Source organism: Athene noctua, chromosome 1 (assembly GCF_965140245.1).
Source record: "Athene noctua chromosome 1, bAthNoc1.hap1.1, whole genome shotgun sequence".
Classification (NCBI taxonomy): Eukaryota; Metazoa; Chordata; class Aves; order Strigiformes; family Strigidae; genus Athene; species Athene noctua.
In genome coordinates, this window is record NC_134037.1 from 66,670,285 (window position 1) to 66,787,801 (window position 117,517).

The following is a 117,517-nucleotide window of genomic DNA, read 5'->3' on the forward strand; positions in this document are numbered from 1 at the left end:
CGTGAGGCACAGTCCAGGAGTGGTACTCAGGACCTACATGCCCAGATCTCTTCCCATCCCATGTCTGGAAATGCACCCCTGAGATGACCAAAATGAAGGCTTCTCCATCACACGGCATGAATGAACACCCAAAATTTTGGTCATGGGACAAACAATTCTCCAAAGTAAAATTCACGCACATCCCACCACATCATCCCATTGCTGAGCACCAATGCAAACTCTCATCGTATGAGCAGATACTCGCCTATCACGGGACTAGGGGTGCATGCGTTTTGGGCACATAACTCATACGCATTTAGCCATGTCTTCAAGTTTCAAGGCCTCAACAAGCAGGTCAGCAGGAGGACAAATCTTTGAGGTCTAAAGGGCTGAAAAAGTATAGCAGGTAGGGGAGATTACATGGGTGTTGTGGAAGATGGGGGCATTCTGATTGGATGGCATCAGATGGGATTTTGTCACAGCCATGTCAAACACGATCAAACTGTGCCCAATGTCAGTTCCTCAAAAGATACTCAGCTAAGTTGTCCTGTGAAGAGGGATGGTCACCTCATTTGGGTACCAATTGCTGGCAAATGGTAGGGAATGGATTGTGATGCTAAAATCAGAACAATATGATGATACCACCATAAGCAAGTTGCAAAAATCTCAGGCAGGTTACCTCAAACCACGTAGAGTTTCACCAGCCCTTTCAACATCCTCCTCAAAGTTCCCACCAGAAAAATCTAGAAAGATGCTATATGTATGTGGAAAGTATGTACTTGTTAATACAGTGTGAGTGAAATATGGGATTGTGAGAGTATTAATTCTGTCAATCATAATCATACAATTTCTATTAAAAACTATCTTTAAAAAAATATTTGCAGATTTGTTGCATGGCATATGGCTTTTCAAAGAGAGCAAATGAAAAGCTATAGCTAGGAGCTATTGTAACATTTCCTAAAAACTGAAAAAAGGGTATTTTTAAGTTGATACTTTTAAGAATTTCCATTTTTGAATACTGTTGAGGGACTAGCTGCTATTTAACTGTCTCAAGAGCTTTTACTGGCAAGTGCATATTGACTGACAAAATAATGAAGGGCTGGTTTTAAGATCTAATCTAGCTTTAAATCACCTATCTGGAAAAATTAATGGCCTGCATGTTCCTGAATAGTAAGTTGTATTGTGATAAGGTATCAATTCACAGTTTGATTATATACACCCACACACACAAATATATACTTTTACACACAAATGCTTTTCAGTCATAACTCCGCCTCCATTCTTCAGTTCTTGCCACTGTTTCCTTACAATATCAATTCAAATCATATGTTTGTATTATTCTTGAATCCTTGATTACCACAACTTTGTCCTCAAATCCAGTGAAATCATCAGTATCACACTACAACCAAAATATCTTCCTCCTTTACTCCTGATGGTCATTCCCACCAATCAGATTTCATTCCAAATTCATAACAAAATAGAGCTGTAAATAAATTTTGCCTGAACTACTTGCAAGCCTAATTCATCAGCACACAGTTTTTGCATAGAGGAGAAGTAAAGGCAGAACTGGGCACTGGGATCATCAATTTTTGTCACTATAGCAGAACTTCATTTGTGCAGTGCTAAGCGGTGATTTTCCAGCAGTCTCACTGTCAGCACCCAAGTCTCCTCAGAAGGAGATGCAGAAGGTATTTTCTTCAGCACAAAAAGTGAGAGCTGTTGGAAGAGAAGGGAGGTTAAATTTAATCCATTTTGTGAGAAATAGAGTAGGAATGCACCGCTCAGGAAAGTACTCACTTCATTACAAGGTCAAAAGTTAGAGAATTCCCCCAGTTCAGACAAGGGCGTAATGCTGGCTGCCGGTTTTAGACGTTGCATTAACTGGTTTCCCAGGGCTGTGCCTACACCTGGAGTGCCTCAGCGCCCTGATGCTGTGGTGCCTGGGGGGCCATGACCGAGGGCCTACAACACAGTCAATGAAGTATCTGCCTTCAGACCCAATATTGCTTGGATTTAGTAGTGAGAAAATATAGCAAACTAACAAACCAGTGTCTCCTGCAGCAAAATAAGCAGCTCCAGCAGCATATGTAGTTTTTCTCACCTCCAGGCTGTATAGCCCGCATCTTCACAAAGACCAGATGGTAGGAGTCAGCTCTGTGGGGTGGCAATGATACATGCATGAAAAACACATAGTGCTGTGATCATGAGGAAAAGATGCCCTAATATGGAACAAAATACACTGGAGTTTTGCTTTACTAAATAATCAAAAATGCCTGAATCTGTCTGTGCATTCTGGACCAAGCTGCTCTGTCAAAAGTATGTTGTGTTCAGCTATGAACACAACTACAAGTTCTGGAGTAATTATGAAAATCTAGACCCTTTTCCCAAATTTTTCTTTTACCATAGAAAAAAGGAATCATAAGATTCTTTCACCACCACTGTCCTTACCTTTATCTATTATATAAATAATCAGGTAATTTCATAATTTTTTGGGCTCTATAGTAATATTTTTTCTCTGCAGTGTAATGAGGGATATGCCCCTCTGCTTTACATGGAGTAAATCATTTACCACTGCTGGCAATCATTCACCCAGCTATCAGAGAAAACCAAGCAGCATTGAGTGAAGGTCAGGGATCAGATCCAGCCCAGACGGGCAGGGCTGGGCTCTCACAGGGACAGGTTTGAAATGGGCGGGTGGGAATCTGCAGGCTGTTTCCCAAGAGTGCATTTGAGGGGGGAGACATGGTGGGCAGCACAGTGCCAAGGGCATCCCTCTGCCCTGCAGTGGGCAGCTGTGGTGCAGGGCGGGGGATCCTCTCAGGGCCAGGGTACCTTTCCTTTTTCCATTTAATCTGAATATGTTTTTCTAGCCTGTTTACCTCTCAGCTAAAACCACTAGGAAAAAAGCAATCTCCGCAGACTAATACCTGTTGTAAATCCAATTATTTTATAATTCATGGGTGTTGTCCTTCAGCAGCGTCTTATGCTCACTTTCCTCCAGGTCCAAGTGCCCTAATTCTACTTAATCTCTCTTCAGGCATCACAGCCATAATACCTAATTAGCATCACCAAAACAAGGTAGTCATTCAACCCATAAAACAGGATAGGGATGGGAGGTACTGGGTATAACTTGCAGCAACCACTCCACCAGTATTTTCAGATCAAACTTCAATTTCCTCATGTGTACTGAAAAGCTGCCATTATGAGTTTTAAAAATGCAATTTTTTTTCTGACCAGCTTTTGTCAGTAGCCCTTGGATGAACTCAGTTTACATGAGAGACTCATCTGGGGCCGGCACAGCTGAAATAAACTGGCTCTGTGCAATTGATGCGCTGTTGAGCCTGCTTCAAAAGCCGTGTGAAAATACTAGGATGTCAGCGTGGCCTCCAGAGGTGTGACTAACCCTTTCTCATTCCAGCAAGAGACATCGTATGTGACTCCATCAGCCTGAGATGACCTAAAATCTTAGAAGTAAAAGAATGTTAAAGAGCCCTCCTCCTTCTGTCCATGCTGTGCCTACGATTGCCATACAGGTAGTAATCAAGGTGCATATCAGATCATTAACTCAGCAGCTCCAGATTTCTACACTTAGGTTGTGCAGAGGCCCCTGTATTGTCCCGGAGTTGTACTGGATGAAATCCTGTCTATATGAAAGGAAATGGCAGGATCCCTGAAAGCTGGGATTTTACCCTAGAGGTCTTGAGAGGCCTCAGGCTCACTTAGATCACGCCCACACAATATCCAGGGTCTTCGGACAATAATGGTCTACGGACTTGTTGCTGCAACTTTTCCTCCTTTACATTATCCTCTCATTTGCATTTTCAAAATGTGAAAAAGGAAAGAATCAAATAAAGAACTGTGTCATCCTTGACCTCCACAGTAATTTTGGCTTTGTCCATAAGTCCAAGGCTGCAGACTGACCAGGTTTGTGCATGATGCTAAACTGTGGTAACGAAGTGCTTGCAATTGCCTAGCTAACACTGAAAGTGTTTCTGCGGGAATGCGAGCCTGGTGCAGCATGTGTACATAATTCCCTAGAGTTTCTAATATTCCTTTTTGAACCACGCCGCCAAGAAAACCCAAGGTATAATGAATACTTGTGCACAAGGGTTTGGGGATTTTCACTGGTTTTTAGTTATTAACGTCTATTTACTTAGAGATACAGGGAAGACTTACTAATTTCTTGCAGAGCAGCAGGATTGTGTTTATTCTGAATCGTGTATTCACGTCATATAAGTTGAGAGAAGATATGCTTTGGAAAATATATTTGTGCAATAGCAGATAGAAGGCTGGAAATGCAGTTATTGTACCTTTGATCTGCAGGGATGCTGTTAGTTTTTCCCGCTGTTCTGAGGACGGGCATCCGATTTGAAACTCTGCGTTTGACCTGAGAGTTCTCCTGGGATTCCAACCACTTTTAAAAGCGCCTGCGAGGCACAGGCCCCCCTCCCGCTTTTGCCGCCTCCACGGCCGGTAGCCTGGAGGAAGGGGGGGTCCATGCCGCAGGTTTCGGGGCGCGGGGGGGGGGGGGGGCCCTCCGGCGGGCAGCCCTGACCACCAGGGGGCAGGAAACACCGCCAAAAGGCGGGGCGGGGGGGGGCAGTGTCCCACCGCCAAAATGGCCTCTGAGCCCCTGGACCCTTCTCCTGGCACCGCGGAGCCTCTGGAGCAGCCCGGGCGCGCTCGGCGGGGCCCTGCTGTGGGCACAGAGGCGTTCGGGTGCTTAAGCCTCCCCCGGAACGGGCAGGGCGGCCCCCCGGAGCGGCGTACCGCTTACCCAGCTACTTTCGACCGAGGGTGAAGCGAAGGGAAATGTCTGGTTGTCTGCCCGCTGATGGCGGGGGGGCATCCAGGCTGTGAGGTCAGCTCCTGCCCGCGCACCCGCGCCGCAGACCTGGGTAGGGCAGAGTCTGAGGCCTTTCTGCCTGCCGGCGGGAGTGTGGCCCTGCCTGACGTCTGGGGGTTCACCTAGGGAGCCGGACGCCCCTGTCCATTCTTAGCACTGACATTTTATATATTTACTCATTTTTTTTCGAGGAAAGAGTCAAATCTAGAAGACTTTTGCATCCAACTATCTCGAGGAAAATATATCTGGCTTGACAGATCTACAGCAGCTTTCCTTCCCAGTGATACTTGCATTTGCTTGTATTAATCCGTATTTCACGTCTCGGTTCCTCTTTCCCCTCTGCAGAACCATGCACATCTCAAACCTGCCCACACAGCACTGCAGAAGACCATCACCTTTTTTTGTTCTTTACAGCCTCAGCACAGGCAGCTCTTACAAAATGATGTCTTGGTTCCCAGCAGCAATACCAGGAGCTTTTGGGATAAATTTAATCTCCACTTGCACATCCAGAAGCAGACAGGGTATATTTCATTGCACAGCTCCGCACTAAGGACCCTGTTTAGCTTTTATAAATTACTCACCCAGTAGCTCAGACCACAGAGGCCTGATTTCTAAGAGACAGTCTGGTCTTTAAGCACATGCTCAAATGAGAGATCGCAACACCAAATTAGCAGCACATGTGGACGTGACACTGGATTCATGCAACATGCATGAACGTCAATACTTTGAGTCATTATCTTCAGGGACAAATCAGGGGTGCTGCTTCTTACACAGTCTTTCCTAAGCCTTGTTACAGCAGGAGCTGCATCCACGTTCCTCCCCGGCAATGACCCACTTTGCTCTATTATTATGAAAAGCAATAGTTATAAATAGTTATGAATAGTTACAATGCTGCATCTTCTCTCCCATAGTGCTGGACAGATAGGAGAAATTTCCATCCACTTGTCCTGCTGCAAAAGACTTATTTTCTTCAAATCAGCTTGATCACACTTATGGGGTTAGCTTCCACTTGCAGAAACAGTACTGTACCTCTAATTTTAAAAGCATGTCTTTCTTGAGCACCTTGCTGTGATAGACAGAGCTAAGTACAGGAAGATGCAAGAGGATTTTGCAGAAGGTACTGTCCATAAATGCCAAAAAAATGGGAGAAAAAGTAATTTTAAAACTACACTCACAGGCAGAGTTAACATAACTATGGATGACCAAGAGTGAGTGTTGGGAGCAGTAGGAAAGGGGTGGGAGATGGAGGAGGGAGAACAGGGAAACACCATGTTTGGGGGGACAAGTTTACATTTTGGCAAGGGTGCTGCAGCGAAGAGTTGCTTCAGTCCATGAAGTGCGACAGTATCTATCCGTTTCTCTCAAGTGTTATTGAGCTTGTTCTGTAAACACCTTTGTGCTTTAAAGTAGTAAACACTGAGTTGGAAGCATCAGATTTGTGTAGAAAAGAGTGGAGTTGAGGGATTTAGTTTAAACACTGTCACCAATAACAAGCACTGAAGATATGTGCTTACACGGAAAGAGAGGAATGGTAGGCAGGGGAAAAATATCCTCATCTTTTTGCTCCTCTCTTTCTAGTTTACACATCATACAGTAGATAGCAATTAAATTGAAATATAGCCTGTGGTATAGTGTGATCAGTTGGAAAAGTGAGACCACAAGAGACTTCAATTGATCACACAATAACAGATGGGGTAATAAAACCTGGGACAATAAGGAATATTTGCGGAACAAATGAAAGATCAACTTCCCTTCTGTTGCAGAAGCAAGAAAATAGGCAAGTGTTAAAGAACAATCTAAAAGGCAAATTGATGAGGGAAAGAACATATGGCAAAGATGGAAACTGTTAAATACACAGAGGAAAATGTATGTTTTTAAACCGTCTTTACAGCACGCCTGTTTCTAGCCTTTGCATGCTTTTTTTTTTGGTACCATTTGTGAAGAAATAGTTCCTTGGATCTCTGCAGTACAAAGCATGAAGAAACTAGGTACAAAATATAGGTTCAACAAAAGTTTAAAGAAAAGCACAATAGGCAGATGAAAGAGAAAAGAAGGGGGCTTTATCATAGGTGACCTGAACAAAAATGCTACCAAGATTTTTCTTCCCACACGTATTATTGTAAAGGAGATTATGCCATGTTTAGAAACTGAACTCAATTAGAAATGGGATAGGAATCAGCTCTGTCTAGGCACTGACACTATACTTTTCAGGGCAGTATCTAAACAGCAACATCCAGTGTATCCCGTACTCCATTCTGCTGGGAAAAAAAAGAAACACAATAAACATGGGACACATCAATAAACTACTCAAATACTGGAATCTCTTGCAACTACTCAGATTCTGTTGGCATGGTCTGCTGCAGGGCTGGAGGAGCTCAGTGGGTGATAGCAGTGCCCGTGCAGAGATTCAGCCTACAAGGGCAACTCCAGGCACAGCCAGAGCTTGCTCACTTTCTGTGGGAGATGCAGGACCTCGTATGTCCAGCACCTCAGCAGCCCCAAATGGTCTTCAGCTTCTGGGTGAGGCAGATGTGAGGAGGAGAGGTACCCAGGTCAGTGCTCGTTGCCACCCCCAGCTCAGCACATTCAGAGCAGTGTGAATGCGGCCAGTGGTCCTCATCCAGCAGGGACTGCTCCAGGGCCTGTCTGTGAGAAGTTCATCACAGACTCAGCACTGAGCAGCCTGGCTCCTAACTTGGGCAGGAAGGCTGCCTTTAAACATGTGCTGAACTGCACATTTCAGTGGAACACCAGGACTTCTTGTTCCCTCACTCGGTGCCCAGCTCTTAGCTAGGAAGGTGCCACAGAGTTCATCTGAGACTATTCTATATTTAAAAGAAAGACCTGCCAGCTACAGGGGTGACAGGGTGACAGAGCTGTGGCTCGCACATGGGCACTGCCCACTGCTGTAGTGGGATGAGCAGCAGAGATGGATAAACCCTCCCGGGGCCCCATAGCTGGATCTAACCCTGTGCAATTCTCTTCAGGATCAGAAGTATGGTTGAAGAGAACAGAGATCAAATCCTTGGATTTAAAAGTAATGCCTTTTTTTCTGTATTTCTATGCTTGTTCTAAACAAGTAGTTATTTTTCTTTATGCTGCATTTCCTCTTTCTTATGGTAGTATAAAAAAAATATAAGAAAATAAAATGGAGGAGTCCCTACCTATCCCTACCTACAGTCCCATTTGAATACATCATAGTGAATCCTGTCATTCGTGGTAATATGAGATGGACAACATGGAGACAACAGCAACACTGATGCTTATCACCTGGGCTATGCTGCAGAGCAGTGCGAGCTGTGCTCTCAGCAGAGCTTTTTCTGGGTTATGACTCATGCAGAGCGCTGCTTTTCTGCTCCTCTTCCACCTACTCTGACAAACAAGAGTTGCAGATAAATAAATAAATAAATAAATAACCAGCTATTATTATCGACCAGAATTCAATAAAGAAATTTAATATACTGCTCCATCTCCTACATACAGGTACATCTGGATCTTGAATCCAACATCACATTTGTGCAATGGCTTGTGCCTTGCTCACTCCCAACTCTGAAGCCTCAGTTGAAGCTCTCCTGTTTCAAGCTTTCTTCTCATTTACTGTCATTTAGCTATAGCAGTGGGACAGCAAAGAAGGGAGGTTTCTGAGGACTCTACAGACTGGGAAGAGTAGGTGGAGAGTTTGGGAGGGAGAGATGAAAAGGCCAGAACATGCAAGCAGTAGGGTAATGCAGAAGCAAGTCTGGGCAGTGGGTGAGAGTTTGCTGACAGCAGCTCTGTCATCCTGTGTAAGACCTTTCCAATGATGTAGGTAGGGTTTGGGGTTGTAAGGGTTTCACTTTTTTTTAAGGATGGGTATGGTTATGTGTCTCAGCACAGTTAAAGGTAACCAGATAGAAGTTACAGGAGTGAGCCAATGTTTATCTGATGGTGGTGGAGAATCCTCTTCACTGTACTCACAGTAGCAAAGCTGAGCCTGCAGAGATTTCAGCAGCTGAACTTATGGGGTCCAGCAATCCTGTACCATCCAGCTAACTTTGACAAAGTGAATTAACATAGGAGGCAGCCGCACATTTGGATGGGAGAGGATATGTGCTTTATGAGCCTGCTTTGTCTATGCTGCATTTCATCTTTTTGCTGAAGGGGCAAAATCTTGAGATCATCATAAACTCTTGCATACCTGCCTTTGTAAGGCTTATCACAAAAAAGAACTTTTAACTAGACACAACCAGAATTTAAACAGTAATAGTAACACAAGTGTTCGATAGGGTACAATCAGGATGCACGGTCAAGTGACTTAATCTTCTATGAAGATATTTTTATTGGGAGCCCATTAAAAAGATGCTGTAAATTCATTATTTTGGCTGAACTGTCATAAACATCTCAAAACATAGCAACAGCTTTCCAGTTTCTTGAGTGTTAGGCTTTTGGGCTCATTTTTCTGAAACACTTAGCAGTTTCCTTTTCTCCAGTGACTTTCTGCTACTTTTTTTTTTTTTTTTTTTTTGAGGGGGAAGAAGATTTTTTTTGGTGTGCTAATACTGCCACAGTGGAGCTCTTCCCTCGGGCTGGTTTTATTTTGTGGGTATCTGAAACATTTGGGATCAGATTACGTACTGGCAAGTAGGACAATGGCATTGCTGTAATGAGCTGGAGGCTAATTTATAGGCTTTGCAGATGTGAATGCATTAGCATGCAAATCATGAGCAGCCCCTGCTTATAAATAAAAGAACTTACCTTGACAAGAAATGGCTGTCCCAAAAATATAATGACTATTATAAATTATAGGCAGGTGTCAGATTTCAGCTTCTTTTATTCTTGATTGTGCTTCTCTAAGGGAGCATTTAAAGATAAAATGTATAATACAATTCATGGCACAGGCAGTTACATAATCTTTGCTGCCCTGTGCTGTTAGTACCTTTTGCCAACTGCCACTCCTTCATTTGTTAGAAAAAGAGCTATTCAGACTTGTCAGCAACTTTGAATAATATGTAACTACATGGTAGTACTCTGAAAATGAAGGATGAACTGTGGTGAATGCATTGAACTGTGGATCAGGAGAAGTTTTCTGTTCACAGCTCTGCCTTAGACATAGTTCCTTAGACTTTGTATGTGGCCTTGGGCAAATAGTTTAAGCAGTCTGTGCCATTATTTCTTTAGCTAAGAAATAAGAAAAATTAAACTTTGGTTTACCTGTGTTTTCTGTTTAGATAGTGGTTTTGGGTAAAGCCTGTCTTTACTGTTTATCTGTAGAGGGCTGTATATGTTGGTACACATAGGGCACTCCTGGCAGCAGAAAAAACAGAAGAAATAGCTTCTGAAGTTACAACTTTGAGGTTCATTCCAGTGGAAGAAAAATCCTCCTGAAAGTGAAATAGGCCTGCTGGAGAGAAGGCTCACTGACAGCTTTGCTTATTTTATGGACATGTTACATCAAGCTAAACCTTTGCCATCTGCTCTGCCCCCGATTGTAAATGGAAAAAAAAACCCGCAACCAAACAAAAAGAACAAATCACAAGAGCACCAAGGAGATAAAAGTGATTTAACTGCCTGTATATGCTCCGCCAACAATGCAGCTTGCACTGAAGATGTTTTTTCTCATGATTCAGACACAAATCACGAGGAAAACAGTTCACGCGTGACACAGTAAATTTCCTGCTGAGCTGGAGTTTTCTTGAAGCAAACCTGACTCCACAAGGGGGTTCAACTGTACTTATATGAAATTATGTGAGCTTTATGTAAAGACTGTCCTTAAATATTTTTTTATATTGTTTAAGGCTCAGGCAGTAAGGCACAAGGGGGTGTTAATTATTCAAGGGATAATGCCCACGGTGGAGGAATGCATGAGGCAATAAATGGCTTTTGTAGGTAACTGAACACCACAACAAGGCTGTGAGATATCTGAGAAGCACAGAAAGCATTCATTGAAAATATGTCCCAGTGCCATGTTCAACAATGAAAAAGTTAAACAAACACAAATGTGAAGATTGTGGCTTTCTGGCCATGTGAGCATTTGAGAAATCTATGCAGCTGGTTTGCTAGAGAACAACCATCAGAAAACATTGAGGTGAATAGATTAATAGGGCAAATAATTAGGAGGGGAGGGGAGGGAAAGTGATGAGATTCAGCACATGCAGCTATCAATAAAGATGCATCATCCATGGGACACTTACCTCTTGCACTCAAATGATAAATCCTTGTATCGACACACAGCTTGTTATATAGTACTCTTGCTGCATTGTTAAGCACAAAGACAAAAGACATGAACCATCCATACAACATATCATAGACCACTGTAATGTCCATTTAACGGTTTTCCCTTAAGAAATGAAATTATAATCTAATGTGTTGCAGATTCCTGTAGAACTGGATTCCTTGTGAGCATAATGGGGAAAGATCATTAATGAAAAGATTAACAGGCAGTATATCTGGTCCTTGAATTTCTCTTTAAGTTAATTAAATTAATAAAATTTAATTAGCACACAGACGTTTGATTTTCTCTTTGGATTATGAAACTAGAGACTCTAAATTGTTGTATATATATGCTTCAGCATAAAAAAATATAAGCCTAACTCTTCTGCTGGTGTAACTCTATTGGACCATCTTCTGTGACATTGAAGGACTGTTAGCTCACAGTCTTGCAAATACCTACTGTGGCTAGCCTCTATTTACAGCAACAGCCTTTATCATAGTGATAAGAACGAAGGCAGAGAATACAGGAATTGCTGCTGCCCTCCTCAGAGGGTGGAGTGAATGCTCATATGCTGAAGCAACTTCATGGAATACGTGAACTATGTTAATTCATGATATTGGGAAGGATTGTGGTAGCTACAGGACTTGCTTCTGCTTCTGAAGGGAAATCCTATAACAGTGATTGACCCTTGCTGCAGGAAGGACCCTTGCTTCATACAGTGGCCAATAACAGTAAATTAGTTTACTACATTTTGCGCAAGGCTGAATGGAAGCAAATGGAACTTCAGAGCTTATTTTTTTAAAAAAAAAAAGAGACAATGATTTATATTTCATATATTTTGTATTTATATATCTTTGGATAACATGACTAAATCCTCTTATTCTGATATCTACATCACTGTTTGTTAATGAGTCAATGATGCTTTGTTCTTCTGCACCATAGAGATCAGTTGAGCCTTGACATGAGCAACTATTGGACTAATTTGTTCCCAAACGAGGAAATTATTGAAGTTAGACTCTTGGTATTTATGAAGACATGTTTTCATTTTCCACACAGATCAGAAAAGGTGCGGTAAATTAAACAAACAAAATTCTTATTACTAATGACATGTGACTACATGAAATAAATATTGTATCTGTAATATATATGTCATTTATAATGTCAGCTGGTATTATAGGTGGGAATACCTTAAGGTTACCTGGCAACTGCCACAGTACAATCTCATTTTCACTCACTTTGCCAAATACTAACTGGAGCTGAAATCCTCCATCTGGATGGGAGCAGGGGTGATTGCTTTGCATTTGATCAGATTAGTTTCACTATTTCTGGACAAAAGAGAGAAGATAATGTTTTGCCAATGTTAATACAATCTGATAACCTTTCTTTGGGAAGATGTACTGTCCCTGTTTGTTGTCATGAAGAATTAAAACAAGATGTGTGAGTAGCTTATGTATCAGGGTTATGCTTTTTGCTGCATTGTTGAAAACTTGCCCGAATCTGTTCAAATTTCAGAAAATCAGTCTACAAATGTTCAGAAAGGTCACTAGTTTTTATCAGCTGTAATCTCTGAAGAGTGTTTTTTATAGTTATATGCTAATACTCTACACTGTAAGGGACTAAACAGAAGCTTTCCTCTATTTGTAAACCTGCACACCTGTAGGCAGTCATTAGCATGTGACACAGGAGCTGAGAGCAAGCAGACTTGCTTATCTTGTATTGTAATGGTGCCTGTGTAATTTAGGAGTACCCAATCTAGACATAAATTGGTTACTCATGTCCTAAACAGAGAGTACTGCAGTAACACGTAGCTCAATCCAAGTTACTCTAACTTAATTCAGACTAGAACTGTCCCACATCAGGAACATGTCATCTACCTCTAAAGATCTACAGAAGAATGGATTTCTTTCTTTTTTTTTTTTTTTTTTTTTTTAAATATAAAGGTCACAGGCAGAAGGTCTGACAGGTTAGACATTGACAAGGGGCAAGGCAGGATGATGCTTGTAAAAGGCGAACTGGCCTGGTACAAAGTATGGGTCAGGAATGCAATGAGAATGAATAGCTGAAAGCACCTGCAGAAAGAGAGGAGATGTGATGGAGCACAGAAGAGCTAGGGCAGAACTGGGCAGAGCGAACAAGGAGGCTGGGACTGTGAGGAGGCATGAAGCTGGATGAGCATCTAGACTTTAGCACAATGCACAGGGTGGACTGCCATGTTCTTTAATAGCTGTGCTTTTGTGTGTACATTCTAAGTACAAGAATATATGAGACAGAATACCAGAGACAGATGAAAAAGAGGACAGTCATCATCTCTTGTAAACTAGCTGTCAGGAAATCATAGCAATATTAATTCAGAGCACCTTTAATTCAAGCTAAATGTCAAATGTTATTGTACACATCTGAACATTCATTAGTGTTTTACACAGAAGAACTTCTGTGTTAAGATCTAATGTCTTTTTCTAAAATATGCCACATACACAAAATTATTCTGAGAAATTAAGTACCTGAAAAGGCAAAAAGATACCTTATCTTCCAATAAAAGAGCAATCCTCTTCAGTCCAGTGGTTTGGCTTCTTATTATCCCTATCTCCCTATTCCTTACAGCCCCCCCCAAAATAAATGGGCAAACTAGTGTAGCTACTGTGCAGCAACTTTACAGATCAAAGGGGAGAGAAAGCACAATGCAAAAGTAAAGGGCTGTGGTAGAAAAGCACCTCCATGTCAGTGAGACCTGAGATCAGACAATTCTGCTTGTTGCTATTGTGGCAATAAAACATGAGGGAAAAGAGTTGCACAGGTCCAATCATGTACCACTGAAATCAGTGAAGTTCACAGCAGTACTGAAAGCAAGACTGATACCAGGTATGTTTAATATTAAGCCAACGAGATACATTCACATGTATCACTATAAGGAGTCATTATTCTTTAAAGGATCATAATTTTAATGATCTCCCAAACATTTTAATCTTTCTTTTCTTTCTGCTTACCCTATGGCATACTGTAGATAGCAAGGAATACGGTTTGACTACTACAAACGAGATGAATCTGTAGCCTTGGTTATTAGATCCCTTTTCCCTAAGGTTTTTAATTTATACACTGAGTATATTTGATCTGGAAGCTACTGGAATCCAAACACAGAACTCTGCAGTGCCATTCTTTGAAATCCCTTTTCAAAATACATGTTGGGAAACACTGTGTCTTTCTGCTGGATTTTCCATTTAATATAAGAGCAATTTCCAAAAGTCTTAAAAAAGATGCATTTGGACAACGGTACTCTCCCTCGAGCCTGCAAGGCTGTGTGTTTGTGTGACTATTGCTGTAGTAAGAGCTTTTGTGTGGTTCAATATCCACTTAGCACTGGATTTTTAGATCATGACTTAGAGGCAATTACTGTCTACTCTCAGCAAGTTGGAAACTGAATGCTATATTTCCTCTGATTATATCTCCAGAAAGTACATGCCAATAACAATCTGAGCATTGATTTCACATTGATTAATACTAGTAGTGAAATATAAAAGAGCATCACTCAATGTGTAAGTACATTGGTCAGATTATAGCAAACTCCTCTCTTGAAGAACATTCCAAGAAATCCTCCAAGCATGTGGCTATACCACATGTCTACTTACAGGTCAACTTTACCGTTAATATGCAATTTAATGTCAAATTCAGGAATTTGGTTCTGTGCCCAGTCAGATGGCAGAGAGCTATGTGTAAGTAATTGATAGTCTCCTGATTCACGTTGGAAGTATTGAACATGCTCTACCTCTGAGATGATGAGAAATAGTGTCTGTAGGGACAAGAGCATATGGGGAGTAACAGATCCTTAGACGCTTTGGAAGATCTTTTGGAGTCCAGGGCTTACCTTCCTTGAAATAAATTTCCACTTATTATTGTGAAGAAAAAAAGCATACTAAAAAGGAACCAAACCATGTTGTGAAGCTCTTAATTCAGAACATTTTATCTTTTAAATTTTCTAAAATGGTTTTTAAAGTTGGCAAAATAAGTGCCATTGACTAACAGAATCAAACTACATCTCAGAGAGTTTGGGGGCAGCATGGAGAAGGGAGAAGTTTTCTCATGTTTAGTCTTTATATGTGAATATTATATGAATGCATAAAAAGAAGACTCTGGCTTGAATTTTGCCACTATTGCGTTGCAAAACTGACAACATTCCCCTGAAACCAGGGAACTCACTTCAAATTGATCTATCTGTGGCAGAACAGAATCTACAAATCAAGACTGTTAAATAAACTTCTATTTAATCTGTGCATTTGTGCTTTTCTTTACTTTGCACTACACTTAACAAATTTAGGGATCTGTCACAGAGAAGCCATACATTAAAATTTGAAATGGTGGCATGAAATCTATTTATCTATTTTAAAAAGAGCATATTAGTTTGAAATCTTACACGATTTCAGCTTTTCTAGGAGTATTTCTAGTTCTTCAGCCCATTTATTTATATGCTTAACACCAAACTGGGTATGCAAATCACAATCCATTTCCTGGCCAGCAGAGATGTATTTAGTTAGGTCTTGCTGACCTTTCTTGATTTTGCATCACAAGCATCTGACAGCTGGATATGCCATGATGTCCTTGTTTCCTCATAATGAGGGACATCTTTTTCTCAGTCAAAGGCCACAGCAGATTTCAAAGCAGTTTATGGAGCAAAATATGTATAATTTGTGCTTTGAGTGACTTACATTTCATACAGCTATATGACGTTACCAGTTTAGTCCCTTTCTAGACACAGCTTCAGAGAGTTTGGTTTTGCCCACCTTGCATATTCCAAATATATGATGGCCAGATGGTACAATCCTGACTTTTGTACCAGCCAGCCCTTGAATGTACTGCTGTTACACTTTTAAACTCTCTTTCCATAGATTAAGACTATGGGAATCTCCTGGATTACAGGGAGAAAAGTGGGACACAGAGTACTCTGAAGTTTAGCTTTCTGGACAGCTTGGAACTCTTGTAATATTAAGCTTAACTCCACAGTTACTTGTAATTTCCTTTCCTCTTGAAGCCTTTTCGGTAGAGTCTGGTGGAAGAAAGAGAGCTTTTATAGTTCAAATCTTCATGCTGCCTTTTCCCATATATTTACTCTTCTTCCCAAACTCTTGTATTTCAGGGTAGAGCAGAACTGGCATTTGTACAGAGAATGGCAACCAGCATGACAAAACAACATATAGGAAGAATAAATAGAGTAGTCCACTGTGGACTGTAATAAAAACAGCTGAAGGAGGACACACTCAATGCATAAGGAATCATGAATGGTGAGAAGAAAATAGGGAATGTTTATGCAGCGGTTCTCACAATAAAAAAGGTAAGTAGCATCAAAAACCCAAGCAAAAAGGAGCTAAAACTGTGCAGAAAAGTATTTTCTTTTGTTTGTGTAGAACTTGCTGACACAGGATAGTTGTGAAGGTCAAAAGCATAAAAAGGTTCAAAAGGAATTAGATACATTCACAGCAGAAAAATATGTAATATCGTGAATACATAAAGATAAAACCACTGTCTTAGGAAGCATTCAGTCTGCAAATTAATAGAAAATGGGAGAGTTTTCCAGAGGAAGGGGCACTATACTCTTTCTACTCTTTCTTTAAGAATCCCCAACTAACTTCTGTCAGAAATAAGCTACTAGGTAAAAAGGACCTTGATCTGACCCGGAATACCTGTTTTGCATTCCTGATACTCTTGTCAATTGCCTTTGCAATTCTGCAGGGAGATGAGAAGATTATGGTAGATTGAAGGTGGTTAAGGGGATTTTTGCTTTTCATCTGTCTTTGCAGAAAGTATGTCTCAGCAAGGCCAGAGAGTCTTGTCTCTTATTTCTATCCTGGCATGGACCTCAAGACTTTACTTTTGCTTCCGCCATTCTTTACAGAATAAATGATTTAAGGTTATGTTGAACAGACAGTGCTAGCTAACAGACTATATGCTAGCTTTATTCACAGCTCCCACTCTAGAGGGTTTTCCTCCCTAACTCTGTAATCCCTGTGCTCAGCAGCACCCGTCGTCATTGTGCTTTGCAGTGCTTTGTCTTTGTTCACCAAGGTCATGCTGTGGAGGGTGCAGAAAGCAGCACCTGTTCAGGAATGACTTCACTGAGCACTCAGCTAGCCTCTGTAACTCACTGTGTAATCAGGCAAACAGTGACAGATGCCACCCTATCATCAGTGATGTGGTTACAGTCTAGACAACCAAAACTGAAAACGAACCCCAACAAGGGTCTTGCTTGTGTCAGTCTTGCTGCCATGTGGGAGAGGGAAGGAAGGGTACCTTCCTCTGGTGTCAGGTGACACGAAGGTGCTGGTGAGCCCATGCTCCAGCTACAGCCTCCTTCACTTAAAATTTTTTGAGCAGTTTGTCCTACATGGGGGAAGTCACACATACAGAGCTTCCTGAGAAAAACCGAGCCCAAGCTTCTTTTGAAATTCTGGTCAGTCCAGTCATGGTGGTGCTTCTGGGAAAGAGTAATTTTTAAAAATCTGGCTAAGCACCATTTTTGAACTATGGAACCAGGCAGTTTTCCTGTCATTAGAGGGTATTTCTTAGTATTTTGTAATTGAACTTGAAGTTCTCAGGTACATAGACCACCTTTTTGGTCCACACTGTCCAGTGTCTGCAGTGTACAATTACATCTTGATCAAGCATCTTGTTAAAATGGCCAACCAAAACACTGGTAATATATGAGTGATAATGACTAAAAGTAAATAAAGGTGATTATCTCACCTAACATGCCTTTGTCTCCTACTTTTCCACTGTACATTTGGTTCCTTTTTAGGATATCAAAGAGTAGAGTGACAGGGCAGGTGTGTGCATGGGCAATATGGCTATATGCTATGGGAAGAGATTTAAACTAGCACCACATCGCCTTCCTTGGCTATGGAAGGAGCAGAGCCATAGAGACATGGAGATCTCTGAAGGCAAGCATATGCTGCTCCTTAACTCGCTTACTAACTAGGCTTACTAGCCTAGACAGAGAATTGTACTAATACAACTCTATTGCTCTGGGCATCTTGAGTAGCTTGGCTTTGCTTACACACTTCTTGGCTGTGTTCAGAGCTGTGGATATATCCTGGGGTACTATATGCATTCATGTAGTGCAAGAAATCGGTAGCACTGCCAGGTGAGAGTCACAAGAACACGCTGCATATCTGCCACTGTATCTTAGTGATACAAACCCCCTGCATCCTGCAGATATCAGATCTGCATAGGACCCTTCTGACTTCCAGCTGGACAAGGCCTGAGTTCTGCAGGGGATCATCAGAGCCAAGTCTTAGGTAGCCTCTGCCACTGTAGAAAGCTGATGGCTTCAGGAGCCAGGACATGGCAAGAAGGACTTACATGAACTTTGTTTCTCTCACTCTGCTGATGTAACTACTGGGAAAAAGTGTTTAGCAGCACAGAATCCATTTTGCTTGAAGACACTGGACAGTTGAGTGAAACACAAATAAATGCAAATCTTGATTCAGTGACATCAGCATCTATGAAAACACTGTAGCTCTGGTGAAGAATTCAGCTGCAAAGGGCTTCCTGTAGAGACCACAGGGAAATTAACTAGTGAGTTGATGATGCATATAGCTAGAAAATAATCTAAAATTAAAAATTAATTCAGTTTCATCAGTGGCTTCCTGAAAATAAGCAATTAATTATTTACTATGAATAGATTTGTCTTTTAGTGTTCCACAGGTCCAAATGACCTCTGGTACACCATTTCTATATTAAAAATACCTCAAACACTATCACAGTCCTTTTTGTTGTTTTCCCCACAAGAAAAAAAATAAAAATCAAAGACTTGAAAAGACAGAAACTGACCCCCATGCTCATTTCCACTAAGCATGTCACAGAATAAAGAGGAAGCATACAGGTGGAGAAAAATTCATCATCACTTCAACCTGAGCCTTGGCTTCTGGCATCATAGTTCATTGACAACCCTGGCCACTAGCTATTACCAGTTTTTCATACCAAGGAAGGTGTCAGAGCATGGTTAGAGGTAAGAAACTTTGAAAAACTACTCCCCGTTTCTTAGAGATTGGTTTGCACCCTGGAATCTGAAGTTTAATGGTCTGTTAGAGCTTTCTTTTTTAATCCTTAATATTGTTGCTCTAGGCATTCCCTATCCATCTCCAGACCTTTCTGGCATCATTCTAAATCCTTTTCTTCAGACATGAGTTTTATACTTCGGCCTTAAAATGCAACTATGGATTATGCATTCATTATACTTCCAAACGCAAGCAGGATCAGCCCTTGTAAGTATTTGGATAAGGGACAGCCTTTGAAAGCCCAATATCCTATGGGAAATGCTATGGCTGATTCACCAGGTGCCAATATTCTGTCTGGTAATTTGCAATTGGTACTCTTCCAATTAGCAGTAGGAGACATAACCACTACTATTGCCAGCTGCTACCTGAAGTGCCCTTCTTATGTCTTTTTCTTTTCCTAGACTATTTGTTCCCTTGTATCTTTTGAGAGAGATTCTGTAACAAGACAACGGCTTTAAAACACTTAACATTAACTGCTACAGCTGCAAGAAGCGCAAGTAGCCTATCGTAGAGATAAGGCAGGGAAACAACAAATTGAAGAAGGCAGGAGCTTTGCTGGGTAAAAAGCATCTGGGGCGTGAGGAGGAAGGTCTGAGCTAGTAAGGCGGCTGTTCTCTTCCCCGGGGGTTGGCCTGTTGGGGGGGGACACGAGGGTGTGCGTTATTTTCAAAGCACGGGCCGCATTTACCAGCTCGGGAGAAAGGCGTATATCCTGCAGGGCTCATAGCCATTTATTTGCTCCCGCCGATCTCAGGGGACCCGCACACGCGTTGGTGTGCAGGCCCGTGTGGCTCCGCAGGAGGCTGAGGGAGAGAGGGGCTGCCCTGCGGCGGGGCTGCGGGGAGAGGCGAGCCGGGCTGCGGAACAGGGGTCCGGCAGTGCGGGAGCAGGCCCCCGCCTCAGCCCTGCCAAGCCCAGAAAGCCTCTCCCAACCCCGGGCGCAGTCGCGCCGCCCGGCCCCGCGGCGTCTGGAACCGGCTGAGCCTAAAACGCAGGCAGACAGCGAGCCCCCCCTCCCGCTTTCCGGGGGCAGGCAGGGGCAGGGGCTGCCGGCGCCCCCCGCCCGCCGGGCGCCATGGCAACCGGCCAGGCCGCAGCCCGCCCGCGCCGCCTTCCTCCCGCGGGGTGGCTGCCGCCGCAGGCTCCAGGTCCGGCAGCGCCGTCCCCCGCTCCGCTCCCCGGGCCCTTCGCGGCCGGCGGCACCTGCCGCCGCCTCTGCCCCCCAGGCGCCGGGAAGGGACTCTCCGCGCTCCCGGGGCGGGGGGAGGCCTCAGCCGCTGGGCTGTGCCTGCGGCGGGCAGGGCCAGACCCGGCCCCAGCCCGGCTGCGCCACCGGGGCCTGCCCGGGTGGGAGAGGAGGAGGAGGAGGAGGGACTCCGCAGCGGTAACAACTGACGTGTCCCCGCCATGGAACTCGGCGTGATTCATCAGCGGCGGCGGGGCGGCAGCGGGGTGCCGCGCACCATCCCCGCGTAGGCACGGCCGCGGCGGGAGCAGCTCCGTCCCCGCTCTGCCGCCCGCACCGCTCTCCTCCTCTTCCTCCTCGCTGCCTGCTCCTCTGCCCCGCGGCTACGCGAGGATCCCCGGGGGAGGCAAGATGGAAGAAATCCTGCGAAAGCTGCAGAAGGAGGCGTCGGGGAGCAAGCACAGAGCCATCAAGGAGAGCTGCACCTGGGCCATCGGTAAGGGGTGGGGGGCGCGGGCAGCGGCGCCGGGCTGCCCCCGCCGCCGCTGGGCTGCCCGCGGAGGAGCGGAGCGGGGCACGGCCCGGCCCGTAGCGGTGCGGGGCAGGAGCCTCCGCTGGAGAGGTTTTGTAACGGCGGGGGCAGGGAGACCTCAACAAACTTGTTCGGCGCTGGCCGCTGAGCCTCCGGCGGTGGGGAGGGACCGGAGCGCCTCAGGCCGTTCAAAATACCCGGGAGCTCCGCGGTGCTGGAAGGGGCTGTGGCACCTGCGGGCGGTCCCGGAGAGCGTCCGTGACCCTCGCCACCGCGTCCTCCGGGGTCTGCTTCGTGGGTCTTGCGAGCCAGATACGGGTATCAGTAGCTATCAGTTTCTGTGTACGCTAGGAGGGGGGTGTCTTTTCTCTAATCCCCCTGCCCCCACCCCCCTCCACCCCCCCACCCCCACCCCCCTCCAAATTAATCGTAAAAAAATCTCCGGTACAGTTTTCACTGCTGGCTTATGTTCAGGCATCTATTTTAAAAGCTGGGGTTTTGGAGGGTTGGTTTTTCCTTTTTCTTTTTCTTTTTCTTTTTTTTTTTTTACTGGATTCCATGAGCTCTTTTATCCCTGTATGATGGAAATAATGATCAATAAAACGAGTTCTTTTAACGGAGTATGAGTTTAGGTACATTTCAGCATCCACCCATTTCCAGAGATTGGCTGTGACTTGAAGTGCTTTTAATGCTAACTACCTGGAGCACTAGTCAGCAAGATCCTTAACTTACATCAGCATGACTGTGATACTTAAAATTGCTTTGAATTTTATTTTTCATCCGTACATAGTTACAGCAATCTGTGGTAGTTCATACCTGTTGCTGTCTTATTACTGGCCTTTCAGCTTGATATTCCATGGCTTGCTTCATTGTGTGTTATCCTTGCACAGCAGCCATGCTAATATCCTCTATACTGTTCCAGTTTTATTATATGTGCTGCCGAAGTGCTGATATGTGAATGGGAGTTCACTGAGGAAAATATGGTACTCGATGCCTTCTCATTGGGTACCCAGTGTCCTGACAGATTCATGCAAAGCTTTGGTGACTTGGAGCAGTAGTGGTTGTTGTTCTGTCAGCTGGAGTCGGTATAAACTTCAGGATTTTTGGTTCAGATATGATTTTGAACTCAAAAGGTTCTTTTAAAAGCCCTATTGTTTTCTTTGGTTATACAGAAACGTTGGATTCTCCTGATGCTGCTATTAAGATACCTCCATATCAGCTAAGGTAAGAACATTTAATGATGAATCCTTGGAGCTGTGAGTATTTGTAAAATTGAAATAAAAATTTGAATTAAAAGTGAGGTAGACAGAAGAGGGGGCTGAATCTATGTGATTTCTTTAGTTTGTAGATACACTTATCTAGGCTGGTAGTAGCTTTGCTGATGAGCCCTTGGCCTCTAGCCATGAATCAAATGTTAGAAAACGTGTTAAAATGGGCGTATGTATAATGGTGACACATGGTTAAAAGGAGGGCTGTTTTACAGTCTAAAGAGTTTTCCTTCAAGATTACAGCCTTCAGTATAAGTGATGATACTTCTCAGTCTTTTCAGTGGTTTCCTTTAAATCTAGATCGGTTTTTGTTTACTGAAAAGAAATATTCTAGAAACTGAAAAGTTATATCATCATATAGCTAGGATGCTGGGTAGGAACTAAAATAATCCAGTTTCTATGCCTACTTCTTCCTTCAGTCTGCTAGGTTATCTTGAGTAAGCCTTCTCCCTTCTTCCTGTCTCCATCCATACACCTATAAAATGGGTGATATGTCACTGCCCTCATTTGTAGAGCTGTTTAAGATTTCATTTTGGGAATCCTGATTGATATGGAGAAAGTAAATAGGCAAAATTATTTACTGTTCCTTCTGACAGAACCATTTAGGAAACATCAGAAGAAACTAACAAGTGCACTATTCAGAACAGGAGGACACTATTTCATACAGCTTGTGGCTAAGATGTGAAATACTTAGGCTTGCCTTAGAGAATGTAACAGATGCTAAAAGTTTGCATGGGTTCAAAAAGCACCTCAGCAAATCCATGGAAGAAATTGATTGAAGTCTATCAGATGCGAAGGTGCTCCTTTTTAGTCAGAAGTACTTTAGTAAGAGATGGGTTTGTAAGAGGGTGTGTAGGAGTGCTGCTATAAATTTGGCCTGTCCTGTAGTCCTCCAAGATATCTGCTATTAGCTGCTGACAGAGGTTACACTTTTTTTACCACAATGTTACTTTCCTGGGAGTATATTTATCACCTTATTACTCCCCATGGCTCCTTTCAGTTATGCATGGTGCAGGTTTGTGCAAGAAAAATTGAAGAGCTAGTTATTCCAGAGCAGTCACCAAAGAGGGAAGGAAGAAGAGCGGTTCTTTTGCTGTCAGCTGCAGTTGACAAGGGGTCTCAAGTCAGTGGGGAATGGATGTAGCACAGGTCTGACATGACCAGTGCCAGACACGTCATTTCCAACACAGGCTGGGCAGCTGAGAACAGCTGGATGAGTAATTCCCAGTAGCTCCATTAGAATTAGATTATATTTACTTGGCACTGTGGTGGAAGAAAACGTGGCTCTTTATCTTTCCATTTATCATCCTTCATCTTTAATACAGTGCATGGTCTCTGTTTTTAATACTGTTCTCATTCCCTATGAATCAGTTAGCTGTTAGCACGTTTCTTCCTTTTTCACTTGCCTACTGCCTCTTTACAGATATGCCTACCCTTTCTCTTCTTCCTCCAATGTTCTTAATGTTTGTTTAGTTGTTTGGGGTTCTTTTCTACTGTAAATCCTTATCTTTTTAAATAAAGCTAATACCTTCACAGGTGTAGCTATGATGAATTAAGCTTTTAATGTTAGACTTGTCAATAACAATGCACTCAGTATTGCTGAATGTTTTACAAAATGAAGGATGCACTAGAGAATTTGTGCAAAAGCTTTGGTTGTGGGATCCTTGGTATGATTCTGCCACACAACTTCAGACAGGGTGGAAGATGTTGCTGTCACCAGTACTGTGAGCTTACTCTTCATTCTCTGTTAACAAGCTACTGCCAGACTCCAGATCAACACACTGGGCCACATCTTGGGCTGGAGTTCACCTGCATGATGTGCAAATTAGAAGAAAGTTCATCTTTGGTATTTGTTAAAGAACAGCACTGTGATAGCTTGATTCCTGAGACAGTAAAAGAATAGCCTTGAAAATAGAGCAATAGTAATGACCAGAAATACAGCCAAGATAGGTGCAGGATGGAGACATCCTGTCCGTGTCCCTTGCTTGCTTTCATCTTTATCAGGTGCACATTGTGTCACCTGCTGCAACACAGATCAGGCCCTGGCTGCTCATCCACTTTGAATCTGCCATTCACCCTTTCTGCTACAATATTTTTGAGCATAGGAGCAGAGCCTGGGGATATGTTCTGGAATATTCCATGATACTAAAGTTAGAGTGAAGATACATATAATCTTTCTAACTAACCGTAGTCCACCACTCAGATCTGAGATCCACAGCAGCAAAATACTGAAAGTGTTAAAGGCAGTGTGGCAAATAGTTCAGTAGAAAAATACATATTTGTGAGGTCTCTTCCAAGAGTAACAGCTGAATGAGTATTTTGAGTACTGTATGTGCAGGGGGGATGTTCCAGCTTGTTTAGTAGGAAAATTTGGTGAGTCTTTAGAATATACTGGATATAAGGAAAGGATATCAGCATTTCTCTGTAGTATATTTGATGATAGTTCATGATCTATAGTTGTACATCTATACTGCATAAGAACGGGGGACAGATTCATAAGCTGCCATGTCTGGTTGAGATAGATACTGGCTTGATTTCAGAAATGTCAAATCTAAGTAAGTGTCCCAATCAGTATTGTTTGTTTCTCCACAGAGCATCACCTGGCTTTCACTAGTGAGTTGTGCTGGTGTTACTGCCATTTAACAGGTTGGCCATGACTAAGTTCTTTGTCTTCGGGAACTGAAGAATGAAGTCGGCTCATGAGAATGAGAACATGTAAACTGTATACTCCCTTTTTATTTACTTGTAAAATAAAAGGCCATCTGCTGCTTTTGACACCACAGTTCTAGATGAGTAGAGGTTCTTCATAATGTTGTCTTTTATGACTATGATCCTAGCGTGAGAATGGAGAGAACAAGGTATCTCTTTGCATTTACTCAGACTCTGACTAGTTGAGTTCAAGTTCATTTTTAACATTTGTTATATCAGCCACGTAATCTCTGCGACACTGCTGGGATAGATTAATTCCATGTTCTGGCTTGTTCCTGACCTATCCATAGTTTCCTCTTTTGTGTTAGCCCCCTGTTACTGAACACTGGGCAGGCCACATTATAGTTCCCTGAAGCCTGTGCAATTAGTCAGGGGGTTCAGCTGTAGCATTTGCATGGGAGCTGTTTCCAGCACTTGTCTGGCAGCAGTTTAGGTAGCACGTGCCTGCTATGTTTGGGAGCACCTGGGGTACTTTTGCCCCAAGGGAGTGCAGTGACTGGACAGTCAGCCTGGAATGTCATTCTTTAATTAGTTTGATAGAGATCAGTTGGGTATATCTTCAGGGAGCTGAATGAAATTATATTGCTGTTCAGCTTCCTCTGATGTTAATTGGACTTATGAATCCAAATCCCAGTTAATGACCTTGCATTATTCTAGTGAGGTGCATTATTTAAATGTCTTACTTCCTAAAGAAATACAAATCTCCAACAAATACGAGTTTTCCAGAGAGTCCTGTCAGTTCTGCCTTGAAACAGGAATATGTGCATGCTTTTCCAGTGCTTTAACTTGTAATCAAAGTGTTGAGCAAGGGTGTGAAAAAGTAAAGAAGATTAAAGTGGACCAGGATGGAAATGACCTTAAGTCAGTTCAAGGCTTTGCCACAGATATCCTGTGAATCCTTGAGAAGGGAGAGTCACATAACCCATTGGTCTCTTGTTGCCTGCGTACTACAGTGATGTTTGTCTCTGAACAGGCATTGTGAAGATTGAATAGATACTAAGTGCTTAAGGAGGCTGGATGATTGACTTATAAATAATGAATTAGATAAAAGAAATTGATGTGCTGGTGTTTTAATTGGTGAATTGATCACAGAAAATAGCTTAAGAGACCTTAATAATGTCTGCCAGCAAACAATTGTTTGCTACTAAGTCACTTCAGTATTTTCAAGTTGACAAATCCTGACCTAAGCCCAAAAACCTACACTGAACAAGTCTCTCCTTGGCCAATTCCTGGCCAGTTTCTCCATTGTGATTTTAGAAACTGATATATGATCCATAAAAGGTAACTGAACAGACACTAGAAAATGAGCCTTGAAAAAGAATGTTTGATCAGAGCAGTTTAATACTCATAAGGATTAGCTACATACCAGAGAATAAAATAAGAGGCTAGACAGTGCTTGCCAGTCACATACTGCTTTGAAAAAACTTTGGTTTACCAGAGTTTCTTGGAATGCTTTATGTAATTAAGTCATGCCTTATAGGCTATGTAAAACTTAGTGGCTTTCTATCAGCACGAACTTGGTGCTGTAAAGAGGAGGTTGGTTGGGACTTCTGAGGGAGGCTGTAGCTTGGTGGGTAGTTTAGCTGTTGTATTTTGGTGTTGCTGTCCTCACTGGAGCCTGGAGTCTTATACACATGATTGTATATGTCCCTGCCATTCTTCATTAGGATTTTTTTATTGTTATCATAAAGAGATTTTTCTCATAGTTCTAAGATATTTCCTATAATTTCCAGGTCTTATACTATCCTGCCGTTACTTTTATTTTCTTCTGACTGAAACAATGGCAAAATTATTTTTTTGCCCTTCGGTCACTGTAGCAGAAGCATCACTGCAGATTTGAGTTTGAGCTGTTCTGTGGAGCTGTTGTGGCTGATGTCTCTTTACTCCCAGAGAAATGTGTCTGAGTGCAGAAGAAGGTACATAGACAAAACTCTCAATAAATAAGTTGCTGTTAATGCTAGTTTAAAGTTTCCTTAGTGGACTTTCAAGTAATAGCCATGAGGATGTGTTGATGAGGGAGGTGTTCAGGTTTTCTGGCATAGTAACTGATGTAATTTGCATTCTTTCAAAGAAGAAGCAGGAAGGCTTTCCAAATGCCTACATCTTTTCAGCATATCTGTATACTGTACGTGTCTAAAGTTGCAGAAAGTAATTGAAATTGAATGGAGGTAAAGGCTAAAGCCTTCAGGGCACCAATTCTGGCTGCCTCATCAGAGAGATACAGGTCCTGGCTTTCAGAGGTGCTGAGCCTTTCCAGGTTCTGTTTGTGTTGGTAGCAGTTCCTGTGTTCATTACTGCCAAAGCTTTCACCCCTCTGGTATTTCACACTGGCCTTTTTAAAATAGACAGTACTTCCAGAGATTACAGCTGGAGAGTCAGAAGTCAGTGGTGAGCAGGGTCCTCTGCAATAACCAGCTTATGTCCAGTTTTGTCTCTCCTGTTTGTGCCCCAGTCCTGTTCATCTTGATGATATTTTTTAAAGGCAATTTGTGAACTTCGGGAAGCCAGTGCAATGAAGAGCAGTCAGGAACAGAAGTAAGCCTTTAACTTAAATGAACTCTGAAATATCTATCCTCCTTGCATTTTTTTTTCTATAGTCATGGGAATTTAGGGATAAAATTGGTAGTTCTGCTCTGCCATTTATTTTTGTGTCTCTAGCTTTGCATGTGACATTTCTTGAAGTAGCTGAGCTTACAAACTCTTAAATAAAACAGCATGCTCACTCATTTTAGCTTACATGTGCTCAACAAGTAATAAAAGCGGTGTGGTGTGATCATCAGCAAACATCCAATGCCATAGAGGCTTCCAATCCACTTATCTTTGCAGATAAATCATCCACTGAAAGAATCATGAAGCTTGGGATGCATTTTGGCATCTCCACTGTGCAGAAATATTTGTGAATTCATCATTTAATTCTTCTCCCATCTACTTTATTTTGTTCATAGTTTCTGTTAGTATCTTTTTACTGCATGATAATGGGTAGGGACACTGATATATATCTAGCAGATTCCCTGACCAGAAGAAAGGAGCGGGAAGGGAGGAATGACTGTCTCTGAGAGTTTTTTTGGGGGTTGTTTTTGGCATACCTTTCTCTCTATTTTAGTCTTCCTTGGTTTTAAAACACTCAGCTTCATGGTCTTGCTGCCACAGCCACCTGGCATTAAGTGCTGCTGTGTTTTCCTCCTGAACGGGACTGCTGGATTTGCGACTCATGCTGCTCAACCATTACACAGTTGCTATCTGGCATTCAGCAAGTGGATGATGAGTTCCCTGTCAAGCATCTGACTAAGAAGAAATTCTAGCGGCAGTGTGAATTGCTGAGCTGCATCTCCTGTGTTAGTTTACAGGCTGGATCCAGATGTTTGGGGGCATTTATGTAGCCCATTGGGTGTTCTGAATGGTGTATATTCTCTGCTCTTGATTTAAAATGTTGCATTCCTAGTTCTAATATTAGGGAGTGGGTGAGGGGAGGAGATTAGTGTTTGGAAAGGCAATGTGGCACTGTCTGATACAGAATTACTGCATGTTTAATCTGGGATATGTAACTGAGCCTATATCTTGTCTGATGGGAAGGTATTTTTATCTCAGCAGAACTTTGCATCTCTTCTGGGACCCCAAAAGACAGCAGTGTTGGAGAGGAAAGGGGTGTATGGGGTCAGTTTCCATCAGGCATGTCTGAACTCTCACTGTCAGGACAAGATTCCAAAAGTGTTGGAAGGCCTCTAAGATCTAGGAGTCCCTAAAAACCTGTCAGCTGGGGTTATGGCTCTTTAAGGTATTAAGGTTAAGGTTATTGTCAGGGGAAAAGGTGCATAGTTTCTGAAAGATTATTTTTGTTGCTCTTGTCTGTGGGGTTTTTGTTTGTTTAAAAAGGGCAGTGCTTGCTGTTTCTGAAACTGACTTTGTGCTCTTCCTGGCTTTTTTTGTAGTAGTGAACCTTAATATTTATTTACCACTGCTTTGGGTCTTTGTACCATTTATGGATTCTTCTGAAAGTTCTTTCTAGATTCATGACTAAAGCCCACAGTGTACTGGTTTTGACTGGGCTAGAGTTTATTTTCTTCATAGGAGCTGATAGGGTGGGAGTGTAGAGCAGCTGGGTGGGGCTGAGCTGTCTATAGGCGTTAACCCCCGACATTTAGTTACTGTGGGGTGTACATAATACATTCAGTACACAAGTAGCACCAGTAAAAGTTGAGAGCAGCCATAGTTTTGTTTGTCTAACAACAAATACGACTGAAATATTACCCTAAGGGTGTAAGGATGATAATGGGATAGCCGTGTGTGTGTGTTTTAAATGTCTGATCACTTTTAGTGCTTGCAGAGAAGAAAGTGAGAACATTGGAAGGCTGGTGGCAATTGCCTTAGAGAATGAAATATGGTTGGGGGGCGCAGGAACCAGGGGATGAAAGAAGAGAAGTGGCACTGAAACAGAGAGGACTGTTTTCCTAGTAAATGAAGCTTGACTCTGCTGTGGTCTTCGTGTGATGCTGTGCAAGTCATGACTTCTCTTTGTTTTTAAAATGAAGGGGTGAGTGAAAATAATAAAGGTCTTTTCTCACAGTTCTTTTATTTACATTCCATGAAAAGTAACAAAGCTGCAGGAAATACTCTACCTTTGGTTTCCTTCAATGTTTGTTTGCTTAAGAAATTGAATATGTTAAGATGCAGTGAGTATAAAATTACATAATGCATTGCAATTGTGGAGATATTTTTAACAATCGTCCCTTAGGTCTGTCAAGGTTTAGCATTACGCTGCTGTGAAAGTTGAATGGAATTGCAGATTGCATCGTTAACCTTCAAAACGTGACTAGTAATGATTAAAAATTTACCTCATCCTCCCATTTCTTCATCAGACTTTTGTAACTAACTCTAGGCCATCCAGCTTTAATGGAGAAAATAAGGTCATTTGCAAGATGTCTGTGCTATAGTACCTTTGTGTCTCTCTTCTGTCCCCTCAATGCTACCCAGTCCCAGCATTATAAAACAACTTCTGATGGAAGTTTAATTCCCATAAGATGCTTTATTTGTTGTTTTCAGTGTACTGAAATTTTGAAGAAAAAACAAAAGTTTTTACTGGAAAAATCCTTAGCTTCCCTTCCAGGCTTACCAAATATAAAGGAAGAGAGGTTTTATGGAATAGCTTGATAAGTTTTCAAAATTGTAGGCTGAACAAGTCCAGTGTGTGCTCCAGCTAAGGCCAGGAGGTGTACAGTAAGGATGGATACTCTGCCTCTCGCCTCATCTTCATGCTGTACTTCAAATGATAGTTAATAAAATCACCTAAAGGATACAGACTGCTTTGTAATTAAGACCTTCTGAGGCTTACGTGTGTCATCAAATTCTTTAAGAGTTAGTAAGTGACTGTCATATCTTGTGCACAAAGGGCAAAAATCTGCTGGAGTGGATGTTCTAGGGAGAGTGATGATAATGTATGACAGAGAGATTATACTACAGCTTTGGAGACTGGAAGCATCATGATTATTATTTTGGTCTTGTCCACTTTAATATTGTGTAGAATCTTTTGTTGTCCCTCTTCCTCTCCTCTCAAGCAAAGGTACATTTTGTGCTCATGGTTTGGTTTTTGTTCTGTTTTGGTTTTATCTTGACAACAGTGTCAGGCTCCTATCTGGGAATTTTGTGTTTGTGTTGAAATCAGGATGTTATTAGAGAGTATAGCACGGAAGCAAATGACCTTAGAAGTGCTCTCCAGCTGAGTGACTGTGCTGAGCTATTTAATTATGATTGTATGAATTCTGTGGTCTTGGCTGCATTAGGCTGGATGGAAGATTAAATTGTTCACATGTGCCTGTCCCATGAGTAGAGCTGTATTTCTGCTGTTACGCAAATCCATTTCTCTTGGAAAGTAGTAAATAATAAAAATTAGAAATGTCACTGTGTGACTTTTTTAATAACAAGCAGTATTAAATTTCAGTCTCATTCAACATTCAAGGTTGTAAAAATGTTAAAAGTTCTAGCTAACGAACTGTATGAAGTTACATTTAGGCATTATTCCTCACCTCCTTTTCCCTGTGTCATTAAGGGTCCTCTGATAAGCAACTCATATACTTCCCTCCACAGACAAGTTCGTTTAAGTGTTGGCTGAAATGATTACTTTGTGTTTTGATTTGAAAAGCAAAAGGATTGAAGAGAAGAAGAAATATGTGAAGCAAAGAGGAAGGAAAAATTAAATACTGAGCTGGAGGAGAGACCCACAGGGAACTCCGAGAGCTGATGTCAGCAGCTGAGGTGAGGGAGAATCGGATATGGAAGGAAAAGGAGAGTTCAACCTCAAGTCAGGTGAAAAGAAGCCTTTTTATTGTAACTGGATAAAAGTGAAGTGTTTTGTACTGAGAGGAGAAAAAAAAAGACCTTTTTTTTTAAAAAAAAAAAAGCTGCAAGTGGTGAGGAAGAAAAATGAAAATGCTTTCAACCAAAAATATTAAAGTTATGAGTAAAGGTGGAACTTCACCTTATGTGAGAGGCAAATCTCTTGACATGGGAAACATGCACACATACATCTATGCTTGTGAGCAACTGGAGTAAAATCCTGGCCCTGCTGAAGAAAGTCAGAATTTATATCAACATAGTATGACAGCAATCTCTCAACTGTTTTTTATCAGAACCTGTAAACTGCAATTCCAACTGCTTGTTCATTCATATGTAGTACTGTAGTATCAAAGTTGTCTAACAGAGCATGATCATCTTGTAGTGGTACAGCATCATAAAGATAATTTATTGTTGTTTTCTTTTTTCCTGAAAAGAAGGGTTCTAACTGGAAGGCTTCAGATTGCTCTAAGAGGTCTCTGAGTGCTATCAACAAACTTGTATTTGCATAGAGATACAAATTTTAGTGCTGGAGGGGTCTGTTGTAGTCATCTGGTCTGACTTCCTGCACTGTTGAGGCATGAGAACTTGCCCTATATTTATACATAGCAAAGTCCAAACTTCTGTCTGAGCTCAACTGTAATACTCTTTGTAAGTGGGACAGTCATATTTCTGCTGCAGTTAAAATTAATAATTTCTCTAGAATGCGAGCAAGGACTTAAAATCTCCTTTCTTCTTGAAGAGCTGTTGTTTGAAAAAGAATGTATTCATATTCTGTTCCTCCTCCAGGTTTTAAGTACCTCTATTATGAACCATAACATTGTTGGTGGAGTCTTTTTTCAATGTTCTCTAAGCTAACACAGGAAAAGAAAAGTTATGGATATTTCTGCTTTTATATGTACATGTGTTCATATATACACCGCTGGAATTTGTTTTACACAAATGAAATCATCCCATTTTGTGTAGGGACAGTATTTGCTTCTGTTTGGTTTATTTCACAGAATCATCTAGGTTGGAAAAGACCTTGAAGATCATCTACTCCAACCATTAACCTAACACTGACCGTTCTCAACTACACCCTGTCCCTAAGCTATGTCTACCTGACTCTTAAACACCTCCAGGTATGGGGACTCCACCATTTCCCTGGGCAGCCCATTCCAACTCAAGCCCATTCCAATTTAAGGGAGTAAAGAATTTTGAGAATTCATCTTTACCATTTATTCTCATGGTGAGACAACTTTTCTGCTTAAGTGAGGCTACTGGAGTTACATGCTGTGATACTTGGTTTTAAGCAGCCAAGACTGAGAAGCTCTTCTCAGCTGTCAGTGTTACTCTGACTGAAAAATGTCACTCTGTCTGTGACTGTTACCTTGCCTAACAAACAGTGTATCAGAAAATGGCAACAGCTGTGAATCAGACGCTTATCTGTTCTTTGACTGGGCTGTGAATTATGTTATGGAATGCAAATTACATGCTGGTAAGGCCCTGAGGTTCTGAATTTTGCTCCTCCTATGTAATTTTCAGGGAGAAGATAATGCAGATAGATGTCTTATTTTTAATCCTGTTTCTGAAAATTAATATGGTTGTCACCATTTGTGTGAAGGGAAATAACTTTTACAGTCATGACAAGTACTTCATTTATAGTGTCCCCTTCCCTAAGTCAGTATGGTGGAGGTGAACTTGGGCTATGAGACTGTGTTCCAGGCCCTTAACAAGAAGGAGTTAAGATTGGGCTATCTCCTATCTTCACTACAGCTTTCATCATGAGAGTGAATTAATAAGCCATTATTCTCTTCTCACTAAAGCATTTTTCTACTACAGTGAGGACAGAAAATGTTTATGATCTCTCTACTTACAATAGTAATTTGTCTTGCTCTGACCTTTTTGGCAGCCTATTTTAACTGACCTGTCATAGCATCCCTAGTGACAGACGTGCAGGGAAAGAAGTAGGTTGATGAGCCATGGCAAACTCAGATGACTAGAAAGGTTGTTGTAACCCAGCATGCTGAATATAAAGGCAGTTTACATTCTCATGACTCATTCTGCAGTTGAAGCTGACAGTCATGGACTGGGGTAGCTCAGGAAGGACAACCTGTGCTCCTGAAGATACTGGTCCTGGATTACACACTTGGTTCTGTCTCTGACCTTTCTGCTTGACCCTGGGCAGGTCTCTTAGGATTCAGTTCAGATACTGTGGAGGTCTAGCGACAAACTCCAGGTGGCCTCAGTAGGAACAGAACTGAGTGTTTGTCCTTGGTGTTGTCTGCTTACTGTTCTGTACGTAACAAGGTCCACACTTACAAATGCTGTTTTCTCTGATGGAGTGCCTGTTAGTGCAAATGGCTGCTGGTTTCTAGTAACCTTAGAATATATATATATATATTTTATTTTATTTTTTTTAAATTGGTCTTCTGGGTCAGGACAGGAGAGTGCTTGGTACTCTGTTTTGAATGGAGGGGGGCTGCCATCATGTTACACTTATTTGTTCAGTATTTATGTGTTATACCATATTTGAATAGGAACACTGTGATTAGGAAAGCTGGTTTATGTCTCTGCAATTACCTTCCATACTGTATAATCATTCCTGCAGACCCTCATTCTGTAGTGGCTCTCACCATATCATTTGCACAGGTGACCTTAGAGAACAGCTGCAGGTAAAGAGTGATCCCTGTTTTCTCTTCCACTGTCAGGGAAAGAACTCTAAAGCCAGGATCTGTTACTGCTGCCTCTCTTTGTTTTTGTGGTGGGTTTTTTTTTCCCCTTGTATTTTTGTGAGGAGGTGTGGGGTGTGTTTGGTTTGGTTTGGTTTTGAGAGCACTGCTGTGTGGACATAAGCAAACAATGCAATTAGTGGGTAGTGTAGTACATCACTTATCTGAGTGCATCCTTTTTCTTTACTATTGTTCCTTCTTTACAGCATCTCCACTTCTTTCTTTCCTCAAGCTTCTGTTTTCATTGCTTTGTTTCATCTGTCAATGCTCGGGATACCTTATCCTGAAGCTTTTGGTAGATTCCACTCCTCCAAGTCAAAGGTGCTCTTTTCCTTTCATGCCCCCTCGGTGTTATACTTGACTTGGCTCATTCAGGGTTATTTGTGCTTAAAACTGTATGTGTATATGTGTCCACACCTGCATGTATCAGTCTGAAAACTTAGGAGTTCCAATATGAAACTAGTTTCTGTACAGTAACATAAATGGAAGACATTTTTAAGCATGTTTTGAAGTGTATTGATGTGCACCGGCTTATTCTGAGAACTTCATGTATGTAAAATATCTTACATGTGTAGTACTGCAAAACCTGAATGGTCACTTGACAGTGTAGAACTGCAGACAGTGGAGTAAGCAATAAGATCCCATGGTGTGGGATCACTCAAAATAGGATGGAATTATAAAAGGGCTGTAAGGTATAAGGGAACATCAATCGCTTTCTCCATTGCACTCTTGAGATCAAATTCTGGTCTCCTTTATCTCTTGTGCAGCTCTACTGAAGCCAGTTTTCAAGTGGTAGACCTTATCAGGGACCAGCTGTGTTAATTTACATCATCCTCTCCCATTCTGCCTGAGGATTATCTGTTGCGTCCTTCTGTGTTCTCAGACTAACAGATGATGGATTTAAATGGCAGGTCAAACTGAAGTGTGGAAGATGTTCAAGCCAATCAAACATTGTGAGGTATCTCTGCGAGTGTTTTATAGCTATAGGATAGAAATGCTAGAGATCTAATTGACTGAGTGTGTAACAAGGACAGTAAATGACACAATGGCAATTAATTTTCTTGGAGAATACAGTGGGAACACAGGCTGCAGCAACCTTAATTAGATTTTCAGCCAAACATTTTGAGTGAGGATGGGAAGTTCGGCTAATTGAATCTGTTCTAATTTCCATCCTCCTGTTTGTCATTTTTTCCTATTCGTTTTGGGACATATCTCAAGAAACAGCTCTCGTTGTTCTCTGCTCATTGCAGTATGTGATGACAGATGGTAGGCAACATGCTGATGTGCAGGGTAGCTACACATAAGCCATAGGAGCTCCCACCTGTCTTCATTACAATGAAACTGAGCTGGATCCACTCCAGTGGCTTATGCCTGCCTTCCCTTTTCCCTCACCTCCCAGTGACCATGCACTTTAATGTGAGAATAATGTGGTTGTGTATTAATAACAACCCAAACATTTATATGCTTTTGCAGTGAACTGTAGAAAGTCTAAAAGAAATGCGGTGTTCTGCCCTGAAGAGGTGCAGGTCTAAGTAATCATCAGTTTTTAGCATCTCTGCAGTTACTACTATACACTATTGTGATTTTTTTTTCTTTATTTTTTTCCTGTGTGTGTCTGGCTGATTGTGTACCAGTTAATGCACAGGTACCTTCTTTTGGCACCTGTTGATCTACTAATTTCAAATGTGAGTTCTCCTTCAGAGGGTGATAATGACAACTTATTTTAAAAGAGAGAGTATGTTGAAGTTACAACATAAAAGTTAACACTTAAAGGTGCTTTGTGGGTTAGAGGTGCGTTGCTGTGGTACCTCTCTAAACTAGAGTGTCCTATCACAATTTACCTGCATGCTTCAGATGTTCCCAGGTTGAGGCAAAGCTGTGGGTTGATATATAGGCAGTAGCCACTCCATACCGGCTAGAGGATTACTGTCTGAACTCAGGAGTAGAAGTTTTGGCAGTTTCTGTAGATTTGGATGATACGATACTCTATAAGGAAATATTTCCTGATGTTCTGTGGTTCAAGCTGTTTTGGATGCTAAACTCCCCGGTTTTAAGAGTCCTAGTTAACTTGATTCCAGAAACATTCAAGAAAGGAACTTCTGAGAAAATTGGGCTTTGTGCCTGGCTGCTTCTCAGAATATCCTAAATGAAGCAAATGGTTAGCTTTTAGTTAGAAACCTATTTTAAGAAACACATGTAGTCTGCTTCAAGTTCTTTAGAAATCTGTGTAATTCATGTTTCTTTTAAAAAACTTCTTGTGCTGTTATGCCACATTCCCATAACCTGGAAAGAAGGTATAAATATGAAAAGGTCTGCAGATGCTAAAGAGGTGTTTGCCAAGAACAGAAGCTTGCTAGATTGCTTAATGGAGCCATGCTTGTGGCTCTCAAGTCTTTATCATTAAAGGAAGGGGTTGCATTTCAAAGAGCAAATAGCAGATTTGTGCCCCTTGGGGTAGCTTGTGCCTTGTGCTTTTTTGGGAAAGGTAGAGAGAAAGGAATACCAACTGAACACACCCAAAATAGAGCTGACTTTTCAGAGTGGACATTCGATCCCCTCTGCAAGCAGGATCTACTGAAGGAGTTACAAGTTGGGTTCCTCAAAGCTGAGATGGCTAGTGTTTGGTAATCTCCATTTAAGCTTTTTAAAAAGTAGTTCAGGTTGTAGCCTGACAGTTCTGGAGGAAGGTGGGTATGTTATGGGCAGACTGGCAAAACATGACTAGATAGCTTTGACAGTACGTCTGAAACTCCAGTAATCGCTAGTGCTCTAACCTAGGTCTTCTTAGCTAGTTATGAAGGGAGGATTTGTGAGAGGAGCAGGATATGTGCAATAGTCTACTGCATGTGTTTCGTTTGTGTCAGAACTTGAACTTTTATAGCTGTAGGAGAGCTAGTCAATGCTTTTTATCTACTTTTGGGCAATAAACTATTTATCTTTGGGTCAACCGAAGCTAAGTGAGTTCAGGTCAAAGGCAGCTCAGGAACAAAAGATGGAAAACGTTTTGGTTTGGTATTTTTAGAAACTAAACATCTTTGACTCTGCTTTGAAAAGCTAGGGGGTTTGAACGTGTGTTTGAATGCCTTGAGACTTGACAGGAACACTCCAAATGGAACAAGTCAGAGCTTGTTGGATTCCAGTTGTGTAAGGAAAGACTCAGCTAGTTGTTTTCTGTTTCCTACTTTGCACACATTTGTCTTTGACCTTCAGGGGCCCTACAGTTGGATATGGACTGAGTATCTGCTCAGGAATGAGCTACCTGCCACCTAGCAGGATTTGCTTAAAGGGCTTGTGGTTACTAGGTGTTCATCAGATGCTGCAGCCCTTCTCTGATAAGAAGCAAGGAATAAAGAGAGGTCATAGCTCCAGGCACTCTTTGGTTTGGTCACCAAATAAAAAAAAAAATTCAGTATCTGAGCACTGAGTCAAAAGCATCTAAAGTAATATCCTAATTAGTGATTTATTTTAATATTCAAACAATGTTATTCTGTAATCAAAGTACAGCTTAGTCATAGTTCTAGCACATTCTAATTCAGGTGCAAACCATACTCGTTAGTGCACATTTGCCTTTGTCTACACCATTTATAGTTGCAGGGAGCTGACATGACAGGGCACACACTGTACTTCAGAGGAGGCCACAGACCAAAACTTGACTACTAGAAATGGATTATGAAACCACTTTTCTGGCAACTTGAATATTAAACAGAAGGTAAGTGACTGAAGTGTAATGCTTATCATGCTGAGTTGAAGAACCACTAGTGATCTGTGAATCCCTTCTTTATGCATTGCACATTCATGCAGAGGGCTAACAGTTGGGAAGTATTTTGTGAAATTTCAATTAAAAAACCATTCTTAACAGTATGTGAAAAAATATGCCAGCTTTCTTTAGAGGGTAGAAGTGCTTCACAGAGTTGTGAAATTTTTCTTGATTACTGTATGCAAGTGTTATCTTACTGAAAGTGATATAGCCCTTCTGGAACGTTACTCCTTAGAATACCAATTTTAGTTCTGTTGTTCCCTCTCACTTTTTTTTTTCTTTTTTTTTTTTTTTAATTTTCCACAGGGAGAAGTGTCTCCTTCCTCTCCAACTGGCTCTGGAATCAAAGAGCATGAAGTTGGCCCAACAGGCTCTAGCAGGGATGCAGGTATGCCTTTAGAGTGGAGGTATGTTAGTAGGCAGTGGGTGCCAAAGAAATCTAGGCTTTTCTCTTGAAAAATAATACAGAAAAAGTGTCTATCCTTGGTGGACCTAACAACAATTTTTGTGTTTCTGTAACAGTGTTCAAAAGTTAGGATGCACATAAAGGCTGGCGATTCTGAAGAAGCTAAAACTGTTCTGCAGATAGATGGGAGTTCCTGGCTTTCAGTGTTGAATTTATTCTTCCTTGTGTGGCCCTGTGATACTCTCAGTAAGCCCTGCCACTGCTAAACACCTTAGAAACTAAACTGAGTCAGGTCTTGCTGATTTCTTTGATTATAAGTGAGGACTGCAGTGCTTGAAAGATGGAGAAGTTAATAAATGATCTGGTAGCTGCCTTCTCTATGTGTGGGCACTTTCCAGGTTTTTTTGTACACTGAAAACAGTAGGAGTAGCATCTGATTTGGAAGTTTATGAAATTGAAAAATAAAACAGCAATGCAGCACAAGCAACAAAAAGACTCTCTGGTTTGACAGTATAAAAACTAAAGCAGTTTACCTTCTGTTTAATTGAACAAATGAGTACATATCAGTCAATACCTATCACTAGGGGGATTGTATTTGTGGAAAAGGCTGGTACACTGCTGGAACATAACATGCATGCCACCATTTTCCAGAAAGAAGTTGCTCCCTCAGAGGGCAAGCATGAAGTTGTTGTTTTGGGAGTATTAAGGATGTAAGTGGATCATTTAAATTCACTTAACTCATCATATGAGGTGTCAGGCATTTGGTTAGAGAGTGTCCCATCTTGGGACACAACAAGGTTGTAGGAAGCTCCGGCTAAGGAAAAAAGGTACTTTCTGAAGGGTTCCTGTAATTATTGGTCTCTGCCAGAAGACATGTATCACCTCCTTGCAGCAGAGTACTGTGGTCCCACTCTGACATCCTGTGCCCTGTGTTTCAGGTATATGGGAGGTGGGGGGCGGGGGTTGCTTTTAAAGTGAAAGCTAGTGGGATGTGAACATAAGTCTGCTCTTGTACCAGTGCAGGTATGCCTGTTAGAAGAACATTGTAGAGTGATGATCAACCAAGAATAGTGGAGGAATTATGAATGACTCACTGTCCACTGTAGTATAGCTTCCATGGGGACACTCAGTGAAGATAAATTTTAGCTTTTTGCTCTTCTAACTTGCTGCACATGCGCTTGAGTTCTGTAAGAACTGGAATTGCAGAATTGCAGATTTGCAACATGGTACCTTAAGAGTGTTACCTCCTGTCTAGAAGCCTAAAAAGGTAATCCAAGCAACAATACCATTCCTTCACCTGCTTTTATCATATGTGATGTTTTACGAAGGACAGAAAAGCAAACCACAGTACTGATGCTATGGAGATAGTTTAAAAAATAGGATATAAGACAAAAAATAAGATACAACTTGAATTTGCTAAAAGTAGGTCACAGGATCACAGAATGATGGAGGTTATCAGGGACCTCTGGAAATCATCTGGTCCAACCCCATGCTTAAGTAAGGTCACCTAGAGCCGGTTTCCCAGGCCCATGTCCAGATGACTTTTGAATATTTCCAGTGATGGAGACTCCACAGCCACCCTGGGCAACCTGTGCCAGTGCTCAGTCACCCTCAGAGTAAAGTGTTTCCTGTGTTTCACTTTGTGCCCATTGCCCTGTCACTGGGCACGGAAAAGAGCCTGGCTCTGTTCTCTTTGCACACTCCCTTTGGGTGTTTATGCACATTGAGATCTCCCTGAGCCTTCTCTTCTCTGGATTAAACAGTCCCAGCTCTCTCAGCCTCTCCTCATGAGAGATGCTTCAGTCCCTTCATCACTGTAGTGGCCCTTAGCTGGACTCTCTCCAGCAGTTCTATATCTCTCATACCAAAATAAACATTCTCCTTTATATAGAAAAACATATTATTTTCCTTGTAAACTGAGTTAATCTCATCAGGCTGTATGGTACTAAAACACTTGATATACTGCTATGTGGAAAATTCTTTAAAATGTTGTGGGTTAACCCTGGCTAGCCCTACCCAGCCACTCACTCCCTCCTTCTCAGTGGGGTGGGGGAGAGAATTGAAGGGTAAAAGTGAGAAAACGAACTAGGACAAATTTTAATAGGGAAAGCAAAACTGTGTGCACAAGCAAAAATATAAGGAATTCATTCACTACTTCCCATTCGTGGGCAGGTGTTTAGGCATCTCCAGGAAGGCAGGGCTATATCACATGGAATGGTTACTTCAGAAGCCAAATGCCTTAACTCTGAATGTCCCTGTGCCCCCGCTTCCTCTTTCTTTCCCCAGCTTTTGTTGCTGAGCATGGTGTCATAGGGTATGGAATATCCCTTTGGTCAGTTGGGGTCAGCTGTCCCAGCTGTGTCTCCTCCCAACCTCTTGTGCAGCCCAAGCCTACTTGCTGGGGCACGAGTGTGAGAAACAGAAAACCTTGATGCTGCGTAAGTGCTGCTCAGCAGTAGCCAATATGTGGGTATGTTATCAACACTGTTTTGGTCACAAATCCAAAACACAGCACCCTATGAGCTCCTATGAAGAAAATTAACTCTATCCCAGCCAAAACTAGTACAAGCATAGCAAATAAGTATGAATGAACCAGTGAAATGTGCTACAGAGTTGAAGCTGGGAAGGAGCATCAGTATAAAAGTGATGCAGAACATACAGGGTGAATTGCGCTGTTCAAAGTCTGCGCTGGGGTAGAACAAGGTTGTGTTCCTGGGAACCAAGGCAATGTAGTTCTGCTCTGTCATGGGAGCTACTAAGAAGATTGAAGGTGGGAAAAGACTTGAGTGGGTACATCTGTTGCAGGATGCCTGACACTAATAAGAAGCACTTATGAAGGTGGTTATAGAGTAAATGGAAGAGGCATTTCTAGTAGAACTCTGAGAAAATAGTGCCACTGGCTGTGTTGGGAGATACTGACTTGGATACTGGCTTTTTACAGGCAAAGGAAGTCTGATCAGTCTAAAATACTTACGCTAAAGTTCAGTCAGTCTGTATTGAATGCACTCCTATGTATGTTTGTGGTCCTCATGCCAGTCATTTGCTAACAGTACTCTTCCTCCTGAGGACTTGATTGCATCCATTATTAGTCAACTTCTGAATGACACAACACATATCTTGTCAGTGATCAGAAGTGCCACCTCCACAGTACTAGTGCTCTGTGCCTTATCGAAGTGAGTGGGATGCTGACTCTTTGTCTCCTGGTGGGCAGTGTATCTGATAGCACTAGTTTGAGGCCAGGATACTAGCCTGAGTGGAGTTTTTCTGTTGTTGATTTTGGGTTTAGGGGGTGTGTGAGGATTCCATACTCTCCTTGCTTCTAAAATGTTGAGAGGTTTTGCTGAGGTCATTACTTGGAGTGGTTTATGATGTCATGTCAATTACTGATGTCTGATTTCTTCTGTACACTGGAGAAGGAAGGATGATACCCGAATGTCAGCCGAATGTCACCCGAATCATCAGAACATCACCCGAACGATGTTAACTGTCCCCTCATCGTGGCACAGATCTCCCAGTTTTGCTGTACTTTTGTATTTTGTATTATTGGATCAATTTGAAATTTGTACATAGAAAATCTAGCCACTGTAGTACCAGATAGGTTTAGGTGTAGTAGTTTACAGCAGAATTGTGAAGAGGAAGTTTTGTCTCAACCCTTACATTGCCATTTTCTCTTTGCAGAAGCTCTTGTCTGATGAGAGGTTTGTATCCGTGGAAACAGACTCAGATGAGAAACAGTTGCTTAATCAGATGCTGAATGCCGTCAAAGTGACTCCTTCGCTCAACGAAGACCTGCAGGTTGAAGTGATGAAGGTTAGTGTTTCACACACGTCAGTGTTTGCGACAGGAGCTGCATGACTGAATGCTGGGGTTAGCAAATAAATTAGCTGTTGCCTTGGAAATCTTCACCTTAGAACAGTATTTGATTCCCTCCTTCCTGCTGGGAGTTGTCAGTTGTTTTCATTTCTACTTGGTTTGTGTTTCCCTGGGTTAAATAGGAGATAGTTTATATTAAGAGTGCACTGGTGGTCCCAGTTTTAGCAAACAGGACAGTCAGTTCACTCCATGGGAGTTCACAGATAAATGGCCTGTAGATTTGGAAGTTTGTGTTTGGTGTTGAGCTTTAGTGCTCATGAGGTAGGCTGTGCAGGTTTGCAAATTTGAATTGTGTTTGCATAGGTGCTTTCTAGTTTGTTAACTATATGTTCTCTTCATAAAATGCTAATGATGAAGCATGATTTGTTTAGGTACCAAAATGTCCTGGAGTACTGCATAAGGGAAATTATTGCTTTGTAGATTCAGTGAAAAGTTCCATTTCTAGAAATGCTTTATCATTCTCTTGTGCGTGTTAGGAAGTTAGGCTGTCAGGAGGTACTGTTTTGGAGCGGAGGTGCTGTCAAATTTCCTTGCCCCGTCATTGGTTTGGTTGTATGACTTGCCAGTACTGCCATAAAAAAATTAACTTCTATACCTGTATTATTTGTGTGAAGTAATATGGTGGTGAATAGTTCTCAAATGTTTGGGTATAAACTTTGTACTACAGAGTTTGTTGTTCTATAGCTGATCATCATTTGAAACCATTTTGGAACAAACCTGCTGGTCCCTTTTGCATGTTCACTATACGTAGTACTGATGGATATATTTGGATCTACTATTTGACTGTCCTTTACTTCTGACTGTAGAGATTAGGTATTTTATTTATTCTTACATGTGACATCGTTGTTCTAAAGAATATATGTTATCCACTCTGAACCTGCTCTGTACTAGCTGTACTCTTTGCACTGAAGATGTCTAACTGGCTGTAATATGCACTCAGTGTCAGAACAGGCAGAAGGTTGAGCCTTGAAGCAGAAAAAAGGGAGCAGTATTTGTGTGGACTGTTACTTGTTTTATGAGAGCAGTCCTCTGCCCATGTACAGGCTTAACTGGTGACACCCAGATCAGCATTCCTAACCCAGCATGCCTCTTTCCTGCCTGTTCTGTCTGTACAGTGCGAAGGGGGAAGAGTTAAGAAGCGGCACTACTGAACCAGCAGGTCTCTCTTGGTATGCAGTAATTTTTGGCAAATTGTTTTTATCTTCTTGAGTGTTGTGCAGATTCAGAATCTGCATGTGCACTGTTTCTTTGAAAGCCATGACATGCATCTGTACTGCATTGCTCCCACGCTGAGAAGAATGTGAGCACTGTATTTTATTACAGTTATTGTGAATATCTTCTCAAATTGTCTTGATATGTGGGAAGCAAAAAACCACAAAACCCAAAACCAAAAACCAACCCCAGCACAGCAAGCCACATAAAATTCAAGCCAAAACCTGCTAGACATGGGAGGAAACATGGCAAACAGTGATGAGGAAAAGGCTGAGGTGCTTAATGCCTTCTTTGCCTCAGTCTTTAACAACAAAACTAGTTGTATTGAGGGAATCCAGCCTCCTCAGCCAGAACAGAGAGACTGTGAGAACGACCCCCTGCAATCCAGGAGGAGACAGTGACCTACTGCATCACATAGACACACTGAGGTCTATGGAACTGGATGGGATACACCTGAAGGTGCTGAAGGAGCTGGCTGGGGTGCTCGCCAAGCTGCTTTCCATCATTTACCAGCAGTCCTGGCTGACCAGGGAGGTCCTGACAGATTGGAAATTGGCCAATGTGACGCCCATCTGTAAGAAGGGTCGGAAGGATGATCTGGGAAATTACAGGCCTGTCAGCTTGACTTCAGTGCCCAGGAAGCTGATGGAGCAGCTCATCCTAAATGCCATCACACAACACGTGTGGGACAACCAGATGCTCAGGCCCAATTAGCATGGGTCTATGAAAGGTCCTGCTTGACAAACCTGATCTCCTTCTACTACAGGGCAACCTGTTTATTGGATGAAGGAAAGGCTATGGATGTTGTCTACATTGACTTTAGTAAAGCCTTTGACACTGTTTCCACAGTGTTCTCCTGGCGAAACTGTCTGTTCATGGCTTGGATGGGCACATGCTTCACTGGGTAAAAACTGGCTGGATGGCCATTTTTATATGACCCAGATTGTTTTGGGCCCAAAGAGTTGTGGTGAACAGAGTTAAATCCAGTTGGCAGTCAGTCACGAGTGGTGTCCCCCAGGGCTCGGTTTTGGGATCACGCTTGTTTAACATCTTTATTGATGATCTAGATGAGGGGATCGAGTGCACCCTCAGTCAGTTTGCAGATGACACCAAGTTGGGTGGGAGTGTTGATCTGCTGGAGGGTAGGGAGGCTCTGCAGAGAGACCTGGACAGGCTGGAGCCATGGGCTGAGGCCAACTGGAGGAGTTTCCATAAGGCCAAATGCCGGGGGCTGCCCTTGGGCCACAACAACCCCCAGCAGCGCTACAGGCTTGGGGAGGAGTGGCTGGAGAGCTGCCAGTCAGAGAGGGACCTGGGGGTGCTGATTGACAGCCGGCTGAACAGGAGCCAGCAGTGTGCCCAGGTGGCCAAGAAAGCCAATGGCATCCTGGCTTGTGTCAGCAATAGCGTGGCCAGCAGGGACAGGGAAGGGATCTGACCCCTGTACTCGGCACTGGTGAGGCCACACCTCGATTCCTGTGTTTAGGTTTGGGCCCCTCACTACAAAAAGGACATTGAATGACTCGAGCGTGTCCAGAGAAGGGCAACGAAGCTGGTGCAGGGTCTGGAGCACAGGTCGTACGGGGAGCGGCTGAGGGAACTGGGGGTGTTTAGTCTGGAGAAGAGGAGGCTGAGGGGAGACCTCATCGCCCTCTACAGCTCCCTGAAAGGAGGTTGCAGAGAGCTGGGGATGAGTCTCTTTAACCAAGTAGTAAGCGATAGGACAAGAGGGAATGGCCTTAAGTTGTGCCAGGGAAGGTTTAGACTGGATATTAGGAAGCATTTCTTTACAGAATGGGTGGTTAGGCATTGGAATGGGCTGCCCAGGGCAGTAGTGGAGTCCCTGTCCCTGGAGATGTTTAGGAGTCGGGTTGACGTAGCTTAGGGATATGGTGTAGTTGGGAACTGTCAGTGTTAGGTTTAATGGTTGGACTAGATGATCAAGGTCTTTTCCAAACTACATGATTCTGTGATTTATGTACAATTAAAAAAAAAAACCAAACCCAAACTAAACCTGTTCAGTTCCAGTTTAAGCACAAAAGAGAAAGGGGAACATTGTCTTCATTTCACTGAGTGAAATTTTGATGTACAAATCCTTTTCTGGATAAAAGCACAGCGAAATGCATGTATGGTAAAAATCAGGCTACATCTTTACATCCTGAGAACAAAGCAAAACTTTTATTTTGATTTAAATAATTCCAGAGGCTGGAGAGCCAAAACATATTGTAATAGGGGCAGTTAAAACTCAGAGGCATTAAATCTGAGCCTTGCCTAAAAGTCAAACCAAGTAGAGATTTTTTTTTTTTACATTGTAACCTGAAGTTTACAGGTGCCATTACAACACCTGAAAATGCTGTAGCTAACCCAGGCCTGACTGAATGGCTAAAGCCTTCAGGAGTTTCTCAAGCAGCTGGTCTCAGCAATGCGTTATATCCTTGGGTCTGCTAAAATGTGTCCTCAAGGCTGCATATGATCATACATTAGACTGTGTTATTCCATCTGGAGGACTTTAAATACTTCTTTATATTAGACACTCCTGAACATGTTTGCATGAAACTGGGTCAGCAGTGATACTGTCCTCATTCTTTGTGACTTGCTGCACAGTTGCACCAGGCTCGCAGGTATTAAGAATGCAATCAGCAAAGATTACACAGAAGCATTTAGTCATGCAAAATAGATGTGAAAATAGAGGTGTGGGAGTACAGACTTCACTGTAAGTTACTGGCACGTAAGCTCCTAAATGACTTAAATGTGTTGGGGTTTTTTTAAAATCCTATCCTAAAGATCTCCTGTTCTTCCCAATACATGTACACCAGAAATTCACACTTCACATATTATCCAAAACAAATGGTTTGAATATTTATTTTAATGGTTTGCTGTCATCCATGTGTATTGCAGATGCAGGCATGAAGGGATTTGATTATCTAAGGAGAACATTCTGTAAAGCTTTTTATATTCAGATTACTGCAGGTTGGAATTGGCAGTGAAAGGAAGAATGCAGGAGAGAGACATAAGTATAGTTAGTTGCCTTGCTTGATACACTTTTGGAACCTGTCAAATATTACTGTAATAGGGCAACATTAGACAGGAATAGAATAGAGTAACTGTAATTTTGCTGTGAATAAATGGAGAGGAGTGCTAGCTGGACCTCTTCTGGCACCAAAAAAACCCAAGCGGTTTGGGCCACTGTTGTAAAAGTGGAAAGGCACTCACAAATTTTTAGCTAGGTACCAAATTCTCCTTGTTTTTAAGGGTGAGTGTCATGGCATACTCTACAGATTTCCAGCTTGGAGGATCACAAAACCAGCATGCTGACAGTGTTCAGACTTAAGGGCCAGGGCTGGAAACAGTGTTGGAGTGTGTCCACGGCAGCCAGGGAGAATTTATACTGCCCAAATGCAGCTGTTGAGATGAACTCAAAGCCTTCCTCTCTCACAATACCTCTCTCCTCTGTGCTAGGTGAGGTGCTGCTTTTTGTAAACTTTGATTTAAAGTGGAATTTTACTTTTTGTAATAGGTATTAAATTTAAACTCCAGGTTAGGGATTGCTTCCAGTATCTCTAGTTCTTCTGAATACCAGTTGTGGATTGTATCTTTTTCTTTGATGTTTCACATAGAGTGATTATGTGGGGAAATTCCCCCCTTGAATTTCCAGAGTAGAAGTGAAACTCTGAAGTCCTTGTTTATTGTTTTGCAGGACAACTTTATTATTATTAAGTGCTGGGTAATTCTTATGTCAAGAGTAGTTTTGCACCCAAAAGAAGACTTTTCAGTGAGGAAGGGGAAAAGACTATGGTTTCTTTGCAACATGAATAGGGACCTATAACAAACACAGGTGTACTACGTTTGATTTCTCACTGAGTAAAGTGAGCTGTCTGGTGTGTACAGGTATTGCATTCAGATTTTGTGAGCCTAGTATTTCTTTAGAATATCTCAATGACCATGCTGTCTGTGTATTCTCTGTATCTCTGATACATTTTATAACAGAGATTTATTAGTATTTTCACACTGGGAACTAAACTGGGGTGATTTAGGTGCTTTAAATCATATTAAAAGATACTGAGAAACCAGGTAATCCAGAAAGTGTGACCCGAGGGAGCTGTGTATCTGACACAAGGCCACTTTAACATTCACCTTTGCTGTTGCCATGATACTTTGCTATCACACTGAAAAGCCCTCTAATTTTTATTATCAGTTTGTGTTCTTAGTATACTCAGCTGTATCAAGGGAGTGGAAAATGACACAATCACACAGTGCCTTGTTGTCAATCTTCTTGTAATGCATCAGTAGCTTAATTGGAGTTTCAATCTAAATAATTTTACTTGTATATTCTCTTTACAATATTCATATGAATTTGGAAGGAGGAGTTATATTGATCACTAATGAAATTCAGTGTTTTATCAGTGTGGCACCAAAATGACTCACTGCTCTATTTATATATATTTTTCTATACAGATGTATAGAAAAAATGGGGGGGAGCAGTAATTCAACACTTACCTTAGATGAACATGGTCATGCAATATGGCTGGCCCAGAAGTGGGAAGAATTTTGTTGTGTAATGTGGGGCTGTGTTATAATTGAATGAAATGCAAGGGTGTACCTCATGTTGAGGAGTACGGACATTTTGTTGACCTTAAGCACTAGACTAAGAAGCAAACAGATAGTCTGCAGCAGAAAGCAGACATTTTCTGGATTGAAGACGAACATCATGGGTTTGAGTTTAGTTGTGGCATAGGAGGATCCTGATTTTTTTTTTTTTTTTTTTTTTTTTTTCCCCTGGTTTGATTCTTTTAAATTCTGGCTTCAGAAGTTTTTAAAATGTCAGAAGTACTTCTGCTTCATGCAGTTAGACCTTTGCTTGCAGAAACACATGTAGTATTGACAAAAGCACTATCAGATATGGCCGGATCAGCAGTGGAAAAGGAAACTAATCTATAGCTGTGCCTCTGGATTGAGGTCTCTTCCAGCCTCAATGATTCTGTGATTTTTACTTTCTCTTTTTGATTATTTCTTTTTGGTAATTTTTCATCTGTAACCCTGACCCTAAAATCCCGTTGCTCCAGGAACTTCTGAAAGAAGTGGAATTCAGATTTGAACATGACTGTGGTGCTGAAGCAGGTGAAACCAAATATGAAGGAAGTGGGTAGGGTGGAAAGAATCCAAAACAGCAAGGATTTTTTCCTTTCTTTTCACTAGTGTTACGGTGACTTTCATTTATAAGTTGACAACCATCTTAATAACACAGTATCTCTCTGTCTCTCTCTCCATGTAACTGTGTTAACATTATTCTCAAAAAAAAAAAAAAAGTTTCATGAATAATTGTGAATTATTAGTCCTCACCCAGAAATAAGCTCTCCAGATAAACTGCATACACTGTAATTGAATGGGTACTGACAGCAAACAAGTTGTTTTTAAAAAGAAAGGCGTGATTGATTATTTAAAATTTCCCTTTCTACAGCCTCCTTTTTTCTTCAGTCATAGATAAAGCTGTGCCATGTAATCCAGTGCATGTCAGTCTGTACCTAAATTTCCCAAGAAATTTACAGCTAGCCAGACAGAAATTTTCAAGCGCGAATGAGAATAATTACCTTTTATGAAGGAAACTCAGTTTTCTGGTTTGATGTCTTTTAAAATATTTGGTCTTTATTTCACTATTCTAACTAATGGTGTTACGATATGCTGAACGTGTTATGAATACATATTATGTTTCTGGCAGGGGAGCTTCCAAGCTTTGCTTCTTATTACCTCTGAGAAGACTTCACACAGTATTTGTGGCTACTCATGGTGGTTTTTGAAATAGACTTGAGGATTTTCTGGAACAAAAAAATATTCTTCCAAAGTAGCTTGAGAGACAGAAGACTCTTCTAATTCCCAGTATTTACCTATTGTCCATGGTGAACAGATATTTCATTTAGGAAAGGTTAGTTTATTCCCAGTGACTCCAACTTGCATTTGTTAGTGGATTAGGTGTACTGCTTGCTGATGGGCAAAGTTTTTATGATTTTCTTCTGTAAGCTTTCAGTGAGGAGTCAGCCTTTTTAATCTGTGAATGAGGGTTAATGAACCCTTGCTAAATCTGCTGTGTGAAGGCAAGCTTTTCTCTTTGTCTCTTCACTGTTCCATTAATATAGCATTTGGGAACTCTCCAGTAATAATAGTAGATAGTTCTTTTTGTGATTTGAATTTCCATTTTGCATGAATTCAGATTGAAATGAATTAGAGTTCTGTGGTAAAATTTAGCTTCTGCAAGGATAAGCACAATGGAGCAAATAGCTCTGCCTCTGAAACACTGTCTTTAGGTTAGGTATTTGTAACTGTTCTTTCCAAGATTGCTACCGTAATGCTTTAAAGATGCAAAGTGATTCTTCAAGTACTAAGAGCCATTTCCTAGTCTTTTTTTTTTTTTTTTTTTTGTAATAACTAATTTAATTGGTAAGGGCCTCAGTTACAGTGTCAAATTAGTCACTTGAGAAGGTCACTATTGAAGATCTACAAAGAGTGGTAGAAAGTTTGGGGACAATTCTTTGCTTGTTTTTAGTTTTTTAATGATCACAGTTGACCTGTTTTAGGTTCTGAACAGCAGTGTTGTTACAGGTTCAGGGAGATAGTCCTGAACTAATGCAAATGTTGGATTAAGCTGGATTGTGCTTGAACAACTGAGCAAAATTTACTGTTAACTTTTTCAGAAAACTTGGCAGGAACTTTGTAGCCGTTGAACAGGAAGCCTAACTTTTTTAATTTTTCCAAGATGTGGAGGGTTTGATGGGAGGCTAGGTAATTTTTTTTCTTTGCCCCCCTATGATAGAGAAGAAATTATGTATTTGAAAAGTAGATTTAAACTGTTCGATGAAAAATGTTGACAGAACACAACTGTAAAATCCCAACCTTTGTGGGTGATTACATTCTACACCTTTTTCTTGAATACTGGTAAATGATTGCTGTAATAAACTCCCACATATATATATTCTCATTGGTTTAAGGTTAATCTTTATGAAATGTATCTTTCCACATATAAGTTGGTTGTGCTTAATAGAATATAATTTGCAACTATTCTGCTTTGTCTTGAACTGTAAAATTAAATGTAGTAGGAAGCTGGACTGAAACAACTTGGATTTAAAGGTGTACGTAAACGGTGTTATTCCTTGTGCTGCTTCTTTGAATGATTTCACTGATCATTAAAAATAAGAATTCATTGGTGCAACAGTAAAAATGTAACTGGTAAATGGAGGTGGAGAAGAGAGACTGTCAACCCAGTTGCTAATACTTGCTGTTAATCCACATATTTTAATTATTATATAATTTTGGAGTAAGAGATCATTTTTTCCCCCCTCAATATGTTATGCACTGCATTACTGCAAACATTTTTCAACATTATTTGCAGTATAAATTGCAGTCCAGTCTCCTTTTGAACAGAGGACTATGTTTCAAATGAAGTAAAAAATAAAAAACGTTATTCAACTTTATTTGCATGCTTATACCCAGAACTGGTTTAAAAATTATATTAATAAGAAAAAATTAATAAAATGCTGAAAGTTTGTAGAAGGACCTTTCACCTGCATGTGTTCATTAGTTCTTGTAACAGTGGTGCCTGATATGAGCTGTCATAAGCAATAACTGATTTTTGTCCAGTCCATAATTCAGAGATGTGTTAGCAGTGTATCAAAGAGGGAAGTCTGTAAAGGCTTGCACAACGTCATGCAAATAAGATTCTTTTCTAAGATCAGTCCTGCCCAGGATTGCTAGCTAGAGTTCTTAGGGATTCCTCTGCTTAGCCTTTTCATAAGTTAAATTGTTACAATTTAGGCCAACTACAAATCCAGACTCTCTTGGGTTTACTTTTCTCTTCTTTTTTTTTTTTTTTTCTGGTTACTTTTTAAAGTCATTTTATTCACGTGCTTAGTTACAAGTAATCAGGTTAATTCCAACGGATTGAGTGACCGACCTTGCATGTGTCAAGATAAGGTCATCCTTTCCCAAGTTAATTAGAACTGTGGTAAATGCCTAGTACTCATAATTAAGATTGTGATTAAAGAACTGTCCTGGTTTTTAGGTGCCTGGCCATTGTAGCAGAAACTGCAGTCTTGAATTAAATACCTGAGCTGTCTCCTAATGAGTACGAAAGAATGAGAATGGTAATGGCCTGAATATGGCCAAATAGGCACTAGGTGGAAGCTGCCGAAACCAGTCAGCAGTAAATTCAGTATCTCAAAATCCAGCCTCTTTTCAGGATCTGTAGCTCTTCCTCAGTACCTTTATGTGCTTGAATTCATAGCCCTGAACAACCTCAGTGGGTCTGGGCACCCATGTGGCTTTAAAAATCTAAGCAGAGGGTTGGTCCTGTCTCTTAAAAGATTTGTGGGATAGAAAAGTAGGCTTAGTTTCTTGTCTGGAGAAGTTCTAATGCAAAAATTTTAGCTTTCTCAGTGCTTCCTCAGCTGTGCGGTTATGAAGGTGTTTTCAGCCAGAGAACTTGCTCATTCTGTCATGTTGGTCTGGCCTGCTTGGTAGTGGATGCATGTAGCTTCATTTTTACTTGAGAACTCTTCAAATTTTTTGTTGGTATTTTTCAGTTTGGTGTTTGTCCTTTTTCAGTTTTGTTTTACTCGGATATATATCTTCTAATTCATAAAGTAATGCAGTGTACAAAACCAGGCTGTAACCTGTAAACTGAGAAATGCCATCCTAGCAGTGCTAGGCAGCCTTTTTTTTAAAATCTTCCCTGACTTTAAACGTTATAATTCTCAAGATGAAAGCCCCTGTCAGAGCCGTTAAGAAAACCTGTTAAATATGTTAAGCATCTAAGCATCTATCTACAGCTGTACTACATAAGCAGAAGTTTCACTTGGTTTCATATCACCATAAATAGTGATCAGTGGTAGTTAGGTTTCAGTCTAGTGAACCGGTGGGCATCTTCTTCTGGGAGCATTTAGCTTGTCACCACTGATAATTGTGAAGGTCTTCTATACCTGATACAGTCCTCTTATTTGAAGCCCTGGTGCATTCATAATGCTGAGCACCAGTAGCTCTGGTAGCAAGGTATTTTATGGGTTTTCGGATTCATGGTAGACACTGTCTCTTTCCCCTCCATAATTAAAGCTGCTGTTTTCTACAGTGGTACACACAGTGACACAATGTACATGAGTTCGTTAGTGCACTTCATTTCTCTTGCCTGTGCTTTCCTTCAAGGCCAAAGAATGTAACATGAGCAGGTTACTAGTTATCCTGCCAAATAGAAAGTCACCTCCTGCCCAAACTATTTTGCAGAAATACTAGATGACTGCTTTAAATGTCAAATTAACTACACGAGATAAAGGGTTATCCTGCATTGTCTTCTGGGTGGAGGATTTAAGAATCATCCAAGCATAAATTGCGTGCAAGATTACAAGCCTGCAAGTCAAGTCAAGAAAGGCTTCCTTTATGAATCCCACAAAGGGATGAGAGGTGGCTGCAAAATTCAGCACTCTTAAGGACTAAAGTGTCTACATGCATCCCAACTAGGAGAAACAAGAATGTTCAGAGGATTTTTCCAATGGGATTTTGAGTGCTGGAAGAGAAAAAAATACAACAGTAGAGTATAGATGTTGGACTTGGCACTTCACAATGCAGCAAAGTGCTGAAGCATCCTTGGATGATGACAGATTAGAGTTGCTTTAAAGTTTTGTACCTTTTCCCTCTTCCTTCATTTTAGGGATACTACTTGATTTCTTACACACCTTGTTTATTTGATGTGACTCTACCATAAGGTCTTCAATGTGAGAATTGTCTTTTACTACAAATATGTGCTAAACACTTGAGGAATTTGGCTAGCAACACTTAGCAGTTTTACAATCTAAAAATGTTCCCTCTTTTTCTGGCTTCAAGATACTTCTCTTAAAATATGGGATAGACATTTTAATGTAAGTTTAATTACATTGCAGTTCAAATCCTGTACATTTTGTGCCAACTGACCTTCATTATATCATCAGAAACACCTTTGTTGTTGTTGTTCTTTCTACTTATTGTGAAAAATATCCATGCATGCACAATATACTACAGTTGGTACCCTGTGTCTCCAGGGAGTAGGAATTGTATTTCTTGTTCCATGACAGTCAGAGCTTCAACAGTAATTAAAATTAATATTTTCATTATGGATAAGCCATTTATGGAAATGTGATCTCATTCGGGCATTTGCAAGGTAATGCAAGCCAATTAAAACATCCTGGAGGTTGTGGGACTTTAAAACTATTTCTACAGTCATGTAAATTCCTTCTTTAAAAACAAAAAAAGTGTGTTTTAGAATCTGTACCAATTAAGATCTCATCACGGTAAGACACAGTAAAAGCTGATTTTCAATTTTGTTTTGTACTGAAGATGTTACTAGGAATTGCTTTGTAGTTCTGTTTCTGCTTCTATTACCAGTGGTTGCAAACCAAAATATCATTGCCCAAGAAACCCTATCTTTCTTTTCTTTATTTTTTTTTTTAAATAGAGACTGTTTGAGTTGGTGTCATGAGTAGGTAAGCAGCCTATGGGATATACTGTCTGGAGACTCTGTTTTTAGTTGATCTGAATGTTTGTTTGGTTTTATTTGTTTTTAATCCCATTTTTCATCCAGTAATCTAAGAGAGAAGTCTTCTGTCTTCCTGTTTGTTCCATATAAATGGGAAGATATGTGAGTTGAGTGTCTGGAGGATCACCAAGACTGTAAATTTGCCCTGCAGCGGCACTGATGGAAATCATAGCTGAGAGCAGTCTTGTTCATTGATCAGAGACCATCTTTCAGATCTCACAAGTGATTTGTGAGGGAAGATGGTAGCAAGTGGAGTAAGCCAAGAATATGCTGGCTGATAACTTATTACACTTTTGTAATTTGATCACATCAGATCATATGCCCTTTCTCTAGCTAATAGGTTCCCAGATCTCATTTTATACAAAGAGTAGCAGTCAAAACTTAGCGGTCTTTTTGCTGAAATTCCCTGTTGCTTCATAGCAACGCTTTGATCATCACTTCTTTACTGTGCTTGATATCTGACTTTTCTATCATTTACCTGTTACAAGTAGGTTATTGGCACTTGTGACAGAAGGGGTTAGGCATATATGTGCTAACTTTTCACATTCAGTTCAGCTCGATGAAGGTAGGCAGGTTTTTTTTTAAAAAAAAGAAGAGGAGAAGAGATTTTCAAGAGTAAGAGCTTATAAGAATGCCTAAACTGGTGTGTTCTTCCATGTATTGTAGTATATGGCTTCTAGGTTTTGGTCTTTGGAAGGCATTAGGTATTAATAAACTGTACAAAGCCAAGACGGTACAAGAGAGCAGAAAATCACATGAAGGAAACAAGGTTTTACAAGTAGGGAAAACCAGGACACGTGAAACTGAATAAGATTAGTTGTGGGCCTGGCTGTCCATCTTGGATCTTAGCACAATAAGAAAGGGTTTATCAGTGGGAGATGACAGTTGTCTCTGGGTTTATGAACTGTGCACTGCACCTGTGTTTGACACAGCAGTGTATGGAGAGTACAAATCAGTTTTTCCTTAAACACTGAGTATATTTTTTTAGCCAGCTGCTGAGCTCTTACAACTATTAGAAATATCAATAAAGTTTCAGGATAGTTAACAGCTGAGAATGAGAAGATGAAGCCCAACAGCTGACTGCAAGGCTGGCCAGTAGTTTAGAAATTACCTAGGGCCAAACAAGTTTGTTCAGTTTTGAAGTTTTATATTTTGCAGGTATGGACTGAGCAGCAGATAGAAATAACAGTCCTTATGACTTAGATACTTATTAACCAAATGAGATGATTGATGATTTTTGTAACTGACCATTTACTTTCCAACTGTTCTATAGGATTTGCTCTGTGGATGTGAAAAAAGGTGTCACTGTTCCTCATCACTGGCACTTGTCCATGTGCCAGCAAATGCAGCAGATTGCAGAGAAATTTGCAGAGTTCCTGTTAAGAAATACGAAGTACAGCATTCTTAATAATCTTTTGTTAGAATTAGATTTTCTTCTTTAACAAGTTCAAGTGCTCTATAGCCTGTATCTTTTGGAATACTGACGTAGGTTGTGTAACACTTTTAAGATGAGAAAATCCATTTTGCCCATTTCACAGAAGAGGGAAACTGAAGAAGAAACTTGGCTCGGAAACTTTTCTTTGTTCTAACAATGAATGCTAAATACCTAAAAAAGAGATTATAGTCTAGGACTATTGTACTTTAGAAGAGTAACATGTCCTTTTCTGTTCTCACTACCTCTAGTATTTATCCACATTACTCAGCTTCTATTTATAAAGGACTAAGAGTCAAGGTGAGATAACATATATAGACAAATGTAAAATTGCCATTACATAATGGTTTTCTTGGAATTTTTTGTAGTTAAACCATCTTCTGTATTTTACAAAATAAAGAAGCAAAAAAAACCAACCAAACTAACCTTGGAGTAAGGTGTGACATCCTGTAGTGAAATACACTTTTTCTGCTGAGAAAAACATTTGTAAAGATGCAGTGCCCTTCAGTGCATAGAAACTTTTTCAGTCTGATTCTCAAAATGCAAAGAAGGTTGTTTACGTCCTTCTCCAGAAAAATGGCACACTCATCCATGGACAGGCTCTTCTGTCTGTACCTGTAAGAGCAAGTAGCTGATGCTCAAACTGCTCTCATACACAGAATTCAAATTCCCCTACAGTTATTAAATGCCTGCTTTCCAGTAATGTTGTTGTTTGTTTGTTTGTTTGTTTGTTTTTCCCCTTCCCTGGTGCAAAATAACTGCAGAGAGGAGTATTCTCCCAAGCAGAGATTCAGTAGTAATGATGAGTGTTCAGTGACCCTAGCATGCTAAGCAATGCTATATTAGAGTGTTCTCCTTCTCTTAAACTGCAGATCAGCATTTTTTTGTTGTTCTTTATGAAGGCTCTGAGATGCTTCTAGAGATCATCAGTACCTAGAGAGAAAATAACCGCTTGTACCTGAGAGGTGATCTAGTTTCCTTCTTTAACTTGTTACATTATCATTTTTTGCTGTTCTACCATAATGTGGAAACTGCACAACACAATAAAAGGTCAGAAAAAGTATGCTTTACAGGAACCAAAGGGCAATAATCTTTCCAAACATGCACCCCTTTGCCTCCTTTTTTTATTTAACTTGCAAGCTCTGGTTAGACACACTGACAAAGTTGGTTTTTTGGTTTGCATTCTAGGCTAAGGAAATTACCCCAGGGTATTGTGGATTAGTAGCTGTCCCAGAACCTACCCACAAGTTAAAAACCTAGTATGACTGAAAAGCATGTAATAAATAAGAGAACTGGTTAAAAGCCAGTAATGTTATCTGATGCCCCGGATGTCCTTGTGAAGCAGAGAACAGTAGTTCTTAAGGGCTGAGAAGTTGTAGGCACCAATACATGAGTATTAATGTGATTGGTATTTGTTGGTACACTTATCTCAAGAAACTCATGCTATTTCAGACCAAACAAAGCATAAAATGTGGCACTGGGGTAATTTTATGCCTTGGAGGAGAGAGGACAGTAGCCCAGACTCTCTCAGTCTTATGTGGTACAGGACAGATTAGAAAGGCAGGCAAGAAGGGAAGGACACTAAAGGCATCACATCTCACCATGTTGCCCCACTTACCCACCACACTACCCCCAGTAGATCACATCACGTTCCCATGCCCTTTCTCTTCAAAGTAAGGTGTTAGATGTAGCTTTTAGTTCTTATTCCTCCTGCTGAGTTCCAGATGGGACAAGCCTTCCCTCATGATTTGGGGCTTATGAATTGTTTCTTAGCTGCTTGTTATCAAATGACTATAATACACTTACTGGAAATATCATAGGCTGGGAAATCCTCATGTCAAGCAGTAATTAACAGCTTGTTTCACATAGTACATGCGTATCTGTGTCATCTAAGTAATAACTTGTATGTGTTTTTTCCTTCCTTCTTTGTTATACTGATAGAAGTAAATAGAAGGACTGATTATAGGTCATGCAAAGCTTGTGGTTAAAATACAAATGGAGTCTGGCTATCAGTTCCAAGGCCAGAACTAGTCACTGCGTTGTCTTTCCTTCTGCAGTCAGACGTAGGAGGTGGAAATAAATAATCAATTGGCCTGTACCTCTGGGGCCTACAGTTGCAGCTTCTCAAGAGGAAGCAACTTGATTGTGCCATCTCCTTTATCCCAATAACACATGGTCATAAGAAGCTTCTGACATCTGCTCTAAAAATGGAAGGATCTGTGCCTAAAAGCACATGGGTGAGGAAGGGAGGCAGTAATGGATGAAAGATAATATTTTTCCTTCCTCTCTCTCTTTTTATTCAAGGTCTTGCTCTGTATAACATATACCTCCACATTTGAGCTGAATGGGAGTTCAGTGTTGAAGATTGCTGAGGTAAGTGTCATACTATTGTTTGTGTTGCTTTATGTTCCCCATTATCTAGAGTGTGTCTTCCATACTTACACTGAAATTGAACTAGTCGAAGTCACAATTACCGTCTTAAGGACTGGTATTGTCTTATGCCTAGTGTGAAGAAATAGTTGCAAGTTGGGCAGGGTTGATGGGCTTGCATGGGAAGGCACCTTCTGGAAACTGACTGATAATTATATATTACAGTGTTGCACATTTACTACTTTACTTTGCCTTTTGGAATAGAAAAATTTCCTTGAGTTCTTTATAAAACATCACTGTGCTGATTCCTTACCTGGTGCAAGTCTAAAACTAATGAGGTTTCCTCAAGAGGGGTGGATAGGCCATGATGTGCCATGTTAGCATAAGCATCACAATGGGCCTTGTTAGCCTGGTGTGTATCTTTTTACTAATACATCCAAGTAAAAGATTTATTACACCCCTAGATATATGGTGTTGCCCTGGTGCTATTAGTCACTCTTCTGCCTTTATTCCATTAGATTTTAGTTTGAATTAAATTGTAAAGGAGCTTTGACTGTAGAAAAATATACCTGCAGGTCTATTCAGTGAACCTTTGTAGATGGGTGATATTTTTAGTACAGTGTGTAGCAAGCCATGGGGCTGTTTGTTCAGGTTAGAGAAAATGCACAGGAACACTTAATCCTCCTGCACAGCACACACTGTTGTGTGCAGAACACATTCTAAAATTATATTGTTAATGTGGTATGGGGAGAGCTAGTGTCCATGGAGCGATTTAAAGGTTATGTAGGTGTCCTACACTCCAAATGTGTGTAGACTAGACATGTGTTCCTTCTCAGGTTTTGGTATTTTGAGTGGGGTATTTTTGTAAAAAATAAAAATCCCATTTGAAAACAGCTCACTTACCTGGAAGTTACAGTATTCTCTAAGTTTAGGAATAAAATTGACCTTGCATTGTCCTGTTGCAAGCTGACAATGGGATTGTAGGGATAACAGGGAACCAAAGAAAATAGCTGCCAGTTTGTAATAAATGGGCTTTAAAAGCCAGGGATATAACATAAAGAGTTTGTGTGTATAACATATACAGGATAAAAAAAAAAGCAATAATCATTCCAGATGTCCTTCACAGCTTAGACTTCAGTTTCTCTTCTGCTATGTGCGACTATAAGATATGGCACCCACCTGTAGATGCTGCAGCAAGGATGAACTGAACTAGTATTCTGAGCAAGCCACAACTTCTTAAGTTTTGCTTAAACTTAACTTTTGCTAAACTGTCTTTTATGTCAGTATCCCAAACTGAAGAAAATACAGATAGTTTCCCCTGCTGCAGTTTTTCTCAGCAGACTTTCTAACATGCAAGGCAAAATCTGATGAATTCAGCTTTGTGCATCTCTTTGCTGTAGGTGAAGAGCTCTAGTTTAGACAAAATACTTGCTGGGAAAAGTATTTAATAGCTTGAAGCCCTTCACATTTCAATCTTTAATAGCACTGTCTAAGACTGGGGGAAAATAGTCAGTCAGCCATGCTCTGTGTGCTCTAAGCTGTATCAGAAATAGTATTTTTTGTTCTCTCTGTAAATTTGGATAACATCAGGGCTGTTACTCATTTAAAGCATCTTGAAAAATGGCAGTTTTCTTTCACAGGTTGGAGTTAAACTCTGCTGTTCTTGGTAGCTGCACTTAATTTTAATTCCCAAAAGACTAGTCTGGCTCTTAAAAACCTTTTCCAGTATAGTGGTACAAATTGGCACAGTGATAGTTTGTCCTTTTTCTGTTAAAGTGAACAGCAGCTCTGATGCAGGCTGATGTGCCAGCAAAGCAAACAAAACTTTAATTTCCTTCAGGGAGTTGGAAGAAGCCGTAATACAGAGCATGCGTGTTTCTATTTGGAGTGTTTAGAGGAACAGCTATTTCCCCCACACTCCTTGAGCAAATATTGCCTCAGTGAATGCCTAGGTCTTTCTAATTAGCAAGTCCACCAACCACATACATACTTCCTCAAGTTCCTCCTGACCAGGTTTTAGGTGAGGCAAAGAGTTTAACAGTTGAAATCAATATCTGAATTCTGCGATGCATAAGCAGTAGGAAACATAAAATTACTTCTGAGTTCAGCATTTGCTTAGCCTCAGCATTTATTGTTCTGACTTGCTCAAAGGCAAAGGTGGCAGAGAGGAGCTTTCTGTTCCAGTGCCCCTGCTGTTTAACGTTTCTTTCCAAGTCAGTCTCTTAGTTTTCATAGCCTGCCCTCTGTAGCAAAGTGGAGCCACTGCAGAACTGGAAAGGTGCTACCTCCATTACTGGTAGAACTCTCTAAGGACCCTCTCTGACAAATAAAGCTACAGTCTGGCCGTTTTCCACTGCCTGATTGTTCTCAATTCATGTGTACAAAATAATGGCACCCCAAATCTTTCTGAATATTATCAGCTTCAAATTAAGGAAGTATCCAGCATGAAGAGTACTAATTTTGTAGCTCAAGTATTAATAGTATTGAAAACAAGCTAAATCTTGCTCTGTGCACCTTCCCATGCTTGCCTAGACCCCTGCAAGAAAATTTAGTTCATGCTGTTGCTTGTTTTTATGTGTGTATTTGTTACTCTCATCTATGTTTGGAGGTTTGTTTTGTTTGACCCTGTTGTGTTTCATTGGCTAACCCTTCTGTGTTTTGCTCTTAGTTGTATTTTGCATGCCATAGAGCTGGAAGTCCCCGATTGCATGAAATGATCCAAATGTCTGTTGCACACCTCCTTGGGGCCCTGAGCTCTCGCATTTTTACTGGTGCTTCTTCATCAATGGCTTTTCAAAAGGTACCCTGCCCAGCTATTTTAGAACACAGGCCGTTCATAAGTTCAGAGCTCAAGTGAATAGTACTGTTGCTCATTAGCTGGCATGGGGAGGGGAGAGGAGGAGATATCAACCATGCTCTTTCCAGAAAGTCAGCCTACCTCTAAGAATGGTATTTCATCAATTAATTCAGGTACTCTAGAAAAGGACTTACACCTCAAGAGAATGATCTCAGCAGCACTAGAATGGTTTGGCCTCTGCAAAAGGACTGTACATGTTTAACAGGCTTTAGGGTTTTTTGACCACTAGAATTCAGGTGATAGCTGAATGATGAGCAGAGTTGGTTCAGGACTTCTTTTAACTTACAAGACCATCTTCACTGACTGATTGATCTCAATCTAAATAAAATCCTTTATTTACTTGGGGGGATCTTGGAATCTTGAAAAAGGGCAACAAGAATGAGATATGATGTCAGTTCAGTCCCTTATATCCTGCAAATGTGTACAACACTAACCTGTTCTAGTGTATTGTCAGATGAGGTAATCAGTCTCAATTTGTCATTTGCATAGGGTTTCTAGCATGAGATAACAAGTGATATATGTACACTTGAAAAGCTTGGGAATGCCCTCTGACAGTGTAGTTGGGAAATAAGGGAAAATAAGGCAAGAGCCATAATTAAGTAGCTTCTGTATGTGATGTCTTAGATCACTCACTTAAGATATAGTTTGTATCCAAGAAATTCAGTCATGTTTTCTTGTGCTTGTGGCTTTATTGAAATGCTGAGATGTGAGGTTGCCCAAAGTGAGAAGATCAGAAGGGTTTTAAGAACATACCTATATGGTTTTCCACTGCAGAAGTGTGCCAGCAACACGCTCATCTTAAACTTTCTAGCCTTGAGCCCACAGCCTTTCTTTGCTAGTCAATGGAATAGCTTGGTTTCATTTCAGTAGGAGTTAGAAACAATAAAGAGTCTTATCCACGTGTCCATGTCAATACTGATTAGCCTGTGTCATCAGATCACTTTAATTTTTCCCTTATAGAACTCACCCTATAAAAATGGCTTTACATCATATAATATCTTTCTCATTCAAAAACATACAGCAGATGTGTTTATGTATACTCTTCATGCATATCATCCTATATATTTTAAAAAAATATTTCAGAGCTAGTTTGCTCTATATTCATAATTCTTCTCACTAGCTATAAATCTGAGTGGTGGCAGACTAAAAACACAAAGACTGAAAAGTATGTGGACAGTCATTTACAGTCATTTATCTTGGGGTATGGGTTTTTTTTTGGTTTTTGTTTGTTTGTTTGTTTGTTTGTTTTTTGTTTTTTTTTCCTGTCATTGTTACTATGATAAAGCTCAGTGTAGGCCAAAGGACCAAAACTGCTTCTTTGGATCACAGTCTGAGAAGATTGTATTGTACAGTTTTGTCACAAACCCACTCAGCTCCATCAAGACTGTTACCTACGTATTAGTCACCATGCAGTAGTTACAGTGGTTACTACAGTTACAGCAGCTCTTACAGAGACCAACACCTCCCACAGAAAATCTGATCAAGGATAGAAACTACATTTTGCAGTGTGTGTCCCCAGTATCCTAGCTGCATTATTCTTTGGCAGCTATCTGTATAGCATCATCTGGGGCAAAAGTCAAGCACAGCTCTGGTCACAGCAGTGTCAAAAAATTGCCAGCAGCTGAGCATGAAGCTTGGAACTGGATGATCCATCAGGGTTCTTCTGTTGCTACTTTGGTTCCCATGGGATCTCTGAGCTGGGGCACCCTCAGCTTGATTGCCAGTTATTAAAAGGCAATCATTTGTGTTATTTACGGTAAAGCACTATTGTATTTTCTGTATTAGGAAAGGCCTTCAAAGGCTTTCAGATGTGCTGCAGTATGTAATGATAAATTATAGAAAAAGCGGCAAATACCTATACAACAGAAGCAACAACCTTAACAAATTAACAAATTAAAGGGTATTTACGTTGTAGATACAGACTTGCAGAGTGATAGTTACAGTGTCTAGACATGACCAATCAAAGCAGCATTTAGTGAATTATCTACAAAGCAAGGCAAGTGCCAACATCACATGGATTTGACAGAAGGAGACTTTGCCATTTTTGCCCTACCATTCCTACAGCTCTGAGACTGATGAATTGCATGCTGCTTCTAGATGCTACTTACTCAGTTTTCCATATTGCTGAAAACTTCTAATGTGCTAATAAAGCAATATGAAATAGTAGGGAAGGCTGGCTATCTGCATGCGAGAGACCTTGGTACCCTCCTAAAATGTGTTCCTGGTAAGTTACAGTTCATATCTATGTATTGCTGTCTTGTTTCCTCATCAGGTTTGCATTGAGACATATGTATCTAGCTGTCACCAGCGGAGCATTAACACCGCTGTGCGGGCAACCCTCAGCCAAATGTTGAGTGACTTGACTTTACAGTTACGACAAAAGCAAGAAAACATGGTGAGCCTTCTGGCGTCAACAAATGGTTCCATGTCCATGGCTGCGTACCTTTTTGTTGCTCTGAATGCAGTGTATTGTACTGGCTTGTTGTGCCTTATGGCTTTTATTTGACACTTCCACAATTTTGTTTAAAAGTTTTTTTGGGCTCTGACTCTGAGCCTGCCTTGGAGCAGTCTATTGGAAACGCAGCTCTCACATTGTCAGCTCTACTTGGCTGATTTTTTTTTTTCTCCTTCCATTAAACAAAAGAGCCTTTGTTCTGATGTCAGGCTGCCTTGGCCTTTTCCATTCTTTATTTTGTTTGCTTGTTTTTCTAAGGTTCACTGAAATCCTTTTGCTAAAAGTTTTTGCATGACAAATATTTACATAAACAAAACAAATTATTAAGTAACGAAAGTATCATTCATTTTTTTCTTCTACTGTTTTACAGAAGATAATTTAAGCTCATGAAATTCTTTGCTTATCTGTTAGCAAAAAAAAATAAATTCTATTTACTGCATTATTAAAATTCACGAGAGCTGTTTGAATGAAATCCCAGCACATTGTCAACAAAACTATAAATGTTCTGGGCATATATGAAATTACATTGGCTTCTTACCTTTGTTCATGCTGCTTTGCATATTATCACATTATCAAAAAAAGAACTATTTGTATAAGTAAGTTTCTATTTATTAGGAAACTTTAAGGACTGTAGTTGCACAGATTATTTTCTTCATATCTGTTTTGGGTTAAGATGATCACTTCTATTTTGGATTAGTAAACTAGATTACTTTTATCCTAATGAGCAACTGCAGAACAGAATTGATTGGTTTATTTAAACTTATCTTCTGTTTGTGCTAAGTAGGTTCATTTTGCTAACCAAAACATTCACAAAAAATCCAAACCAAATCAACAAAACAAAAAAACACCAAAAACCCCCCAGTAGTTCTGAAATTTCAGTTTGGGTATGAAAGCTGAATTTTGTTAGTTCTGTTCTTAGCTGAGGAGTAGGTGAAAGCATATGAGAGCTGCATATAGTTCCTAGCAGTTGGTTGTTGATGCTTGAGAGAAGGATTTGGTTTGACCCCTTTTTGCACTGATAGGAAAAATCCTATACAGCAGCTGAGCCAAATGATGTAAGAGGTCATTTCCATTTCCCGACTGCCATTAATTGTGTTGGCACTGTAACATTAACGATGGTAATGTGATAAACTCTCTAATACTCAATTGATTTTGGTTTCTAAGTACTTTGTGAAATCTGGACTATGCTTTCCTCTCAGTTATTTTCAATTACTTACATGCCTAGTTATTACTGACTTGTTTTAAGTGTAGGATGCTCCTTAAGGACATAGAGATCCTAATTCAGGTCAATGAGATGTGAATTCTTTAAATCTAAACAACTGTTTAAACAGATCTTAAGGAATTTTTGAAAATGTTTTGCAAAAACTTCACTTAACCAAACCTAATATACAAAACCCCAAACAGATAGACAGAGTTGTTAAGAAAGCTCTGCTTTTCAAGTATTGCTTCTACAGGTTTTTTCCCTGCCCTTTGCACCAATTACACCACCTTTGTCTTTCCTCAACAGACAATTGAAAACCATGACGCCTTGCAGAAATTCAAGAATCAAGGTATTTGTAACACTTTTTAGTGGCTCCTTCCAATCCAGCTTATTTACTCTACACTGTCCTTTCATCAGCACAGTACTGTTTGCTGTCACAGGAATTGCATCTTCAGGATTTCTTACCTTCTCCATAGCTAGATGTTCTCAGTATGCCAGTGCTCTGGAGAAAGTTTTACTAAGTGGCTTTACTTCCTAAATTGAAACAGATTCATGAAGTAGGACATAAAATCTGGAAATGGTTGTGTTATTGTATTTCAGCCCAGAGACACAGTTTATAAGATGTCAGCTTTTGAAAGTACATCACTAGCAAAGGTCTGTTCACACTTGCCAAATTATTATTTTACAAGATAATTTTTTTCCTCCTCCCGTTCTGGCTTAACTTCCAACACCTTGTCTGACAGGTAAAAAATAATCCCTGCTTTTGAGCTTCTTAACAGATGCCTGCAGGAGAACTTGTGTGGATGGAGGATAAATCTTTGAAGTACACAAGCATCCTCTTCTAAGATCAGAACCTGATCAGACATCAGAAGCTGTGTAGCAGAGACAAACTGCAGGGAGAGATACAGAAATTTTAGCTGCCATGTAGAAGTACTGGAGCCAGTAATTTTGTATTATTTATTTGTATACTTATTTTATTATCTGAATTGAATTTCAGCTAACCTTCTGTAAATGCATGTAAGCAATCAATGCTCTCTCCAGATTTAATAATACTGCTTTTTCATTGTATGGAGATCACTTTCCAGTCTAGGACTTTTCCTACTGCATCTTCTCTATGAATTTTGGCAGCCCTGCTTATTGTTTAAAAGCTCTGACCAGCTCTGAAAGTGAATTGAGGTTGCAGTCCAGCTGCACATATGTAATGCCTCTGATCTTTGTCCTTTTTGGAGGTACTTCAGCTGAGTCTCTTTGTGATGATGTTGTATCTGTCCTCACTGTGCTCTGTGAGAAGCTCCAGGCTGTCATAAAGTGAGTTATTTCAGTTTATAATTTTAATTTATTACCTGGAGATTGAGAGTTTCACTGATACATGTGCTTGTACCGTTGTAGTCCTGGAATTATGGAGCAAAACTGTGCTTCAGTGAAGTGTTTATTAGAGGAAGTATTGTTCATGATGCATTGATTCAATCCTCACTTGAGATGAGAAGCTAATTTGCCTTCTTTGTGCACTGCTTAGCTTTAAAGAGCTTCCAGTAAATCTAATCTATAAGTAACTTCCATAAAGCAGCAAAATTCTTGTCAAAGGAGATTTCTGGCTTGAAAGCAACCATTGTAGAGAGAACAACAATTACAGGAGATATGGAAAAACCAAAGAGAAGCAACATGCAGAATAAAGTAATACGTCCTCCTTAGAAGGGCAGCATTTATCCAATTGAGATAATTTGTGTTACTAAAGCATTCCTTAAATTTAGGAATATTAAATGTTACCTACTTCGAAATGCATGAGCTTAACTTTCAAAATGTAGTTATTATGGGCATCAGTAGGGTGTTACACTGCATTAAAATCCTAGAGTCTTTTGGCCACTACTGTAAGAATAAATACTTACTCATGAGTTAAAAAATACTTCCTGTGACATTCTAGCATGGCTCGACTAATGGTCTATTAAGAAATGAGCCAAAAAAAGCCTTAAGTGTTAAAGAGATGACCAACCAAAAGCAATGCAAACATTCTACAGTTATTTAGAAAATAGAAATATATAGTAAGCTAGAAATAATTTCAAAGTTTTAAGGGAAAAACAGGTTCTCACTCGACAACATTGTTTCTGTATCAGTAAAATAAGATTTAACTTGCTACTGCTGCCAATTGCATATGACCTGAGTGATAGCAAAAAAGCCAGTCTTCAGCTATTTTAAATGTAGCATAATGTTGTCTTTTTGGCTGGCCTGTGTGTCTCTGGAAATAGCCTGCGGTGAACTTGGGGGAAATGGGAGAGAAACCAAAGAAACATGCATCAGTACTTCCTTTTATATGCTCTACCGTTTTTGGGAAACCTATGCTTAGGAACTACTGGAGCTGAAGACAGCACGGACATCTTCATGTGCAGTTCTTCTATAGACTTCCCTCCCATGAGTGTCTCTAATTACAGCAAGATTTGAAAGGGAAGAGTGCCTTTCTTAGCATTATTTAATCAGTGTCAGCATTTGGGAAAACAAAAGCATGTTTCTGATTCTTCTAAATAAACCTTTATTTGTGTGCATAGTTACAGGACAGTGAGATCTTCAAAAGTGTGTATCTAACAATAGCAAATGGCAACACCAGCTGAAAGATTCTTTGTATCAGATTTTGCCCACATGTGAAGCTGTAAACAGCTGTCATTTGATAAGTATTGTCCACCAAATGATAATCGGTTTGAATTACTGGTTATGAAATATGAAAACTGAACTATGTCACAGGATCCTTCAAAATCACTGAAAGTCTTTTAAAAAATCTGCAATCCCAGCTCCCCATAAAATTGTACTGAATTAGAACAGATGGAGGCTTGCTGTAGATAATGTACAGTAAGAAATTCAGAGGGCTTAAAAATACTTAATGAACCATGGTTTACTTCATGCTTGTAATTGTGTACGTAGACTGTTAGAATCTGTACTTATGAGCAAAGCATAGTGAAGTGTTCTGATTGAATCTGAGGAAAATAAATTTAATTAGCATGGCTTGTTAAAGAACTAACTCCATGAATGAAAAGCTGTTATTTCTAATTTTTATATCTGCTTCAAAACACTTTGTTGGCAGCAACTTAACTTTCTAACCTCCAGGTCAGTGAAATGAGGTTTAGTATGCTATACTGCCTGTTGTAATTTCTTAGTCTGAAGATTACTTTAATTCCTCCTTCTAAATTTCAAGCTTTTTAGAATTTGGTTTTGGGGAGCTCCTTTCATAAGGCAGACCTCAGCCTTGCTTGTCTTCTGAATTCTGCAGCTAATTCTGAGAGTAGGTACAAGCACACTGCACCAATTCCAGATGCCCACAGATCTTGCATGTTCTTTCTCATGAAGCTCACTTTGCGTTTATGGTTTTGACAGAGTAACTGGCAAAGCCCTGAAAGGTAGCCATGCCATGATGTGACTTTCTGCCTGTAGATAGTGAATTTGGACCATTGTAGCTGTCACCAAGAAAAGAGAAAAAAAAAAACAGAAGAGAGCAGCCTAAATGCCCTTCAGATGGCCTGAAGAAACTATCCAATAGACAAAAATCTTCTGGTTGTCTCCTTTTCCTCTGTTTAAGGGTTCCTTCCTCCTCAAGGTTTTGGATTGAATTTGAATAATTACTTCTGTTTTCTTCTTCCTCTTTTTTCACATAGTTTTTGTTTTGGGTTTTTTTAGGTAGCAGATCACTGCATGTGATCAGTACAAAATAAATGGGATGATAAATGTGATCATACCATTGTAAATCCATGGGAAGTAGCAGAATAAATCACCGCTGTAAATTGTGGTATAATTTTCAAGTGGACTAATGTAGTTATTTTAGAAAATTAAATAATCTTTGGTTTAATGTGATGTGAATGGCATCTTTTCTCTTTGCCAGTGACAATCGGCAACTTCAGCTTCTTTACTTGGAGTGCATCCTCTCCATGTTAAACAGCCTCTCTCCCAGCATGCACCAGCACAAAGGATTCACTGATCTAATATGGTGAGTACATCTGAAGACTAGTGCAAATATTTCATTTGTAAGTATAAAAGGACCTTCTTCTCCCCCCAACCATGCAAATAAACCTGTAATAAATCTCCAGATGTGAGCAGAGCTTGCTGTTAACCTGCTATCAGTTCATTTTGTGCTTCATATAAGGTTGGTAGGACCGCATGCTCAGCTAGCACATTAATTCCCTGCAGTGAATTATCACTGTAATGAAGTCTAGTGTATTTAGCCAGAACAGAAAATCTCTCTTATGCTTTCTGCAATAGTTTGGATTTGTGTGCAGCATTAAACACACAAATATCCTGCTTACAGTAGGAGTGTGCTATAGAGACTCTGACTGGTCTGTTGCAGCAATACAGGTAGATAAGCAAAATTAATGTCAGATGGTGTGCTGGTGACCAGAAATGCTTATGACTTGCATTGTATAAGGGTTGAGGCTAAATGGTCTTCATGGTGCTTCTACTTTATCAGGAAACCCTCTTTTTAATACCTTTCACCAGAAAAGCTTGATGTCTTCAGTGTTCATATCTACCTCTAAATTGTTTGATACCATCACCTCAGAGCACTTGAAATAATCCTTTTCCCTCTTTGCAGTAGTGTGTTTTTTGTAACATATAGATAATTGAGTCACAGTAATAAAGCAAGAATGTAACTAATATGCAGTTCCTTGTAGTCTATGCCCATCCTGTGACCTTGGTGGATGATTGTGTTAAGATACACATTTGCATTTAACAGTCATGTATTTCTTATGCTTTTACCTGGTAATTTTTGAAATGAAAGTGTTTGACTTGGGTCCGGTTCTAAGGATACAACACGCAGAGGCACCTATAACTTTCCTCACTCTCCCAGTGAAATCAGTGGCTGCTGGACTGGGAGGTCTTCAGGTTGATAACACTTGGCAGTGTTCACAGGGACCCTGTGCTGCAACCTCTGGGAGCTCTAATGTAAGAGCAGAATCCTCTCTTTCATGGCAAATCCTTTTCAGAAGTTTCTGCCCTTGAATTTCACCAACCCTTTGTTAATGCTTATGTGAGTGACTGTGGGGCCATCCTGTAAGCAAGGTCACTGAAATGATCTTGGTTAAAAGAAAACACTTTTTGTTTTATTTTAAATTTACATAATTTTGATGATCCACTTTATGCTGCAAATCTACAGGTGTTTGTATTTGTAACTGTGTATCATGAAGGCAAGCCTTCAGGGACAGGACTTCTTAACCTCTGTTGCTGCCAAGGAATATGCATCCTCCAACTACATGCCTAAGATGAAGTGGAAAAAAAAAAAAACGAACCACGAGGAAGACATAAACCAGATTAAACTGCAAACATCATTTTGAGTATATATTGCAGTATAAGTACACACTGATCCATTAACTGTGTAGCAAAGTTGTGAACAAAACTAATAGCTGTCTTTGTTCTTTAAGGAGCTGTTGCCTACATGCACACAACTTTTTCCTGGCTGGCACTTTGTAGTCAGTTCTTAACAAAAGATAAACAAGGGAGCAGACAGAGATTTACCTGTGTTCTTCTTAACAGTATTTTCTGTAGTTTGACACAGAAGCACTTTGATGGGACTAAGATATGTGGGGAATATGTTGCTGTTGCAACCTGTGATTATGCCTGCTTCGAGGCAGGCTTATTTCTTAAGCAGTGAATTGATATGTTTTGAAGTGTACCTGATTGGAGAAAGAAATGGAATATGCAGACTCAAAGTCACTATCTGATGTCTGATTAAAAGCTGGTTTTCTTTCTGTGACTTCAGGAAGCTGAACTGTTTTAGCAAGCATGTTAAGAGAAGCAGTGAAAGTTCTGGATCTTGAGAAAACAAGATGTACTTACCTATGAGGATGTGTTACTTTTTTTGCTGAATCACTACTTGTCATTGTGTGCTTGCTCTAGTCACCAGCTTGAAACTCTGAGACATGTGAGTGAAAATCAGGTTTGGGACAGCATTGTCATGGCTTTTTAAATTAGGATCTTGTAGACTGAAGTAAAATGTCAAGTGCATGAGTGCAAAGCTGAAATAACAGCTAATGAAGCAAAGTGCTCAGTTGATTTTGGCTCTGGTTCCACAGAAAAGTGATCTGCTAGTGTGGAATCACTTAACTTGTGTTCATGCAGAAAGACTGTTGAAGGGGACAGTGTTTTTAGTGTGTAGTGGCATATGAAAAGTTACAGTGCACACTTTGAGTTACTGTAGAGGGTTTTAATTACGTTCTGAAAAGCCAGCAAAACAGAAGCTCACAACTAAGGGTGCTTACTAAAATATATGCATGTGCAGCTCGGTGATAGTACATCAGGCCTTGTAGTTAACAGATTCTTTTTTGTTTGGTCAGGCTTTTTTAATTTGGACTGAAGAAGAAACACTTAGCAGTAGAAACCTAGAATTTCTACCTTGCAATAGGTTGCACCAATGAAAGAGGAGGCATGCTAACCTGTAAAGGGCAGCATTGTGCAGCAACATGAACTTGCAAAATCAGTACCATGTTTATAAAGCTCCCAAAAGTATTTCCATATGTACTAACATGCTGATGCTTAGGAGGTGAAAAAAACCTGGCATTATTTGTTATTCTATCTAATCACTGCTGTTGACTGATCATTAAAACAAGAGTGTGTATCTCATTTAACCATGGGCTATTTTCAATCTGTTCCTGTGAGATTATTTTTTTCCAGTTACCATCTGCTGCTTTTCTTTTTCTCAGGAAGCAACTGTGTCCAGCCCTAGTAGTAATCCTGGGAAATCCAATCCATGACAAAACTATCACCTCTGCCCACAGCAGCATCTGCCTTGAGGCTGATTCACCTTCTCCTGGGATCTCTGATCATGGCCGGGGTTCGGGTTGTTCCTCCACAGCACCTGCCCTTAGTGGGCCTGTTGCACGGACCATATATTATATTGCAGCAGAACTGGTTCGACTGGTGGGGTCAGTGGAATCCATGAAGCCTGTGCTGCAGTCTCTCTATCACCGGATATTGCTTTACCCACCACCTCAGCACCGAGTAGAAGCCATCAAAATTATGAAAGAGGTAGGATAATCACATGTGCAAATCCAGGCGTATAAAGCAAAATGTTTATTTAACAGTAAGTGTTGCTTATACATGCATACCAGTCCATTCATTTTCTTAGCACTAGGGATGTTGAAATTGCCCTTTCTGAGCACAGCTATTACATCAAAGCCACTCTGGCATATTTTTAGTTTTACAAAGTCGTAATAGCTATATTTATCTCCATAACGCAAACTGCTATGGCAACTCCATTAGTGTTCATGCTGTGGTACCGCATGGAACAGATCTTACCACTGAGTCATGACTGCTCTTTTGGGTGAGATACAGTATAATGATCCAGTTCCCAACTTCTTTGGCATCTTTCCCCACTCTCTGCTCTTGCTAGAAGGAGACATTCATCCCCACAGTGTAGCATTCCAGGCATTAAGGTGAATATTGGCTTTGATTACATGCCAGGTTTTTGAAATACAGTTTCCTTGAGCTTTATTAGAATAGCCATAAGGAAGCTGCTAATGTCTTAAGTGGCCATGTCAAGGCCAGTCCATTCTGGCTTCTTGCCCAGTGCCTCTGTCAGCACTAGGACTGGAGCACTGGGAGATGACTTTGAGCAGCAGCTGAAACCATGGGCTCTTCCATTTCACATATGTGGCTTTCTTCTCATGTTGTGGAACACAAAGCAACTTATGTCATTAGTAGGAACAGTGGTCTTTCAGAGGATTTTTGTTCTAGCTTGTGCGTACCTAGGCTGTTCTGTGTCTGAAGATACTCCTAACACCGCATAGCCACCCGCTGGGTGGTTGTCTGAACTGGCGGTCATGCTGGCACTTGTCTTCCTCTAATTTTAAACAATAGAAATATGACAACTGAAGTTTTAGGAAAAGCTTAGTCTAATTTTGTTTCCTGCAGGGAGTATCTGTTGCCTCTTTCTGCTTATTAATATGGGCTTGTTTGTAAAGCCTTCTCCTTGTATTACCTGGTGGGCATTAACAGGACCTCACCCTGCAGGTTGAGTCAGGAGGAATCACTTTGCCTATCCTTGCATGACTGCATCATTTTGTAACTGGATGACTGAAGAGAAAGGCTCCCTTTGGTATATAATGTAATGCAAGATACTTGCTCCATATTTAGACATAAAGACTGTCTTGTGTAGAGTATCTGTTGAAACATATTCAGTCAAAAATGTAAAGCACTGCAGAACATTCTATTTGTGATTCCTGTTCAATATTCTGCTCTTCTCTAGCTGTTTTTCTGCCTTTAAAAAGAGGTGGCTTTAATAAGTAGAACATCTGTATGCTGTTTTCCTTTGCTGTGAGAAATTACAGTAGTGCTACCTCAGGTTCCAGGGCTTGATAGAACTATGACTCATTTATTGTATTTAAATAATGCTTAGATAGTCCTCTAGTAACTTTGGTTTCCTTTCCTTTCAGATACTTGGCAGTCCTCGGCAGCTTTGTGATTTAGCAGGGCCCTGCTGTTCTGAGTCAGAAGCCAGGAAGAGGTCTATTTCTAAAAGGAAGTCCCATCTGGATCTTCTCAAGCTGTACGCTTTGTTTCCTCCTTTAGCCTCTTCTCTCTTAAACCTGTGCACACAGGACACTTAAAAGTTGTACCTTCAGAAGTATACCCAAATACAAGCCAGGGTACCTCTCTGGTTAAATAAGCCATGAAAATGGCAGAGGCATAAAAGGTCTTACTGGTTTGTCATCAGCCTGGGCCTTTTTGTAAAGGCATAGATAACTACCTTGTGGAGTTTGCCAGAATACCCAAATATGTTGGTTTACAGCTGGAAATTCTTGGGTTTTGGTCCCTAAACTTGCAATGAAATAACTGTGTGCTTATTTAGAGGTACATTTCCAAGATGAAGTCAAAGGAGATACTTGAAAATTTAAACATTATCAGATTGTGCAAGAAGGATTCTCAGTTCCTATAAAGATCATATCTTGTACATAAGATAATTTTCAGGACACAGATGGCTTTAAATTTAGCTTCAGTTGGGTGTTGATGGTTTTTTTTTTAGAGTGTAAGTGCTTGCCTATAAGGAAAAACATGTTGTGCATGCTGGTACAAATGCATGGTAACTGTTTCCCTGGTTAACACTCCCTTTACAGAAAGGGAGGCTTAGTAATTTGTTCTAATACTAGTTGTCTTTCTCAGGAGTAGTCTTAACAGGATTTTTCACTTATTTTTTTCCTGGTTATGGAGGGATGGTGTTGGATGATTGTGACGTGCTCACTATATGTGCTGCATCACTTAAATTAACTCTGTTTTTATTGTAGTATCATGGACGGGATGACAGAAGCATGCATCAAAGGTGGTATTGAAGCATGTTATGCTTCAGTGTCCTGTGTCTTTGCCCTGCTTGGAGCATTAGATGAGCTGAGCCAAGGGAGGGGTCTCAGTGAAGAGCAGATCCAGTTGCTGCTCCGGCGCTTAGAAGAATTGAAGGATGGGACCGAGACGAGCAGGGACTCCATGGAGATCAATGATGCTGACTTTAGGTGGCAGAGACGCATCCTGTCCTCAGAAAATCCTGCCTGGGAATCAGGAAATGAGAAAAGTCCTGATATTAGCATTAGCGTTACCACAGACACTGGTCAGACCACTTTGGAAGGGGATATGGGACAGACAACTCCAGAGGATAATCCAGAAAGCCAAAAAAACTCACTGCCATCTCCAGCTGGACACGAAAGCAAAGAGATTCATTATAGAGAACCAGAGTCAGAAACCATCGACCAGCCAGACGTTGTTCAGAGAAGCCACACCATAGTCTATCCAGATATAACTAACTTCTTATCAGTTGATTGCAAGACCCGGTCCTATGGATCCAGATACAGCGAAAGTAACTTCAGTGTAGATGACCAGGACCTTTCTAGGACTGAATTTGATTCATGTGATCAGTATTCCATGGCGGCAGAGAAGGACTCAGGCAGGTCAGATGTCTCAGATATAGGCTCGGACAATTGCTCCCTGGCTGATGAGGAGCAGACACCACGGGATTGTCCAGGTCACAGATCCTTACGTACTGCTGCTCTTTCTCTGAAATTGCTGAAAAACCAAGAAGCAGACCAGCACAGTGCACGACTGTTTATCCAGTCACTTGAAGCTCTTCTTCCTCGGCTTATAGCTCTTCCCAGCATAGAGGAGGTGGATGGAGCACTGCAGAGCTTCTCTTCAACATTCTGCTCAGGTTTGCAAGCAAATATTTACTGTCTCACCAGCATTCACGCTGTGACAGCACTGTAAGCAGATTCTCTTGTAGGGTTTCATCTTCAGAGAACATACCCAAAATAAGGAGGTCTGTGCTTTACAAAGCACATTCCTCTACAGCAGCACACTTCATTTAGGGCAAAGCAAATTGAATATGCAGGCACTGATTCAAAGGGAGGTCAATCCATTGACTCTTAACAGGCTCTGGATTATGTCTTCAGTCAACAGAGAAATAAAATTTTCTGTAGTAAGATACCTCTTCACAGATTTGTGAAGATCTTTTGAGAAGATGTGCACATTCTGTGATTAAAGAGAGGTTGGGCTTGTGCCTTAGCATGAAAGGGATGTGAGGAAGACCATCACCTGTTTTGAAAGAGATTTAAGTAGTTTAGTACATCCCTGCATTATTGTTAGTAATGCCAGCTTTGCAAAGAGAGTGGTAAAAATTCCATAGCAGTAAACTCTTGAAAGGATAAGAAAAGAGAAGCAACTCTCTTCTTCACTTTTGTTTTTCTTAATACTGCTGTCTACTATGACAGGAAATGCAAAGCCCAGACCAAGTGAAAAATAGTTAAAGATCTTACCTTTTAAGAGACTAAATACCTGCAGTTCTTTCGGAGGATCTTGACTTGGTCAATCCAATCAAACAAACAAACACCATGCAAAGGCTAGTTTGTCCTGTTGATAGTATATTTTAGATGTGTGTATATATATATTTTTTTTTTCCAAAGGGTTTCTTTTTTTCTGACAGTGGCCAAAGTGGAAATGGTTGTTAAAACATATTTCTTTTTTTCTTTAACTTAATTCACCACAATTGCCTTTCCTATTTGCTCCTGTTCTAATCATTGCTTCATTCATTTGTGCTCTCTCATAGTCATTAAACTCATAGAGTCAGAAGGCATACCTCCCATCATTATACAGCATAATTTAGATACGAAGCTGGGTGAATAAGCTGATATTCCTGATACCCTGTTTAAATGGTGCCCAGATAAGCCCTATGTCAGCAAGATGGTAGATGATATTCTTAAGAAACATTGGCCATGTTATATCACAGAAGGGAGATATCTTAAAGGGGACATTAGTATTAATTACATTCCTAATTGAGGTGCTCAGAAGCACAATGGATTTATTTTTCCTGAAAAAGAATGATGTTGAAGTTATGCCAAAAGACCAGGGCTAGAACTTCAGCTTAAACTTTTGTGCACCTGTTCCCTCGTGCATGAATGCATATACCACTTCTTTTCTCTTTTGTCTGTCAAATCCCTTTAGAACATTTTAAAGTGTTGGAAGAGATAGATCTAGCAGACTTTTAGATTTATAAAGCTAAATGCAGCTTTTGTTGTCATTCAGTATGACTAATACAGTGAGAAAGAAGGAAGAATATAACTCAATTTCTGCATTAAGTCCATAATTCCAGGTTTGTACATCTCTCTTAAAAAGATACCTAGTCTTGAACTTAAACTGTTGAGAAAGACCTTTCACTTTCCTAGGAAAGCCACCCTCATGGCTAAATCTGTACATAAAAGTGTACACTATGTTTCCAGTCTGATTTGGTGAAGTATTCTTGGAAGGTGCCACTCAGTAAGGAATCATGGAAAAATATAGTAGCAAGTTACCGTATTAAAATAGCTGGGAAGAGGTACCCTGGTGTTTCCATAGAGCTGTGGCTGTTAACAGAGTTGTAACTTTATGCTGTCCCAAGATCCGTACAGTTCATGTTTCAGTTGGACACCTGGAATGAGACTCAATCCAGTTGAAACAGTCCCTTAACATGTACCTCAGATCTTAAGCAAAAGTCCATCAGTCCTCCTGAGGTGAGGACTTGTGTTCCTGTGCAGGTTTGAAGACCTATAGAGAGAGACACTTACTAAAGCTGAAACACATGCCTGGTGGTAGGAACTTCCCCTGGAGAGCTTCTGAGACACCAGTCTGATCTGCCTCTGTAGGCAACATGTGAGTCCTTACTTCAGGACTCCTTTGTTAGCACCAACAATTCAAGGTGCAAATTAGGTGATGAAGTTAGAGGAACCAGTCCTATTCATTGTATGTACAACATTTATTAATGTGTAATTCCTGAAGACTACGTTAGGAAATTTGAGTATTGTTAAGATCCAAGTTTATAAGAGATAGATGCAGTTCTGAGACCAGCCAGTAGAGAAGCAGTATTTTTGTCTTTCTGAGAGACCTTATTTAACTGCTTTTTTTCATTTTGCAATTTTTCTTATGCTTTGGGGGAAAAAATACATTAGTTACAATTTAGTAGTCTTTCCTACAGGCTAGGTTCTTAACTACTATTGTAATATTACTATGTTATCATAAGATTGAAAAGAAGGTAGGAATTTGAGGCACTGGTATGGGTGTATAAGCATGGAAAAAGTGAAGTCAGCTAAGCAAAGTTATAGTGAAATTAAGATTTGGAAGTCAGTTGGTTAAAAGCCTTCCTAAGCTACAATTTTCATCTTTCCTCAGAAAGTTCCTCCTTGTTGCTAGATAAAACCAATGCCAAAACATTCGTTAGTGACACCAGAGTGTGAGATCTATCTTAAAAAATCCTGAATTATCTAAAAATTCTCAACGTTATCTTGACTTGTACAAAACATTAAGTTTGCATTTTTTCAATGACCTCCTTTTACCTGGCTGATTTAAATGATCTGTTGTCTCTGTTAGTGTGCGAACCTTGTTGTTTATTATAGCTGGCAGATTTTTATAATTAAAGTTGATGATCAGTATTCTCTTAATTCAGACCTTAATTCTTAATTCTCATGAACCGCAGTGTCAAGGCATTAATTCTAAAAATTATGTGCCATTGTATGAATAATCATAGCAAACATTTTTAGCACCTCCTTTCAGTTTTGATTTCATAGCTTTTAGCAGCAAGGTTTTTATGTTGGTAAGCATCATTGCAAGTTTACGCATCAGCTAATCTTCTGCTTTTGGGATCTCAGCCTCTCCAAATTCAGTAGTTTATTATATTTTAGAGGAAATTCAGGACCGTATTTTTCCCAAACACTTTTGGGTGCTCAAATACATACCAACTATGTAGTAGCCACTTTATTGTGCAGTTACACACATTCCTCTTTAATTGTAGTCCCGTGTAGGATGTTACACAATTTAAAAAATATTTTAATGCAAAATAAAGTGGGCTTTTTTTTTATACCTCTCTGCCTTGATTTTTTTTATTACTCTAGCAGATGCTAGTCACTGAGGTACATATTTAGAACAGATAAGGCATCAAATCAGTATATTCTGACTACATCAATATCATGATCCTCCATCCAACAAAGTGTTAAGATGCATCTTTGTCTTCAGTGATGAAGGAGTCACCAGAGCTACTCACAGGCTACTTTCAAGCACATGGTTGCAGTTTTGGTTCTAGATAAAAATTCTCTGTTAACGTTCACCACAAGAAATCTACCCCAAGCACATGCCAGCCCATGTGGGTATGGTTTGTGGCCAGCCCTATCACCTCTTTTCCACAAAGGTTGCTCCCTTGAACAGCTATTCATTTTTTAGACCCACCCTGGAACAGTTACTCTCTTTCTAAATCCGCCCTCAAACAGTTACTCACCTTATCCACGCCCCCAAAGTGACGACAGTGGAAAGTCCGAGAAGGCAGCAGCACAGAACTTTCAAACCCTCACGAGGCAAGAAAAACATTTGCTTCTTTTCTGTGTGTGGATTTTTTTTTTTTTTTAATGTTAATGGTTTGTTGTATTTTGTCTAAGAAGAGTTATGAGCTTTATGGTGGGAGGAATATATTCACAGTAAACCACTGCAGCAGTTAACAAATGACACAGCTTTGCTTCATCATGTAACTAACCTTGGAAGCTGGTTTTTGTTTCATTTCAAACATTCCTCTAGGATAAAGCTTAGTCCTTAATCTTCCCTAACTGACATTATATGAATGGATTTCACAGTTGATGTGAAAACCATGAAATATTGTGGGTCATATAGGGGTGTCTAATAGTTCTATTTTTTTGATGGCTCAAACTACAGATCATGGGGATTCAATTAGGTATTGCTCATACTTGATTTATGTTTTTCTACCAGTAGGTCAGCTTACTCAGGAAAATGTATGTGCCATCCATCCTACCTGGGAAGAAGGGATTGTGCCACTGGGCATGGTTGTAGGCTGTTGTTTCATACAAATAGTGTTTTCAGGAGTACTGAGCACTTACAAGTGGCTTCTGGGTCTGACAGAGCTGCAAGTGCTCAGCTATCTAGAAAGCAGGTCTTGTATGAACTAAACAGGGCTTGGAGTTCCAGCCAGCTTGGCCCCAAATATCTGTCCCAACACCTCTAGGCAATGGAGAGAATGATGTTCCTGCAAGGTGCTGAGCACTCCAGTCTCCATCCAACAACTCACTTAGGCAGGACAGATTTACTAGGGGGTTAAAAGGGCTGTCACCCTCCTTTGGTGCAGTGTATGCTCAGTTAAATATACAGGCTTTGCCTCTGCCGCTTCCCACCTCACCTTTCCAGTTAGCATTGCAGATGTTTCCTGCCCTTTGCTTTGTACCTGACAGTCATCCCAATGAGTGTTGGTGCTCCTTGTGTATTTCAGATTTAGTTTGTTGCTTTGCTGGACTGTGACTGGAGTGTTCAGTTTGCCTTGCAGCACTGCATTCTAGATGGACTACTTATTTTTCTGTTCTCTTCTAGTACATTTAGTAGAGTAATTTCTACTGATGATTCATTAACTATTCTAGCAATCTATTGCTGCTGAAATGCTAGGGTTAGTTTCTGATTTTTTTTTTTCCAGGCAAAATCTGTGTAAAATGTGAGAGCTCACATGGTGTTTTTGTTAGGTATGATGCACTCACCAGGATTTGAGGGAAACCTAAATTTCAGCTTCCAGACTCTGATGAATGCAGACAGTCTCTACATGGTCTCACATTACACTCTGCTGCTCAACCTAAAATTGGCCAACTCTGATTACTACAGAAAGAAGCCTGCCCAAGCCCCTGTGTTGCTGGTGAGTTGGAGAATATGGGAAAGCTGTTAAAAAAAGAAAATTTGTTTTGCTTCCTTTCACATAAAACAGCCCACACATAAAGCCTTCGGGCTGCTTGCTAAGTGGAGGAATAATAATTGCAAATGAAGCATTCTCCTAGCTGCTTATGAATCTTGCATCATAAATGTCACGCATCTGAATTACACAGCTTCTCTGTAATTTGAGGGGGGAATGAATGCTGCTTACTGATTATCATTAAAGTAGCAGTCATTTTGATGGATACTCTATCTTCAGAACAGATCTTCATTAGTATCACGTGATACAGCAAGTACTGGTTGTGCATGTTATCAAGGGACATACCTTCTTCATCTTGCAACCACTTTTGAGCATAATGACAAATTTCTTGCTTGATTTGTATTTGCAAAGATGAAGACATGAGAAGATAGAGTGAAAAATATGAACTGATAATTTCTGTGGCACCTGGGATTCCTCAGCTTCTTGGTCTTTTTAAAAATTTTTTCGAAGGCTGCAGGAGCTATAAAACATGAATCTAGGTTTTTCAACTAAATTGCCCAAGAGAAGGTTTTTCAGAGTTTTCCTAAAAATAAAAAATTGGTGTTACATGAAACAAACTCAAACCAAAAAAATTCTACCAGAATGTACCATTATTGCCGAGCTTCCCATGGAAGAGAATTTATATTCTAGAATAAGTCCTCAAAAACAACTGTTTTATCATCATCATCAGTTCTGGTATGTTCTTCAGCAGCTGTGAGAACAAATCTGTGACTCATAACCTTCTCTAGGGACAGCCTGTGTACAACAGGTCTGAGCATGACCTAAGTATTGTTGAAAATAGTTCAGATATCTAATTGGACCCCAGTTCATCTATGGTGACTGTTCAGTGCAGAAGGTCCTGATTGCTGGACAGGCAGTATTAGGTGCCACAACTTCTTGTTGTTGGAATTGAGATCCTACCCATACCTTATGGGAATAATGAGAGATCAGCACATCCCATTGTCACTGTTCAAGAACTGTCATTATGATTTGCATCTTGCATGAACTGCAATAAGAGAAGGGAAAGTTCTTTGTTCATGTAATTCTCCACTATAGAGACACATTGAAATCCATGGTTAATTATTGGTTTTGCATAACTTCATTTCTACTCCTGCATTCCTTTACACTCAGGGGTAGCTCTATGGGCTGAGACTCATGCTGTAGAGCTTACTGTTGTCTTACATCTGGCTTTTATGGTTCTCTGCAGAAGGAGTTCATGAAGCAGGTCCAGTCCAGTGGAGTGTTGATGGTATTTTCCCAGGCCTGGGTTGAAGAACTGTACCACCAGGTACTAGAAAGGAACATGCTGGGGGAAGCTGGATATTGGGGAAGCCCTGAAGAGCACAGCCTTCCACTTATCACCATGCTGACCGGTAAGTACTATGTTATGGTGGCAAGGCTGGCTTCCAAACACGTCTAAAATAAGCTACAGTAACACACTGCTTCCTTCATTGCATTACATACAGAACAGCATGTCATCAGGCAACACATGGTGTTTCACAAAATTACTGGTAGAGAAAGAACCAGACTTAACTGACAGGTACTTAAGTGTTTGTTTTGGATCAGACAGAAAGCTTTTGAAGCATGGGTTTAAAAACAAACCATCCCTGGGAGAAAGGGAGAGTAGGTTTGTTCACTGAACCAAAACATCTCTTAATTCTGTCAGCTTCAGTTCTGGTAGACTTGGTACCCGTTAATGATAAGTAGTAAGAGTGCTGATTTCCTGATGTCATAGCAAAGCCATTTCAGTGTGCCTGTGGTGCAGAGCAAATATAGTGGTGTCTGATCCTGGAGGACTTACACGGATTGTGCTCCCCTTGGTTCAGATTTGTGCGATGGCAGAGATATGCCAAACGGCGCTAGAGAGAAGCTGAAAACCTGGAGCACCTCTAACAAATGCTTAAAAACAATCCTTAGCTTTATATGAGGAAAAAAATCAAATTGTTTCAGCTGAAAGGCAGCAGGATGTCTGTGATACTGTATTGATATAAAGTTCACTGTCTGCTTAAATGCCTATACTCTGTCATTACAGAGAAGTAATTAAAACAGTGTATGCGGAGAGAACACTGGCTTTAGCTGAGCCATTAACTAGTAATCAAAGGGCACTGTTCTGAGATTTTTTTCCTGATTCTATTTAGCTTGGTGTTGCTTTTAGCTATTGAGCTGGGAAGCTGAAAGAAGCACTTTAGAAAAACAGTAGCCTTGAAGTATGTGAAGAGACAGACAGACAGGGACTACTAGAAAAGAAATCAACCTGACGTCCCTAACATTAAACTCTCTGTGAGAAACTGGTCTTTTGTTGTGTTGGAGAAAGGGTTGTATTTCTTTTGTTGAGATTGAACCTACATGGGTTTACTAAAAATTGCATTTAGGACATAGGGTCCCAGTGCATCCTGAGGGCTCAGACTGAAGTCAGGAAACATCTAGATACAGGATTTAGCAAGATTTGAAAGGTTATACTGAGAAACATGGGCAGTTCTGAACTGTAAGAAATACCATGAAATCTTTGCCTGAGAGTTCTTTTGACTGTGTAACTTGGCAGGGGGGATAGGAGGCTTTTGAGAGCAGGATATTTCCCCTCTTCAAGAAAACATTGGTTATACTGGGCAAAGCGTAATATTCAACAGCTCATGCTTATGCCAAGGCTTCAGAAGGGCACCAGAAAAGAGCACTCCTGAGAAGTCAGGAGTGCTAGTACGTATTTGAACAAAGAGCCAGTAGGGGATGCTTTCTTTTTACCATCTGTGTGTCAAATAGTAATCTGTTGGTTTTTAATGTTCTGACAGACATCGATGGCTTGGGAAGCAGTGCGATTGGTGGCCAGTTGATGGCATCTGCTTCAGCTCAATCTCCTCTTTCCCAAAACCGGAAGACAGATGATTCTGTTGTTGCAGGTATTACTAGACTGTATTATATGCACAAGTGTATCTATCAGCAGTGGATTGTTATATACCATAAGCATATTCAGATAAATTGTGGTTTAGAACAACAATTTTAAGGGTTGAGGGAAGTACGTTAGTACATCCTATGTGTGAATTGGTAGTCCAGTACGCAGAGGACAAATATGACTTGTTTTTTACCCCTGATAATAAAGCTGCTGTTGTGTAATTTTCCAGTAGTAGTAATGCATTTCTCATTACAGGAGTTGCCTTTGCCCGATACCTTTTAATTGGCTGTTGGAAGAACTTGATTGACACTTTGTCCACACCACTGACTGGCCGCATGGCAGGCAGCTCCAAGGGGCTGGCTTTCATCTTGGGAGCAGATGGAGCCAAGGAGCAGAACCAAAAGGAGAAGGACTCCATCTGTGTGAGCCTGGATGGACTGAGGAGGGCGGCCCGGCTGAGCTGTGCTCTAGGTACTGCTGCATGTGGGATCATGGCAGACTCATAAAATAGGATGGTAACTTTCCTTGAAGGATTTTATGAGAGAGAAAAGCAGCATCTTGTTCCAGTCTTGGATGAGAACCTGGACTGTAGGACTTCCCATAGAGTGCACCTGCCTTACAGCATAGACTTATCCAGCCAACTTTCTTTGACACAGCCTGTTGTTGAGGTTGCGTGGGACTGGGGAGGAAGTGCTGGTTGAACAGTAACTGTGTTGTTGCCTTACAGGAGTTGCTGCTAACTGTGCATCTGCTCTTGCCCAAATGGCTGCTGCCTCCTGTGTCCAAGAAGAAAAAGAAGAAAAAGAAATCCAAGAGCCCAGTGATACTATAGCTCAAGGTTGCTATGTGATTAAATTACCTACCTTATCTTGTATTGCCTGCAAAGATGCAACTGGAAAGTACTTTGCTACACACAGAACAAGGACAGAGGGCGATGCCACTACTGTGCACCACTCACTTGTAGGCATACGGGATGTATGTCTAGAGGCTTCAGTACATGTCCTGCTGTCTTAGGTTCTTAACATTATGTCATACTGATTATATTTTATATGGAACTGAAATCAGTGGAACAACAGAGAAGTAAACAGCATTTTTGAAATGTGCACTTTCTAAGCCTTGCAATACTAGTGCAACAGGACATCAGAAAAACAGTATCTTTTGAATGTGTTGGGTGGTAATATAAGCTGAGTTGGCATCCCTGCCTTGCATATACATCCTTGGTTGTCTTTTGTCATCATCACATATTTAAAACTGTTCCTGAATCATGTTAAATGAAGCTGGAATAAAAAAAAAAGGATATATTTATAACATGTAAACATTTCTGCATCTTCATGCCACTACTTCAAACACAGTGGAAGTCAGTAAAGTCAATTGTTTCCAGTGGCTGTTTGGAGAAGCACATAAAATATGTCTGATGACATCTGATTTCTAATGGCAAGAAGCCTGTATCAGAACACAGTGTTGCACAAATAACTCTGCTTAGCACTTAAATTTGGTGTCTTAGTAGAGAAAACAAAACTGAAATAGACCTGAGCACAAACTAGCTTTTGTCCACCCTGCTAGGCATAACTGAATTGAATTGGCCAGGCCACACTGAAGCAAAGAGGGAGGCAGTAGAAGTGGCCAGAGGCCAACAAGATCTGTTCTGTGAAGGCTTGTAAAGCTTCAAAATTTGTTTCCATTCCAATGCAGCAAAGCTCTTCAGAGATTCTCAGGAAAAAGAATGAGGTCCAAAAGCTTGTAATTCGCATCATGATTAGTTTTGCTTTGACAAGAGTATCCATTTACAAAGCTCTTTGGTGAAACTTTTGTATGGAAATGGATGTGAAATCTGCAAACTGTTTTGTTTTGTTTTTTTTTTTCTTGTAGCAAAGGAGATTTTGGTAAAAATAAGTGACTATCCAGCCACCCAGCTCCAAAGTCTGCATCTGTTCTGTGGGCAACAAGATGTGAATTTGGGGGTGGAGTGTCAGTCTGGCATTGATTGTTGTCATGCTTATAAGATCAATCAAAAGGGATTTAATTTTAAAACTGCCTTATGTTTGTTAGGAAGAAATGAGTTTCTCTAATTTGTTTTTTGTCTAAAATCCATGATCTTTTATAGCTTTCAGACTGTATACCTTTGCCATCACCCTGTATACAAATGAGTGTTTGTTTAAAAGCTGCAGAAGCTAATGGGGTTTTTTATTTTTCATGCTGCAGTGAAACAGAAAGTGGAGCAGAAACTGGAGCAGATGGGGAAAGTGCAGGGCGTCTGCCTGCACACTGCTCATGTTTTGTGTATGGACGCAGTCCTTAACGTGGGCCTGGAGATGGGAAGCCACAATCAGGACTGTTGGCCTCACGTGTTCAGGTACTCACCAGCTTTCCCAAAAGAAATAGAATTTGTACCATGTTGCCTGAAAGTAATGAACTGAGAAAAAGAACTTTACGTGCTCTGGGAGTGTTCTGCAGAAACAGTATCAGAGTGAATTGCCTGTATCTGTAAGAGAAAAGCCAGTGCTGTTTTCCACCACTATTCTGAGACCAAATCAACCCTTAGAAACTTCAAAATGGGCTTTTCAGGCACCTCCACTGAACTGTTTGCTATCTAGACTTATGGGAGGCCAAAGGATATAAGAAGACAGGTTATCTATATGTAGTCTGAGAGTTAGAGGTTTTCTACAGTTTGAGGAAAATGCCCTGTGCATCATATCTGGTTCAGATGTAGAAATCAGTGCCTGCAAATTGGTGTCTTACAGTGATGGGGCCATGAGGCAGCTGAGAGCTGTATGCTCACTATCCTGACTCATCTCTGGAGACAGACCCAAATGTTTCTTCAGTGAGCCTGGTGATTAGCGGAAGGAGTTGTTGTTTGGGGGTTTTCATTCATCTTTTGCTTCTTCTGTTTGTTCTCAGGGTGTGTGAGTACATCAGCACACTGGAGCATACCCACTTCAGTGATGGTGCTTCTCAGCCCTCCCTTACCATCACCCAGTCACAGCAGGCACCTGGAGGGCTGCACCCAGACTCTGAGCCTGGGGAGTCTCCCCAGGTGCTGACCCCTCAGCAGGAGACGACCCTTAGCAGCAATCCTGTCATTCAGCCGGTTTCTATACAAGAACTCATCAAAGAGAGCAGTAAGGGCAGAGCTTTTGACTTCCGTGGAGGCAGCCTGCTGTGTGGAACCAGTGCTGCCAAGGCTGTTCTCACACTCTCCACACAAGCCGACAGGTAAAAGCAACACTGTCAGGAACCAAAATCCTTGTTCCCTAAACAGGACCGAAATGGACATTTTTGTGGTGCTTTGGGACCTGATCTCTCTCCGTTGCAGCTACTTGCTTTGGTTGAATTTCCCAAGAGCTGCAGGTGTGTCACAACCAGCAGTTCCTTAAAAGCCCTGGTTTTCTGCATCCCTGCAGTACCTGCCCTGCAGGTACTGGACTGAGTATGTCTGTGCACAACAGTGAATATGCCAAGTAAATCAAATGCATCCTGAGTGGTGGATTTATCGCTTCCATGTAAATTAATCATTAAAGTAGACACAATAAGTAGGTGTCTTGTCCTGATGGGAAGGGACTGAGTGACAATTAGAAAGCAGCTGCTTCTGTTAGGACTGTGTGGACAGCTTGTCACCCCTCCCAAGCATGTCCAGAGGAGAAAGGGCCACCCAGTCATGGTCACAGAATGGCTAGGTTAAATGTCCCTACAACACAATCTGCGACTGATGTTGCACACTGTCTCATTATTTCTGCTATTCTTTCGGCAGCCCAGGCTAGAGTTGAAAGTTTCCTGGGTTTGTGTGCTTCTAATAACCTTTCTTCTCCAGCTAACACTTTATGTTCTTGATCTCTACCCATAGGAGGGTGTTATTTTCAAATTCAGGGGAAAAAGTAATGCGTACTGATACTGCTTGTAGGTATTTGACTCTGTGCATCAAAAGTACCTTTTATTTAGGAAGCTCACGATACAACTTGGTTCTAAGGATTAGGGAATAGCAGTACTGTGATTTTAACAATGCAAATTTAATTTCTGCACTTATACTTCAGTGTGGACATTATTAGGACTCAATCTCTAGTTTCATAGGACTATAGGAAGTTTTTCATGAAAAGCAATGTCAGAAAATCATGTTTGTGTCAACATTCGGCTGCACCCTGTGAAATTTCACCTTAATCTCTGTGGAATCTACCTCCTGCATAAGCATGTTTACTGGTTTAAGGGTACAGATTTTAACTCTTAAATCTTAAGAGTTCCTTGCAGCTGAAAGTAACAACTCTTCTTTATATTCCGAAATAGCAATTCAGGTACAGGATCTTTAGGTCTAACAATTGAATTGTTTCTCAGGTAAGGGGCTATTCAGATGGAGCAAACTGGTGTAACTCTAAAGTCAGTGGAGCTGTGATGATCTGGGTTGTGAGGAGTAGGCATATTCTTACTGGGTTTTTTGACTACTGGCCCATGAACTGCTTATAGCATTAAGATACAGTAATGGGGAAGTGTTGATTCATTGAAAAAAGAGACTTTTTGTTTTGGTCCTGCAGTTGAATCTTGGAAGGGTTCTGGTTGATCCTACAGCACCCTACTTTCCACCCTCCAATTAATAAAGCTGAATCAAAGTCTTTCTGTAGCACTGTATAAATGAAAAAGCCCTCAATAACCCAGTGTGTCACCAAACGTAACACATAGCAGCCATATACAGATGATGGTTTTCCTGTTACATACACATTTAAGTCTTTATCTTGTCAATTTTTCAATTAGATACTGTTGTTTCACTCACAGGCTTTTCGAAGATGCTGCTGACAAGTTAAACTTGATGGCACTGGCAGGCTTCCTTTACCAGCTCAAGAAGGCTTCTCAGGCCCAGCTTTTCCATTCAGTCACAGATACAGTTGATTACTCCCTAGCAATGCCAGGTAACTCACATGAAGATCCCTTACAGAGTTCTTGTTCCATATACAACTGTACTGCTTACAGGACTTACTTACAGTTTTAATTTTTCCAACTGAAATTTCAAGGTATAAATAAAACACAATGTTTAGTCTAGTCAGATCTTTTTGTAGGAGCAATTCAAAGTCTTTAGAAAAGTTTCAGCACTTTTTTTTGGACAGGGACCACATCCACACCTGCTATGAAGCACTTCAGAGGACATTCATTTTGTTCTTGGAGTTTGGGGGTGTTAATTATCCACAGATATTTAATCACAGCTCCACTTTGGAGCCTGATCCAGTAAGGAAACTCAGGTGAGTGTAGACCTAAGACAGTGGATTTAGGTTAGACATTTGACAATGGGATAACCTCAGAAGTGTTCAGAAAATGAACAAACAAAGCATGCAACTGAAGAATGTTAAAGCTGTGGGATTGTCCTGCTTGCTCTCCCCCAGCAGAGTGGAGCATACACCTTATGGTACAAAGCCTGTAAATTGTTTTCATCACTGTCTCAAATAAAGCAGAATTGGACCCAAAGAAGGATATTTTACTTAAATTTATGCTGTGCCTTTAGAAGTTACATTAGTCATACAGGTTTTGTTCTGTCTTATGATGGACATGGGTTTTATCTGGTATATGCCTCCAATTTAATCAGTTCCCCTCTCCCTGAATTGCTGCTTGTCATTTTCCCAACGTGACACTTCAAGTTGTTCATTTTTTGCTCTTGCATGTCTCCAGGCCAAAACATTTATCACTGTATTTTTAATAAATAGTGATCATCTTCTCATTTATGTAGTAGTCAATCAACAGTAGTTAGTAATAATGAAATTAAAATTAGGATTAGAGCAACTAGGGGCTTTTTATATATTAGAAGTGGTATGCCCCCTGATTATGTCTTTCACTAGAGATAAAAGCACCAACATATTTTAAATGAAAGAAAGAAGTGTCTTTCCAAATGTTGTAGGAACAATAGAAGATTAATCCCTTTCAGCAGGAAATAACAAGTATTACTGGCTGGGGAACAGAGAAGTATTTTCTCACATTCTCTGCTTCATTATCCTTTGCTTGATAAGAAATGCAAAAGTACAAACCAAAACTAAGTAATTTGCAGTTTATATTCTCCCCTGTAGATGTCACCAGAGGTTTTTGCAACTACTATTTTGGGTCTTCATATCAGTTATTTAACTTTTTGCTTACCTCTTCTGTACTGCTTCTCCAAGCCTTTGTCTTTAAAATATTTGCAAAAAAAAAAATCCAAAAAAACCCCGCAACGCTTAAACCAGATAAAATGTGTTTAATAAGTTGTTCTTAAGACTTGGGTCCATCTCCTGTTCTTTTAACTACACAGGCATAGTCTGTGTTTTAGACTGATGTGGTGGGGTTTTTTTTCTCCACCACCCTCCCTGCCCCACTCCTGCCCCCGACATAATACTAAGAATTTTTAACCTGATTTAAATTCTAATTAGACATCTAGAGATGGAGGAGCCGCTATTGCTTAGCTTACATTTATTTTCTTATACTTTCTTGTAGGTGAAGTAAAATCTACTCAGGACAGGAGAAGTGCACTTCACTTGTTCCGACTTGGTGATGCCATGCTCAGAATTGTAAGGAGTAAATCTCGCCCGTTGCTCCACCTCATGCGCTGCTGGAGCCTGGTGGCACCTCACCTTGTAGAGGTAGGAGTAGGGTAGAAAATGAGAACGTGTGCAAGAGATGACAAAGCTGAAAAAGATGGAGAAGACTTGATAACTCTTAAAATGTGTGTCAGCCCTCAATGTTGTCAAATCTGGTTACGTTCCTGTTGGGGTATTGTATATTTGTGTCACATGTTGTGATGCTGCTACCAAGGAGTGCACTTTTAAATAATTGAAATGGGCAGGTCCAGGGACAGTGTGTTGAATTTTTGAAATGTGATACTTCCTGTGTGTCTGTGGTAAAAAAAACTGAAACCACCCTAAAAGGTTACAGGTAGTTCCTTCACCTACCTGTTTTTCCAGTCAAGGTCTGCATCCTTGTAAATCTTCCCATAAAAGGATGCAGGCTTTCTTTTCCTATATAAAACCAACTAGGAAGATGATGACATTTTTCACTTTCCTTCTCTTTCTTCATGAACCATGGTCAGTGGCATGCCAGTAGCAGCCATATAATTGATTTCAGTTATAACAAAGGACCTTCTCTCAACCAAATATTCAGTCTTATCTGGTGAAAAGCTGGTGTCTTGACTTACAGCTTTTTTGATTTGTATCATTGCTGTAAATAAACTTGCAGTACTTCCTTTCTTTCTCTTGGTGAGGTATGTGGTGTCACCTGCTCAGGTCTATTGGGAGCATGCTTCTCTGGAGTTTTAAGACAAGCTATGCAATAAATTGCCATAGCACTTCATTTCATTGACTCAATAAAATGTGTGGACTCTCTTACAGCAGAGTTCAGATATTGCGAAGTCTTGGTGGAATCTCTCTAAGTGAAGTAGAAATAGCAGAGAACAGTTTTGTTGTATGCTTTATCTTGAAAACTAGTGTCTCACTTTTGGATGCCAATCTGAGACAACTTTAAATATTACTCATGTTTTGAACCCTTTTAAAATCCCAGGTCAATTTAAGCTCAAGTACCTTCCATATTTTTAGAATGCAGGGCTGATCAGTCTTTTTGGTAGACTTCAGTGCAGATGAGGGCATTACTGGGAAGGAGCAATATCAGGGAAAGGACAGAATTTAACATAATGTGCATAGTTGTTCAAAACAATAATTTTATATCCAGATTCACTGGGGTTTAATTTTTTAATAGCTCTTCTAAAAGTGATGTGAACTCACTTTAAGTTCCATAAATAGCCAAATAAAAAGTGACATTCGGTTGTGCATAGATGAGTATGGTGAATATATACAGAAACTGCATTTCTGAAGGGAAAAATGGTCACATGGTAGAAACAAAAGGCAACATTTCACACAAGTTCTGTGGGTTTTATTATTTATTTATTTTTAGCTCTGTGATTTTTGAATTGTCTGGAAACCTTCACGCATCTGTGGGACTCCCAAGCAGTTAAGAGTCTCAGTCGTCATCTGTTTCCATGGCAGTACTCTCCCATTTTCATTGCAGTGGGGTCCCTTGTCACATTAGTGGTGAAGCCATTTTTAGGGTTCAGCAAATGAAATGCTTATCTCCCTTAAAAGTGTCTCACTAATGGCAAATTTTTTGCTTAGACAAACTTAACACTCCTCGTTTCCCTTCAGGCTGCCTGTCATAAGGAGAGGCATGTGTCTCGGAAGGCTGTCTCCTTCATCCATGACATCCTTACTGAAGTGCTGACAGACTGGAATGAGCCTTCTCATTTTCACTTTAATGAGGCGCTTTTCCGCCCCTTTGAGCGTATCATGCAGCTAGAGCTGTGTGATGAAGATGTCCAAGACCAGGCAAGTTAGCCCTGATCAGGGTGTCTGTATCTGACCTACCATGTGCATAAGGATGGTCTCCAGAATGCACTTCGTCCACTTGAGAGAGTGTTTCCCAGATTTCCTTCAAATGCTGTCCCTTAATCGTCCTCAAGGAATCAGGAGGGCTCTGCCTACCTAAGCCAGTATTGTGGTAGAGCATGGAGACAGTACACCTGGCTTTAAAGTAATTACATAAAACTTCTCTATTATCTAAAAAAAATAATAAATTCGTATAGACTGACATAATGAAATCTAGGAATGTGTTTAAAGCCATCCTCATTCCTTCTAAAGGTCCATGTATGTATCGGTTCTGGTTTTTGGTTTTTATCTTTTAACCTCTCCTACACTGTCTGCAGGTGGTCACCTCTATAGGAGAGTTGGTGGAAATGTGTTCTACCCAGATCCAGTCAGGATGGAGACCCCTGTTCAGTGCCCTGGAAACAGTGCACAGCAGCAGCAAGTCAGAGGTTAAAGAGTACCTTGTAGGAGAATACTCTATGGGTAAGGACTTAATGCACTGACTGTTTCATATGTGCTTTTGTTTCCCTGTCTTATTCCTTGGGGACACAATAGCTACCTCAATGTATTTAAATGCCCTACCTGAACAGTAGCGCTGCAGTACTCCAGGACTGCACTGATGTATCTGGTTTATTAGTTGGGGTGGGAGGGACAGCAGAGGTATTGTTCTGACTTTTTATCTTCTAGATTCTGGCAGATGAGTAGAATGAGAAAGAAGTGCTTCAAACCTACTTGAATATTGTTGAACAAAACAGTACTAAAGGAGTACTGAGCTTGACTTGGGCCCTTGTCACTGTCCTGCTAGAGAAAGCTTACCATATACAACCACCACATCTCATGTGGACTGTCTTTCTTACTATGTGAAACCTATTGTTTTTATACATCAGGGTAATTTAGTGTGATAATCTAGGAGGGTGCTTCTCCAGGCACTTAATCACGAGGCTTCAAATTGCTAGCACTATTACAAACCATGTTTGCTGTAAGAATGATTCTGCATCCTTCCCAGATATGTTTGCTTATATGAAAACTGGGTAATATGGGACAATCACTTTAATCTGTTCTGTTGCCCTGTTAGATGGTATTTTTAAATGTGACAAGTCACGTGTTAAGGGATATGGTTTTCTTTCTAAATTTTTCTTTCAGATCTGTTACGATTAATGGCAAAATGCAAGTCTATACAGCTTTTGAAACCTAATAATCTACTTAAGAAAAGCAAGTCTATTTTGTTACTGTATACTCTGAATAGTTTTCCACATGACTGCTGTCATCTTGGCAGTTATCAAGAACTAAAGCAGAAACCTCCACCAAACAGAAGTGCCAGCTACTGAGCTGAGTTCAAGAGCTCAGACCTGTTCTTAGCATTTGGGCAGGCATAGGCTGATATTTTTCATAGATAAGGCAAAGGAGGGAGTCTATATTACTTCCTATGAAAGGCTACACAAGTTGTCTCAAGAGCAAGAGAAGGTTTTAGTTCTAGTTCTAAGATCATTTCTGACCCTGACCAGAATAGAAGAGGTTTTACAGATTCAGTTAAACTGTTGAAAAACTGTTGGAAAATCACCTTTATGGGGGATGGGGAAGAGTTCTCATCTTGTTATTTCCACAGGGAAACGCCAGGCTCCGGTGTTTGATGTCTTTGAAGCATTTCTAAACACAGACAGCATCCAGGTCTTTGCCAATGCCGCCACCAGTTATATTATGTGCCTTATGAAGTTTGTCAAAGGACTGGGTAAATATTTTTATTTTCCTTTTATCTTATTAAGTCATGATATGTAAAACTTGGTCCTGCAGAAGAGGAGAATTCAATAATGTAATACATTGCATGGTAGGGAGGAGAGAGGCAGTGAGGAAATTTGAGTCCAGAATGCTTTAAAAAAATAAAATAAAGACCAAGGGATTATTTTAGGAACATTTTTAATGCTATCAATTCTCCAAATTGTTATAGCAGCAAAGATGAATCTCACTATTAAATGTCTGCTTCATTTGATCTTAATTTGTATCAGGACTTGCTTAAGTTAAATAATTTGGAAAAAAAAAAACACAAACCCCATAATATTGCAGAAATGTCATGGCAGTGTGCAGTGACAGCATGGATTGTCTGCAACAGAACAGCATATTTTTACATTCAGTGGTCAAAGCCACATGGCTCCTTTTTACCCTTGCCCACCTCAGTTTGACATATGCATTGCTGAAAACCTGCTGAACCTTCAGTGAGATCATGAACATTTCAACTAACAGCACTCCGTCTCCACGATTAGTTTTTCTGTTGTGTTACTGAGGGCAGTGGTGACCAGGCATGTCAAGTCAAGGTGACCCTGCAGGGTAATTGTGGTGCTTCACCAAACTTCAGAAGAAAGGCAAATGGTGTTGGGTTATTCTGCCCCCATATTCATGTTCCCTGGCTTGCCTTGGTCATTAGAGTTTGACACTTTCCATTGAATTGTGGCAATGTGGTTTTTTTTTCCTTATGTAAATTGCAAAACTTCTAATGAGTGGTAAAATGTGGTGCTTTTTTTACATTTATATTAATACACAGAGATATCTTGGTCTGTGTCTCTCTTTGATTTAAATGAAGCACCTAATGCATCATACCTAGTCTTCAATGTAAATCTCATTTTATGAAGCTATTTCACTATTCAGTGGGGGCAGAATTCAGCTTTTGATGACAGACAGAATTATAATTGTTACTACAAGAGAGAAACAAACTTGCATGTTCAGTACCAGTAGAGGGAACTCATGTTCCTTCTGGAGAACTTAGAAGTCTGTCTAACATTTCTTAAGGTTTCTTAATTTCATGAGGTAAGTTTGCCACCTTTATGGTTATGTGTTAAAAGGCAAGGTCTTTATTTTGTATTAAAGGTAGTAGGACTATGGGATACTTCAGTACTGAACAACAGCAAATACATTTATGTTCATTTTAACATAGAAGTGAAAGATTCAAACTTCAGTGGCTGACATGGCTGATCTCAATAGTAGACAAGACTTTAAAATACATTATGAAGGGAATAGTTAAGGCCATAGAAAAAACAAATCAATGTAGTGAAAGTAGAATAAAGTAGGATTTAATAAAAAGATTTAATATTTATTGTGTGTTTTTTATGAGAGGAATAGCTTTTATGGCAATAAAATGTTAACATACATAAAGTTGGTAAAGATTCAGATTTGGCACTGAATGGGAAGTATTCGGCTAAACTGGAAAAATGGTTATGAGCCATGTATTCTAGGGTGGGCAGAATGTTGCCTGAGAGGGGGGGAAGACAGATTATGCAGACAAGAAAATGCTGGAGTGAATGTAGTTACCTAAGGAGGAGCTCTGCAACAGGATGCCTTGGAACTGATCTTCTTATACAGTAGGACACTTAGTGAAGCTGACCTAAAAGTAGGAGTCTGCTGTTGCCACAGAGTTAGAAATACATGTGATACTGAGACACTAGAGCCTGAGGATATCATACAGTTGAAACTGTGAGACCTTGAAACCTGAATTAATGGCAGAAGGAAATATTGTAGCACAAAATATAAAATGGTGTATTTAAGGAGTAAATAAACTAAAAGGAAGACATTTTCCAGGGCACTGGAGTGTAAATGAACAGAAAAAAACAATGAGTATAGTAATTGAGCAAAGGGTGAATATGAGCAGGTAATTCATACACCCATGGAAAACAGTGGAGTCAATATGACAGATGACTATAAGGTATGGTTATAAGAACTCCCAAAGGCTCTACTAAAGACTTACTAAATAGGCATGCATTTATTAAAGTATTTACTCATATAAAAGTCTGTGTATGAACTGTGACCAGTATGACTGTATTGTATGTATGTGGATCATCCGATTGTCATCTAATAAGATCAAACAAAGGATGTTTTCTGGATTCTATTCAGACATTAGGACGCAACTGAATGAAAAAGGAAAACTAATGTTATGTTTGTTTCTCTTCTTCTGTCCTTCCCAATGCTGCCTTTCCTATCCCCAGGGGAAGTAGATTGTAAGGAGATGGGCGACTGTGTGCCAGGATCAGGATCTGCATCTACAGACTTGTGCCTTCCTGCGCTTGATTACCTCAGGAGATGTTCTCAGGTATCATGATCTTATACAGGTACTAACCTGGCCTAGGAAGAAGTTCTAACCTCCAGGCTTTGCATCAATGGTTAGGTGGTTTGCATGAACACAGCAGAATCTGTGGTAAACCTGATGGTAATAACCTGCACTGCCAGATGGAGAATGGCAATCTGAAGGAATCTCACACCTTCTAGGCCAGCTAACAGTGGGAAAACTGAGGAGATAAAAACACTCAGATCCAAGGAGCACGTAGGAAAATGCAAATGTTAAAACCTAGTAGTAACATATTCAAAGCTACATTCAATCTTACTTAAACAGTTACTGTAAACAGTGTTGGGAATGAAGGAGAAAAGAACAACACCCTGAGAATTGTCAGGTCTTAAGAAGAGCAACAGGTTACACCCTCTAAAACACAGCAGCATCTTATCTGTACCATGAAAACATATCTGGAGTTCAGGGCAGATCTCTAACAATTAGAATGCTGGCATGTTTCCTGTAATCTCCTTGCACACAGCACAGATTATTATCCAGGGTTATTAGAAAGTTTTTTGTCTGATTTTATAATGTTGTTTGTATTTCTGTAGTGCCTGCAGTTCTTTTTGTTGGACCCACGCCGTGTTTTTTTCTGGGTACAGTACAAATGCATAAGAAAGGATATTACCATATCTGAAAGGCCTTAATATCTAAATTCAGAGATTATGGGTGGATTCAGTACGCAGATTGAGAGGAGAAGGAAGGAATAAGGCAGCTCAGAATAATAAACAGCAGACATATCAAGCTGTACTTGCCATCTTGTTCGCCTAATAAAATTACTGAATAGCTATCTGTATGTCTAATGTATGTTCTATCTATACACAATGTGTCACATCACTATTCCTCATTCTAACAAACCCCAGTCCACAGCGAGGCAGAAATATTTTCTCCTCTTTAAAAGAAGCAGCTATTTCTATCTTGTTATACCTTTTAACCTTCCAGTAGAAGAACAGGAATGACTAAAAAGAAATGCTGTCTGTATGTTGCAAATACATGGTTTACTTTAGAAAGACCTGGTAAAATACTGGTAGCATCCCAGCTATAGCACAATTCTGCAGTTTGTATTTGTTGTGCAATGGACAACCCAGGCAATGAAGCTCTGCAGTAAACCTATACAGATCCTTTTACCAATATTTACTTAGTTCTTCAGAACTCCAAAATATTCTGTGTACAGCTAATGGAGCTTCTTAGGTGCTTTGACAATTATCAGGCCTAGCATAAAGGACACAGCCAGCATAAAGATGAACCAATAACCAAATTGTATTTGATACAAAAGGGTCAGTACATGGGTGAGCGCTGGGGGTACAAACAAGTCAGTCAGATTATACATAATCGACATCAATCCCAGTGACCCCAACAACGACACCGCACAACCAACAATGGGTGGAATAAATGGTGAAATGCAGTTTCCCATAGAAGGGACAGGAGACAACCAAGTCAACAAACCAAATACAGCAAGTGGTCCCAGCTTTTATCCCTCAGTGGGACACCTGACCTTTGCTTACTTAATGTGGGACACCCGGGGCTCATTTACCCAATGGCTCTCCCTGCAAGGCAGCCGCACCCTGGAGGGAAGCCTAAAGGCAAACTCACCCCCCCTTTGTGAAGCGCTGTGGGAATCACCCATATGTCAACCTTAATTTGGGGCTTGGGGTTGAAACCCCAGCATTTCATTAGGTCATAGGTTCAATCAGTAAATAGTAACATTTGTCATTCACAAATGAGGAGAAAGCATACTCCTTTCCCAAAAATGTGTTATTTTAATTGCTTTTCTCCCTCTCTTTCTCCCCCTGACCCCTTACTTCATAGAATGGTTTGGGTTGGAAGGGGCCTTAAAGATCATCTAGTTCCAACCCTTCCACTAGACCAGGTTGCTCACAGCCCTGTCAAGCCTGACTTTGAACGCTTCCAGGGAGGGGGCAGCCACAGTCTCTCTGGGCAACCTGTTCCAGTGTCTCACCACCCTCACAGTAAAAAATTTCTTCTTTATATCTGATTTAAATTTACCCTCTTTCAACTGAAAACTGTTACCCCTTGTCCTATCCCTACACTCCCTGACAAAGAATCCCTCCCCATATTTCCTGGAGGCCCCCTTTAAGTACTGGAAGGTCTCTGTAAAGTCTCCCTGGAGCCTTCTCCAGGCTAAACAACCCCAACTCTCTCAACCTGTCCTCATAAGGGAGGTATTCCAGCCCCCTGATCATCTTCTGGCCCTCCTTTGGGCTTGCTCCAACAAGTCCATGTCCTCCTTATATTGGGGGCCTCAGAGCTAAACACAGTACTCCAGGTGGGGTCTCATGAGAGTGGAGAGTTGTCAATGTATTCATTCTGTTGAAGACTTCTGGCCTCCGGTTGTGTCCTTCATTTACACTATAGCTGGATGAACAGACCAAACACTGACATTATGCTGCTTTCATACCTTTTGTTTCATTGTGTTGTATGTGATAGCTTTTACAAAGTTTCCCATATATATTAATCTTTTTTTTTTTCTCTTTCTCCCCCACCACCAAGTTGTTAGCCAAAATCTATAAAATGCCCTTGAAACCCATGTTCCTCAGTGGCCGGCTGATTAACTTGCCCCGAAGAGTGCAGGAACAGTCAGCCAGCAGTGAGGATGGTATTGAGTGCATCCTTTCTGACTTTGATGACGACACTGGTAAGTGTATTGATAGCAGTAAATGCAGAATGAATCAATTGCTTCTTCCACATGTCACTGTAAATTTTGCCAACTGCTGAAAGCAAAAAGGGAAGGGAAAAAACTTCATAGTTTATTGTCTCCCTGTTGTCTATACACACACATACACACACAGTGCTTGGAAGTTCAGGTCACATCACCTTCTTTATGTTAAAAGGTACTGTTCATATATGAGAAAAATACAACTCCTCTCTTGGGACAAGAAAATAATAATTTAATTAATAATATTTTAATTATTCTGATACTCATAATACAACCAGTATATATTTCTGAGTGCTAACACAAAAATACTTTCTAGACCACAGCTGAAGTAGTTGAGTGAAAACCTTTTAAGGCTGGTACTGGCAGGCTTGCCTTTAACAGAAAAAATATTGGTGTTGAGTTAGAGCTTAGAGATAAAGAATACTTGTTTAATTATGTTTCAAAAATTATGTCCTGTGGTCTCTTGAACTAAATGGTGTATTTCTAAAGTCCATAAAAAGCGGTATGACCTCCAGAAAAACAGGTAGCATTTTTCTCCTGATTATTTGTGTGGCTTATATGGGTTGTGGATTAATCAGGTGATTAATGAGCTAGATCTGTGTTGAAGCAAGTGGTAGAGGAATGCAGCCTTACTGCTTCAGGACTCATGATGGCCCTTCGAAGCAGTACAGTCACTTTTGAATATCTGAACTACTGTGCTGTTCCAACCTGGGTGTCTCTGTGAAGAGCCAGCTCCAGCCAGGCAGAAAGCAGGCTGACTCCAGTGCGTTTCATTTGCGTGCCTCATCGGAATGACTCCTGGTCATACTTTTATCTGGGCTCTTCTGTCACATGCATTGTCCTGTTCCACTGCTACCCTGGATAAAGGAGAGAAAAGCTGCTCTCTGAAAAAAGCAAACCACAACTTCTAGTCTTTTTTAAAGAAAAACCCTTTTACTTTCTTCTTTATATGTTTGGTTCTTTATTTCCTCTCTGGAAACTTTAGGATGCTCAGCTGGGATGTGGGAGACCCAAGTCACTGAAGTCTCTGCTTTGAGTCAGGCTTGGGATTTGACCTAAGGTCTCCCCACCTCAGGTGAGCACCACTTGCCTACTGTGTTCTGAAGTGACTCTGCCTATCAGCGTCTTGCTTGCTGTGAACAGAAATGCCACCCAGCAGCAAAGAAAACACCTGATTTGGTTCTTGTCAGAGCTAATTGATGAAACTTATGCCAAATTTTTATTTAGCTGGTGCCAGTATTAGACCACTTCTAGGCAAACTGACTTTACAAAGACAGAAGACAGTGCTTCACCATTCTAGTGCTGAAAGTCAGTACCAAGATGGGGCAAAATGTTGTAGTCTGCTTGGCCATATGGTGGTGTAGCGTATTTGATTCCATGCCAAACTCTTCAAAAGGGTGTTTCTAGAAAAAATACTCAGTTCTTCCAGATCTGAAGATAGCCAGATTTCGTGCTGAGTGATTTGTGTGTTTTCCTTACCTAGAAACACGATTGAAGTCTTTATAACTTCACACAATGTCACCGTATATACTGCCCTGTGGAAGTGGTGTGAATAAATAATCAAACCAGTTACTAAGTAATGATTTCACTGTTTTCTCCTTGATTCTCCAGAAGGCTCTTGCAGTCAGCAAACTCAGTGCCTCTTAAATTAAGTTTTCTTGCAGCCTTTTTTATTGCTTTTGGAACATAATTAGCCAGCAGGCATCATGCAGACACAGACTATATCAGCATGGCTACCAGTGACAGAAAAGATGGGCTTATTAGTGAACCAAAGTAAAATCCATTTTAGCGTAATAAACCCATAGCTTTTTAAGGAGACTTAGCTCAAGAATAACTCTATATGTTGCAAGGAGCGTAAAGACTGTAATATGCAAGATCCCTCTAGTCATTCATAATGTCATGGGGAACTAGCAAGTACTTAAGTGATCTGTGAAAAATTAAAGGTCAGCAATTCCTAACCATTTTCAAAATTATATTGAAAAGTGGTTGTATCCTATAATCTTTTAGGGATATGTGTAGATATGAACTCACAGTACTACCTGTATCCTAAACTGCTGTTCTGGTAGTTGTCCAGGTCTGCCATATCCACATTTAATACTCTTCTATCAATGACCTCTTAACATCTAAAGATGATGTGAGGCAGCCTGATGATACTTCATGAGGCATTATTACTGCTCAACTCTGGGTACCAAATAAAGCCAGCTAAATTATGGACAGTCACCTTAGGATTCTTACCTAAAAGCATAACCTAAATGAGTACAGTCTATTCTGAGTAGCATTTGCAATGGTAGTGAGATGTGTAAAATGTCCCATTAAAAAAATTTAAAACCCCACCAAGGTTAAAGAGACCAGACCAGTGGGAGTAGTAAACTGAGAGAGAAGACCAGAACAAGGTGTACGTGGAGGAGAAAGGAAGAGGCAAAACACAAACTTAATAAAAAGGGAAGAAAAAGGAGACCATAGTTTCAAAACTTGCTATTGCCCACAATCATTATCCAGGAACAGTGCACATGCAAGAACCCATGATCTTTAAGTTAATTAATTTCTTAGTCTACATCACTTTCTGAGAGCAAATTCCAGCTGTGGTCAGTACAGTTTCTCACTCATGGTTCTTAATCTTTGTTTCCTTACTTGTAGGCCTTATCAGTGTCTGGATTATTCTGCTGGAAGAATTAACAACTGCTATATCCAACTGTCCCCGTCAGCACCAGCCTCCTACTTTGGATTTGCTCTTTGAATTGCTGAGGGATGTTGCCAAGACACCTGGTAATGAAAGAGCTTGCTAAAATGTGAGCTAGTAGAGCCCTGACCCAAATCTCTTAGAATCCTAAACTACTTCTGTAAAGTGTGTTACTCATGCTAGAGCTGCACAGAGACATTCTCAATTAGAAAGGGATTTTCTTAGAGCATGATCTGTTGTTCCAGTTAGTGCATTGCTCTGTGTTGACAAAAGACATCTTGTAAGAGTATGTTGAAGTTACTCTTGTATTTATTGTACAAATAAAGAGGTGCAGTACTCTACTGATGTTCCTAGCCACAAAAAATGTTTGCCTGGTGTCTAGGAAATGGAAAAAGAAAATTATGTAGTCCTGTAGACCTTCTGGGAAAGACGTCAGATAAACAGTTGGTTAAATGTTCAGATATTACCTCACAACTACATCCAAAACTGCTTACCCCTCTCATCCCACAAAAAGTGTTTCAGAACCAGCTTTCTTTAGCATCACCCCTGGCATCAAGACTGGAACAATTTAGCAGATTTACTGTTCATGTAGGCTTTGTAAGCAGAAATACACAACCATCATTGTGTTTATTTTAAGGACCAGGATTTGGCATTTATGCAGTTGTGCATCTTCTTCTGCCCACGATGTCTCTTTGGCTCCATCGCAGCCATGGTGACCATTCTTACTGGGATGTGGCATCTGCTAATTTCAAGCATGCCATTGGCCTTTCCTGTGAACTCGTAGTGGAGCACATTCAAAATTTCATACACTCAGGTATGTCATTGTACTGTCACATCTACTGAGTTATCAGTGGCAAGTTACTGAATAGCTACTTGGGGAGATGGTTTCATTTCTTTTTGGTTGTTCAAGCATAAAATAAGAGGAGGAAGTTGAAAGTTTTTGTTTGTTTGAGATTTTTCTTTCTTTGTAGGGTTTAGAATTACAGAAAAAATTAACTTGTAAAGGGCCTATGGAAATTATTTAGTCCAGCCTCCTGCTCAGAGCAGGGCTATCTTCAAAATTAAATCATCACAGTCTATATTATACTTGCCAAAAGAAGATACTAAGACTTTGATCATAAAGAACTAGAATATCAGAAACAGGATCTAACAGAATTTCTCCAATACCACTTAAGTCCAGACATTTTATATTGTTAACATCAGAAAGATTGTTCTTATATCAGTTTGATGTGATGTGTGTTTCACAACTAGCTCTACTGATAGCTGCATAAAAACAACTTGGTTTTGCAAAGTCTCTGAATAGCAGTAAGTGTAGCAAGACTGTTTGTTTAATTATAATGAAAAGGCAATGATGTTAAAACCATTTTGTGTCTTTTCCCTATAGATATTGGTTATGAAAATATGATCAATACCATGCTGAAAGATCTTTTCAAGTTGCTGGTAGCCTGTGTAGCAGAACCAACGGAAATTATTTCCAGAGTTGGCTGCTCTTGTATCAGGTAACACAGTCTGTTCAGTCTCTTAGCATATTTAAAAAAAAAAAAAAAAAAGTCTTTATATCTTTGAAGAACTTGCAGACTGATTAAATTGGCTAGCATCTCAAAAAAAGTCTGCAATCTCTCTCTCTCTTGTTACTTGAATAATGAATTTTAGATTTACTAACCTTTTCTTGCTGTTTTTGGTCTGCTTCAGAACCTGTAATTTTAGGCATTACTATGTGTATGATTCCCATAAAATGTACTTGTATTTACTTATATGCAGTTAGTCAATAATTAATCCTTAGGAAAAATAATCAATGGTCTTTCTGTTGGAATTCACAGGTCTTTAGAGGTAATTAATACATTTCACAGTCTTCAGGTTACTACAGTCATAGTCAAAATAAGCACTGCATTATATAGTTACACAATATGTTGTTCTTGTGCTGGCAAGATGACTACTTATAGAGGAAAAGCAAAGGGGAAAAAAAAGTCAGAACTACTGTGTAATTGCAAGAATAGATCAGGGTAACAACTGAGGAGATTGGATATCGTTAGCAGGCTACTGAGTAGGCCTTTTGTTCTGTTTTCAACCTTCTCCCATTACAAGTAAGAATTGTCCAGTTCCTTCTTGAACATGGCAATGTTTTCCTGTGTCCTTGCAGGTATGTGTTAGTGACAGCAGGGCCTGTTTTTACCGAAGAGATGTGGAGGCTTGCATGTTGTGCCTTGCAGGATGCATTCTCTGCCACTCTGGAACCAGTAAAGGTAACCTGCCTTTTTGCTGACAAGTCAAAATACAATCACATTAGTTATAGGCTCACTTACTTTTGACAGATTGCTTTTTATTTTTCACAAAAGTTTTTGGGTACAGAGCCAGGAAAAGAAGCGTAAGGATTATGCGGTAGCTTTTGTTACCCTGTCAATTCGCAATGAAAGGCGTTGAATCAGCAATGGAGATTGAAATAAATTTTTCTAAACGAGTACAGGTAACACTAGTTGCTAACAGTCCAGACTTACTCTAAATTTGTCTGCCAGTATGAAATCAGAAGTGTTAAATAGGTGAAAACTTACTTTTTTGATCCATTTCTTCCTCTGCATTGTCTAAATCTAGACAGAAGACAAAGTTGTTTACTTGATCTCCTAGCTGCAAGCTCCATATAGATTATTTCTCAACTCACTGTCTTTCTTGTAACAAAACATCCTGTTAAGGATGAGTACGTAAAAAGTTGTAATGCCTTTGCATCAGATACTTCAAATGCTAAACAGCGGGTGACGAGCTGATGGTAATGGGACAGATCACTTGTATTGCACACGAACAGGCTGGACAGCACTGCAGTCACTGACTTCATTTAACGCACAGTGAAAGTCTGATGTTGTGTCTCTCTATAGAACCTGTTGGGCTATTTCCACAGTGGTTCTGAAAGCTTTAGTGGCGATGCCTGTGAAGTGAAGGTGGCAGCCCCCTCCCTCTCACCAAGTGCTGAAGCTGAATACTGGAGAATCAGAGCCATGGCACAGCAGGTACTGACTGACATTTCAGGGGAAGTCAGAGAACCTTTTAAACTTGACAGTAAACCTCTACCACCACCTTTCTCACAAATCCTACAGGCAAAGACTTCCTCATTACCAGCCTAGCATTTTTTTGTCTAACAGTAGTATTGAGAAAAAGTAATAAAAACTAGGAAAAACATCCTTAAAACTGTCCTACTTTAAGTAAGAATTAGGAATGCCTATGGTGGGGGAAGATGCATGGGTACCTGAGGACTGACAATGAGCCTATTGTGTAATGCAGCTTATAAAATGGTAACCCTAGCATACATCAGTGGAAATGTTTCTGATGGAGAAAGGGAAATAGTAGTGTCACTATGAATCCTCATCTAGAATGTCATCTATTTTTTTGATTACTCTGTTAAAAAATGATAAATCCAAATGACAAAAAATGCACTAGAACAGAGACTGTGATATGAAACTAGAAAACCAAGATTTGTGCAACCTATCGAAGCAGAGTGTGAAGAGGAATGCAGGGTTTTTTTTCTCTGTAAATACCTGGGTATAGATTGCAGAGAAGAAAAAGAGTTACAGAGAACTGGAGGATAAGGCTGACACTTAACAAATGATTTAAAACTTACCACTAACTCCTAATCAGCAGAGCAAGCTTGGAGACAACCTTCTCAGGCTCCTTTTGAGTACAATGGTTGTTGTTCATTTTATGGAAGTGGTTATATGAAACAAGTTCCTTGAAATACAGCACACTGAAGTTAATGACCTGCAGGGTATGATAAAACTGTACATACTGTGTGACAGTTTCAGCATGGGAAAGCAGCTGGATTAAAAGAGCCAACAGATGTTTGGTGTCAATTTCTGGCTTGATTAATCATACCCTGATACTGCTTGAAAATCTGAGATACACAGACCAGGATTTGTGATCACAAATAATGTGGCAGTAGCAGACTTTGTTTGAATGGAAAAAATGTTTTAAATTAAGTTTTAAAGATGCAGAACTCAAGAAAGCAAGGAATGTTGCATTTATACTTTTGTTGTAGACACTATCAGTGGCACTCCCCAAGTACTTCTCAGCAGGAATTTGGCACAACTACTAAGATATAAAACAGTTACAGCAACGGAGAGGTATTTCCCCATTTACCACCCAAAATATTGCAAGTTAGGTGTTTGTATCTTCATGGCTGAAAATAATCCTTCCAGTAAACAACCTTTCTAGGTGCAACAGGCTAACTATGCAAACCATGTCCTTGAATCCACCATACATATTTTCTGATAGTAGTATACAGACAGCAGAAAGCTTGTTTTGGCGTTTGGTATTATGCCTTATACAAGTTCAAAGAAAAAGATGTCCGTCCTTTGCCCTGTGCTCTGCTGAGTATCTGGAGGTAGCCCATGGCTCTGAGGCTGTTTTAGCAAAGCAGCATGCTCCAGGGAAGTTCTGCCTGTGGGGGATACCTTTCATTCTCTCCATCACTATAAAATAAGTCATCATAACAGATCTTTCACAATGCAGGAAATCCTATTTTCACCCCCTCCACAGACCCAGTGCAAGTGCTAAACTGATTGTTTTATGTAACTTGTTTTCTAGGTCTTCATGCTGGAGACTCAGTGCTCCCCAAAGACCCCTAGCAACAAGGAAGGGTTTGAACATGCTCAGTCGTGCGTGCTCGTTATTGACCTGCCACCAGATAAGAAACCAAATGGGCATACCCAGAGAAGGTAAAATATCTTCTGAGGAAAATGCTGTGTCATTAAAAGCGAGATAAAAATATTGTCAGTCTGGCAGAGATGTGAACTGAGCCTGGCAAACCATGCCTCTCCATAGGTCTCATCAAAAAAATGAAATACATAAAAATTAGGGTTTGTGACACAGGAGACAACAGGTTACTACTGTCTGCTCTCCACATGTTCCCATGGTCATACACTGGTGGGCAGGCACGTGCAAGAGCTGTTACAGTTATAGACAAGCCTGAGTCAGGGTCTGTAATGTGTCCCTTAGAAAGCTAAATAAGGAAAATGTTTCTGATAGTAAAAATTGGTAGGTTACAAATACCTGAAGGATACATAAGGTCACACAAAGCCTTCAGAGGGAATGCAGATTAAGTTAAGAAAAGAATTCCTGTAGAAAATACTAGGAAAATCTTTCCAGTATTTGAGATGCTTTTCTTTAAGAAGTATAGTTATAAATACCAGTTTGAAGAAAGCTTTGGGAGTACTGTTATGTTTGTAATGATACCTAGCAAATGAAATAATGTTTGCTTCTCTAATGGTCTTTTAAATTCAGTATTACTGGATTAAGATGGTAGAAGAAGTTAATGGATAAACTGGAGTGGCATAAATTGAAGAGACCACATCCAAAGCTGCGAAACTCTCAGCATATTGATCTAGGGAACCTTGTTTTTGCTTGGCACTTTATTTTTATGGAAGCCTTTCTATATATTACCACCTCAGAAACTCATGCATTTGCATGACAATCTGATCTTGTCAAAGAATATTTCTTTTTGCTTGCACTCAGTTGTTTAAACAACTGCTGTAACATCAATAGGGGCAAGAATTAGAATTCTGCATTCAGGGTTTGTGTTTGTATTGCAAGGTGTGTAATACATGGCATGAAATTGTCTTTTACTAGATACCAAACCTGCTTCTGTACCACTTCAGGTGTTCTCATTCAAAACTAAACTGTTGCTTGCAACAAGGAGCCAGAATGTGATGGTCCTTTGGATGGACAGGAAGAAAGACCATGCAAGATGTCTCTATTCTTACACAGCTGTACAGATGTTTCCCCCAAGAGGAGGTGCTCTGTTGCCTCGCCTTCAGAGACCAGGGCCCTGCACAAAGATGAAGAAAGGTTGAGATCACAGTCTTAAACCCTTCCTTCATGGTGGGAAAATATCTGCTTTAGCCAAAGATTTCTTCTTGTTATAATGAATGCAAAACAAGAGACTGGAGTACTCCCCTCTCATGGTACATAAGACCATGCTGTCTAACAGGCTGCGTTCATAAAGGTAGCATGGGTCTTGTTGATCTTTAAACAAACAAATAAATAAAGCTTGCAATTAATACAAACTCTGAATGCTCTCACCCTGCGCTTTGTCTAAACAACTGCAAAAAGTGTATATGCTGATAGGCAAATGTTACCCCAGCAATGCTCATTTTTCACCAAAACAGGGCTCAAAAGTTGACTGTGCCACTGTTTTTCATATTATTTGCTATAGCAGTGCAGTAATATGCCAGGCGTGCATGCTAGTAACTGTGGCCTTTCAAAAGTTTTACTTTAACCTTAGTGAGGTTTCTCTTCTCCCTTTTTGCTTTTGTTTCCTTAATGCTGCATCGTTTCACAGGAAGCTGGGGTAAGGGAGCTTTTCTTCTTCCTAAAAAGTAATAATATATTTCAGTTTGAAACTTTGGGCAGAATAAGAAAATACTATCCTTAACCAGCTTTGGCACTGTGTGTTTCTACCTCTAGTTCTGTACTAATTTCTTTTGGAATTGAACAGTACTTTAAACTGTCCTTGCAAATTGCCTTTTTTGGCAATTACAAGGAAAGCAGATCTCCTTCATTCTGATCCTGCTTTTGGAACAGGATTAGTCTCTTTAAATCAATGCCAGCACTCATTTAACTTTATACATGCTCTTAAGAGCTTTTCTGAGTCAGAGCCTCTAATGGATTTTACAGCAGAAAACTACTTCCCCATAAAGAGCTCCAATGTATGTATTAATCACCAAGATTTTAGCACTGTCAGATAGTAAGACTACTGAATTTTACTGTTGTGTCAGCACTGACAGCTGTGTCATGGTAAGCAAACTGACATAGGTAAATTAACCCAAGAAGCACACTTTTGTCTGACTTTTTTTTTAAAAAATGCTGCATTCTCAAAACTGAGTTTTGATACAATTTCTAAAAAAAAAAAAAAAAAATTACATTTCTTGTTTTGGTATGTTGAAAACACTTTTGAAAGTTGTTTAATGAAAGTAGAATAATTTTTGCAACAAAAAAATTAAAGGTCTACAACTGAACATTTGATGTTACATGAAGATTTCCTTTGACTTCGACCTAAAACTTTAGTATTGCAAGCAAACTGAAAAATCTCTTCCTCACTTGATAGCAGTGCTAATTAAAATGCAACCCATCATAGTTCCCTAAATCAAAACCCAGATAACTATGTCTATCAGAGCATCAGCTCCAGTTAAAACATCACCACTGTAATCTTATGCAAAGACTTTTTAAAAAATTCCTTAAGATAGGTTTCACAGTTTATAAATCCATGAGATACCAAACAACAGTCCTGTTCACCCTTTCTTCCTGGCCTCCCTTGCCTGCAAGCCTCTCAATGTTATTTACTGGTGAATGACCTGAAAACTTTGGTTGGAGGAATTTGCCATTCATGGGTTTCCTGTGCAAATCAAAAACCAGTGAGATCTAGAATGACTCACAGCATCTCCCTAACAGGAGTACATCTAAGAATCACCCAGTATCATATGTGGGAAACAGGGTTAGAAATACATATTTCCATGCTAGGCTCTCAGTATTCAAGTTGAAGTCTTAAGAGCAAACAGTGAAATGTGCCTTCAGCAAGACTTAACCTTCTTTGCATGCTCCATTGCACTGCTGATGTTTCTGTAGATTTTTTTTTTTATTGGTTGGTTGGCTCTTTGTGGTTTATTTTTAAGTACTACTCCTGGCATTAGCAGAAATGGAAGCTGAGTAGTAAACTAGTTTTCACCTCAGTTTGTCATGGGAAAGTTAAGATTGGCTGAAATGCTGGTGAAGGAATTTCTGGGTTATTTCAACTTAGCCAAAGTTCAGCAACAAAAATAGAAAATTCAGTCAAAGACCAATGGCAGAAGTGCTGCATAGCTTGTGTATTAACAAATTCCTCAGTTACAGCAGGCTGAATTTTTGAGAGTAGTTGCAGCTGCCATGAAATTGAAACACAGAATATTTAATCCCTCAGTGTCAGACATCTCTAGAGAAAAGAACAAAAATTACAATAGAGCTTTGTTTTAATTCCACTTCTGCACAAGTGCCATAGTGTGCTTGCTGTGGACAGTTATTTTTCTTAACCAATGTAAGTGTCTTCCCTTCTAGGAAAGTATTAGAAAGAGTAGCTGAAAGACCATTCCAGACAACTTTATCTTCCTTCACTTTTTTTGTAACAAGGCTGTGAAAATTTGGCCTTTCGTTTGCATCTTTCATGTTAGAGTCTCAAATATGAAGTGTTCCCGTACTTCTAGTAAAAGCACAATGCACCATTTTAATTTGATTTTCTTTTCTTCCTTCCCATGCTTGGTTTACCAAGTATTCCTTTCAGGACGATAGTGGTGAGCTTGCTGTCCCACCAAGTATTGCTCCAGAATTTATATGACATCTTACTGGAAGAATTTGTGAAAGGCCCTTCTAACTTGGAGGAGAAAATGACAATACAAGTACCAGAAAACAAGTTAGCTGGTTTTCTTAGGTACATCTCCATGCAAAACCTGGCTGTCATCTTTGACTTACTGCTGGACTCCTATCGAACAGCCAGAGAGTTTGACACCAGACCTGGATTGAAGTGTTTGCTGAAAAAAGTGTCTGGCATTAGTGGAGCTGCCAACTTGTATCGCCAGTCAGCAATGAGCTTCAACATCTACTTCCACGCTTTGATTTGTGCAATCCTGACAAACCAGGAGAACATCACTGCAGAGCAAGTGAAAAAGATCCTCTTTGAAGATGATGAGAGAAGCACAGACTCATCACAGCAGTGTTCTTCAGAAGATGAAGACATTTTTGAAGAAACTGCCCAGGTCAGTCCCCCACGAGGGAAGGAGAAGAGACAGTGGAGGGCTCGAATACCATCTTTGAGTGTTCAGCCCATCAGCAATGCGGACTGGGGATGGCTAATCAAGCGGCTTCATAAGCTCTGTATGGAACTGTGCAACAACTATATCCAGATGCATCTGGACCTGGAGAATAATATAGAGGAGCCTCCAGTGTTCAAAGGTGACCCTTTCTTCATTTTACCATCCTTTCACTCAGAAACCTCCACCCCATCAACTGGAGGGCAATCTGGGAAGGACACACCATCAGAAGATGACCGGAGTCAAATCAGGGACCAACTGGGAGAGAGCCTGACACCCCGAGGAGGGAATGGAGAAATGTTGCTGCTACCCCCACCCCTAAGTCCCAAACCAGAGAAAAAAGAGCAAACCAGGAAAAAAGAATGGTGGGAGAATGCTGGCAACAAGATCTACACCATAGCCACTGACAAAACTATCTCCAAGCTAATGACAGAGTACAAGAAAAGAAAGCAGCAACAGGCCATGACATCCTTCACCAAAGAGGTCAAAGTGGAAAAAAAAGGGGAGCTCCTGGGTTCAAGAGGGCCAGACTCGCCCATACTCCAGCGGCCACAACATCTTATAGATCAAGGTCAAATGAGGCATTCATTCAGTGCTGGGCCAGAGATCCTGAGACAAGAGAAGAGACCACGCTCAGGATCCACAGTCAGCTCCCTGAATATATCTGTTAGGGATGCCGAGGCCCAGATACAGGTAGGACATACCTGTAGTATGCTAATAATAATAGCAATAATTAAATGTATTCATTACATGAAGAAGTCATCATGATGAGGACCGAATATTTCAGCATCTAGCACTGATAAAAACCTGATTCTGTCCTACCAAAAGAAAATCAGTCTTCAGGGAGGTGTTTCAGGCATATGCTAGTACAGCTTTCAAGAGTGCCTCTGTGACTGGGGCCAAAGCTGCACTTAGTCCTAAGAACTAACAGCCTACAATTGACTCATTGCTTATTGCTAAGGGCTCTAGCCCACTTAAGGCTTTTGAAAATGTCATGCTGCTTATCACAATGCTTTTGTGCTTAAGAAGGTTTTTTGGTTAATTCCTCAGCAGAAATAGTGGGCTCTGTTGCTAAACAGAAACTTGCTGCTTGCATGTCCAAATGAATAAAGTGATCAAACTTGAAAGTCTTTGTTCACTGTGGGATGCAATAAATGGTGACGAAGAGTGAGCATGATACCTGCAATACAAAGTCAAACAATGACTTACAGTACTGAACATGAATTAGGAAGACACAGTGAACATTAAATGCATATGCTGACATTACTCAGTCCTCTTCATGAGGCTGCAGCCACCAGATACCTTATCTTCTGCCTCAACCAATGGGCTCATCTATTTAGAAAGGTCCTCTAAAGAGTCTTTTTTTGTTTCCAATTTGTAGGCATGGACCAACATGGTGCTGACAGTTCTCAACCAGATTCAGGCCCTGCCAGACCAAACTTTCACAGCCCTGCAGCCAGCAGTGTTCCCCTGTATCAGCCAGCTGACTTGCCACGTGACAGATATCCGTGTCCGCCAGGCAGTACGAGAATGGCTGGGAAGAGTGGGCCGAGTTTACGATATCATCGTTTAAACTTAGATGTGCTCTGTTGCAAAGGGGAGAAGACATCCAAGGTATACAGCAAAGAAGTATTTGGGGTTCATTAATTGCCTGTTTGTTGGTGATAAATTAAGAAACAATGAGCTTGTCGATGTATACCCCTATTCACTTAAAACTGTGTCCCTCACTCACACTAGCAAAGGAGGCAAAGCATGAGTGTGTCCAGGGGGGTCTGGAATGGTTCCAGAACCCAGAAACTGCCAGTAAATCCAGCTGATACTTCATTTTAATTCAAATTTGCAACAGCGGGAGCCACAATAAACTGCATCAGAACTTCCTTCCACACTTGCAATTAGCTGTGAACACAACTGTCATCTGAATGTCAAACTGGGCCAGTAAGCCTATGTAACTTTAAAAAAAAAAAAAAAATCAGGAAAAAGGTGGGGCTATAGGACAAATAAAAAGGTGACACTTGTTTAGGGTAACTTTTTTGCCTTCTGAAATTAGCATGAAAGAGGAAAGCCAAATAAAGATTATTGTAGTTACTATATGCCTCACTCACTAGAGAAAGTGGAGATTTATTTTGCCCTGAGAAGAGCCTTTGAAGTCTGGTCACCTTTGGAATAGCTAATAAGTGACTATTAAAATATCACAGGTCTAAAACTGGAACCAAGCACAGACTATTCATCCTTTCATTGCTCTTGTGGAGTATTGCTTGAAGAGAAATGGCACTGTCAAGCTGCCCTTTCTACAAAGCTACCCTGGCTGCCTCTTCAGCTATGCCTACAGCTGACATTTTTCCACGTGTCTAATTCCCCCTAAGGGCAACAGGGACGTTTGTTTCGCTGGGTTTTGTGAAGCTGGGGGAAAGACAGACCACAGAGCAAATACCAGCATGTGCCAATATCCAGCATTCAACTAAGAGCAGAGATAAAGTGTTCCAGTTTAAGCAGCACTGCAGCTAAGTTAGCTTATACTTCTACTGGAAATTTATGTTTGCTTATATAGAGCTGCTGTAGCCAGGAACACCCTTACCACCTTTGTTAAACTTAGCCTATCACTCCACATTGAGCTGAATCAAGATGGAAAATAGTTTGATAGGAAGGTATCTTTCCTGTTTCTCTCCCACTTCTTGTCTGCTACTGTAAATAGAAGGGGACAGATCCTCATAGACCAACACCCTCCTCTATGTAGCACTCCTATAGAACTACTACAATTTGTTGATATTATGAAGGGGAAGGATTCACTCTTGCGTTGGCAAATACATGTATGATGCTCTTCACAGTAGACACAGCAAAGGGTTACCTTGCTGCACAAGTTATGTCACAGCCCCTGGGACATGCCATCTTGTACTCCCATACTACACGATTTGTTGATTAGAAGTTAAAATAATTTGTGGAAAATAAATCGATTTAAATCTTGGGTGACCCCTTAATTATATTCTCCCAAGGCTTTTAAAATGTGCATACCAACTAAATATACAGCTTCAGTCCCTGCTCTAAAGCCTCCTCAAAATGACATTTCTTTATATCAAGTCCAGATTTTGCATAACTAACCTAGAAAAACTGAGGGAACCAAGAGGCTCCGTTGAACAGCCATCACCCAAGCTGATGTGGGTTTTTTTATGAAGTCTGCCACTGTCCTCCTGCTTTTTCCTTCTATTGCCCACTTCCCACTTCTCACCTGTTAGACTTGTGCAGGGAATATTCGTCTCATACCTTTCTGTAGTGTCAGTCACACTGTTTCCCTTTCTTTCAAAACTTCCCTTGGCTAAATTGTTTCAAGGATATAAAAATTCCATTAAAACTACTCTTCCTTACCACCTACATTGACTTTATAAATGAGTAATTTAACAATCTTATCAACTGTCAATTTTTCCCCAGCAGTTTTAGTACTTCCTTGGGGAAGGGTGAGATTAGCCCTCGGTATATGGGAGAGTAGTGACATGGTTTGATTTCTGTTGCCATGTCTTTCTTACACATCTTCAGGTAGAGTAAAAGGGTGGTTATACTATTCATTAATGTTTTTATTGGACATCTATACAGAACTGCTTTTAAAGCAGTACATTAATTAGCAAAAGAAATCAGAATAATAAACTATGCAAAACACCCAACTCTGCTGTTTTTCATTACACATGCATTGAATGGATGCAGATCCTTGCTGTACTAATCTAAAACTAAAGCAAATCCCTAAATTATGTTGGAGAAGCAAAACTAGCATCCAGAAGAGGGTCTAGTATTGGTGGTTTTGTGTTATGGTTGCAATACAATATCCTTCTGTAAAACAGAAATAAAAACTCTAGGAGCGACAATACCATCACCCCCACTCCCCTCTCAAGCCCATGAACACATTTGATTAGCCACCATCTTGAGCCAAACTATAATTTCATTTCAACTTTTTACACTACAGGTTCTATACTGGAAATGAGTAGAAAGTATATTTGCTGTATTGCTGTTGCCCTGTTTTAGACTTTGCCCTCCAAATTTATGCACTAAGTGCCCATTGTCACCCTCAGTGCCTCTGCTCATTAACACCCCTCCATAAGAGGTCTTGAGTAACTTTGAGTAATTCCAGAAATGTCATTTAAGAGGATGGAGGTGGGGATGAATGAATCTTCGAAGCAGCAGGCTTTACATAAGCAAAGTTTAGCATGTGCTTCTCTTCCTTTTCCTTGTGTGTAAAATGGTAAACAGGTGAAGAGAGCAGCCCGTGTCCATTTCAGGAACCATTAATCTGAGATGTAAATGCTTTCTGATGCACCTCCAAAATATAAATAAATAAAAAATTGAATTGGTTCATTAGTTTCACAGCTTTTTTTTTTTTTCTTTTTTAGCCATAGACATTAGCAAGCCCAAAGAAGTACAACACTAAACATGTGAAGTCACCATTTCATAGACCTGTGCAACCTGTTTCATGCCTACTTTGGGTTTAAGGCTGACAGCGTAAGTTCAGGCCTCACAAAGGAAGCTTTTAGCCCAAAGGAACAGTCGCAGGGAAAGTGTACTGGCACCAGCCTGTCCTAAGCTTCAGAAGGGGACTCCCCAACTCTGAACACCCCAGTCATGTTCAGCTGTACCACGCTATAGTGGCTTTTCTGTTTTCCACTTGTGAGGGGGGAAGCACCTCAGTCAGTAGGACAAAGTAGCCCTTGTATCCACACATGTAAGTCTTTCTGACATAAACCATTCAAATCCTTACTTACAGCCCCATGACATAATGCATGAGTTAACAGCAGCATATTACCAGCTTTACTTTTGAATCAGAGCATTTGAGCCTTGAAAAAACAGTCTGTGTATTATAGCCTGAGCTTATTCTTTCTCTTTGCTCTGTTTAATGACCACATTCTTCTCTTTTCTTGCATTTACTTTTTTGTCCCATGAATTTCTATAGAGTTTTTTTAAAATGACTTGCCAGTAATTTTTATTTAACTGGACTGCTTAAAAAAAAAAAAAAAAAAAGGTGTAGTGATATGACATCCTTCTCAAGTACAGAGTGGCACCTCTGCTGCCTTTGCGTAGTTCATACCTCCCACCTCAGGGCCACCACAGCAATCAGAGGCAACGACATCACATTTTAAAATCTTTAGGCAGCCACTCACAGAGAAAGTTGCTGTTGGCCAGCATCACCTACCTTTATGCACATGGAATAACTCATCACTGTGCAAATATTTAAAGCTGAAAAAAGCATCAGGAAGGAAAGTGCTACTTTTCTTGTATAACAGAAGCAGGGTTTGACCCCAACTGGTCTCAGGCCATTGCATATGTTTGCACTTTATTCTGTAGTGTGATTATATGTGGATGTATGAAACAGTTGAGACATATATGCAGATATATGGGACAGTTGAGACAGATACATGAGACAGCAGCCATAGAATTACCACCACTATCTCTTGATTAGCATGCTTTCATATCTTTAAGATGTTAAGATACAGATTTAATACTCTCCTAGGGATAAACACACATGTGAGAATAACTGACTTACTTACTTAATTTGGCATCTAGAAGGAATTATTAGTGAAAGATTTACATAGACCTGGGCAAAACCTTCCTTGTAAAACTCCAAGCACAGGCAACACAGCTTTTGCCTCATCACAGATTAAAAATTCCTGTCAAGGCCAGAGTTGACACTCATGACTTGTAAGGCACTTTGCCTTTCAATTTGAGCTTCAAGTTTTGTTTAAAACCTAAATCTTAGTGTAAAATCCACTGACAAATCCTCACATGCCAAAGATGCATCCCCCACCTCTAAACACCTTGTATTACTACTGTATGCGAGCTCCACCTTCACTTGATATAGTAGTATCTCAGTGTTGGTATCTCCACTGCAGAGCATGATGCAGCACCAGTATGAAACTGAGTGGCAAATGAGTTAGCAAGTAGAGAGGTCCAGTTCTGTGTGCTGCCTGCCTTTGTACCTCTCTTCACAGCTTTGGCCCACCCTCAGAGTGCCTAAGCTGTTGAAATCCCCACGAGTTACATACCTGGATATCTTTAATACTCAGGACTCGGTCCTTGAATCCTTTAGTCCCTACATACAAGTTCACAAGTTCTCAGGAAAGGGGAAGTCCTGTACAGTTCCTGATGTCACCCTCTCTGCTGCTGTCCTCTGTACACCTCCTGCTTGAAAAATTCACAAGACCTGGCACATATTCCCATGCATCCCAGCACCCCACAACTATCACTTTTGCACAGATCCAGTTTTAGCATATAGCAGGCTGACCATGGCAAGCCAAAGTAATTTATTTCTACATTGCTCATTTGTGTAGAAGCTTATTCAGAAATTGAACAGGTGGTTTAGCTATTTTTACCTTGAGCAATCCATTCTAGAAATGCCATTACTCAGTGATGACTTATTTTTAATTCGCTAAAAAAGTGCATGCTTTCCTTGCCCTTGCTTTTGTGGGCATGTGCTAAGATTATGATTAATCAAGATACTTACTCATTACTCCAGTTGTAGTAATTTCTGTGAAGATCTATGTACAGTGCTAATCATGGTATATGACACAAAACACAGGTTTTTTTCAATTTCTGATCATTCCACAATTGTTTGAAGAAATAATGCAATACCGTCAATTTAAAACAAAATAGTTTCTCTTCTTTTTTTAATATAAAAGGACCAAGTTCCCATAGCACAGAAGCACAAATGTGGGATTTTATGCAATGTAGATAACAGCATTTGGCAGCTAGAGATCCCTTTTCACCGAATCTCCCTATTTTGAGTAGAGTTTCTATAGGGAAACGACCTAAGGGTCTCTTAGCAACTCTCACCAGCAACACACCTGGGACTCCAGGAAGTTGTACAGATGCGAAGAAGAAGTCGTAGCTCCTCTTCCTGTTGTTTCCACTAATTGCCCTCAGAGCATATACTTTATATGTGATGCTAACTGTATGATATCATACTAAATAAACAGCTTTGGCCAAACATGGAGTGCTGGCTATTTAAAAAGAAAAAACAAAAAAGCATAGTCTAAGCATACACCAGTCTTTTCACTTAGTGCTCAGAGGTCTCTAATCTAAAAAGTAAAAGCAGAGGGAAGAAGAAATGGCCTAATTCTGTGGATATCAGTGGAGCTATACTGTATGAGCCTGGATTAATGCAATAATGAGCTTCCCTATGGGACCAAATCCCTCAAATTCTCTTTATTTTTGGCAAATTCATAAGCTGAAGTTTGAATAGTCTCCACTGCCACATTGAATCAGGGAACTGAATTTATGGAAGGCATTTTTTTTGTTAAGAAACATGGCAACAGGATCTATTTCAATCCTTTTACCCCAACATCCCACTTTTCAAAAGGTGGTTATGTACTTCCATAAATGTCATCTAAATACCATGGGAGCACCAGGGTCCATGCATTTGGTTCTTCTGGGCTGCAGTGACATGCCACACTTCCACAGGAAGCAAGCTGAAATGAGGGAGCTGAGTTGGCGGAGAGGCACAGGTGTACAGGCTCAAGCAAGGAACAAGTATCTTCCCTACAAGCAGGCTGTGGCTCCTGAGCCCCCTGCTCTGCAGAGGAAAGCAGGATTCAGTACCAAAGGGAGAAGAGCCAGGAAGGGCAGAGCATGGTGGTGACAAAGCCCTGTACTGCACAGATTGCAGGAGCAGACATTGAAAAGTATGCAATGACAGCAGCGAGCACTTCTTTCAGTTCCCCTCACTTTCTCTTGCCATCCCCTCTTTTTGTCATGATTTGTGAGACTGCAAACATACTTCTGTGGGCCCTTCAACCAGAACTGAAAACTGAAAGCAAGCCAAAGGGAGTGGACACTCCATTTTGCCAAAGATGTAAGCCTTTCCTGTTCCAATATTAAAAAAATCAAATTTTATTTCCATGATGATGGCTGCCATAGGAAGCATTTTACCACAAAACATGATTCCCAGGACTTCATCTCTCTAGCTGTATATTCAGGAGGAGCCACTCACACTTTCTAAGAGAGACTGTAAATTGCCTTGTCAAGCAAGTGCTAATTACATTGGGTTTACCTTCTACTGAGTTCATATCTAGCTGCAGTTCCCCGGTCTCATCCATGTTTCCTCCCTCTACCTTTCTGCTCTTCTTTAGAAAAACATCCCTGTGTCCGCCGTGTCCTGTTGTGCTGCTAGCTTTGTTTGGTCCTCGGGTGTCCAGTGGTCAGGCAGTCACTGTCAGCTGGCTTGCAAATTGTATTTTGTGTATATTTTATTCTGACTGAATTCTGAAATGGAAATATTTTAAAACAAAAATTATAAACTATTTATGTTGCTTGTGTTGTAGAATAAAGAAGCAAATGCAAAATAAATTATGCTTTGGTTTCGTCTAAAGAAAGTTATTTTACAGTTACTGATGAGGCAAAGGAGCAGAACTGAGAAAGGACCTGAAATACATGGTACATATCAGTAGGAACTGCAGTTTTCACAGATGACCTGGGAATTTAGTCACTTTGAACTGCTGGGGGGTTTTTTGGTGGGAGCTGAGATCTAAACACTTTAACAAATGAGCCCTACACCACTCCTAGCCTGAGCTGGGCTTGCAGAGGTGGAGAAGGATGAAGCTACTGAGACAGCTAAAGGTGCAAGTATCCACTGTGCAGAATTTTGAAGCATCTAAACAGGTGAAACATTTCTCTGTCCATTAAAATGAGGAAAATACTTCTGGCTTTGATTCCATTAGTGACACAATTAAAAAACAAATAAACAAAAAAACCCTACACAAACGTGTCAGAAAAAGCACCTACTTCCAATCACATAAATAGCTTTGAAAACTGTCCTAAGGTTTTAGGGATTGAACTCTACATACTCTGTCACACACTGAAGTAACTAATTTACTGCCACTGAAATCCTGACACCACCACCCCGGCCCCCAACATGAAAACCACTGCTTGTAAACACTGCCAGGGTCAGG

The 117,517-nt window shown here is 40.4% G+C and overlaps 1 protein-coding gene and 1 non-coding gene across 8 annotated transcripts; one reads left to right on the top strand and one right to left on the bottom strand.

Moving 5' to 3' along the window:
* The first annotated feature begins 20,044 nt into the window (after nucleotides 1-20,044).
* ARFGEF3 (ARFGEF family member 3) lies at nucleotides 20,045-117,109 on the top strand. Of its 7 annotated transcripts, XM_074896408.1 has the most exons (36): nucleotides 20,049-20,739; nucleotides 21,948-21,999; nucleotides 37,854-37,935; nucleotides 41,632-41,763; nucleotides 57,324-57,392; nucleotides 60,058-60,189; nucleotides 62,519-62,641; nucleotides 64,209-64,251; nucleotides 65,132-65,210; nucleotides 67,765-67,869; nucleotides 70,574-70,898; nucleotides 72,305-72,417; nucleotides 73,154-74,064; nucleotides 77,645-77,728; nucleotides 78,893-79,059; nucleotides 80,300-80,465; nucleotides 81,879-81,986; nucleotides 82,235-82,450; nucleotides 82,707-82,817; nucleotides 84,182-84,332; nucleotides 84,878-85,192; nucleotides 86,738-86,871; nucleotides 88,415-88,560; nucleotides 90,112-90,291; nucleotides 90,669-90,813; nucleotides 91,937-92,059; nucleotides 94,302-94,405; nucleotides 96,932-97,076; nucleotides 99,735-99,863; nucleotides 100,415-100,591; nucleotides 101,162-101,276; nucleotides 101,918-102,020; nucleotides 102,645-102,776; nucleotides 104,347-104,477; nucleotides 108,059-109,289; nucleotides 109,978-117,109. In XM_074896408.1, exons 1-36 carry the CDS (start codon nucleotides 20,655-20,657, stop codon nucleotides 110,167-110,169), a joined length of 6,756 nt encoding a protein of 2,251 aa, XP_074752509.1. In that variant the 5' UTR covers nucleotides 20,049-20,654; the 3' UTR covers nucleotides 110,170-117,109. The 7 variants fall into 7 exon arrangements, with proteins under 7 accessions (XP_074752516.1, XP_074752515.1, XP_074752509.1 ...); XM_074896415.1 differs by lacking the exons at nucleotides 108,059-109,289; nucleotides 109,978-117,109 and adding an exon at nucleotides 106,100-106,309 and having other exon boundaries at nucleotides 20,045-20,739; XM_074896414.1 differs by lacking the exons at nucleotides 108,059-109,289; nucleotides 109,978-117,109 and adding an exon at nucleotides 105,417-105,747 and having other exon boundaries at nucleotides 20,045-20,739.
* Nucleotides 21,621-21,723, bottom strand: LOC141956590 (U6 spliceosomal RNA). The gene has a single exon (XR_012632961.1). It is a non-coding gene; the product is annotated as a U6 spliceosomal RNA (small nuclear RNA).
* Nucleotides 117,110-117,517: the final 408 nt, after the last annotated feature.

Coding starts and splice junctions, on each gene's coding strand:
- ARFGEF3 (XM_074896408.1), top strand. CDS start 20,655: ATGGAAGAAATCCTGCGAAAGCTGCAGAAGGAGGCGTCGGGGAGCAAG. Junction 20,740..21,947: donor GAGCTGCACCTGGGCCATCG/GTAAGGGGTGGG, acceptor TTGGTTATACAG/AAACGTTGGATTCTCCTGAT. Junction 62,642..64,208: donor GACAAAAGCAAGAAAACATG/GTGAGCCTTCTG, acceptor TTTCCTCAACAG/ACAATTGAAAACCATGACGC.